A 144,179-nucleotide genomic window follows, 5' to 3' on the forward strand; every position below is an offset into this window, starting at 1 on the left:
AGTTGTTACCCGTGCCTTGTTACCTGTTCCTGTTTCCCGTGCTGTGCCTTTAGTATCGAGTCGTGCCATGTCCTGTGTCATCTGCTACGTCCAGAGGAATCCGCCACATCCTATGTCATTTGCCACGTCCAGAAGAATCCGCCACATCTGGCGCAACCTGCGGAACCTGTGTCATCCGCCACGTTTGGCGTTATCTGCTGCATCCATCTCCATCAGTGCCAGAGCTGCGGCCACTGTCTGGACTATCCAGGTACCCATGTGCGGGACATTTTTTTGCTGGGGTTTCCTGTTGTTTGGCCAGCTGCCTCCCCGCTATGGCGGTATGGCCTAGTGGGTCCACTAACCCGCTACGTGACAGTCTGTTTCGTAGTCTATCTCGATGATATTTTGATTTTTTCTCCAGATCCGACGACTTATCGGAGGCATGTCCGTCAGGTTCTACTGTGATTACGTGAGAATCGTCTATATGCTAAGATGGAGAAGTGTGTCTTAGAAAAAACTTCTCTGCCCTTCCTGGGCTACATATTCTCGGATTAAGGTTTCAAGATGGACCCTGAGAAGGTAAAGTCCATTCTGGAATGGCCACGTCCTCAGGGCCTGCGGTCCATACAGCATTTTTTGGGATTCGCCAACTTCTACCGACAGTTTATCCAAAACTTCTCATCACTAATAGGCTCCCATCTCTACCATTACAAAGAAGGGTGTGAACGCCAATGTGTGGACTCCAGAGGCAGAATCTGCATTTATTAGCCTAAAGAAAGCCTTCACTTCAGCCTCGATCCTCCATCATCCTGGCGTGTCTCGGCAATTCTCATTGGAGGTGGACGCTTCTTCTGTTGGTGCAGGTGCACTCCTGTTCCAGAGGAGCTCCAAAGGAAAGGCAGTAGTATGTGGCTATTACTCAAGACTTTTTTCCTCTGCAGAGCGCAACTACTCTATTGGGGATCGGGAGCTACTGGCCATCAAATTGGCTCTGGAGGAGTGGAGACATCTGCTAGAGGACGCAGTTCACCCCATCATGATATAAACCGACCACAAGAACCTCCCCTATCTCCAGTCGGCTCAACAACTAAACCCTCGTCAAGCCAGGTGGTCGCTGTTCTTCACCCGTTTCCAATTTGTGTTCCACTACCGTCCCGCTGACAAGAATGTTAGGGCCGATGCCCTGTCCACGTCGTTTGAGACTAATGACACGGTGGAGTCCCTTCAAAGTATGATAGACCCGTCCTGCATTGTCACTGTCAATCCTTTGCAAGTTAGAGACATCCCTCCGGGGAGGACTTTTGTTCGGTTGGCAGACAGGAGAAGAATTCTCCGCTGGGGACACAGCTCTAAACTGTCGTGGCACGATGGTGTTCGTAAGACCTGAGACCTGATTAGTCATTATTTCTGGTGGCCCACGCTACCCAAAGATGTTGTGGACTTTGTCTCTTCCTGCACGGTGTGTGCTTCTAACAAGGTTGCTCACTCCAAGCCTGCTGGCCTGCTCCAACTTCTGCCTGTACCTAATGCCCCCTGGCAGCACATTGCGATGGACTTTGTCACAGACCTCCTGCCTCAGATACAACACTGTCGATATTCACACATCTCGAAGATGGCACATTTTATCACGCTGACTGGTCCTCCTTCTGCTTCTCGACTGGCAAATCTCTTTATCCAATACATCTTCCATAGGCATGGCTTGCCCCTTCACATCGTGTCTAATCGGGGGGGTTCAGTTCACCTCGAAATTCTGGAGAGCCCTCTGTAAACGCCTGGATGTGAGATTGTACTTTTCCTCAGCTTATCACCCCCAGTCCAATGGTCAAGTAGAGAGGATTAACCAGATCATGGAGAATTATCTCCGCCACTTCATCTCCATGCAGCATGATGGCTGGGTACAGCTTCTTCCATGGGCCGAGTTCTTATACAACAATCACAAAAGTGAATCCACCACTTCCACACCATTCTAGTCCCTCTTCCTGTGTCGGCTACATCTCAGGGTCCCACTGCTGACTCTGCATTTGTGGACTTTCTGCAAATCTGGCAACAGACCCAGTCCTCTATTCTGCTAGCATGAAGCGAAAATCGGATATAAAAAGAAGAGAGACGCCTCAGTATCTTCCAGGTACCATAGTCTGGCTGTCCTCATGGAATATTAATTTAAAGGTGCCTTCATACAAGTTTGCTCCCAGGTTCCTCGGACCCTTTGAGATACTACAACAGATAAACCCTGTCTCCTATAAGCTTCGGCTGCCTCCTACCCTCAGGATCCCCAACTCCTTTCATGTGTCCTTCCTGAAACCGGTGGTCCTGAACCGCTACAGTAGGACTCCCAGTCCCGCAGTTGCTCCCAGCGGTTCATCTGATGTGTTTGAGGTGAAAGAGATCCTGGACTGCAAAAGGGTAAGAGGAAGGACTTTCTATTTGGTGGACTGGACAGGGTTTGGTCCTGAGGAGAGGTCCTGGGAGCCAGAAGAGAACTTTAATGCCCCTGCCCTCATTAAGAGATTCCTCTCTCGCTCTTGACCCAAGCAGAGGGGGTGTAAGAGGGGGGATACTGTAGCGTCCATGGCCGCGTACTGTAATGGCCAAGGTCGCAGACCCCTCATATCCTGCCAACGTCTTCCTCCCCGAGGATGCCAGCACATGCGGCTGTCCTGTCCTGCAGTGACCTCAAGTGTGCGCGCACAAGCTCATTCCCGTCCTTAATGGGCTAGCATGCACACATGTTAGGAATTGACTAATTACTCTCAGATCACCCTGGACTATAAGAAGGGCCCTGCCCCTTCACTCCTTGCCTGAGCGTTGTTAGTAATTCCCATGTTAGTCTTTGCAAATGGTTCCTTAGTGTTTACCCTGTTCCAGTGTTCCCATGCCCTGTTACCTGTATCCTGTATCCCATGCTGTGTTATTGTTCCTGAGGCTGTTAGTGATTGTAGTCATGTCCTGCTGCTCCTGTTATCATCCACCACGTCTGGCGCATTCTACTGTACCTGCTGTCATACGCCACGTCTGGCGCAACCTGCTGCACCTGCTGTCATGTGCCACGTCTGGCACAACATGCTGCACCTGCTGTCATCCGCCACGTCTGGCGCAACCTGCTGCACCCACCTCCATCCGTGCTAAAGACTCTGGCACTGTCTGGACTATCCAGGTACTCTTGTGCTGGGGAAGCTAACTTTTCTTGTTGCAGTTGAGGTTACAGGAAGTTACCTTAAGGCCTTATTCACACGAACTTGTCCAATTTGCGCGTGTAAAAAACTGACACATTTTTCATGCATTGCAGTGCCGTGTGCCATCAGTGTTTGTTCCGTGTGCCAACAGTTGTTGATTGTAGATATTTGGTAAGAAAGAGGAAATCCCACTGGGCGGCGCTGAACCTCCCAAAAATGAAAAGAATCCAACAGGCTCCTTGGGTAAAGAGCTGCTGGTATGGATTTCAATAAGATCCTGGACTGCTACAGTAAAGATCTTTAACTATTTATTGAGTTTTTAGGGAAATAAAATACATCGGGGGGAATGCTATGCATTTTTAAGACCGGACCGATCTCTTCATCAGGCTAGTAAAAAACACAATGACGGTGACCCGCCTTAGCTGAGGCTATATAGCCTGTCGTGGATCCACATGGAGGCTCAGGATCAGAGTTCATATATTCAAAGTTGAAATTAAAACAAACATTGGTAAAAGAACACACAATAAAAACATTTGGAACATTAGCAATTGTAGCATTTACTGTTAACAGATGTTTGGTGTGACTGAGCAGATAGGAAAATAAATGTTAGTCGGTATTGGCCTTATTAAATTCTAAAAAGGTGATTAGACAGGAAAAATGAGCGTTAACGTGTCAAAAACCGCTCAATGTGAACTGTCAATATTAGTTACGATAGTCAGTGGAAATCTACATAAAAAGAAAGGGGTTAGAATCAAGTAGATAGAAATGTATATGAAAATTTGATGACTGGATACCTAGAGAAAGCTACATATCTGCGATGTGTACACACTAAAGGAATTTTTATTAAAAACTTTATTTGTCTGTTTCCTGTTAAAGGAGTCTCAATTGTGTAGCGTGTCTTTGCTGGAAGAGACAAGATAGTGTCTACTTATGCATTTAGCAGAATTAACTACGTCACATAGTAGTCGTGTGGCTATCCTAGGGGAGTCGTCTGGATGAAGTGCAGTCCTCACAACACATTGCAAAACAACTCGAGGGACCACCTAGGAATAGGAAGATGGAAGAAGATGAAAAGCAGGGAGCTACCTTTTGACACTGGTCGAAACTTACTTAGAAAGGGGTCATTGACTCCCTGTACTGAAGTACCAACTGTGAAAGACAGGTAAGTGGAATATACTTATTTTTATGTAATGTTAACACTATGGTATTGCAGTATGACAGCACGGAGGATGTCAGATGTTGATATATGTTATTGTTGGTTTAGAAAGTCTGTGTTTTTCAGGTACATTTCACATACACAAAACGGTGTGTGTTTACTTGTTCTCACGTTTACTGTCACATAACAGGAAGGGGGAATATTACAGCCGGAGATGATTCCAACAGAGGTTTAGATGTTTATATTATATAATAGTTTCGGTAATGATATTGAGGCCTATGGGGCTGAAGGTGTTTAATTTATACTTCACGTTTGTTCAGGTTATCAAGGCTATTATTCGTTGTTGGGTCCACAAAGTCTATGGGTATGATGGTGTAGCAATCAAAGTCTTTATTGTGTTGCAATGTGCAGTGCCTCGATATGCTATGTCGCATGAAACCTTTCATGCAGTTTGATCGGTGTTTGTTTAGCCTACAATGTAGAGGCTGTGTTGTTCTCCCGATGTCTTGAAGCGGGCAAGAGCATTGTAATAGATAAATAACTGATTTAGATCTACAGGTGAGATGATGTTCGATCTCAAATTTTTCCCCTGAGTAGATGGAAGAAAAGGTTGTGATTTTATGCTTAATGCTATTACAGAATAGGCATCTTGATTTATGGGAGAATTCGAAAATCAATATATCCAGAACTCCGCTTGCTCAAACTCACATATATTCCTCTACAAAAGATATATCGACGACCTCTTCATCTTGTGGAAAGGGGATATACAAGAAGCCTCTCTTTTTTGTGAATCCCTAAATCTAAATACTTGGGGTCTCACATTTACCAGCACTATAAACAAGATTGAAATAGAGTTCCTCGATCTTCATGTTTCATTTGAACAAAACAGGTTCATTACACGTACTTTCTTTAAGAAAGTCGACACCAACAGTTACCTCGATTTCACCAGTGGCCACTACCATAAATGTATCAAAAATATTCCGTACAGCCAGTTCAAAAGTATTGGAAAAAACAGCGTCAGAAATTCTTATAAAACGCCTTAAAGTGAAGGGTTATCCCGGACAACTACTAACCCATGGCATCAACAAAATAAAAGATCTAACTCGGGAAGATTGTTTGGTGTCAAAATCTTCAATAAATTCATCCGATCAAAAGAAACTTCCCAAGTGTGAGGAGAATCTAAATTTTATAACTACTTTTAACATAGCACATGTTAAAATTCGCAGCACCCTTAACAAACATTGGTACATTTTACAACTCGATCCTTATCTTGAAGATACACTGCCCTACAAAGTCAGGACCCACTATGCTTGCTGTCAGTGAGTAGCTGCCAGCTCTAATACACTGCATTACGCATGTAGTGCAGTGTATTAGAATTGCGATCAGGGTCTCCTGCCCTCAGGTCCCCTAGTGGGACAAAGTAATAAAGTTAAAAAAAAGTTGTGTAAAAATAAGAAAATAAAAGTTTTAAAAGTAATAAAAGTAAAAATCCCCTTTTTTCCCTTATCAGTACTTTATTATTAATAAAAATAAATAAATAAACAAATAAACTATACATAATTGGTATTGCCGTGTCCGTAACGGCCTGAACTACAAAACTATTTCGTTATTTGTCCCGCTCGGTGAACGCCATAAAATAAATTAATAATAAACCACACCAGAATCACAATTGTTTGGTCACTTCACCTCCCAAAAAACAGTTAGTTCCGCAAAAAACAAGTCCTCGCACGGCTTTCTTGATTGGAAAAAAAAAAGTTATGGCTCTTAGAATAAGGCAACACAAAAAGTAAATGATTTTTTACAAAAAGTATTTTATTGTGCAAACGCCATAAGACATTAAAAAAACTATAAACATATGGTATCGCCGTAATCGTATCGCCCCGCAGAATAAAGTGAATATGTCATTTATAGCGCATGGTGAACGCTGTAAAAAAAAAAAATAGAATGAAAAAACAATTCCTCAAGGGGTCCAATTTCCAAAATAGGGTCAATTTTGGGGGGTTTCCAATGTTTTGGCACCACAAGATTTCTTCAAACCGGACATGGTGCCTAATATAAAGGAGGCCTCAAAATCCACTAGGTGTTCCTTTGCTTCGGAGGTCGGTGCTTCAGTCTATTAGTGCACTAGGTCCACATGTGGGATATTTCTCAAAACTGCAGAATCTGGGCAATAAGTATTGAGATGCATTTCTTTGGTAAAACCTTCTGTTTTACAGAAAAAAATGGAATAAAAAGGATTTTCTGACCCAAAAAATAAATATGTAAATTTCCCCTCTACTTTGCTCTAAATTCCTGTGAAACACCTAAAGGGTTAATAAACTTTCTATATGCTGTTGTGAATACTTTGAGGGGGTCTAGTTTCTAAAATGGGGTGTTTGATGGGGGTGTCTACTATATAGGCCCCTCAAAGCAACTTCAGAACTGAACTGGAACCTAAAAAAAAAAAAAGAGGCAATACTTTGCTTATTACATTTTACTGATAATGAGCAGTGCCCACCCCGAGATGACTCCAGTTTTTGCCTTTTGCATAAACGGAGACCCCTATTAGACCGTTTCAGTGCAGGGTTTTCCCAAGCATACACCCCCGACAAGTGTATTTCTATTGATGAGTCCCTGGTACATTTTAAAGGGAGGCTTCAATGCCGCCAGTACCTGCCGAGTAAGAGGGCAAGGTATGGCGTGAAGATGTATAAGCTATGCGAGAGTGCATCAGGGTATAGCTACAAATTTAGGATATATGAAGGAAAGGACACCAGTATTTAGCCCCCAGAATGCCCCCCCTTACTGGGAGTTAATGCAAAAATTGTGTGGGATTTGGTGCACCCACTGCTGGACCAGGGTTACCACCTCTACCTGGATAATTGTTATACCAGTGTCCCACGCGGCACTGCTAGAAGAAATCTGAGAGGCCTCCCTAAGACACTGCTTGGGCAAACACTCAGAAGGGGTGAGAGCAGGGCACATTCTAGCAGCAACATATTGTGTGTCAAGTACAAGACAAGAGAGATGTCCTTGTATTGACAACAATACATGGCCACACCAGTACCCATGTACCAGTACGAGATACCAGTACAGAGACCCCCAAACCAGACTGCATCCTGGACAACAATAGGTACATGGGAGGGGTGGACTTGTCAGATCAAGTCCTGAAGCCCTACAGCGCCATGCGGTGTGGTATAAGAAGTTGGCTGTGCACATCATACAGGTGGCATTGTACAATGCGTACGTGCTACGTCGATGTACAGGCCAGACGGGAACTTTCCTGGAATTTCAAGAGGTGGTTATCACGAACCTAATCTTTAGGGACCAAGAAGGTGGCACCCAGTACTTCTGGAAGCGAGACCACACGCATCGTACCAGGGCAACACTTTCCAGGAGAAGTTCCCCAAACTGGCAAGAAGGGAAAAAGTCAAAAGAGGTGCAAAGTCTGCTATAAGAGGGGGATAAGGAAGGACACAATATATCAATGTGACACGTGTCCCGAAAAACCAGGGCTCTGTATGAAAGTGTTTTAAGATTTATCATACATCCCTTGATTTTTAATCTACCCCAGTTTTACTTACCCTGATGCACTCCGCACAGCTTATCCCCCTTCTGAGCCCTGCTGTGTGCCCAGGCAGCTGTTAACAGCCGCATTGAGGGTATTGCCATACCCGGGAGAACCCGCATTACAGTTTATGGGGTGTATGTCTCCGGTCAAAATGCTCACTGCACCTCTAGATGAATGCCTTAACCCCTTCCCGACATTTGCCGTACATGTACGTCATGGAAAGTACTGACTTCCCGCATCTTGCCGTACATGTACGCCAAATGTTTGGGACCGGCTCAGAAGCTGAGCCGGTCCCATCATCACCGGATCTCAGCTGTATCTTACAGCTGACATCCGGCTGTAACGGCGGGGACCGAAATTAGCTTCGATCCCCGCCATTAACCCCTTAAGTGCAGCGCTCAAACGCGATCGCTGCACTTAAGGTGTTTGCAGCTCATCGGAACCCCAGCAATGAAATTGCCGGGGTTCCGGTGGCTGCATTGGCAACCGGAGACCTAATACTGGGCTCCCGGTCTGCCTAGCACCGAAGCCGGTCAAGATCCGCCCGGCGGCGGAGCCTGATCGGCTTCCGTAGCTGTCGGCAAGATGGCGCCGGGTCAGGAGCTGATCCGGCGTCATCAGCGGTGGAAGTCAGCTGTACTGTACAGCTGACATCCACCTGTAACGGCAGGAACCGGAGCTAGCTCCGATCCCTGCCATTAACCCCTTCGATGCAGCAATCGAAAGCGATTGCTGCATCGTAGCGGTTACTAGCAGATCGCCAGCCCTGACAGGCAATCGGGACTGGCGACTGCTGTTATGGCAACAGGAGACACAATGGTCTCCTGCTCTGCCATTACGGAAGCCGATTTAGGCCCCGCCGGGAGGCGAAGCCTAATCGGCTTGCTGTCAGTGAATGACTGACAGATCTAATACATTGCACTACATAGGTAGTGCAATGTATTAGAAAAAAAAAAATCTGACCGTTGGAACTTCAAGTCCCCTAGTGGGACTTGAGAAAAAGTGTAAAAAAAGTATAAAAAAAGTGTAAAAAAAAGTGCACAAAATAAAAGTTTGAAAACAGTAAAAGTTTCAAGTAATCAAATAAAACACAATCCCCCTTTTACTCTTATCAAGTCCTTTATTATTGAAAAATAATAATAAACCATATGTATTTGGTATCGCCACGACCGTAACGACCGGAGGTATCAAAATATTATATTATTTATTGCACGCGGTGAACAGCGTAAAAAAAACCGTAAAAAACGTTACCAGAGTTTCTGTTTTTTGGTCACTTTGCCCTACAAATATTAGAATAAAAAGTGATCAAAAAGTCGCACGTATCCAAAAATGGTACCTATAAAAACTATAGCTCGTCCCGCAAAAAACAAGCCCTCATACAGCTCCGGCGACAAAAAAATTAAAAAGTTATGGTTCTCACAACTTGGCGACAGAAAAAATACATTCTTTTTACAAAAGTAATTTTATTGTGCAAAAAGTTGTAAAACATAAAAAAGTTCTATAAATGAGGTATCGCCGGAATCGTACGGACCCGCAGAATAAAGTTAACATGTAATTTATAATGCATGGTGAACGCTGTATAAAAAAAAAACGAAAAAAGCTGTGCCAGAATTGCGTTTTTTTGTTTACCTGGCATCCCAAAAAATAGGATAAAAGGTGATCAAAAAGTCGCATGTACCCCAAAATGGTACCAATAATAACTACAGCTCGTCCCGCAACAAACCAGCCCTCATACCACTACGTCTATGAAAAATAAAATTAGTTATGGCTCCAATAAGTCAGGAAATAAAAAAATATGCAGTTGTGCCCGAGGGGAACATTTCTTCTGTTTGAAGAGGCGATTTTTCAAGGACCTAAAATTAGGGAACCAGGAAAGGGAGGGCCCAAACATATCCGCTGGAAGCGACGGTGCCCGTATTATACCAGGACAACACTTTCCCAGCAAAATTCCCCAAACTACAAAGGCGCGGAGTGTGGACCAAAAGGGGGATAATAAAGGACGCCATATATCAGTGCGACACCGGCCTGTGCAGAAAGGATTGCTTCACAGCGTAACACACATCTATGGATTATTTTATTGTTTTTTTTTACCCCGTTATTATACCACCTGACTATGCCCCTTATACACTCCGCCCGGCTTACATATGCCCTACATTATAAACGGAAACACCAGTAAGACTCCAAACAAAACTACTACCAAGCAAAATCCACGCTCCAAAAGCCAAATGGCATTTCCTACAGCGTGCCCAAACAGCAGTTTCCTTCCACATATATGGCATCGTCATACCCTGGAGAACCCTTTTAGCAATTTTTGGGGTGTGTGTCTCCAGTGGCATATGCTGGGCACGACATATTTGCCACTGAATGGCATATCTAGGGAAAAATATAAATTTTTAATTTGCACCATCCACAGCGCATTCATTTATGGAAAAGACCTGTGGGGTGAAAATGCTCAATACACCCCTTAATAAATGCCTTGAGGGGTGCAGTTTCCATAGTGGGGTCACTTCCCAGGGGTTTATTTTTATTATTTCACATCTGAGCCTCTGCAGTTGTGAACCAATACTTTGTAAATCGCCAAATTAGGCCTCAATTTTACATGGTACGCTTTCACTCCTGAGCCTGGTCGACTGTCCAGGCAAGAGATTAGGGCCACATGTAGGGTGTTTCTAAAACCAGGAAACCCAGCATAATAATTAGAGAGCTGTCTCGTTATGGTGGCACAAGCTGGGCACCACATATTGTCCACATATCTGTGGAAAAAATCCCATTTTCACTCTGCAACATCGAGTTCACACTAATTTCTACAAAACACCTGCAGGGTTAACATGCTCACTACACCCGTAGGTAAAAGCATTGAGGGGTGTAGTTTCCAAAATGGGGTCACTTCTGGGGGGTTTCCACTGTTTTGGGCCCACAGGCGCCCAGAAACCAATCCAGAAACATCTGCACTCCAAATGGCGGTCCTTCCCTTCTGAGCCCTGCCGTGTGCCCAAACAGCAGTTTATGACCACATATGGGGTATTGCCGTACTCGGTAGAAATTGCTTTACAAATGTTGGGTTCTTTTTTTCCTTTATTTGTTGCGAAAATGAAAAAATTTGCACTAAAGCTACGTCTTATTGAAGAAAAAGGATTGTTTTTATTTTCACTGCCCAATTCTAATAAATTCTATGAAACATCTGTGGGGTCAAAATGCTCACTACGCCCCTAGATGAATTCCTCAAGAGGTGTAGTTTCCTAAATGGTGTCACTTTTTGGGCGTTTTCATTGTTTTTTCCCCTCAGGGGCTTTGCAAATGTGACATGGCCGCCGCAAACCATTCCTGCTCAATGTGATCTCCAAAAGCCAAATAGCGCTCTTTCCCTTCTAAGCCAAGCCGTGTCTCCAAACAGCCGTTTATTACCACATGTGGGGCATTGTTTTACTCGGGAGAAATTGCTTTACAAATTTTGTGGTGCTTTTTCTCCTTCAGTCCTTGTGGAAATGAGTAAAAATAAGCTAAACCTACATTTTCTTTGAAAAAATGTTGATTTTTATTTTCACGGCCTACTTCCAATAATTTCTGGAAAAAACCTGTGGGGTCAAAAAGCTCACTATACCCCTAGATAATTTCCTCAATGGGTGTAGTCTCCAAAATGGGGTCACTTGTGGGGGGTTTCCACTGTTTTGTCTCCTCAGGGACTTCGTAAATGTGACATGGCCTCCGCAAACCATTCCTGCTAAACTTGAGCTCCAAAAGCCAAATAGCGCTCTTTCCCTTCTCAGCCCTGCCGTGTCTCCAAACAACCGTTTATTACCACATGTGGGGCATTGTTTTACTCGGGAGAGATTGGTTTACAAATTTTACGGTGCTTTTTCTCCTTCAGTCCTTGTGGAAATGAGAAAAAATTAGCTAAACCTACATTTTCTTTGAAAAAATTTAGATTGTCATTTTCAGGGCCTATTTCCAATAATTTATGCAAAAAACCTGTTGGGTCAAAACGCTCACTATACCCCTAGATAATTTCCTCAATGGGCGTAGTTTCCGAAATGGGGTCACTTGTGGGGGGTTTCCACTGTTTTGTCCCCTCAGGGGCTTTGTAAATGTGACATGGCCTCCACAAACCATTCCTGCTAAACTTGAGCTCCAAAAGCCAAATAGCGCTCTTTCCCTTCTCAGCCTCGCCGTGTCTCCAAACAACCGGTTATTACCACATGTGGGGTATTGTTTTACTCGGGAGAAATTGCTTTACAAATTTTACGGTGCTTTTTCTCCTTTAGTCTTTGTGAAAATGAGAAAAAAAATCGCTAAACCTACATTTTCTTTGAAGAAATGTTGATTTTAATTTTCACGGCCTACTTCTAATAATTTCTGTAAAAAAGCTGTGCGGTCAAAATGCTCACTGTACCCCTAGATAATTTCCTTGAGGTGTGTAGTTTCCCAGATGGGGTCACTTTTGGGGGATTTTGACTGTTTTGGCACCGCAAGAGCCCTTCAAACCTGACATGGTGCCTAAAATTTATTCTAACAAAAATAAGGCCCCAAAATCCACCAGGTGCTCCTTTGCTTCTGAGGCCGGTGCTTCAGTCCAGTAGCACGCTACGGCCACATGTGGGATATTTCCTAAAACTGCAGAAACTGGGCAACAAATATTGAGTTGCATTTCTCTGGTAAAACCTTCTGTGTTATAAAAAAAATTGTACTAAAAATTTATTTCTGCAAAAAAATATGAAATTTGTAAAATTCACCTCTACATTGCTTTAATTCCTGTGACATGTGTAAAGGGTTAAGACATTTTCTAAATGCTGTTTTGAATACTTTGAGGGGTGAAGTTTTTAAAATGGGGTGACTTTTTGGGGGTTTCTAATATATAAGGCCCTCAAAGCCACTTCACAACTGAACTGGCCCCTGTAAAAATGGCCTTTTGAAATTTTCTTGAAAATGTGAGAAATTGCTGCTAAAGTTCTAAGCCTTGTGAGGTCATAGAAAAATAAAAGGATGTTCAAAAAACGATGCCAATCTAAAGTAGACATATGGGTGATGTTAATTAGAAACAATTTTGGGTGGTATAACTGCCTGTCTTACAAGCAGATACATTTAAATTGAGAAAAATGCTAATTTTTGCAATTTTTCGCTAAATTTTGGTGTTTTTCACAATTAAATGCTGAACATATCGAGCAAATTTTGCCAGTAACATAAAGTCCAATGTGTCACGAGAAAACAATCTCAGAATCGCTTGGATAGGTGAAAGCATTCCGGAGTTATTACCACATAAAGTGACAGATGTCAGATTTGAAAAATGAGGCTCGGTCAGGAAGGTCAAAAGTGGCTAAAGAGGGAAGGGGTTAAAGAGGCTCTGTCACCAGATTTTGCAACCCCTATCTGCTATTGCAGCAGATAGGCGCTGCAATGTAGATTACAGTAACGTTTTTATTTTTAAAAAACGAGCATTTTTGGCCAAGTTATGACCATTTTTGTATTTATGCAAATGAGGCTTGCAAAAGTACAACTGGGCGTGTTGAAAAGTAAAAGTACAACTGGGCGTGTATTATGTGCGTACATCGGGGCGTGTTTACTACTTTTACTAGCTGGGCGTTCTGATGAGAAGTATCATCCACTTCTCTTCAGAACGCCCAGCTTCTGGCAGTGCAGATCTGTGACGTCACTCACAGGTCCTGCATCGTGTCGGCCACATCGGCACCAGAGGCTACAGTTGATTCTGCAGCAGCATCAGCGTTTGCAGGTAAGTAGCTACATCGATTTACCTGCAAACGCCGATGCTGCTGCAGAATCATCTGTAGCCTCTGGTGCCGATGTGTCCTCGCTCGTCTGACACGATGCAGGACCTGGGGAAGTGACGTCACAGCGTGATCTCTCGAGAACACGGCTGTGTCTGCACTGCCAGAAGCTGGGCGTTCTGAAGAGAAGTGGATGATACTTCTCATCAGAACGCCCAGCTAGTAAAAGTAGTAAACACGCCCCGATGTACGCACATAATACACGCCCAGTTGTACTTTTACTTTTCAACACGCCCAGTTGTACTTTTGCAAGCCTCATTTGCATAAATACAAAAATGGCCATAACTTGGCCAAAAATGCTCGTTTTTTAAAAATAAAAACGTTACTGTAATCTACATTGCAGCGCCGATCTGCTGCAATAGCAGATAGGGGTTGCAAAATCTGGTGACAGAGCCTCTTTAAGGGGTGTAGTTTTTAAAACGGGGTCACTTCTCGGGGGTTTCTACTGTACTGGTACCTCAGTGGCTTCTGCATTCACGACTTAGCACTAGAAAAGCTCCAGTAGGCCAAATGGTGGTCCTTTCCTTCTGAGCCCTCCCATGGGCCCAGGCAGCAGATAACAGCCATATGTAGGGTATTGCCATACCCAGGAGAACCCACATTACAATTTATAGGGTGTATATCTCCAGTGACGCATGCTGGGCACAATATATTGGACACTGAAATGGCATACATATATAGAAAATTGCAAATCTAGCACTGCACCATCTGCTGTGCATTACCTTTTAGACAATACCTGTGGGGTCAAAATGCTCACTACACCTCCAGATGAATGCCTTAAGGGGTATAGATTTTAAAATCAGGTTGCTTCTTGGGGGTTTCCATTGCTTTGATACCTCTGGGGCTCTGCAAATGCGACATGGCACCCAAAAACCAATCCAGCATAATCTGGACTCCAAAGAACACAGAACACAAAAAATTTCCTTCTGAGACCTCCCATTGGCCCAAATGGAAGTTTATCACCACAAATGGGGTATTGCCGCACTCAGGACAAATTGGGCAACAGAATGGGGTGTTTTATTTCTTGTGAAAATAAGAAATTTTGAGCCAAAACTGCATAATATTGGAAAAAATTTTTTTTTTAATTCACAGCCCAATTCAAATAAGTTCTGTGAAAAAACTGTGGAGTCTAATTGGTCACAACACCCATAAATGAATTCCTTGAGGGGTGTAGTTTCCAAAATGGGGTCATTTCTGGTGGGATTCCATTGCTTTGATACCTATGGGGCTCTGCAAATGCAACATGGCACACGAAAACCAATTTAGCAAAGTCTGCACTCCAAAGAACACAAAGCGCTCCTTCCCTTCTGAGGCCTCCCATGGGCCCAAACGGCAGTTTATCACCACAAATGGGGTATTGCCGCACTCAAGACAAATTGGGCAACAAAATGGGGTATTTTGTTCCCTGTGAAAATAAGAAATTTTGCTAAAAAATTACATCTTATTGGAATTTTTTTTTTTTTTTTAATTTCACAGCCCAATTCAAGCACTTGCTGTGAAAAAAACTGTGGGGTCAAAATGGTAACACCAACCATAAATGAATTCCTTGAGGGTTGTAGTTTCCAAAATCACTTTTGGGGGATTACTACTGTTTTGGCACCTCAACACCTCTTCAAACCTGGCATGCTGCCTAAAATATATTCTAATAAAAAAGAGGCCCCAAAATGCACTAGGTGCTTCTTTGCTTCTGAGGCCTGTGTTTTAGTCCACGAGCACACTAGAGCCACATGTGGGACATTTCAAAAAACGGCAGAATCTGGACAATACATATCTAGTAGTGTTTCTCTGGTATAACCTTCTGTGTAACAGAAAAAAATTGAATACAATTGAAATTCAGCAAGAAAAATTTAATTTGCAAATTTCACCTCCACTTTGCTTTAATTCCTGTGAAATGCCTAAAGGGTAAAAAAAACAACTTTCTGAATGTTTTGAATACTTTGAGGGGTCTAGTTTTTAAAATGGGGTGTTTTTGTAATGGCAGGAAGGAGGTGAAGGGAACAAGTGAGCCCTAATCTACCCACCGCCCTGTCCCTGCCTACTTGCAACGACCCGCCCTAGGCGACGGGGTACAACTTGGCGGCGGTCCCTACGCTGTCTAAGTGCAAGGGAGTACAAACAGGGAACACGCAAGGGAATACAGTAGCCCACGGAACGCCACGAGGAAACGGAGTGGTGAATGAGCCAGTCAGGATCAGGAAGTAGTGGAGTATACAAACGGGAGCACGGAGCAGAAGCAAGTAAGGGGCAGAGCAACGCAGGATAAACGGAACTGAAGCAAGGCAGAAGCACGGCAGAAGCAGGCTGGAGCAAGGCAGCAGTGGGGCCAGGAATCCAAGAAGAATAACAAGCAAGGAGGAAGAGAAAACGGCAGGTATAAATGGACAGGGGGCGGAGCTAACTATGACTGACCAGGCCGCGATAGGCTCTCCCACTCCTGAGCCTGCCACCCTGATTGGTGGGAGCAGGTGTCAGTCTCAGAGGTCTGGCCTCAGGTGTCGACTGATTAATCCTGGGAGTATACCCAGACGTAGTGCCTGGCAGATCCTTTACAGTACTCCCCCTTTTATGAGGGGCCACCGGACCCTTACTAAGAGGACCCGGTTTAGTGGGGAAGAGAAGGTGGAACCTCCTGATCAATACCCCAGCGTGAACATCTCGAGCAGGTACCCAAGTCCTCTCCTCCGGCCCGTATCCTCTCCAATGGACCAGGTACTGGAGGGAGCCCTGGATCATCCTACTGTCCACAATCTTGGCCACCTCGAATTCCACCCCCTCATGGGTGAGAACGGGAACAGGAGGTTTCCTCGAGGGGGACCAGGACGGGGAGCAGCGTTTAAGGAGGGAGGCATGGAAGACGTCGTGTATGCGAAAGGATGGGGGCAGCTCCAGACGGAAGGATACAGGGTTGAGGACTTCAATGACCTTATAAGGTCCAATAAATCGGGGAGCAAACTTCCTGGACGGGACCTTAAGGCGCAAGTTCCTCGACGACAACCACACCAGATCCCCGACGACAAACCGGGGGTTAGCAGAACGTCTACAATCAGCCTGAATCTTTTGTACGCTCTGGGACGCCTCTAGGTTCTTCTGAACCTGGGCCCAGACTGTGCACAGTTCCCGATGAACGTCCTCTACCTCGGGATTATTGGAACAACCAGGGGAAACGGAGGAGAACCTAGGATTAAACCCGAAATTACAGAAAAACGGGGAGACCCCTGACGAGTTACTGACCCGGTTATTCAGGGAAAAGGAATGAGACCCAATCAAATTGACAGTCAGAAATTAATCACCTTAAATATTGTTCCAGGGATTGGTTAGTCCTTTCCGTTTGGCCATTAGTTTCGGGATGGAAGGCGGAGGAGAAGGATAGATCAATCTCCAACTTTTTACAAAAAGCTCTCCAAAATAAGGAAACAAATTGTACCCCTCTGTCCGAAACGATATTGACTGGGGCCCCATGGAGACGCAGAATGTGTTTCACAAACAAAGAAGCTAACGTCTTGGCGTTAGGTAGTTTCTTAAGGGGCACAAAGTGGCACATTTTGCTGAAGCGGTCTACTACCACCCACACCACTGACTTGCCCTGAGATGGAGGCAAATCGGTGATAAAATCCATGGAGATATGGGTCCAAGGTCTCTGGGGAATGGGCAAGGAACGTAGTAAGCCTGCAGGTCGGGACCAAGGGGTCTTGGACCTAGCACAGACCTCACAAGCGGCGACGTAAGCCCTAACGTCTTTAGGCAACCCAGGCCACCAATAGTTTCTGGTAATGAGGAGTTTGGTACCCAAGATGCCAGGATGACCAGATAGAGCGGAGTCATGGTTTTCCCTGAGTACCCTTAGCCGGTATTGGAGGGGGACAAACAGTTTGTCCCCAGGGAGGTTCCCGGGAGCTGAACCTTGATCAGCCGCGATGTCAGAGGCTAAGTCAGAATCAGTGGCAGAAACAATTATACCAGGGGGTAAAATACAAGCAGGATCCTTCTCAGAAGGCGGATTAGCCATGAAACTACGTGACAGTGCATCAGCCTTAATATTTTTGGACCCAGCCCTATAGGTAACCAAGAAATTAAATCTGGTAAAGAATAGTGCCCAACGAGCTTGTCTAGGATTAATTCTCCGGGCAGATTCTAGGAAAACCAGATTCTTGTGGTCAGTAAGGACCGTTACCTGGTGTCTGGCACCCTCCAAGAAGTGACGCCACTCTTCAAAAGCCCATTTAATGGCTAAAAGTTCGCGGTTGCCAATATCATAGTTACACTCCGTGGGCGAAAACTTCCTAGAGAAGTAAGCACAGGGGCGGAGATGGGTGAGGGAGCTGGTACCCTGGGACAAGACGGCCCCCACTCCCACCTCGGACGCGTCAACCTCCACAATAAATGGCTCCCTTTGGTTGGGCTGAACCAGCACGGGGGCCGAGATAAAGCACTTCTTGAGGGTCTCAAAAGCCTGGACGGCCTCAGGGGGCCAATGGAGGACATCAGCACCCTTGCGAGTGAGGTCCGTAAGAGGCTTAGCGACGACCGAAAAGTTGGCAATAAATCTCCTGTAATAGTTAGCGAACCCCAAAAAACACTGTAGCGCCTTCAGGGAGGCAGGTTGGACCCATTCCGCCACAGCCTGAACCTTGGCAGGGTCCATGCGGAATTCATGAGGAGTGAGGATTTGACCTAAAAATGGTATCTCCGTTACCCCAAACACACATTTTTCGGTCTTCGCAAACAGATTATTTTCCCGAAGGACCTGGAGGACCTTCCTGACATGCTCCACGTGCGAGGACCAGTCCTTGGAAAACACCAGTATGTCATCAAGGTACACTACAAGAAAATTACCCAGGTAATCTCTCAGAATTTCATTAATAAAATTCTGGAAGACGGCAGGGGCATTACACAACCCAAAGGGCATGACTACGTAATCGAAATGACCTTCGGGCGTGTTGAACGCAGTTTTCCACTCATCCCCCTCTTTGATGCGGATAAGGTGATATGCCCCCCGTAGATCGAACTTAGAGAACCATTGGGCCCCCTGAACCTGATTAAAAAGATCCGGAATCAAAGGAAGGGGATACTGGTTCCTTACTGTGACCTTATTCAAGTTCCGATAATCAATGCACGGCCTAAGACCACCATCCTTCTTCCCCACGAAGAAGAAGCCAGCACCTACAGGAGAAGTCGAGGGGCGAATGAAACCCTTGGCCAGGCATTCTTGGATATACTCCCTCATAGCTTTACGTTCAGGACATGAAAGATTAAATATCCTCCCCTTAGGAAGCTTGGCACCAGGCACCAAATCGATGGCGCAATCGTAATCTCTATGAGGGGGCAACACCTCGGAGGCCTCCTTAGAAAACAAATCAGCGAAATCCTGAACAAACTCAGGAAGCGTGTTTACCTCCTCCCGGGGAGAAATAGAGTTAACCGAAAGACATGACATCAGGCAATCACTACCCCATTTGGTGAGATCCCCAGTATTCCAATCAAACGTGGGATTATGCAGCTGCAACCAGGGAAGACCTAATACCAGATTGGACGATAATCCCTGCATCACCAGTACAGAGCACTGCTCCAAATGCATGGAGCCAACACGGAGTTCAAAAACAGGAGTATGCTGAGTAAAATAACCATTAGCATGAGGAGTGGAGTCGATACCCACTACCGGGATAGGATAAGGTAAATCAATAAAAGGCATTTTTAGAGACATAGCAAATTCCACAGACATGATATTAGCAGATGAGCCCGAATCCACGAAGGCACTGCCAGTGGCAGACCGGCCAGCAAACGAGACCTGAAAGGGAAGCAAAATCTTATTGCGTTTAGTATTAACGGGAAATACCTGTGCGCCCAAGTGACCTCCCCGATGATCACTTAGGTGCGGAAGTTTTCCGGCTGCTTATTCTTGCGCCTGGGACAGGTGTTCAGTAGATGCTTGTCGTCCCCACAATAGAAGCAGAGACCATTCTTCCTGCGAAACTCTCTACGTTGTCGAGGGGACATGGAGGCCCCGAGTTGCATAGGTACCTCCGAGTCCTCCGTGGAAGAGCGAGGAGACGGGACCTCGGGGGGAATCGCAGGGCAGTCAGAGGGGAAAACATTGAAACGTTCAAGCTGACGTTCCCTGAGACGTCGGTCAAGTCGTACTGCTAGGGCCATAACCTGGTCTAGGGAGTCAGAAGAGGGGTAGCTAACCAGCAGATCCTTCAGGGCGTCAGATAATCCTAACCTAAACTGGCACTTTAGGGCCAGGTCGTTCCACCGAGAAGCTACACACCACTTTCTAAAATCAGAACAGTATTCCTCAACAGGTCTTCTACCCTGACGTAAGGTCACCAGCTGACTCTCGGCTAAGGCAGTCCTGTCAGTCTCGTCGTAAATGAGACCGAGGGCAAAGAAAAACCGATCAACGGAGGAAAGTTCAGGGGCATCAGGTGCCAAGGAGAAGGCCCACTCTTGGGGCCCTTCCTGGAGTCGGGATATAATGATACCCACCCGCTGGTTCTCGGAACCTGAGGAGTGAGGTCTTAGGCGGAAATAAAGTCTGCAACTCTCCCGGAAGGAGAGAAAAGTCTTACGGTCCCCTGAGAACCGGTCAGGTAACTTGAGGTTGGGTTCTAAAGGTGAGGTGAGGGGTACTACAAAGGCAGCGTCAGACTGATTGACCCTCTGAGCCAGGGCCTGGACCTGTAGGGAGAGGCCCTGCATCTGCTGGGTCAGGGTCTCAAGGGGGTCCATGATAGCGTAGCGTAGAAGAAATGGTAGACTAGGTAAGGGCTTGTTATTATGTAGTGGCAGGAAGGAGGTGAAGGGAACAAGTGAGCCCTAATCTACCCACCGCCCTGTCCCTGCCTACTTGCAAGGACCCGCCCTAGGCGACGGGGTACAACTTGGCGGCGGTCCCTACGCTGTCTAAGTGCAAGGGAGTACAAACAGGGAACACGCAAGGGAATACAGTAGCCCACGGAACGCCGCGAGGAAACGGAGCGGTGAATGAGCCAGTCAGGATCAGGAAGTAGTGGAGTATACAAACGGGAGCACGGAGCAGAAGCAAGCCAGGGGCAGAGCAACGCAGGATAAACGGAACTGAAGCAAGGCAGAAGCACGGCAGAAGCAGGCTGGAGCAAGGCAGCAGTGGGGCCAGGAATCCAAGAAGAATAACAAGCAAGGAGGAAGAGAAAACGGCAGGTATAAATGGACAGGGGGCGGAGCTAACTATGACTGACCAGGCCGCGATAGGCTCTCCCACTCCTGAGCCTGCCACCCTGATTGGTGGGAGCAGGTGTCAGTCTCAGAGGTCTGGCCTCAGGTGTCGACTGATTAATCCTGGGAGTATACCCAGACGTAGTGCCTGGCAGATCCTTTACAGTTTTATGGGGGTTTCTAATACATAGGCCCCTCAAAGCTACTTGAGAACTGAACAGGTACCTTAAAAAAAAGGCTTTTGAATTTTGCTGTTTATGTTCTAAGCCTTGTAACATCCAAGAAAAATAAAAGAATGTTCAAAAAAATGCTGCCAATCTAAAGTAGACATATGGGAAATGTGAACTGGTAACTATTTTGGGTGGTATAACTATCTGTTTTACAAGCAGATGCATTTAAATTCAGAAAAATGCTATTTTGCAATTTTTCACAAATAAACACTGAATATATCGACCAAGTTTTACCACTAACATAAAGCCCAATGTGTCACGAGAAAACAATCTCAAAATCGCTTGGATAGGTTTAAGCATTCCCAAGTTATTACCACATAAAGTGACATATGTCAGATTTGAAAAATGGGCTCTGAGCCTTAAGGTCCAAACTAAGGGGTTAAAACACTAAAAGTGGTAAAACATCTTAAACGTTACTATAAAAGTTTAACAGATAAACTTCCTTCCCAGTGCTATGTCCTTCCACAGGTCTCTGCCAGTCTTCCTGAGACCACACCCCGGCTGTGTTACTTCACACAGCTCTCCACCTCAGTCTCCTGTCTTTTTCTTAAGATGTCACTCTCTATCTATATATAGACTACCGTTCAAAAGTTTAGGGTCACTTAGAAACTTCCTTATTTTTGCAAGAAAAGCACAGTTTTTTTCAATGAAGATAACATTAAATTAATCAGAAATACACTCTATACATTGTTAATGTGCTAAATGACTATTCTAGCTGCAAACGTCTGGTTTTTAATGCAATATCTACATAGGTGTATAGAGGCTCATTTCCAGCAACCATCACTCCAGTGTTCTAATGATACATTGTGTTTGATAACTGTGTTAGAAGGCTAATGGATGACTAGAAAACACTTGAAAACCCTTGTGCAATTATGTTAGCACCGCTGTAAACAGTTTTGCTGTTTAGAGGAGCTATAAAACTGACCTTTCTTTGAGCTAGTTGAGAATCTGGAGCATTAAATGTGTGGGTTCGATTAAACTCTCAAAATGGCTAGAAAAAGAGAGCTTTCATGTGAAACTCGACAGTCTATTCTTGTTCTTAGAAATGAAGGCTATTCCATGCGAGAAATTGCCAAGAAACTGAAGATTTCCTACAACGGTGTGTACTACTCCCTTCAGAGGACAGAACAAACAGGCTCTAACCAGAGTAGAAAGAGAAGTGGGAGGCCCCGCTGCACAACTGAGCAACAAGACAAGTACATTAGAGTCTCTAGTTTGAGAAATAGACGCCTCACAGGTCCTCAACTGGCAGCTTCATTAAATAGTACCCGCAAAACGCCAGTGTCAATGTCTACAGTGAAGAGGCGACTCCGGGATGCTGGCCTTCAGGGCAGAGTGGCAAAGAAAAAGCCATATCTGAGACTGGCTAATAAAAGGAAAAGATTAATATGGACAAAAGCACACAGAGATTGGACAGAGGAAGATTGGGAAAAAGTGTTATGGACAGACGAATTGAAGTTTGAGGTGTTTGGATCACACAGAAGAACATTTGTGAGACGCAGAACAACTGAAAAGATGCTGGAAGAGTGCCTGACGCCATCTGTCAAGCATGGTGGAGGTAATGTGATGGTCTGGGGTTGCTTTGGTGCTGGTAAAGTGGGAGATTTGTACAAGGTAAAAGGGATTTTGAATAAGGAAGGCTATCACTCCATTTTGCAACAGCATGCCATACCCTGTGGACAGCGCTTGATTGGAGCCAATTTCATCCTACAACAGGACAATGACCCAAAGCACACCTCCAAATGATGCAAGAACTATTTAGGGAAGAAGCAGGCAGCTGGTATTCTATCTGTAATGGAGTGGCCAGCGCAGTCACCAGATCTCAACCCCATAGAGCTGTCGTGGGAGCAGCTTGACCGTCTGGTACGCAAGAAGTGCCCATCAAGCCAATCCAACTTGTGGGAGGGCCTTCTGGAAGCATGGGGTGAAATTTCTCCCGATTACCTCAGCAAATCAACAGCTAGAATGCCAAAGGTCTGCAATGCTGTAATTGCTGCAAATGGAGCATTCTTTGACAAAAGCAAAGTTTGAAGGAGAAAATTATTATTTTAAATAAAAATCATTATTTCTAACCTTGTCAATGTCTTCACTATATTTTCTAGTCATTTTGCAACTCATAGGATAAATATAAGTGCGAGTTTTCATGGAAAACACAAAATTGTCTGGGTGACCCCAAACTTTTGAACGGTAGTGTGTATGTATATATATATATATATATATATATATATATATATATATATATATATATATATATATCTGCACTCTCTAAATGCCTCTCAATTCTCAGTGACTGGATCCAGTTTACTCCCGATGCAGCATTTCCTTCTGTACTCCATGTGGCTCATCCACAGATTGAAGCACTTCCTTCATTCAGTTCCTTATACTGTATAACAGCCATCTAGTGGCAACAGCACAAACTGCAACATAACTTCTATATACACATATGCATAATTCCTGTGTCCAGCTACAGCAGATTGTCATGGCAGCGCCACAGTGAGTCACAACCCGCTGCCTTCACAACCTGCAAAGCAAAAAGGAGAAAGACAACCAATATACAGTAAGCTAACTCTACAGTCAAATATAAACACATGCACAGGGCAACTTATTTACAAGTTTACCCTTTTTATAGGTTGCTATGAACTCCAACAGTTTGCAAAAGTTTGACACTTCGTAACCAATCTATCATCGAAATGTCCAATGTGGTAATGATCTTATCTCACTGTAGATATGAAGAGTTCTGTATTTGTCTGTCACACATTATCTTGGAAATCACCTAGACTATTACACCCACTCCCCATTCCATTTTGTGCTTGGGAAAAGAGATTGCTGAAATTTATTAGAGGTATTATCCCTGTGCTGTGCTACGGCTACCACCCACATCACACTGCCTTAGATCAGAATGTACAGGCCAATGGGGCTATTAGCAACGAGGCCACATGGGAACGTGGCGGCTGTTTTATTTATTTATCTAATAGTAATATTTGGTATGTTCTGGTTATTTCCCCCTTCCACTTTGTGGTGGGGGTACTGTTGGTTTGACCTATTTTCTAATTTTAGTTTCTGCTTATGCTGTTACTGTGGAAAAGCGCTGATTTTTCTAGAAGCAATGTGAGGTTAGCTGTGACCTGTTTCTTCATTGGCCAGCAGCTTTTAGGCGGGAAACAACATGACCATGGGATTACAGAGCTCGTCCTATATTACCCTCTTTTTCTAAAACAACACCTCCCCCAATAATCTCCTGCCTTATCTAACCCCCATGGCCCTCTACCTCGTGTCCCCCCCCCCCCTCCACTTAACCATCCCCATAAACAAAACACCAGACAGTGGGTTGGATAAATTCGGCCACAGCAGCCATTTTATTATTAACATATTTACATAAACATAAACACTGCTTTATAAATAAAACATAACACATAACGAGGAAAGGGAAGTCCTTGGAGCTACAAATTTTGGCGCCAAACTGCCCACCTGTATAACTACTTACCCCCAGCCGTCTCCCTACAGGCTCAGAGGCACCTTTCTACTCTGCAGTTGGCTTGCCAAAGATGAAAAACCACTCCCCGGGACACCACCCAGCAGGAGCCCAAAATAAGCCTATACCCATGAGCAATTGTGTAATTGTTAGGGACCATGCCTACGAACATACTTAAACACCTTTAAGTATGAGAGCCCCCACCATCCACCAGTGCTCGTTCAATGCCTTCCTGCATACGCAAAGCCCAAAGATCGATGCCAACCGCATTTACATGGACTCCATCGCCCAACTAGAATTGGCACTGGCCATCTTCGAAATCATAGTGCCTCACGAAAATACCCCCACTCCCCACCACAAAACTAGACACTGCCCGATTAACCCTGACCCGTGCCTTGTTAATGCTTGACACTGACCGGGCGTGTCTCCAGACGCTGCGAGGGATGATTTCAGACCAGACCACCTTCACCTTGGGAAAACAGGACCACAACCGGAGCAGATCATACTTTATGTCCCTAATCAGTTCTCTAAAAGGACATGTCCCCAAATCGTTACCCCCCACATGGAGAACCAACACATTTGGCGCCCGATCTAACTGGGCATATCTATGAAAATCGGGCAAAACTCGACTCCACACCATATCTCGTATCCCTAACCAACGTATGATCACCGAAGATCTCTGGAACCCTAGCTGCCGCCCATCCGCCCGCAAAGCCCCCCAGTGCACATAAGAGTGCCCCAGTATCCACACCAAGGATGGTAAGCCACCTAAAATGACAGAAGAAAAACATTGAGGAAAGTTTAGTCATCTTGAAATAATGGGAGGGGGGGGGGGGTGAGAAGGAAAGAGCAGGGAAAGTAACCAAACCAGCTGCCTTCACACAAACTGGGGACGCACATAAGTTTTGTACCTCCCAGATTCCCTCCGACCTATACTCTTCACCACCTCAGGACCCAACCCCCGCGCTGCCACCTCCGTAGCAGACCCGATGCGAAATGAATGAAGAGAATAAACCGACACATCCAAACCTAACACCTCGAGGCATCTGCGAAAAACACCAGAGAACTGACAACGCGACAGGAAAGAACCATCATCATGACACAATAGCGGACCCCGACTATGATTTTTGTTTACCGCAGCATAACCGGCAAAGGAAACCACTGGGCACATACTTGCCTCCTTTACCGCCCCTAACACCACCCTCTTCCCCTTGCCACGTTGATCCATCTTAGAACGTCTAACCCAAAAGTCAACCCTCTCCACCGACCACAACACATTTTTCGCCCGCAAACCCCCCTTCTTCTTTTTACTGGGAGCCACTATTTCCCCCACCCGCAATGCCCCAAAGAAAGCCCAAGAAAAAGCCAAACTAAAAAGTTTCACCGAAAAACCCGAAAAACAAACCCCCACCAACGCTTCCCCTAATCACTCCAATAGCGCAAAAGATACAGGACGATGGCCGTCCGGCCGACTCCCACCTCTATGAAACCCCTTCAGGGCCTGGACAACCAAGAACTCCTTTGTAATATCCCTTTTACCCCTTAGCTTAAAACCGAAAGCTAGCGCCGCCACAAATTGAGACACCTTTGACACCGACCAGCCCGCATCTGCCACCTGACCCAATAACCCCAATAAGGCTACCACCTGATCATCACTCGAGCATGCTTCCGGCACACCCACCAACCATGCCATCCAGTCCCTCCACGCCGCGTCGTACCCCGACCATGTACCAGGCACTAGAGAGGACCTTATCAAATCTCCCGCTGCTCGTAGACCAAGTCCCATAGCCGCTCCGGGAAGGCGAACCCTGCCACCTCTACTTCCGGAGCCAAATGCCGAAAACGCTCCCACTGTAGGTGAGAGAGAGAATCTGCAATGTCATTTTGCACCACAGGAACATGTACCGCTACAATCCAAGCATTGAGTGTCAAGCACCGCAACACCAGCCGGCGCAGAAACCTAACTACTGGGGGTGAAGACGCCGACACGTTATTGATGGCTAATACCACCCCCATGTTATCACAGTGGAATCGCACTTTGCAATCCCAGAAACGCTCCCCCCAGACCTCCACCGCCACCAATATGGGAAAAAGCAACAGCAGGACCATATTGCGCACCAACCCCAATGTCACCCATTCTGCCGGCCACTGCCCCGCGCACCATTGTCCCTTGCAATAAATGCAGAAACCCACGCTACATGATGCATCCGTAAACAACTCCCATTGCACATTCTCCACTACCGGGGATATAAATAACGTCCTCCCATTATACAACTCCAAGAACTCTCGCCATACCGCCAAATCATCTCGGTGTTCCCCCAGTTAACCTAACAAAATGATGCGTAGCCAAAATGCCCGCCGTTGCTGCCGCCAATCTCCTACAAAAAATCCTACACATCGGCATTATCCGACACGCGAAATTAAGCTTGCCCAGCAATGATTGCAACTCCTGTAGTGGTATTTTTTTTAAGCCGTCCCGCCCTATTCACCTCCCCCCGCAGCGCATCCAATTTATCACTAGGGAGCCGGCATTCCATAGCCACAGAATGCAACGTAATCCCTAGAAAAACAATGCAAGTCCTGGGACCCTCCGTTTTCTCCGGGGACAAAAGAACCCCAAAACGATGAGCCACCTATTGCACTGCGCCCAACAAATTAGCAGACACCGATGAACACGAGGGGCCTACACAAAGAAAGTCATCCAAGTAATGAATGAGCGATGTGATCCCCGCCACCTCACAAACCACCCATTCCAGGAACGTACTGAAAGCCTCAAAATAGGCGCAAGAAACCGAGTAGCCCATGATCCACATAATATGCCCCATTCCAGTAACATCCTAACAGCCTCTGACTATTGGGGTGCACGGGAAGAAGGCGAAACGCCGATTCAATATCGGTCTTAGCCATAAGCGCTCCCGTCCCATAGCGCCGTACCCACTCCACCGCCGCATCAAATGACGTATAGACTACCGAGCACAGCTCTGGGGCGATGCCGTCATTAACAGACAACCCCTGCGGGTGAGACAGATGATGAATGAGCCGAAATTTATTCGGCTCCTTCTTTGGCACGACCCCCAGAGGGGAGACCACAAGATCAGGCATTTGGATAGACCAGAAGGGGCCGGACATTCTCCCTAACAAGACTTCCTTACACAACTTGTCCATAACCACCTCGGGATATTGCAGCGCAGATCGCAAATTCCGCACCAAAAATGGAACCACGTGAGGGGGGGAAGGGATTTTAAAACCAAACTGAAAACCGTGTAACAACATTCTACCGCTTTCTTTGTCCGGGAACCTATTTAGGTAGGGTTCCATCTCTACCCACTTCACCGGCGTCAGACCCATGGCTACCACTACCCCCACCCCTCCCCTTAGCTTTTTTAAATATTTTATGGACCCGTGCAAGGTCCCGCCGCAGGACGAACAGGAATGTTTAGACTTACAGGCCGCCCCAAACTTGCATGGACTATCATTGAACTGCCAGCACAATCCCATCCTCCCGCCTGTCGCACTCCCGGTTTGACCGGCTTGTCCAGAGGGGCCGGCGACTCCGGCCCCCCCTGGAAAGGACTGCCCAAACTTAGCTGGGACCATCACCCTTAACCATAGCCCAATGTCCTTGTTATCCCATCTGATATTTGGACGAATTGCTTTTCTCTGCCTAAACTGCTCATCATATCGCAACCATGTCTGGCCCCCATACGCCCGATTGGCCTCGCCTATCGCGTCCATGTAACTGAAAAGGGCTGAACAATTTTCCGGCGCCTTTTCCCCTATAACGCTCGCCAAAATGGCAAAAGCCTGCAACCAGTTCAAGAATGTTTGCGGGATTAACCGATATCTTCGCTTCTCTTCCTCCTCTTTCTTACTCTCCCACCTCTTACCTTTATCTAAATAACATTTCTCTAAGGGGAGAAGGGAGAATATTTCCACATATTCATCCTTCCAAATCTTTTCCCGAACTTCCGGTTTTAAATGAGCGCCCAACGGTCCCTCGAAACAGACATACACCTCCCCTTTTGCCTTATCATCCAACCGCACCCTATTCACCTCTTTATCTTTATCAGTCTGTACCGATACCGTAACCCCACCCCCACCCCCCAGGGGCGCTGCCCTTGAGGGCCGCACAACCTCCGCTAATCATTCACCCGACCCAGGAACCCACGCCGAGACCGGGGACGGGGCTTGCGACCAACCACCCTCACAACGCACCAGCAGAGCTTTTACGCAACCCAATAACTCACGAACATCTCCCCCCTCGCTAGACGCAGACACCACCCCACTACTACCCGAATCTCTAACTGACCCCCCATGGGAGCCGCCCCCAACCCCCGGGGGCCTAAATATAGCAGGAAAAGGTGATCCTGACTCACCGAGCTGCGTGGGCGCTGAGTTCCCACCAGCCGGAGCGATGGAATCCCCACGACGACCTTCCACATCAGGCACGGCACCATCTTCAGCGACCTCCGGACATCTATGACCAGGACCATTGCCGCAGGCTCTACAGCCGTTTCCACCGTCTCGTACCTCGGGTACCACCGTCGCTGACTGGGGCCATCCCGACATCCTCGCTGCGTCGTCCTCCTCAGCACTACACTGCGGCCTGCGCGTAGGCTCAGGGACATCAATCATGAGCCTGGCGGGCCGTCCGACAGGAGCATCGCCAGACCGGCCCACGGCAGCCCCACGTGGTGTAGACCGGGAGACAGAAGGCCGTCCCCTCTGCCTGGAATCCAGTCCCTCTCTCTCCGCAGGGCTCGGCCGGCAAACAGGATTCCTCTCAGACCTGGACCCCCACCCCCGGACAGTGGAAGCGGAAGCCCGGCCTGGAGGGTCCTTCGTGGGCCTCCTAAGCCTGCGTCGAACAAGAGGAAGCGCTTCCGGACTGGGGCGCTCTGGAGGCCGCGACCGCCGAGACCGACAGGGAAGAGACGCCATCACTTCCGGTAAGAGCGTCGCCGGGGGGGACATCCCAGGCGACTCCGCAGACCCTGCAGCTGCAAACAGGTCCTGCCCAGATGCCACAGGACCCGTCCGGCCTAACTCCTCTTCCAGCCAGGCCATACCCCGCTCTGCCACCGCTGCCCGCAACTGCTCCATCAAGGCCTGCATCCTAGAGGTCAGCCGTTACAATGTTTTACTGTCCTCCTGAATGGCGCGAAGCTGCTGCTCCTCGCCTTATGTGCCTTCCTTAATCTACGCCCCCTTTATGCCACTACCCCCTTTTCCTCCCCTTCTTCCCAAACTTATTAACCTCTACCTACCCTGTAACCCTGGTCATGTTCTCCCTCCCCCTACTCTTTCATCGTGTGTCCATGCCCTTTCTGTACCTTTATAAATCCCTGCTTCAGCTGTTCGGTGTCTCTTCAGCCTGAGAGGATCAAGAGGAGCATCCCGCCCACCCTCCCTTAAATGAATTTTTTTTATAATTTGTTGCAGTATTACAGTGGGATTTTCGCCCAGTTAAATTTGCGTGGACTATGTTTATTTATGGATATATTTTTTATTGGACTATTTGGCTTGAGTCGTTAGGACTAGGCCTTATGTTTATTGCTTATTTTTATTGTTGTTTATTTATTAATATTAATTTTAGGTAACCCAGAATAAAATAACGCAGCCTTATTTTATTCAATTAAATTGTGTCGTGTCTCTTATTTATTATATATTACTTATGGTTAATTTGGGTAAATGGCGCCTACGTTCCCATGTGTATTTCTTGGGATCTATCTTGACTGTTTTCTCTCGATTCTCACCCCGTCAGACTGAGAGATAGAATGCATATACAAATCCTTGGAACAGCTCTAAGAACTTATACCACAGCTCATGAAGATAATTCGGTAAAAATTCTGCCCTGGGCAGAGTTTGCTCATAATAATCATATCTTAGAATCAGTCATACTGTATTTTTTGCATTCTAGAGTGCACATCCTTGTCTGTCTCGACCCCAGCTTGGCTTCTGTGTGGTCTTGATGTTTCAAGTTGCCAGGAGGCTATTCAATCTCAAGCATTCATGTATTGTTCATACTATTCCTGGTGTCTGTCTTTTGTCCTGGATCTGTACTTCTGCTCCCGGTTTGCACAATGGTTCGGACCCCTTTGTCCTGGTTCAGAATTTCTTAGAAGCAGCACTAGTCTATGTACCAATCTGGTTGTGTAAAGTGTGGGGAAATGTTTTCTTTGCAAATTAAAAGTTGATAAAATTTACAGCGCTTGCTCAGCTGTTTCCGTAACTCTCGTGGAACATAATGGAGGGAGCATTGCACATGTATGGCCACCTCTCCACTTAGTCCCCGCCAGGAATAGGCAGCCAGTGGATGCCTCGCCAAGGGAGACGCCTGTACTCGATATTGGTGCAGGTCCCAGCGCTGGGATCCACATCAATTACACATTTCTGGCATATCCTGCGGATATTCTATATATGTCTGAGATGGAAATCTTTAACTTATCTCTAAACCCGATACATCCAGAGATATATGGCGCAAGGTGTTAAATAAACATGTTAAAAAGAACATATACCTCCGACAGATGCTATATATCAGCCTTTCTTCGGCCATAGACATTTAAAAAAAAAAATACTTTAACGTATACGTGTTTTTACTGAGGGGCACAAAATTGTATTCAATTGAGTATCATGAATAATAGTATACCTTAACGCAATTCAGAAAAAGCTACGGCCCAATAGAAATTTGAGATAGCATTCCAAGGGCTCAGGATGAAAAAAAGGCATTTTGTTCAGCCATGCAGCGATAGTGTATCAGTGTACAACACAGTGTATATATAGCAAATGGTCAATGAAAGGGTTTGTACCAGAATGAATGGTTATCCCCCAACCACAGGATAGGTAATAACTGTCTGATCGTTGGGGTTCCACTGCTAAGACCCCACCGATCCGTTCCTCACTGCACCCCCCCACACACACACAGAGAGGAGGAGCTTGAATGGAGCGGCAGTAAAGCATGCACCCGCTGCTCCATTGAATGCCTATGGGGTTTATGGAAACAGCTGAGCACTGTACTTGGCGGTTTCCATTACTCCCATAGATGACTTTGCATGGAGCAGAAGCGCTCCATTCAAGCGTAAGGAGGAACGGGGAGTTTATCCATATGGCGTTCATAGTTGCTTGGTTACAAGATCATGTGACTGTTACGTATAGGTGAGAGTGTCTTGCATTACCTGGCAAACATAACTTTGTTTGAAAATTATGCTGACAATGTTTCGATACAAGCGCCAATATATGCATGCATTAAGAAAAGAGATCCAGGCAGCACATCCAAAAAGGAACTGATTTTATTCACCCATGTGACGTTTCAGCTCCTCCAGAGCCTTTCCCAAGCATAGTATAATGCATCAAGAGACCGGTATTTAAAGTGATTAATATATCATTAACAATTATCAAACAATTAATATAAAAAATGTGCAAATACAGTGATATCCAAAAATCTAATTCATATACCATATATCAAATATTTTTACAAATATAGCATAAAACAATTACAAAATTGGAAAATCCAAAAAATATAAATACTCAGCATGATATAATAAAGATAGTATAAACTATCAAAAAACACATGTGTATCAATTTAAAAATAATTATTGGTACATCCTGCAGGTCCGACTCACCCCCTCATGGTGCCCAGCTTTCATTGATTCCTATTGCGCATGTCACACGGGCTTTAGCCTAATCAACAGCAAATATATCAATGAGCATAGACACTACGTGCATGCGCTAAAAGCGCCATGCACACATGCGCAATATTGTTCAAAGTACTAAGGCTTCCATATTGGAAAAGGGCAAAGACCTTAAAGAGGCTCTGTCACCAGATTTTGCAAGCCCTATCTCCTATTGCAGCAGATCGGCGCTGCAATGTAGATAAGAGTAACGTTTTTTTTTTTTTTTAAAAACGAGCATTTTTGGCCAAGTTATGACCATTTTTATATTTATGCAAATGAGGCTTTCTAAAGTACAACTGGGCGTGTTTAACGTAAAAGTACAACTGGGCATGTATTATGTGCGTACATCTGGGCGTTTTTACTTCTTTTACTAGCTGGGCGTTGTGAATGGGAGTGTATGATGCTGACGAATAAGCATCATCCACTTCTCTTCGTTAACACCCAGCTTCTGGCAGTGCACAGACACAGCGTGTTCTCGAGAGATCACGCTGTGACGTCACTCACTTCCTGCCCCAGGTCCTGCATCGTGTCGGACGAGCGAGGACACATCGGCACCAGAGGCTACAGTTGATTCTGCAGCAGCATCAGCGTTTGCAGGTAAGTAGCTACATCGACTTACCTGCAAACGCCGATGCTGCTGCAGAATCAAATGTAGCCTCTGGTGCCGATGTGTCCTCGCTCGTCCGACACGATGCAGGACCTGGGGCAGGAAGTGAGTGACGTCACAGCGTGATCTCTCGAGAACACGCTGTGTCTGTGCACTGCCAGAAGCTGGGTGTTAACGAAGAGAAGTGGATGATGCTTATTCGTCAGCATCATACACTCCCATTCACAACGCCCAGCTAGTAAAAGAAGTAAAAACGCCCAGATGTACGCACATAATACACGCCCAGTTGTACTTTTACTTTAAACACGCCCAGTTGTACTTTAGAAAGCCTCATTTGCATAAATATAAAAATGGTCATAACTTGGCCAAAAATGCTCGTTTAAAAAAACAAAACGTTACTCTTATCTACATTGCAGCACCGATCTGCTGCAATAGGAGATAGGGGTGGCAAAATCTGGTGACAGAGCCTCTTTAACTAATTCGCTCAGCCAGATATATGCATTAGTCATAGGTGCCGTTTATCTAAAGCTGCGACTAAGATGGTCCTTGACTGCCTCTCCTGGACCCACACATTTGAAAGTGTCTACTTTTTCCAATATTTAATGTGAAATCTCCCTGTATATTAAAAATTGCTCTTTACTGTATTATTCACCATGGTTCGTTTCCTATTTAAAATAAGCCCACATTGTCAAAGTTGTACCTTTTATGCACTCCTTATGACTAGAGATGAGCGAACCGGGACAACCGAACCCGGTTTCGGTCCGAACATCGGGAAAAGTTCGGTTCGCAGCGAATCCGAACTTCACCGGGTTTGGCCGAACACGTTTTGACCGAACCCGGCTTATGAGTCACTGATTTTCCGGTACGCGACGTCAGGAGATAGTCACTGTCCAGGGTGCTGAAAGAGTTAAGCGATCGGCAGTAACTGTTTCAACACCCTGGACAGTGACTTCCGATCACAATATACAAAAACGTGTAAGAAAAATAGAAGTTCCTACTTACCGATAACTCCCTGCTTCTTCCTCCAGTCCGACCTCCCGGGATGACGATTCAGTCCAAGTGACCGCTGCAGCCAATCACAGGCCAATCACAGGCTGCAGCCAATCACAGGCCAATCCCAGGCTGCAGCGGTCACATGGACTGCCGCGTCATCCAGGGAGGTCGGGCTGAATGCCAAAAGAGGGACGCGTCACCAAGGCAACGGTGACGCGTCCCTCTCTTGACATCCAGCCCGACCTCCCTGGATGACGCGGCAGTCCATGTGACCGCTGCAGCATGTGATTGGCCTGTGATTGGCTGCAGCGGTCACATTGGCTGAAACGTCATCCAGGGAGGACGGGCCGGATGTCGAGAGGGACGCGTCACCAAGGCTACGGCCGGGAGGCCGGACTGAAGGAAGAAGCAGGAAGTTATCGGTAAGTACGAACGTCTTTTTTTTTTTTTTACAGGTTGCTCTATATTGTGATCGGAATTCACTGTCCAGGGTGCTGAAAGAGTTACTGCTGATCAGTTAACTCTTTCAGCACCCTGGACAGTGACTATTTACTGACGTCGCCTAGCAACGCTGCCGTAATGCCGGGTGCACACATGTAGCCACCCGTCATTACGGGAGCTCCATACATGATTTTTATGGGCTTTCTTGAATTACAGGTTCGGTCCGAATCGAACTTTTTCAAGAAATTCGGCGAACCAGCCGAACCAAACTTTTCATAAGTTCGCTCATCTCTACTTATGACAAGAGACATGAGTCCTTTGATCATTTTGGGGACTTCTGGTCTGTTACCAGGTCCTTTCCATCGTCGTTTGATGGAGAAGCTCAAAGAGATTCATATATCTTGTTGACAGGGCTTTTACTGTGATTCTCATATTTTTATGGGCTATTCATTTTCTTAGGGGAACAAATTGCCTTTAGTACTATGCAGTTGCGTAAGTGTAGTGGAGATTTTCCATATAGTTATTGTTTGTAGTTGAGATCAAGGCTAGGTTGTACCTTTTTTGTCCACTTATTGTCTATCATCATCTTAGTCGCTGCTTTAGATAAATGGCACCTTTGGCTAATGCATATATCTCGCAGAACTAATTAGTTTAGGTCTTTGCCTTAGTACTTTGAACAATATTGCGCATGCGTGCGTGGCGCTTTTAGCGCATGCGCGTTGTGTTTATGCTCATTTATATATTCGCTGTTGATTGGTCTAAAGCCCGTGTGACATGCGCAGTAGGAATGTGAGTCGGACCTGCAGGATGTAACAATCGTTCTTTTTAAATTTATACACATGTGTTTTTTGATTGCTAGTTTTTTCTATCCTTATTATATCACGCTGAGTATTTATATTTTTTTGATTTTACAATTTTGTAATTGTTTTATGCTATATTTGTAAAAAAATTTGATATATGGTATATGAATAGAATTTCTGGATATCACTGTATTTGCAATTTTTTAATATTAATTGTTTGATAATTGATAATGATATTATGCACTTTAAATACCGGTCACTAGCTGCATTGTATTATGCTTCAGAAAGGCTCTGAGGAGCTGAAACGTCGCATGGGTGAATAAAATCATTTCCTTTTTGGATGTGCTGCCTGGATCTCTTTTCTTCATCATTGTTGGAGACGGTTGGATCCAGTCCTGTTTTTTGCTAAACTATACTGTTATTCCTTTTTTGATATTAATATATGCATGTAGCCACAGTTCTATGTATACAGAATGACGTGGAGTGGATTGAACAGCGGTGTACCCCTGGTATACTTGATTGATCTCGATTAATCTTTTTTTATGCTGTATATTTTTACACAGTACACATGTTCACTGTAATATTTATTCACTAATGAAACAGTTTAAAAATAATGATTGTACAAACTTAATACCCAGAAGTCTCAAATACTCCCATTAAACCTTTCAGCCTCAACGCTTCATTTTCTTAAGAATAGATACCCATTTGACTGGCAGGACCGAGACATTAAGTATTTAGGCATCTCTCTGACGCGGTCACACAAATCTTTGTACCGATCTAACTATGAACCCCTTCTACAAAGTGTTCAAGCGGAAATGACTAGGTTACACAAAACTGAGGTATCATGGATAGGCAGGATTGCCGCATTTAAAATGTTATTATTACCTAAGCTTTTATACTTATTTAGAATGGTTCCAATTGCTGTTCTAAAACCTTTTTCAAATGTATTCAAAAGGCTATACTAGGATTTATTTGGTCTTATCATAAGCCACGTATCGCCTCTCATATTCTAATCAGGGACAAAAGAATGGGAGGACTGGGGATCCCAGACATTTATAACTACTACTCGTCTACTTTGGTGGCACTCCTTGGTCCGGGGTGGAGGGAGGATCTCTCTATTCATTGGGTCCAGATTGAATCGTCCTGTTTTCCCTTCAAATTTGAAGGCACTCCTGTTTCTAGAACTATGGAATGTTACCGTACCCTCCACTATTTCCCCACTTACTAAAGCGGCTTTAGATTGTTGGTCTTATATACACAAAAACTCATCTGACCGCCGTCCTCTTCCAAACTCATACATTCCCCTTGACATCTTAGAACTAGCTATTCCTAATTTGAACTTAACGAGTTGGAAGTCTAGAGGAATTTCCCTGATGTCACATTTATACGACAGCGTAGGCTTTGGCTCCTTCGATTATTTACAGCTTACCTTTTCCCTTCCACATACAGAATTTTTTAAATATCTACAGATCAGACGTTTTGTTGCTACTCTACAAAATGTACATCCTATATGCAATCTGACACTGTTTGCTACGCTTGGCAAATCCGCTAAAATCCTGAAAGGGATACTTAATGTGTTAAAAGTTAATGCAGAATTTTATAAAAATCGTAATATGCAAGCATGGGAAAGGTCTCTAGACGCAACTTTCGATGAAGCTGAATGGAAGAAAGCCTATAAATTAATTCATAGTTCTTTGCAATGTAGCTCTCATGTGGAGGCAGCTATTAAAACTAATCTACAATGGTATTACACCCCTGACAGGCTACACATAATGTTTCCAAATGTACAGGATGTCTGTTGGAGAGGATGCGGACATAAAGGCACGTTATTACATACACTGTGGGATTGCCCTGTGATAACCAGCTACTGGCATGGTGTGTTTGATTTGATGGAATCATTGATTAACATTCGGATCCCTCCATCCCCTCACCTAGCCTTACTTCTCCTTCGAATAGACGTTGTTCCTACCAAATTCAGAATGTTAACTTGTAAAATTTTGGTTATGGCTAAATTGGTAGTGACCAGACATTGGAAGAGTGCAGATACACCTACCCTAGACGAATTAATAACATTAATAAATACCTCTTTTGCATTTGAAAAAATAATAGCCTATGGTAATTTTTATTTTCCTAAATTCACCGAAATTTGGAAGTGCTGGTCGAAGAGTCCTCTCTGTCATAAGGTTTAGCTCTTATACGAAGTGTATGACTAATGGTAAACACGATTAACCACAAAATATATTTGTTGCATATGTTATGTTATGCTGCTGCTTTTCTCTTGTAATGTTGCTGCAAAGTTGTATTGTTGATTTACGCATTTATTCTTTAATTTGAAAAACAATAAAAATTATTGAACCGAAAAATAATGATTGTGATATTGGACAGATTAACACAAAATTTTAATAAAAATTGTGTATGCACTATATGAGAAGATTTTTTTGCATAATTATGTCTTTACCACTTGCTATATACAGGGTGGGCAATTTATATGGATACACCTAAATAAAATGGGAATGGTTGGTGATATTAACTTCCTGTTTGTGGCACATTAGTATATGGGAGGGGGGAAAATTTTCAAGCTGGGTGTTGACCATGGCGGCCATTTTGAAGTCTGACATTTTGTATCCAACTTTAGTTTTTTCAATGGGAAGAGGGTCATGTGACACATCAAACTTATCGAGAATTTCACAAGAAAAACAATGGTGTGCTTGGTTTTAACGTTACTTTATTCTTTCATGAGTTATTTACAAGTTATGGGTGACATTATGGGTGTCAGGTCCGAGCATTCCTAGATGAACAGTTTCCTGGAAAGTGGATTGGTCGTCGTGGGCCAGTTGAATGGCCCCCTAGGTCTCCCGATCTGACCCCCTTAGACTTTTATCTTTGGGGTCATCTGAAGGCAATTGTCTATGCTGTGAAGATACGAGATGTGCAGCAACTGAAACTACGGATACTGGAAGCCTGTGCTAGCATTTCTTCTGCGGTGTTGCTATCAGTGTGTGAAGAGTGGGAGAAGAGGGTTGCATTGACAATCCAAAACAATGGGCAGCATTTTGAACACATTTTATAAGTGGTCAGAAACTTGTAAATAACTCATGAAATAATAAAGTAACGTTAAAACCAAGCACACCATTGTTTTTCTTGTGAAATTCTCGATAAGTTTGATGTGTCACATGACCCTCTTCCCATTGAAAAAACTAAAGTTGGATACAAAATGGCCAACTTCAAAATGGCCACCATGGTCAACACCCAGCTTGAAAAGTTTCCCCCCTCCCATATACTAATGTGCCACAAACAGGAAGTTAATATCACCAACCATTCCCATTTTATTTAGGTGTATCCATATAAATGGCCCACCCTGTATACACTGTGTGATACACTGCTTAAAAAAAAAAAAAAAGCCCATTTTGAGGACTGAAACATTGCTGCATGGGTGAATAAAACAACTTTTTCCAACTTTATCTCTTGGAGTGCTGTCTAAAATTTATATTGAGTTCATACTATTGGAATCCACAATCTGGATTCCTGGAAGTATGACTAATTAACTGGGGCGAAGGAATAATGTTTAACACAATATATGGTGTAAAACACTTATTAATCTGAAAATAAAAGACCATAATCAGATATAACAACACAAAGCTTTTGTACAATGTAAAAAAATATGTTATCCCCCATGTTGTCTTCCAGAAATGACTGAATGCTGAAATATTCACAAATATATTCTAAAAACGTCATACAAACTCTGCCAGGCAGTCTAGAATTTACGGGCCAATTATAACCAACAGTTCACAGCAAGGAGTAAATGATGAAACATGTTTCTATCTCTGTTATGAAAAATCTTCTGTAGAATTAATAGGAACTGGATTTAGCAAACAAATTGTCTTAATTATTTTAGGAAAGTTTAGAGTTGATGTATAGAGTTGGTTTGAGTCATCTTGGTGGGGTTTTCATTTAGTTTTTCTTCACTTTTCAAAGGAAACAATTATTTTTTGCAGCTTTACCTAATTCATTTCTCGCACATATTCATCCTGTGAGAATTTCAGTATTTATCAAGAAGATGATAATACCTATTTTTTTTTTACTCTTTGTGTCTAATTAGAGGACACAAATCTGTAAAATATTGTTTTATGATGTCAATATCTATCTGCAGCTGAAGGAGAGCATCTGAAGTATGAGAAGCGCTGAAAATTAGTAAATATTATTTGGAAATGTTAAAAGGCTTTTCTCATCTTGGACATTTATGGCATGACCATGGGATTACAGAGCTCACACCATTTCGAACCCTTTTGCTTAACCAGGCCTTTTTTCCCTCCTCCCATGTCACTCTCCCATCCCTAGTGAGACACACGAGACAGTGGGTTGGAAATTTTCGGCCACAGCAGCCATTTTATTAACAAATTTACATGAACATAAAACATAACTTTATAAATCACATTACTCGGAAAGGGGAAGTCCTTGGAGCTCCAAAACTTTGGCGCCTAACTGCCCCCTGTATAGCTACTTACCCCCAGCCGTCTCCCTACAGGCTCAGAGGCACCTTTCTGCTCCGCAGTTGGCTTGCCAAGTATGTAAAACCACTCCCCGGGACACCACCCAGCAGGAGTCCAAAATACGCCCATCTCCATGAGCAATTATGTATTTGTTAGGGACCATACCTCTGATGAATCCCCCACTTCAAATTACCACCAACTCCAAGGACCCCCCAATCCGCCACACGAGCATACTTAGACCACCTTTAAGTATGCGAGCCCCCACCATCCATCATTGCCCGCTCGATTCCTTCCTGAATCCGCAAAGCCCAAAGGTCAATGCCCACCGCATTGAGATGCACTCCATCACCTAGCCAATACTTCCCTTGGCCATCCTCGAAATCGTAGTGCCGCACAAAAAAATCCAACGTTTTTTACCACAAAGCTGGAAACCACACGATCCAACTGCGCATACCGATGGAAATCCGGCAAAACTCGACTCCACACCATACCGCGCGTGCCCAGCCACCGTATCACCACCGCCGACCTTTGGAACCCCAGTTGCCGCCCATCTGGCCGCACATCAGCCCTTAACGCCCCCCAGTGCACATATGAGTGCCCAAGAATCCACACCAGTGCAAGTGTACCATCTGAAATAGAAGAATAACAACGATAACACCAACCGAAACAGCATGCTGATACGAGAAAACAAATTACATAAAGTGGAGACGCACGTAGGACTTATACCTCCCTGAATCCCAACAACCTATGCGCTTCACCACATCAGGCCCCAACCCCCAAGACGCAGCCTCCGTGGCTGCCCCAATACGAAAGGAGTGTGGTGAATAAATACCCTTATCCAAACCCAACACCTGCAAACATCTACGGAAGACAGCTGTAAACTGGCATCTTGACAAGAAAGCCCCATCCGTATGACATAACAGCGCCCCCCCCTACACCCTCGCAGCGCGACGTATCGCTCATAGCATTTCACCGGGCACATCCCCGCCCTTGCCACCGCCCCCAGAACCACTCGTTTACCTTTTCCACTTTGATCCGATTTTGACCGCCTTACCCAGAATTCCACTCTCCCCCTTACTCCTGTTACATCCTCCGCTTGCAAACCCCCCGCTCTCTTCTTACTAGGGGAAATTAACTCGCCCACTCTTAAAGCTCCAAAAAACCTCAATGAAAATGCCAACTGAAACAATGCTACCTCATAGCCCGAGAAACACACCTTCCCCAACACTTCACCTAAGTGCTCCAAAAGCGCGAAAGAAACCGGGCGACGGCCGTCCGGCCGCCCCGCCCCCTTTTTACGAAACCCCTTCAACGCCTGGACAATCAAGAAATCTTTTGTCACGTCCCCTAACCCCCTTAGTTTAAAACCAAAGGCCAAAGCTGACACGAAACGATTCACTTTAGACACCGACCAGCCTTCCACTGAGACCCATCCCAAAAACCCCAACAAAGCTACCACTTGTTCCTCCAACGACCCGACTTCGGGCGAAAGTGCCAACCACGACACCCAGTCCCTCCACGCCGCGTCGTACGCCAACCATGTACCAGGCGCTAGAGAAGTCTTGATCAAACCTCCTGCTGCTCGCAAACCACGTCCCAAAGCCATCCCGGGAACGCGACCCCTTCCAGATCCGCCTCCGGTGCCAACAGACGAAACCGCTCCCACTGTAGGAGAGAGAGAGAATCCGCGATGTCATTCTGTACCCCCGGAACATGAACCGCAACAATCCACGCATTGAGTGACAAACAACGCAACACCAGACGCCGTAACAACCTCACCATCGGGGGTGAAGAAGCCGTTACATTATTGATTGCCAACACCACCCCCATATTATCACAGTGGAACCGCACCTTGCTATTACGAAAACGCTCCCCCCAAATCTCCACCGCCACCACAATTGGGAAGAGTTCCAGAAGTACAAGATTACAAACCAGTCCCAACGACACCCATTCCTCCGGCCACTGCCCCACGCACCACTGTCCTCTACAATAAATACCGAAACCCACACTACCTGCAGCATCAGTAAACAATTCCCATTGCACATTATCCACCACCGGCGAGATCAGTAATGATTTCCCATTGTACAAATTCAAAAACTCTCTCCATACTGCCAAGTCATCCCGATGCTCCCGTGTCAACCGCACAAAATGATGTGGGGCTCTAACCCCCGCCGTTGCTGACGCCAACCTCCTGCAAAAAACTCTGCCCATGGGCATTATCCGACAAGCAAAATTAAGTTTTCCTAACAACGACTGCAAATCCCGCAGCTGAATCTTACGAAGCCGACCCGTCCTGCTCACTTCCATTCGCAACGCTTCCAGCTTGTCCTTAGGAAGTCGACACTCCATTGCCATCGAATCCAAGGTAATGCCAAGAAAAACTATACAAGTACTGGGACCCACAGTCTTCTCTGGGGATAACGGAACCCCAAACCACTGAGCGACCCACTGTATTGCCCCCAGCAAATTGGCGCACACCTCCGAACCCGCTGGGCCCACACACAGGAAGTCATCTAGATAATGTATGACCGACTCTAACCCTGCCACTTCACGGATTACCCACTCTAAGAACGAACTGAACGCCTCAAAGTACGCGCAAGATACTGAACAACCCATCGGGAGACACCGATCCATATAATAAGCCCCCTCCCAGTAACACCCTAACAGCCGCTGGCTGTCCGGATGAACCGGGAGAAGCCGGAAAGCCGACTCCACATCGGTCTTCGCCATAAGGGCCCCCGCCCCGTACCGTCGCACCCACTCAACCGCTGCGTCAAACGACGTATATACCACCGAGCATAGCTCAGGAGCAATGCCATCATTTACAGACAACCCCCGCGGATGCTACAAATGATGGATAAGCCGGAATTTATTTGGCTCCTTTTTTGGAACAACCCCTAACGGTGACACAACCATGTCCTGAACGGGCCGCACCGGGAACGGTCCCGCCATGCGCCCTAACCCCACCTCTTTACGCAACTTGTCCGACACTACCTCCGGATACTCCATTGCCGACTTTAAATTCCGTAGGGAAAGGGGGACCGCATGAACCGGGGAAGGGATCACAAACCCAAACTGAAAACCACGCAACAACAACTCGCCTTTCTCCCTGTCCGGGAACCTATTTAGGTACGGCTCCATCTCTTCCCACCTCACCGGAGTCAGCCCCATGACCCCCACCACTTCCCCCTTTTCCCTTCCCTTTTTTGAAACACTTGGCGGACCCGTACGAAGTCCCGCCGCAAGAGGAGCAAGAGTGCTTAAACTTACAACCCGCCCCAAACTTGCATTGACCGTCGTTAAACTGCCAGCACAAGCCCGCCCTTCCTCCTGTCCCTCCCCCCGATTGCCCCGATTGTCCTGAGGGGCCGGCAACCCCAGCTTCCCCCCTTGAAAGGACTGCCCGAACTTAGCCGGGGCCATTACTTTCAACCAAAGCCCAATGTCTTTATTATCCCATCTAATGTTGGGACGAACCGCTTTCCTCTGACGAAACTGTTCGTCATACCGCAGCCAAGTCTGACCCCCATACGAGTGATGCGCCTCACCTATCGCATCCATGTACCCGAAAAGGGCGGAGCAATTCTCCGGCGCCTTTTCCCCTATAACACTGGCCAGAATGGCAAACGCCTGCAACCAATTCACAAACGTCTGCGGGATTAAACGATATCGACGCTTCTCTTCCTCCTCCTTTTTACTTTCCCACCTTTTACCCTTGTCTAAATTAAACTTTTCCAGAGGAAGAAGCGAAAAGATTTCTACGTACTCATCCCTCCAAATTTTTTCTTTCACTTCGGTCTTCAAATGCGACCACAACAACCCCTCAAAACAAACGTACACCTCGCCTTTAGCTTTATCATCTAACCTCACCCTATCCACATCCTTATCCTTATCAGTCTGAACCGCAACCGTCACTCCCCCGACCTCCACCTCGGGTACCGTCCTCGGGGGTTGCACCAATTCACCACCCCCCCCCCCCCGCTGCCGGAACCCACGCCTCAACCGGGGATGCAGCAGGCAACCTACCCCCTCACAACGCGCTAGCAACGCCTTTACACAGCCAAGCAATTCCTGCACATCTCCCCCCCCCTCTCCCAACAGACAACAACCCACTATTTTCAACATTCCTAACTGCCTCCCCTTGGGAACCCTCCCCAAACCCTGGGGATCTAAATATCGCTGGAAATGTATGTAATGGTGATATCGACTCACCAGACTGCATGGGCGCTGAGTTCCCACCAGCCGGGGCGACGGGACCTCCATGACGATCATCCTCCATTGGCACACCTCCGTTTTCACCCGCCTCCGGACATCTGGGACCTGAAGCCGCACCGCAGACTCTGCAGCCGTACGCACCATCCTGAACCGCATAAGTGTCGCCAGACGTCAGGGGCCGTTCCGGCCTCCGCTCTCTCTCCACCGCTGCCCCCTTCCTCCGTCTCTGCAGCACCACCGATTGTGGCCTGCGTGACCGTCCGGGGACAACTTCCTGCTGCAAATCCTCGTGGTGCTGACTTGGAGACGGGAGGCTGTCCCTCTGGCCTGGGACCCTGCCCTCCACTCTCCGGAGGGCCCGACCGGCGACCGGGATTCCTCCCGGACCGGGACCTCCGCCCCCTAGCGGTGGAAGCGGAAACCCGGCCCGGAGCGTCCCTCGAGGGGCTCCCAAGCCTGCGTCGAGCCCTAGGCAATTAGTCCGGGCTAAGGCGTTCTGGCGGCCGCACCCGCCGCGACCGCCGGAGGGGGGATGTCATCACTTCAGGCGCTGCCTGCGTCCCGGCCGCCCTCGAACCCGCTGCCTCCTCCAGCCCTGCCGACAACTCCGGCACCGATGCCATCGGACCCGTCCTCCCGAGCTCCTCCTCAAGCCAGGCCATGCCCCGTTCCGCCACAGCCTGCCGTACTTGCTCCATCAGGGCCTGCATCACGCCTCAGGTCAGTACAAGGCTAACTGCTTTCCTGGGACGTGAATGGCGCGAAACTGTCTCTCACCCTTCCTATATGCCCTCTGTTAACCTCGCCCCCTCCCCTCCACCTTCCTCCCCCTCCTCCCCTTGAACTTTTCAACTCATTCCTTCTCCCCTGCAACCCTGGTCATGTTTGCCTCCCCCAATCATTACATGATGTGTCCGGCTATTTCTTATCCACAGAATGTACCATAAATGTCCGATAGGTGTGGGTCCCAACTCTAGAACCCGCACCTATCCCTAGAACGAGGCCCCCTAACCCTACCTTGTCACACTCCCACTGCTCTCCGGCCACTGACTGACGACGTGGCCGGGAGTACGGAAACAGTTGGGCTCACTGAGTTACGCTGTTTCTGTAACTCCCATAGAAGTGAATAGGAGTTACAGAAACAGAGTAGCACAGCAATCTGATTTGTAGCTCCCGAGTTCTGGAAACAGCGTACCTCGCTGTGCTACGCTGCTTCCGTAACTCCCACTTACTTCTATGGGAGTTATGGAAACGGCCTAGCTCAGCGAGCTCGACTATTTTCGTACTCCCGACTACCTTGTCAGACAGTGGCCAGAAAGCAGCGGAACGGGACAATTTAGGACGGGGACCTAGAGATAGGTGTGGGTCCTAGAAGTGGGACCCACATCTATCAGACACTTATAGCATATCCTGTGGATAGATCATAAATGTCTGAGATGGGACTATCCCTTTAAACCTTTTTATTAGCTTTCACCCTAAAATAATGTTAATAACATGTTTAAGAAACCCGTATTTAGGGCTTATGCATACACGCAATGTTTCTAGATTAGAACACCTTTGTACATGTGGCATGTGCTGGAGGTTACCACAATTTTTTTTGTGTCAGATTCCATATGCCTTTATATGAAATCAGAGTCATACAGAGGTACAGTAGAGGGCTCTTGCACCTCTATGGAAGCCCTATTATGGCTCTGTACAAAATGGAGCCATAATAGAGCAGTGTGAATTAACCCTTAACAGGGACGTAACTAGGAAAGGCTGGGCCCCATAGAATACTTTTGACTGGGCCCCCCTCCCCTCAAACTGTTGATCAGGTATGGGGGCTAAAAGAAGGGGGAACCAGATATTGCCTGATGTTTTCTTTAACCACTTAAGGACGCAGCCTACTTTGGGTTTTCTTTAACCACTTAAGGACGCAGCCTACTTTGGGAGCCCATTTTTCAAATCTGACATATTTCTCTTTATGTGGTAATAACTTCGGAATGCTTTTACCTATCTAAGCTATTCTGAGCTTGTTTTCTCGTGACACATTGAGCTTTATGTTAGTTGTAAAATTTAGTCGATACATTGAGTGTTTATTTGTGAAAAATAGCAAAATGTAGAAAAATTTAGAAAAATGTGCATCTTTTTTAAATTGAAATGTATTTGCTTGTAAGGCAGATGGTTATACCACACAAAATAGTTACTAATTAACATTTCCCATATGTATACTTTACGTTGGCATCATTTTTTTAACATTCTTTTATTTTTTTAGGACGTTACAAGGCTTAGAACATAATCAGCAATTTCCCATATTTTCAAGAAAATTTCAAAAGCCTTTTTTTTAGGTACCAGTTCATTTCTGAAGTTTCTTTGAGGAGCCTATGTATTAGAAACCCCCATAAAACACCCCAATTTAAAAACTAGACCCCTCAAAGTATTCAAAACAGCATTTAGAAAGTTTTTTTTAACCCTTTAGGCGTTTCACAGGAATTAAAGCAAAGTGGAGGTGAAATTTGCACATTTCATTTTTCTTGCAGAAATTCAATATTAATCATTTTTTTTCTGTAACACAGAAGGTTTGACCAGAGAAACACTACCAAATATGTATTGCCCAGAATCTGCAGTTTTTAGAAATACTCCACATGTGGCCCTAATGTGCAAGTAGACTACAACACAGGCCTCAGAAACAAAGAAGCACCTAGTGCATTTTGAGGCCTTTTTTTTAATATTAGAATATATTTTAGGCACCATGCCGGGTTTCAATAGGCCTTGTGGTGCCAAAACAGTAGAAATCCCCAAAAAGTAACCCGATTTTGGAAACTATACCCCTCAAGGAATTTATTTATGGGTGTTGTGACCATTTAGACCCCACAGTTGTTCCACAGAACGTATTTGAATTGGGCTGTGAATTAAAAAAAAATAAAACATTTTCCACTAATATGTAGTTTTCGCTCAATATTTCTTATATTTACAAGTAATAAAATAGCACATTTTGTTGCTCAATTTCTCCTGAGTCCGGTAATACCCCGTTTGTGGTAATAAAATGCTTTTTGGGCCAGTGGGAGGCCTCAGAAGGGAAGGAGCGCTATGTGTTCTTTGGAGTCCAGATTTTGTTGGATTGGTTTTCGGGTGCCATGTCGCATTTGCAGAGCCCCAGAGGTATGAACGCAATAGAAACCCACCAGAAGTGACCCCATTTTGCAAACTATACCCCTCATGGAATTCATTTATGGGTGTTGTGACCATTTAGACCCCACAGTTGTTCCACAGAACTTATTTGAATTGGGCTGTGAATTAAAAAAGATTTAATATTTTCCAATAATATGTCGTTTTTGCAAAAAATTTCTTATTTTTACAAGGAATAAAATACCACATTTTGTTGGCCAATTTCTTCTGAGTGCGGCAATACCCCATTTGTGGTGATAAACTGCCGTTCGAGCCAGTGGGAGGTCTCAGAAGGGAAGGAGCACTATGTGTTCTTTGGAGTCCAGATTATGCTGGATTGGTTTTCGTGTGCCATGTCGCATTTGCAGAGCCCCAGAGGTACAAGTACAGTTGAAACCCCGGAGAATTGACCCCATTTTAAAAACTACAAACCTTAAGACATTCATCTAGAGGTGTAGTGAGCATTTTGACCGCACAGGTACTGTGTAAAAGATAATGTGCAGCAGATGGTGCAGAGTGAGATTTGCAATTATATATATATATGTATGTATATATATATATATATATATATATATTTATATATATGCCATTTCAGTGTCCTATATATTGTGCCCAGCATGTGCCACCGGAGATATACACCCCATAAACTGTAACGTGGGTTCTCCCGGTTATGGCAATACCCTACATGTGGCTGTTATTACTGTTATTAGCTGCCTGGACACATGGCAGGGCTCAGAAGGGAAGGACCACCATTTGGCCTACTGGAGCTTTTCTGGTGCTAAGTGATGTATGCAGAAGCCCCTGAGGTACCAGTACAGTTGAAACCCCCGAGAAGTGACCCCATTTTAAAAACTACACCTCTTAAGACATTCATCTAGAGGTGTAGTGAGCATTTTGACCCCACAGGTATTGTGTAAAAGATAATGCGCAGCAGATGGTGCAGAGTTAGATTTGCAATTTTCTATCCAGTGAAGGAAATAAAGTATTTGATCCCTTGCTGATTTTGTAAGTTTGCCCCTTGTCAAAGACATGAACAGTCTAGAAATTTTCGGCTAGGTTAATTTTACCAGTTAGAGATAGATTATATAAAAAAAAAAAAAAGAAAATCACATAGTCAAAATTATATATATTTATTTGCATTGTGCACAGAGAAATAAGTATTTGATCCCCTACTAACCATTAATAGTTCAGCCTCCTCCAGACCAATTACACGCTCCAAATCAACTTGGTACCTGCGTTAAAGACAGCTGTCTTAAATGGTCACCTCTATAAAAGACTCCTGTCCACAGACTCAATTAATCAGTCTGACTCTAACCTCTACAACATGGGCAAGACCAAAGAGCTTTCTAAGGATGTCAGGGACAAGATCATAGACCTGCACAAGGCTGGAATGGGCTACAAAACCATAAGTAAGACGCTGGGTGAGAAGGAGACAACTGTTGGTGCAATAGTAAGAAAATGGAAGACATACAAAATGACTGTCAATCGACATCGATCTGGGGCTCCATGCAAAATCTCACCTCGTGGGGTATCCTTGATCCTGAGGAAGGTGAGAGCTCAGCCAAAAACTACACGGAGGGGAACTTGTTAATGATCTCAAGGCAGCTGGGACCACAGTCACCAAGAAAACCATTGGTAACACATTACGCCGTAATGGATTAAAATCCTACAGTGCCCGCAAGGTCCCCCTGCTCAAGAAGGCACATGTACAGGCCTGTCTGAAGTTTGCAAATGAACATCTGGATGATTCTGAGAGTGATTGGGAGAAGGTGCTGTGGTCAGATGAGACTAAAATTTAGCTCTTTGGCATTATCTCAACTCGCCGTGTTTGGAGGAAGAGAAATGCTGCCTATGACCCAAAGAACACTGTCCCCACTGTCAAGCATGGAGGTGGAAACATTATGTTTTGGGAGTGTTTCTCTGCTAAGGGCACAGGACTACTTCACCGCATCAATGGGAGAATGTATGGAGCCATGTACCGTCAAATCCTGAGTGACAACCTCCTTCCCTCCACCAGGACATTAAAAATGGCTCGTGGCTGGGTCTTCCAGCACGACAATGACCCGAAACATACAGCCAAGGCAACAAAGGAGTGGCTCAAAAAGAAGCACATTAAAGTCATGGAGTGGCCTAGCCAGTCTCCAGACCTTAATCCCATCGAAAACTTATGGAGGGAGCTGAAGATCCGAGTTGCCAAGCGACAGCCTTGAAATCTTAATGATTTACTGATGATCTGCAAAGAGGAGTGGGCCAAAATTCCATCTATCATGTGTGCAAACCTCATCATCAACTACAAAAAACGTCTGACTGCTGTGCTTGCCAACAAGGGTTTTGCCACCAAGTATTAAGTCTTGTTTGCCAAAGGTATCAAATACTTATTCGCACAATGCAAATAAATATATATAATTTTGACAATGTGATTTTCTTTTTTTTTTATATAATCTATCTCTCACTGGTAAGATTAACCTAGCCTAAAAATTCTAGACTGTTCATGTCTTTAACAGTGGGCAAATTACAAAATCAGCAAGGGATCAAATACTTATTTCCTTCACTGTATATATATGCCATTTGAGTATCCGATATTTTGTGCCCAACATGTACCAGCGGAGATGTACAGCCCATAAACTGTAATGTGAACTTCCCTGACACTAAGGCTGGGTTCACACGACCTATTTTCAGACGTAAACGAGGCGTATTATGCCTCGTTTTACGTCTGAAAATAAGGCTACAATACGTCGGCAAACATCTGCCCATTCATTTGAATGGGTTTGCCGACGTACTGTGCAGACAACCTGTCATTTATGCGTCGTCGTTTGACAGCTGTCAAACGACGACGCGTAAAAATACAGCCTCTTCAAAAGAAGTGCAGGACACTTCTTTCAGACGTAATTTGAGCCGTTCTTCATTGAACTCAATGAAGCACAGCTCAAAATTTACGGCTGTCAGAGAAGCCTCGCAAAATGCGAGGAGGAGCATTTACGTCTGAAACGAGGCAGCTGTTTTCTCCTGAAAACAGTCTGTCTTTTCAGACGTAAAAGCCTGCTACCGTGTGCACGTACCCTAAACCTAACTACGGCGACGATTCCCTGACCCTAAACTTAACTAGATTATTCTGAGCTTTCCTGACGCTAAACTTAACTAATATGACGGGTGCCTGACACTAAACCTATCTAAATTATTCCGAGCTTTCCTGATGCTAACAACTGATTTTATGTGAACTTCCCTGACGCTAAACCTAACTACAGTGATGGACCCCTAACGCTAAACCTAACTACAGTGACGGATTCCTGACGCTAAACCTAACTAACTGTGACTGATTCCTGATGCTAAATTCCCTGACGCTATACCTAACTATGCTTTTTCACGGTTCCCTGACACTAACTAACCCTAATACTAAACTATCTGCTGACTTTCTAAACTGACTTTTTTTTTGTTTTTATTATATTCTATAAAGAAAATTAAAAAAAAAAAAATAATCCCCAGGGACCAAAATGTGGCCCTGAAGAATCAAAAGTGGTCAGTGATAGAGATCACTGACCAAAAACGTGGGTGACAAGTGGAACACAAGGACAGGAGTGGGAAGTGGAAGTGGAAGTGGATAGACGGTGGGAAAAGTTTTGAAACTACTGCTACACTGTTTTTTTCTAAACTAAACTGCAATGCCTCACACCACAACCTCTCCCAACGACTCTCAAACTCCAACAGAGAGCGGGTGCGGCAGGATCTGAGGTCAGAGCAGGAAATTACGTATATGAGCGCTGCTATTTTTCCTTTGTCACTAACTAACCAATAGCAGCGATCACGGAGGTTGGACCACTACGATTGGTTCCTGCACACTGAGCTGTGATAGCCTGCTGTCGGAAACAGCAGGCATCACAGCTCGATGAAACGCAGGGGAAAAATGGCGATGCATTTTTCCCTGGACGTACTATTCCGGCGCTGAGAGCGAACGATGCACTTAGCGCGACGGAATAGTACGTCGCTGAGCGCCAAGGGGTTAATGTTGATATCTTGCCTTTCAGATTATGCATGTGTTCTAAAGAGAATGGGTAGTGAACTCATTATTCCTTCCCACTGTTCGACCAGTCAACTTTCATTCAAAGTCTATGGGAATGGTAGAACAGCCGAGTATAGTGCACGGCTGTTTCTGTCATTCTCATAGACATTGAATGGAGTATTGGGGGAATGCCCGACCGCCGCTCTATTCAAGCTCCTCTTCACTGCAGGGGGTGCAATGAGGGGGATCTGGGTGGCCGCGGCTTTGACAGAAAGGTACAGTATACATACACTGCGTTCCAAATTATTATGCAAATGTTATTTTTCGCTGATTTTCCTAAATAGTCGATGCAAATGACAGTCAGTATAATCTTCAAGCCATCATCCGTTGGAGTATAATGCGAATTTTATTGAACAAATCTCCTAATGATAACAGACCGGTAACTGGTATAAAGAATTGAGGACAGCATCCATATGGCAAAAATATATCTGTGTTTATTAACACATCCCAAATATATCAAAGAAGCTACGTTTCAACTCCGCATGCTTGAAAAAGACTCCTGCGGAGTCGAAACGTAGCTTCTTTGATATATTTGGGATGCGATAATAAACACAGATATATTTTTGCCATATGGATGCTGTCCTCAATTCTTTAAATCAATCAGTTAGTGTCAGTCAGCTTCAATTTGTCAGTGTTAGGCCTCATGCACACGACCGTAAAAACTCCCGTAAACTCTCCTGCACTGATAGAGAGAAGGGGCTGCCGATTAGTGCAGTGCTATTTTGCCGCCAAAAACGTTCTCGTAAATACGGGTGGAATACGTGTGACACCGGACCCATATTTACGGGCACGGGTTAGTAAATACTGGTGCAAAACGGGTGGAATACGTGTGACACCGGACCCGTATTTACGCCAGTATTTACGGGTGGGAAAAAATACGGTCGTGTACATGAGGCCTTAGTCAGCATTAGACCTTCTGTTAGTCAGCGTCAGTGCGTCAGTCAATCAGCGTCAGTGTCAGTCAGCGTCAGTGTGTCAGTCAATCAGCATCCGTGTCAGTCAATTAGTGTCAGTCCATCAGACTGTCAGTGTCAGTCCATCATATTGTCAGTGTGTGATTGTCAATCAATCAGCATCAGCTAGTCAGCGTCTTTTTGTCGGTGTAATAGTAAGTTAGTTAGTTTTACTCAGTAAGTGTTAATTGTCATAAAATAAAAGTCTTAGTGTACGTTAGAGTTTTATTTAAAAAGAGACAAAAAAAAGTTCTATATTATATTTTTCTTTTTGCATACACCTCTGCAGAATACATATAAACATTTACAGTAGATTTAAAATAAAAATGTCTCGCAGAACCTATACTGCAGAAGAGGCGTATGAGATGCTCGCATCGGACACAGAGAGTGCGAGTGATGTAGGATCCGATTTTGCATTGTCCTCCTCCTCAACTGATACTGAGCAACCATCAAACTCAGTCGCAGGAGGGTAAGCATTCAGGTTACACCTGCACCTAATTGGTTGCCCCCAACCTCCTACACCCCCAAGGACTTTACTGCTGCTGCATGGGTCCAAGTATAGAAAGCAGGGTTGTTAGAAATATAATTTTTCAAGCTGTTCTTTTCTAAAAACTTGTTGAAATAATTGTTGAGGAGACGAATTTATGTGCTAAACAATTTATTGCTCCGAACCCCAGGCATCCCACCAATACAGCAGAAATGCTGCAATACTGGGGATTGGTCCTAAATATATGCCTAAATAAAAAGCCATCAGTGAGGGCCTATTGGACCACTGATGTGCTCTACCACTACCCCTTATACCACACTACAATACCCAGGGCTCGTTTTGTGACAATTCAAAAATTTATTCATTATAATGATAATTCCCAGTGACCCCCCCCCCCCCAGGATGACCCCAATTTCGACAGACTTTACAAAATTAGACCCCTTAATTCTATTTTGGCCCCAAAAATTTCCACCTCATATACCCCTAGACAACAAGTTGCCATTGACGAGTCCTTGGTTCATTTCAACGGGAGGGTGAAATTTAGGTAGTATAAGTTGTGTGAGTCGAAGTCGGGCTATTCACACAAATTAAAAATGTTTGAGGGGAGGGACAGTCAAATTGTGCCCCCAAACTGTACCCCTGTCCTGACCACAGTCGGGAGGATTGTGTGGGACCTCCTGCACCCACTGTTTGATCAGGGGTACCACCTGTACCTTGAGAACTGGCACACGAGTGTACCTCTGTTAAAGTGCCTCGCGGAGCAAAAAACAGTGGTGTGTGGGACGGTCCGCAAATATCAAAGGTGAAATGTGTGAAAAAAAAATGTCAAATCACAAGATTCTAAAATATAACATGGTCAAAAAAGTGATCACACCCCTAGTTAAATTCTTCCAGGGGTGTAGTTTTCAAAATGGGTTCACTTCTGGGGGTTTCTACCGTTCTGGGGGCTCAGAGTCTCTTCAAAATTGAATGGGGCTGTTGAACCAATCATGCAAAACTTGGGCCCTGAAAGTCACTGCCATGTGTCCAGACAACATATTTGGACCACTTTGGGGGTACACTTTGTATCTCTGAACTTAGAAGAAATAGCCCAATAAATGTTGAGGTGCTTTTCTTCACTTACATGCTATGTGTCTGAAAAATCTGTCCTATAAATGAGATTTCCACAAGATTTTGCGAAAAGAAAATATGGGTTAAAAAAGTGATTACACCCCTGGATAAATTCTTTTGAGGGGTATGGTGTTCTGAATGGGGTCATTTCTGGGGGTTTTCCATCATTCCAGCATCTCCAGTGCTTTTCCAAAGTGACTAGGTGCATAAAAATAGGTTCCTGCTAAATTTTAGAAAGATTACATAATTTTCTAGACCATTGTGATATACCCAAAAATTGACAAAAAGGGTTAAAAATTGTTGTCAAAGTCTAGTAGACAAGGATAAAATAATTTTCATAACATATTTATACAATATACTGCATATACTGTGTATGTTCCATGTTTTGTTTTTCAAATGTTTCACCATTCTTGGCGGTTTTTAATACATAAATGTAAACTCTATTGACCTAAATTTTACATTAAAAGAAAGTAAAATATGTGACGAAAAAAACAATGCCAGAATCACTTAGGTATGTAAAATCATCGGCGAGTTATTCTCAGATAAAGTGACACATACCAGATTTAAAAAATCTGGCTTTGTCCTAAACCACTAAAATGGCTTTGTCCTGAAGGGGTTAATGGCACTTTTTTTTTTTTATTGTATTTTTCTTACTGTAATATTATTTCTATTTTGTTCATTCTTTTTTCCAAACACTCATATACAACATCAACGGGAAATAAAATACAGAGCTGAGGTTTGACTGGATCTCTGCATTGTATTCTCACAAATAGGAGTCAACAGATTAGACATGTGAAGTTAGACTGGCAAACACGCAAGCTTAAACTGATTTTAAAATCATACTAAAAATATCATTCAAATCATACGGAAAATATCAAATAGTGGGCAACGATAACTGCTGAGTATACATTACAATCTGAAAGGTACATGCACTGTTACTATATAGCTACGGTAGTAGACTGGCAGAATCCAAGTCACCCTGGATGCTAACAGAATGTTCTGGGCACGGTAGGATTGTTACATAAGAGAGCCCTAACTAATTTTTTCCACTAGAGGGCTGAGTCATACTGTTTCTTGAAAAAACAGGCTACATTTTATAATGTACAGACACTTAGACTCATCTAGCAAAAAAAAGGGTTATGCTTAGTTTTGCAAAAGTAGCTCCCCCCCCCCCCCCACAAGGAAGAAAACTCTCTAGCACCATCTATATGTGACTCAAGACTCCCTTTCAGCAGGATATTTGCACGTAGACAACAAGACTCCTACTCTGTAGTGATGAGGAGTAACCCCTTGGAAACAGTGCTGTCTACAGATGGGTGTCTCTAATTTGGTTATTAACCCAAGTCATGTTTCAAGGCTTTATAAAGGGTCGTACACTGACTTACACACTAGTCACAGATAGGAGGCACTAGAAAGATAGTTGTCTTCCTTCTGGAGGAGAGCTTGTTTGCATACTTTTCCCATTGGGATCTTGAATGAAGAAAATGTCAGCACTTCGTGGTAAAAATCAAAATGACAAATGGTATTTTATTGTTTTATATCCCAAATTTAAGACATTATCCTGAAACATAAGTTAAAAACACAGCTTATGCGTTTCGAGCGATTCATGCGCTCTTACTCAAAGCATAATATTGAATGATCTCGGTGTGTATTTCAAGGCAGGGTCATCTGTGCTTCCCAAGCATAATGCATTGCACATACCTTCGTCACTACAGAAGAGATCTAGACTCAATAAAACATAAACCCATAAGCTTTAGTTTGATCATAGTAATAAGCCATCTTAAATACTGTATATACATATGCTCTTATCGAAGATTCGATTGTTACCTTTTCATCCCATTTCACAGTCCGATAAGACACTATAACAAGTAAGTATTCGAGAACAACTTACTTTATACCCGCACGTGTTATGTGGATTTTTCACAGCCTTTTGATTATTATGATGTGGCGACCCTTTTGATTATGCTGTGAAAAATCCCCATAATGCGTGTGGGCATAAACTTTTTTGTTCTTTAGTACTCACTTGTTATAGTGTCTTATAGGATACACTGTAAAATGGGATGGAACGGTAACAATTAAATACTTAATAACAGCATATGTATATATTTAAGATGGATTATTACTAGGGTGTTTGATAGTATGCGCAATCACCCAGAATTGTATGAGGCCAAAAAAAAGAATGATAAGATGAAAACATGTACTAAGTGGTTATTAGCTACCCCTTTACATCTATAAGTTAAACCAATTGTCACGATCTAGGGGTATGTGGACCCACTAGGCTGCTCCGCCGTAGCGGAGTGGCAGCTGGCCAAGTTACAGTCTATGCAAAGCTTGTAGCACAAGGGTACCTGACATAGTCCAGACAGTCGCAGAGGCTTTGGCACAGATGGTGCTTGACGTGGCAGGTAGCGCTAGTCGTGGTGGATGATAGCAGGAGTGGCAGGTGACACCAGACGTGGTGTATAACAGCAGGCGTAGCGGATGACACCAGATGTGGTGTATAAAAGCAGGCGTAGCAGATGACACAACGTGACTCCAATACTAGAAGAGCTCAGGTACAAACAGCACGGGATACAGGATACAGGTAGCAGGGAACAGGAACACTGGGAGCAGAATACAAATAAGGGACCATTTGCAATACAAACATGGGTAGAGAACAACAATGGAGTGGAAGCGCAGAGCCCTTTTTATAGTCCAGGGTGATCTGGGGATAGGTTAGGGAAACTTTAGGGAGTGTGCGCGCTGGCCCTATTACACAGTCCAGGAGGCCAGGGAGGCTGTGCAAACTGGCGTCTCCAGGGACAGAGACACTGGCAGATGGCCAGGGGGCTGCAGTCGCGGCCGTTCGCCGATGGGGCGCGGCGGTGGTCGTGGCCGCAGTCGTTACAGTACCCCCCCCTTACGCCCCCTCTTCGTAAGAGGAATTTTTTAATGAGGGTAGGTGCATTAAGGTTCTCTTCTGGCTCCCAGGACCTATCCTCAGGACCAAACCCTTTCTATTCCACCAGATAGAAAGTCCTTCCTCCTACTCTCTTGTAGTCCAGAATCTCCTTCCCCTCGAACACATCAGAAGAACCGCTGGGTGCAACTGTAGAACTAAAAGCTTTACCGTAGCGGTTCAAGACCACAGGCTTAATGAGGGATACATGGAATGAGTTTGGAATCCTGAGAGTAGGAGGCAAGCAAAGTTTATAAGATACAGGGTTTATCCGTTGCAGAACTTTGAAAGGACCAAGGAACTTGGGAGCAAATTTGTGAGAAGGCATCGTGAGTCTAATGTTTCTCGAGGATAGCCAGACTTTAACTCCAGGAGAGAATTGAGGAGGAACTTGACTTATTTTATCGGCATGATTTTTCATGCGGTCCACTGCTTGGAGAATCCCCCAGACCAGACCCATAATTACAGACCCCTTAAACTAATACAGACCCCAGACCAGACCCCCTAAATACAGACCCCTTAAACGAATACCAATTGTCTTCAGGTCCTTTTGCAGGACATACACAATGCAGTTCTGTTGCGTATTTTTGCAGCGATTCTTGGCAAATACGCGACAAAACTGCAATGTATTTTGGGTGGCCATGGCCCCCCCTCCCTGGGAGTTCCTGGCCCCGGGCGGCTACCCAAAATGCCCATATTATGATCCGCCATTAGTCGTGAGGCTCAACTGCTGTGAGTCCTATAGCAAGAACAACCCAGAGCTGTTGTACTGCAACTGGCATCACCTTATCGGGCTTTGCAAGCTAGCTATTGTTTACCAGGAGGAGAAGAGAGGGTGACTGCTGCTGTTAGTTTTCCCGGCGAATAAATTAAATGTAAACTGACAATGCAGTGTGAACAGAGCCTAGCTCAAATAACAATGTGATAAAATAGTAGCATTAAGAAGAGCATCTCTGAATCCAAAATATGTTACAGGAGCTGTCTCATGAACCCCTGTCCATATTCCGCTCTGGCGGATTTAAACTTTCCATATGTTATTCAGCTGCCATATAATATTACATTTCCTCTGCATTGGCCGCTGCAGAGAAAAATGCAGCTTCCCCAGCGAAATCAGCTTCAATATGGAAGGGGTTGTCTGGGATTAGACAATCCCTTTAATCCTTCAAGTGGATGGGTTACATCAGCAGAAAAACTCTAGGTTCTTCTGTCCTGTCTGCTAAGAACTGAGGCTACTGTGGACACAGGTCTACCAACACTGGACAGTTGGAGATTGGGACCATGCTGCCTGGTCTGATGAATCTCAATTTCTATTGCACCAAGAAGATAGTTACGGATGTAGCCATCTTTAACTTGACTATAATAACTTGCTGCAGCGTGCTATCACACAACAATAGACATTGAAAAGTCATTGAAAAAGTCAAGATAAGGCCACTGTTTATTTAATGCATTAAAAGTCAAGGTAAAGACGGCTACATCTGTAGGTCATAAATTGGTGGAACCAAATGGCGGTTATGTAATTCTGGGGTACTGTTTTAGGCACCATTATACCTATTACGAGCAGATTTAAAGGTGTTATCCCACGAAAAATATTGCTTATAGTTAAAAAAAATTATGATTTTTTTTTTTTGTAAATTTAAACTTATTTCAAAAAAGCTTATATCACCAGATATTCGCGAAGTAATATTAGCATAAGGCCACCTGCTGTTTTGATTCAAAATACTTTCTGTGTCCACCTCGGTAAATGTGCCAAGGTAGGCACACTTGCTCAGTCTTGCTTCTCTCTGCTCCACTGGGTATTCGAAATAACCCCTGGTGTGGTGAGCGTCTTCTCTGTTTGTTAGTGAGTCAGACAGCGTTACTGCATTTGCATACCTCCCAACAGTCCCAGATTCAGCGGGACTGTCCCAGATTCTGGGTGGTGTCCTGCTGTACCGGGCGGCTGGGGGTATGTCCCGGTGTCAACTGTATCTGCGTCCTCATATATGGGCAGTGATGTCAGGCTTTCAACTATGGAGTTCGCGGCCTAAAGCAATGCAAGCTCTCTGGCAGGGGACTCCTGTCTATGGACAGTGGTGTCAGTGGCTCCTCCAGGAGGGGAATCCCTGGCCAGAGCGTTGCCGACTTGTTCTTGTCTTGTTCTTGTCTGCATATATGGATAGTGTTGCTGACACTCTGGCCGGAGATTCTGCTCCTAGAGGGAGCCCCTGACATCACTGTAGTGACGTCAGGGGCTCCCTCCAGGACCAGTATCCCTGGCCAGAGTGTTGCCGATGCTCTGGCCGGGAATTCCGCTCCTGAAGCAGTCCCTGGCGTCACTATCCATAAATGGACAGTTAGGTCAGGGGCTACTCCTGGAGTGGAATCCCTGGGTAGCGAGTTGGCAACGTTCTGGCCAGGGATACCACTCCTGGAGAAGCCCCTGGCGTCACTATTCAAATATGGACAGTGACGTCAGGGTCTACTCCTCGAGTGGAATCCCCGGTCAGAGCATGGCTGATGCTCTGGCTGGGGATACCACTCATAGAGGGAGGCCCAATGGCGCTATCTACAGGGGGGGTTGTGCTATCTACAGAGGGGGTGGTGCTATCTTCAAGGGGGATGTAACACTATATACATGGGCACTGTGGCACTAATTGGGCACTATCTACAGGGGAAACTGTGGTGCTATCTACATGGGCACTGTGTGTGGCACTATCCACATAGGCAGTAGCTATGTAGGCACTGGCAATTTATATGTGGGCAGTGGCATTAGAGGCAGACATTATACTGTATGGGGGCAGCTATGGGGAATTACACTGTATGGGGGCAGCTAAGGAGACATTATACAGTATGGTGGCAGCTAAAGAGATGCTATACAGTATAGTGACACCTAAAATGGGCATTATACTGTATGGGGCAGCCATGAGGCCATTATATTGTATGGTGCAGCTATAGAGGCATTGTACTGTATGGGGCAGCTGTGGGGGCATTATACTATATGGGGGCATTATGCTGTATGGGGCAGCTATTGGGCATTATACTTTATGGGCGCAGCTATGGGGGCATTATACTATATGGGACTTTTGTGTGGGCATTATACTGTATGGGGGCATCTGTGTTGGCATTATATTATATGGGGCATCTGTGTGGGCATTATAATATATGGGGGAATCTGTGTTAGCTTTATACTGTATGAGGGCATCTATGGGGGCATTATACTGTATGGGGGCAGCTATGGGCAGGGCCGCCATCAGGGGGGTATTACTGGTACTCCCGTCAGGGGCCCGGCCACATGAATGAAGTAAAAGGGGCCCGCCGGACTGCCGTCGCACCCCCCCCCCCCCTCGGACTGTTGCCCCCCCCTCGCAACGCTCACGGCCCCCCCCCCCCTCGCAACGCTCACGGGCCCCCCTCGCAACGCCCGCAGCACCCCCCTAGCGACACCCCCGTAGCGACACTCCCCTAGCAACACTCGCGGCAGCCCCTGCATACCTGTTGTAGCTTCACTGGAGGGGAAGATGCAGCATGTGCTGAAGCTGCGTGTGGAGATCCCGCCCCCCAGCTCCTCTACACTGCCGACAGGACATGCAGGCTGGTGAGTATGTTCCCCTATCCATTCTGATTCCCATCCCCCTGACCCCATTTGTAGATTGTATAAAGTTGGTTAAAAAGTTTTTTGGTATTTTTTCGTTTTCCTAGCGCTTTTTTGCCGCGATTTTCGTAATCGCGGCAAAAATGGCGCAGTTTTGCCGCGATTATATAAAAATCGCGGCAAAACCGCGTGATTTGTGCCGCAATTACGAAAATTGCATAAAAAAAAGATACAAAACATGAAAAGTGCTGTTAGGCTATATTCTCACAGTGCGGTTAAGTCACGTTTTTTTGCAAAAATTGTGGCAAAAAAATGGGATTTCACCGCACTGTGTAACTAGACTAAGGCCTTATTCAGACGGCCGCATTCGGTCCGTGACTTACGGAGCGTGTATCGGCTGTATCTCACAGGCTGACCACAATTCATGGTGCCGGGACTCCTAGCATCATAGTTATCAGTGTTGCTGGGAGTCCCTGCCTCTCTGCGGGAATACTGTCCCATACTGTAATGATGCTTTCAGTACGGGACCGGGGACAGTATTCCCACGGGAAGGGAGGGACTATGATCATAGATAACTGTGGAGGGACTATGATCATAGATAACTGTGATGCTAGAAACCCGGCTCCCTGAACTGTGGTCGGTCCGGGAAATATGGCCGATACACGCTCCGTATATCACAGACCGAACATGGACGTCTGAATAAGCCACTTACTTGCCTCCTATTTTTGGTGCGGATTGTGCACTGAAAATTCACTACAAATGACAATATAAGGCCTTATTCACACGAACGTGTTATACGTCCGTGATACTTATTACGTCGCACTGACTTATGTTAGTGAATGGGGCCGTTCAGACTGTCAGTGAATTTCACGCAGCGTGTGTGCGCTGTGTAAAACTCACGACATGTCATATACTTGCCCGTGTTTCGCGCAGCACACACCCATTGAAGTCATTGGGTGCGTGCAAATCGTGCACGGCACACGGAAGCACTTCCCGGTGACGCGCGTGATTCGCGCTACACAGGGCCGCCATCAGGGGGGTATTAGGGGTACTAGTGTAGGGGGCACGGCCAAACTTAATTGAAAGGGGGGCCCGGCAACTGCCGCGACTTGCCTTTGGTAGAAAAAAACAGGCCCCTGCAATGGGGCCTGTTCTTTTCACCAAAACAATGTCGTGAGCTGCGGGCCCCCCTCTCGTCAAACACCGCCGTGAGCTGCGGGCCCCCCTCTCATCACCGCCGCGAAACACCGCTTGCGCGCGAACAACCGCAAGCTCTCACCCGCGCGTGCATGACCGCAAGCGCGCGCCCACGCGCGAACGACCAGGCGCGCCGCCGAGAGGGAGGCGGTGCGCCCGCAACACAAGTCCGATCTACGGGGAAGGACAGCCACACAGGGACAGCGGCGCACAGTTTGCTTACCTGCTGGCCCGCCTCCAACTCCGCCTCCTCGTCGTCCTCCTCGTCCGACTCCGCCTCGTCCTCCTTCTCCAGAGCGTAGCTGCGTAAGGAGAGGGGGAGGAGTCTAGTTGTTGCGCGGCGGCAGGAGTTCTACGATCCCCGCCATTTTCTGGAGCCTGGAGGTCAAGGACGACATCTGGACCGAAGACATCGCCTGAAGAGGACTGGAGTGGGAGCAGCTCTTCTGACACAGTGAGTAAAGTGTCTCAAAGTGCTGTTTATGTATGGCCCTGTTCACACAGAGTATTTTGCAGGCCGAAAAAATCTGCCTCAAAATTCCTTAAAGAATTTTGAGGCAGATTTTGACCTGCCCACACTATCTTGCCGCGTTTTTTGCTGCGTTTTTTGCCCGCTGCGATTGAGGACAGCAGACAAAAAACGCAGCGAAAAATGCATTTTCTGCCTCCCATTGATTTCGATGGGAGGTCAGAGGCGGAACCGCGGCAAGAAAGGACGTGCTGCTTTTCCTTTTTTCCGCGACTGGCTCCCATTGATTTCAGATTAAATCAATGGGAGGCGGTTTTGGAAGTTGTTTGGTGCTGATTCTGACGCAGTGTCCGAGTCAATATCAATGCCCAAAAACTCTGTGAACTGGGCCTTATTGTTGGGGCTTATTCAGACGAACGTGTAATACGTCCGTGCAACGTGCGTGATTTTCACGCGCCTCGCACGGACCTATGTTACTCTATGGGGCCGTGCCGACTGTCAGTGATTTTCACTCTGCTGCGACTGTGATACGCTGCGGATTTTCCACAATAAAATGTGTTGCATAAAATCCGCAGTGTTCATGCCTAGTGTGTTCCTACCCTAAGGCCGGATTTACACGAGCGTGTGCTTTTTGCGTGCGCAAAAACGTGGCGTTTTGCGCATGCAAAAGGTCCATAACAGCTCCGTGTGTCAGCAGCGTATGATGCGTGGCTGCGTGATTTTCGCGCAGCCGCCATCATTATGACACTCTGTTTGTATGTTTGTAGCACGTGGTGCTTTTCTGTTTTCATTCATAGTTTATACGGCTGCGGAAGTGCTGGGCGGGATTTTCATGCATCCATTGACTTCAATGGGTGCGTGATGCTCGAACAATGCACAAATATCGGACATGTCGAGAGTTTTACGCAGCGGACACACGGACACACGCTGCGTGAAAATCACTGACAGTCTGAACGGCCCCATAGAGTAACATAGGTCCGTGCGAGGCGCGTGAAAATCACGCACGTTGCACGGACGTATTACACGTTCGTCTGAATAAGCCCTAACAATAAGGCCCAGTTCACAGAGTTTTTGGCCCTTGATATTGACTCGGACGCTGCGTCAGAATCAGCCCCAAACAACTTCCAAAACCGCCTCCCATTGATTTAATCTGAAATCAATGGGAGCCAGTCGCGGAAAAAAGAAAAAGCAGCACGTCCTTTCTTGCCGCGGTTCCGCCTCTGACCTGCCATCGAAATCAATGGGAGGCAGAAAATGCATTTTTCGCTGCGTTTTCTGTCTGCTGTCCTCAATCGCCGCGGACAAAAAACGCGGCAAGATAGTGTGGGCAGGTCAAAATCTGCCTCAAAATTCGGTGCGCGGTTCCAGGCGGTCGCGGGTGCGCATGCGCGGGAGTTTGCGGGTGCGCGCGATCGGTCGCACGGGCGGCAGTGTTTGACGGCCCCCATGACGACCCCCATGCTACCCAGGGCCGCCATCAGGGGGGGTATTATGGGTACTAATGTGAGAGGCCCGGCCAAACCTAATTGAAAGGGGGGCCCGCAGCTCACGACATTCTTTTGGTGAAAAAAACAAGCCCCATTGCAGGGGTTTGTTTTTTTTTTCTACCAAAGGCAAGTCGCGGCAGTTTGCCGGGCCCCCCTTTCAATTAGGTTTGGCCGGGCCTCTCACATCAGTACCAATAATACCCCCCCTGATGGCGGCCCTGGGTACCATGATATAGTGCTGGACGGAGTACCGTTAACAGGCGGTGCCACGGTAGGGGGGCCCAGAAAATTTAGCTGTAGGGGGCCCTGAAATTCCTGATGGCGGCCCTGGCTATGGGGGCATTATACTGTGTGTGGGCAGCTATTTGGCATTATATTGTCTGGGAGGCACTATGGGGTATTATACTGTGTGGGGGGTTCTATGTGGGCATTATACTGTAAGGAGGCACTATGGGAGCATGATACTGTGTGTGCTGAACTGGGTGTGTGTGGGCGGGGAATGGGCGGGATTAGAAGTGTGGCTTAAAAGGAAAACATATGCATCGGTTGTACCTCTTTGCGATACTTGAAAGTTGGGAGGTATGCAAATGCACTTGCTCAGCATCTCCTCTGACAATCAAAGAAAACACTGCAGCTACAGAGGCAGCCGACTCACCACACCTGGGATCCCTCCGCATACCCAGTGGAGCAGAGAGAGAAGCAAGACAGAGCATGTGTGTCCACCTCGACACATTTACTGAGGTGGAAACAAAAAGGTTATTGAATAAAAACAGCAGATGGCGCTATGCTAATATTATTCCTGGAATATCAGGTGATATAAGCATTTTTTTTAAGTGCAAATACAAAACATGTTCATAATTTGGGTCTGGATTTATTCGTGGGATAACACCTTTAATGTCACTGTCTACCTAAGTATTGTTGCTGACAACATGTACATCCATTTATGGCCACAGTCCACCCCTGTTCTAATGGCTACTTTCAGCAGCATAGCACATCATGTCACAAAGCACATGTCACTTAAGATGGTTCCATGAATTCCGTTCTGTAGCAGAAACACTTTATGGTACAGTAAATTACTTGTAACCCAGTATAATATAAGTGGTGAACTCTTTTACACAAAAAGTAATGTTGTAGTGTTTAATTAAGTGACGCCCTCCCTAGAGTTTGACAAACAGTGTTAATAAACCTGTCAAGGCCCAGTTGTTAGTGAAATGTTGACTTAGCTGTGCTTGTAGTGATGTTGCAAATGAGACCAAACATCACTAAGTGCCAAAGGAGGATGAACGCTTGTGAATACTAAATGAGTTTCATACTTTAAAGTAAAACTTAAAGGAGTCCTATAATGGATTAGTGCTCCGTGGAATAGAACAAGGTGCAATTTTTTATATACACGTCAGCATAAAACCAAAATATAGTAAAAAGACATATACGTTTTAGGCTGGGTTCACACGACCTATTTTCAGGCGTAAATGAGGTGTATTATGCCTCGTTTTTACGCCTGAAAATAGGGCTACAATACGTCGGCAAACATCTGCCCATTCATTTGAAAGGGTTTGCCGACGTACTGTGCAGACAACCTGTCATTTACGCGTCGTCGTTTGACAGCTGTCAAACGACGACGCGTAAAAATACAGCCTCGTCAAAAGAAGTGCAGGGCACTTCTTTCAGACGTAATTTGAGCCGTTCTTCATTGAACTCAATGAAGCACAGCTCAAAATTTACGGCTGTCAGAGAAGCCTCGCAAAATGCGAGGAGGAGCATTTACGTATGAAACGAGGCAGCTGTTTTCTCCTGAAAACAGTCTGTCTTTTCAGACGTAAAAGGAAGCTAGCGTGTGCACATACCCTTAGACTTCTGTACGTAGGAAAAAAGTTTAAAGGGGTATTCCAGCCTAAAGCATGTTTCACCCATCCAGCGGTCAGACCCCACCGATCTAGCATTTATCACCTATCCATTGGATAGGTGAAACATGCTTTAGGCTGGAATACTCCTTTAAGTACATAAGACAATAAAATAATAAGTGCAATAAACATGAGCTTTCTGAAAGACAGACTGGTACACAGGGAGAGAGGACCCTGCCCGCGAGGGCTTACAATCTGCAAGGGAATGGGGGGGGGGCAGTAGGTAAGGATAGAAACTGTTCATCCGGTAGTGTAGTGGCGGTAGGGTTATTGTAAGTTGCAGACTTTTCTGAAGAAGGGGGTTTTTAGGTTGCTTTTGAAGATTTGGATGCTGGGAGAGACGTGTTTGGGTATCGAGTTACAGAGTATGGGGGATGCATGGGAGAAATCTTGAAGACAATAATATGAGGAGCAGACAAGAAGAGAACGAAGAAGGAGGTCTTGTGAGGACCAGAGATTACATGTGGCGATATTGGGAGATTAGGGCATAGATGTTTGGAGCGGACAGGTTGTGGACAGCCTTGTATGTCATTCGTAATATTTAGAATTGAATTCGCTGGGTAATGGGTAGCCAGTGAAGGGAATGGCAGAGGGGAGTAGCAGTTAAGGAACAAGAGAAGAGGTATATTAACTGGGCAGCAGAGTTAAAGGTGGATAAGATTGGTGCAAGAGTGTTAGATACAAGGATATGTAGGCGGGATATGATGAGGGCATGTAATAGCATTTTCGTTATACTAGCATTTTTGGCAGAACGAGGTGGTAAAAGCTTCGAAAAACAGGGTGGAATCAAAGATTAACCCGAGGCAGCGAACTTGTGTGACTTGGGAAAGTGTGGAGCTATTAACTGTGATTGATAATTCTGGTAAGGGGATTGAGTGAGATGGGGGAAAGATGATGAATTTAGTTTTCTTTATGTTGAGTTTTAGAAAGCGGGAGGAGAACAAGATGGTGATAGTGAATAGATACTTTGGAACTCTGATTAGTCGAGAGGTTTCATCTGGACCAGAGAGTTAAATTTGTGTGTCGTCAGCATAAAAGTGGAACTAAAAGCCTTGGGATTCTATGAGCTGTTCCAGGCTGAAGGTATGGATGAAGGAGAGTAGGGATCTCAGGACAGAGTCTTGAGAGGCACCAACAGAGGGAGGGTGAGACGAGGAGGTAGTGTGTGAGTGGGAGACACTACATTTTCATTTGGTGAGGTACTGTATGAGGAGATCCAGAAAGGGCCTGCAAGTCTGTGATGGCAAGGGATATGAGAATTTGTAACAGGAAGGAGTGGTCGACTTGGTCAAAGGCAGAGGACAGTTCTAGGAGAAGGAGCACAGAATAATTTCATGAGGTTTTGGCAGTTAACAGATAATTAGTGACTTTGATTGAGGCCATTTCTGTGTAATGGTGGGATCAAAAAGGCAGTTTGTAGATGGTTGAAAAGAGAGTTGGATGAGAGGTAGGAGGGCAGTCAAGGTGGTCATATTGTTCAAGGTGTTTTGAGGCAAACGGGAGTAGTGAGAGGGATGGGTACAAAGGTTGCATGTTTAAATGCAAAAGGTAAGACACCAATGGAAAGTTATAGGTTGAAGACATGGGTTAGGGCTGGGATAAACAGAGAATTAAAGGCTATGTACACCTTGACATCATTTTTTATATTTTTTTTTATAAAATTGTGCATCACTGTGATTGGTCCAACTTCCTAAATACATTTTATTAAAAAATAATTTTGGCTTTTTGAGAAACAGCTGCTTTGTATGCTGTATATGGAGCAGCTGTATCTTGCACTGAATCCTTTATCCGTCAGGTCCGCGGGACTAACAGGTTCAGTGTCAGCGGGTCCTGCATACACGCCGTATATAATTATATAAAACCATAGAAACATGTCAAAGGTGTACATAACTTTTAAGCTTGAAGATGAGGTGGGTTAAAATTGGGTCAAGTGCACAGGTGGTGATACTGTTGGAGACATCAATTTAGGCAGCTCATCAACTGGTCCTCGTTGTAGTCTCTATCTGGTTTCAAATGGTGGGAGAGCATGCAATAGGTACGATGCATCGTAATAATACTAGTTCTCAATAAGCTATGATATCAAACCAAGATACAATTGACTAGGATCCTTTTCATCTTTAAAAAAAATATTGGAAATGTTTTCAAAAGTTTGCTCATTAGTTGTATGTGTGACATATACTGTATCTCTTAGACATTGATATGGCGTTACAATAATCTTCTATGTGTCAATTGAAAAGTTCCTATTGTATAATGTAACATCCATGGCCACGGACCGTCGGAATTACACCCCCCCCCCAATGGCCGCAGCCATGGATCTGTGAGCGCTTACCCGTATCTCCACCCCAGGAGACGCCAGCGCTCACTTCCCCTCTGGTCCACTGTGCCCCATAGGATGCACCTGCGCGCTCGTGCCCGGCCTTAAAGGGCCAGCGCACTCACATGGGAATTATCATTAATTAGCCCACGATCACCCTGGTCTACAAGAAGGGCCCTGCCCCTTTGCTCATTGCCTGAACGTTGTTGTGTTTTCCTATGCTAGTCTTGCAAATGGTCCCTTAGTGTTATCCTGTTCCCGTTGTTCCCGTGCCCTGCTACCTGTACCCTGTATCCCATGCTATTTGTTCCTGTACTTTAAACATGTTGGAGTCGTGTTTTGCCACCGGTTCCTCCTGCTGTGTTACACCACGTCTGGTATCTGCTCTCAAGGTCCCATCTGTGCCTAGCCGTTGCTACTGTCCGAACCACTACAGGTACCCTTGTGCTTGGACTATTTATATATTGACTTGGCACTCTGTTGGCCAGCTGCTATCCTGCTACGGCGGTACGGCCCAGTAGGTCCACATACCCACAGATCGTGACATATAACAAGCATGCTAAAAATAATTTTCAATGTTACAATTTATTTAAATGTTTATAGAACACTATGGAGGAGAGTTATCAAAACTAGTGCAACGGAAAAGTTGAGCAACCAATCAGATTCCAGCTCTCATTTTTCAGAGACCCTTTTTGAATAAATGGAACCTGCAAACTCCATTACTTTTTTTTGTTGCTATGTGCCCTATATAATTTCCAATCATAATAAACTTTAAATCAAGAATTGACTTTGCTAATCAGGTGTATCTGACATATAAGTATTGTTACTGTCAGTATATTACCATGCAATGCTGGACAAAGACATATTTTCTCAAACCAACATTTTTTGAGGCAAGAATAATATTATGCATATGCAATGACAGATGTGAAGGGGTTAATGGTATCCTTTCCAAAAGAAGCCAAAGAAGCTGAGAGGGGAGGATCAGATTTTAGGGAGAACTGGATCCCCTCCTCCTTAGGACTACAGGAACAAATGGGATATTCATCAGGAGTCTGTCTATGCCAGAGAACCTCCCAGAGGGAAATGAGTAGAGACTCAGACTATAGGGCGATCCTCCTTATAAAGCCCCTACAGCTTTCCTGCTCCTACACCTTTCTTTAGTGTGACTAGTGTGACAGTCATGAGCACCGGAATCAGAGTGCTGGTCATCTCCCTGCTCCTGGCTGCTCATAGCTCTGCCCAGCAGCATCAGCCCAATGAGAGGTAAGGAGAGACAATGCTATTGGGGTGCCACTATTATTGCAGCTCACACTATGCCCTGCTCTGCCATTCATCACTACTGATATCTGCTGTGTTGTGTGGTTTACCGGTTTTATTCTAACCATTGCTGTTCTGGTTTTGGGCTTATAATGTCATCAAAAATAATCCCATTTTAAGGTATATTTACAATGTGACCTGATGCATTCTGTAGACAACTCTGCTGAATATGTTGGTGCTATATAAATAATGGGTAATATTAGTAAATAAATATACACATTGCATTCAATCTCTATTACAGTTTCAGAATCCATTTATTATTGAGCACTCTATTCCTGTGGCATTGTACTAAGTGGTATGTCAATTTAGCATGTGCCATATTCCTTGGTATTGCCTTGTGTGAGGTTCTGAGTTTGTCGCAAGACAATATGATATCACGATGTGTTATCTGAGATTTTTAAACAAACATCGGTAAATTTATTGTGGTGCACACAGTCCGAATATTACATTTCAAATCTGCTTCACATCTATCTATCTATCTATCTATCTATCTATCTATCTATCTATCTATCTATCTATCTATTCATTCATTCACATCCATCCATCTACCTATTCATTCAAATGTATCTATATTTTGCCTTGATATGTTTGTTGGTCCTGCTGTTTTGTTTTATGTGTGTTTGAAATGTTTGCTCTTCTGAAATATTTCTCCAGTTCAGTGCAGCATGTTTACATCTTGTTGCATCTTCAAACACTCCAAATAAATCAGTGTCCTTCAAGTATCCCCTTCCACTTTTCTTGATCTTTGCATTCATTGAGCATCCTGCTCCGCAAATGTCTGAATGCTGCACAAATGACTACTGAATATTTCTACTGAATGGTGAGTGCTGTGGATTTTCTCCTCTACTTTTGTACAAATGACTACTCCCATTTCTAATAGAGAGATATGCCTTTCCACTGGATCGATGTGTCATTGGTCAGTATGCTCCACTCCCTTACCTCTTGCTGTGAGTGGAACCAAGTATTACATAACATTCTCTACTCATAGTATTCATTTTCTTGATTTGATTATAAATGGTTTATCTTGGGTAATTTCAGGCAGCTCATGGACTAGGCTGCCATTCTGGTATATATATGATCCATTCTGGCAGCTGACGTGTGAAAGCTTTTAGCCACTTTAGTGTTATCCCTCTTAGAACATTTTGTTTTAATGTCGTTTTCACTGACCTTCCCTAATATCAGGCTCCTCTTAAATAAAGGACTGAGTTTCATTTGATCTTACTATACATAATGTGTTCTCCACACACATCGCATCAAGGATTATTATATGGGAGACTGTAATGCCACTGCTAGCTTTCAGTATAAGTTCTTACATTGTATGCACAGACATTGGCCAGCTGGCATCTTATTTATTTTGTTGTCTTCTCAATAATGATGTCACATACTCACCTAGCCCTACTTCAGTGCCATCTCCACCTGTCAGCAACTTAATTATAACGGCTATGCACCCACGTTATTAAAGGGAACCTGTCACCAGCATTTCACCTATTGAACTCTACTCACCCCTCACTGGCCGCTGCTATCAAAAGTTCATTGCCGTTATCCCCGCTCCTAAACTCCTCCTCCGACTGTAAATAACAGTCTGCAAACATTTTGTGCCTTTTATCGTAATAATACGGTGTCCCGTTGTGCGCGCACACCAGAAGAGGACAACAATGCACAAGCGCGGGATTTTGTGTACTGGTGGAAGGCGAGGAGCTGCCAATCAAAAGTAAGGAGGCGGGGTAAACTCAGAAACACTTGAGGAATGAAGATATGACTCGTTTATGTTCATTAGCATACCGTGTGGGAACACTAAAAAACGGAATACGAAAGCTTCAGAGCCGACTAAGAAGACAATTATAGGTTATATACTAATGATTTTTCACCCACTACCACCAGGTATTGCTGGTTTAATAGGTGAAATGCTGGTGACCGATTCCCTTTAAGGAAGGATCACCCCCCCCCCCCCTGTATGCAAATGTAATGTAGCCATGTGTATTGGCTTACCTGGTGCTGTATTTAACATGTAGCCGCTCTGTTCCAGGCCACCGTGGGCTCACATGATCTTGAGGGTATGTTCACATGGCCGTAAACGCCCGAAAAACGGCCGAAAAATTGGAAGCAGAACGCCTCCAAACATCTGCCCATTGATTTCAATGGGAAAACGGCGTTCTGTTCCGACGGAGCGTTTGATGCGGCGTTTGTTTATGCGTAAAAAAACGGCCACGAAAAAGAAGTGCAGGACACTTCTTGGGACATTTTTGCAGCCGTTTTCCATAGACTCTATTGAAAAAAGCTCCACAAACGGCCGTATAAAACGCAGCGAAAAACACGAGTGGCATACAAAACGTCTGAAAATCAGGAGCTGTTTTCTCTTGACATACCCTTATTCTTACTCTCTGTATTCTACAGCGATTGCTGTTGGAATTGAAACTCAGACTCTCAATGCACGTCTATGAGAGCCTTGATGTGAGTCTCATAGACTTGCATAGAGAGACTGACATCTGGATTATACAGTAGATGTTGTAGGATTAAGTTTTCAGAGTGAAGATCACTTCACCCTACAGCAACCCAGAATGGAGCCGCATCCCATTTGTTTTAAAGAGGCTCTGTCACCACATTATAAGTGCCCTATCTCCTACATAAGGAGATGGGCGCTATAATGTAGGTGACAGCAGTGCTTTTTATTTAAAAAAAACTATCTATTTTTACCACTTTATTAGCGTTTTTAGATTTATGCTAATGAGTTGCTCAATGCCTAAGTGGGCGTATTTTTACTTTAGAACAAGTGGGCGTTGTACAGGGGAGTGTATGACGCTGACCAATCAGCATCATTCACTCCTCTCCATTCATTTAGTCAGCGCATAGGGATCCTTTTAGATCGCTATGTGCTGTCTTATACTAGCACATTAACAATACTGAAGTGTTTAGACAGTGAATAGACATTACCCGGGATGTCTATTCACAATCTCTGCACTTCGTTACTCTGTCTGTGGTAGTTACAGCAGAGGACGCGTAATCTCGCGAGATTACGCGGTAAATGACAGGTTACAACGAGATCACGCTTCCTCTGCTGTAACTACCATAGAAACAGTAACGAAGTGCAGAGATTGTGAATAGACACTGTCTAAACACTTCAGTATTGTTAATGTGTTAGTATAAAACAGTACATAAGGATCTAACAGGATCCCTATGCGCTGAGTAAATGAATGGAGAGGAGTGAATGATGCTAATTGGTCAGCGTCATACACTCCCCTGTACAACGCCCACTTGGTCTAAAGTAAAAATACGCCCACTTGGGCATTAAGCAACTCATTAGCATAAATCTAAAAACGCTAATAAAGTGGTAAAAATAGATCGTTTTTTTAAAAATAAAAAGCACTGCTGTCACCTACATTATAGCGCCGATCTCCTTATGTAGGAGATAGGGCACTTATAATGTGGTGACAGAGCCTCTTTAAGTGGTTTTTCAGGATTAGAAAAAAACAGTCCAGTTTTTTTTCCAGAAACAGCGCTACTTTTGTCCATGGGCTATGACTAAGTTATTAGTGTACCCATCAAACCGCAGAGTTACGACCCCAAAAAGGCGTCTGACGCCAGTGTAATTAGAAGAGTTGGATTGGTTAAATTATTGACATGTCTATATCCGGTACAAATACCCAACTCTTGGGACAAGTCACGATTGGTTCATTTGTACCTATGATAACTCTAAGGGCATGGCCAGACGTGGCAGAGTTTTTCCGCTGCAAATGTTGGTGCAGATTTGGGGCAATTATGCAACGAATCTGCACCAACATTTGCATATTTGACAGGTAATTCAGACGTTGCAGAAAAGACAGCGGACTTGCCACAGATTTCCGTTTTTGCATTGCAAAGGCTGAAATCCGCAGTGAAATTCCGCTTCGTCTCCGCAACAGACAGTGCATGCTGCAGAGGGAAAATTCCGCACCGTAGCCTATGGTCCGCAGCGGAGTTTTCCACAATGTCTGAACTAACTTACCTAAAAATGTATTGAAACAAATGTAAAAAATGGCTGCTGGAGAATTCCACTGCAGACTGTCCGCTGCGGAATTCCACAGCAATTCCGCCACGTCTGGCCATGCCCTAAATATACCATAAAATATAATGCATAACCAGGGGCTTAACTAGGAAAGACTGGGCCCCATAGCAAACTTTTGACTGGGCCCCTCTCCCCCACAACCAACGCCTCCACCCCCACATCACGCCCTCCCGAAAATGAACATTTATCAGTTCTGTGTGCAATGTAAAAATACAGCTAGGTCACCAGTGAACTCTTATTAACCTTTAGTTTCAGGGTGACGAAAACTGTAACAAACAGTTAAGCACAGATATTATAACATTTGCTATCACTTAATTATGTTCTTTCATAGTCATAATAGTTATTAAAAAAAACTGACCCAAAACTTAAAGCACTGTGACATACCCCTGTAGATAGTGCCACACAGCCCCTGTAGATAGTGCCACATACCCCCTTGTAGATAGTGCCACATATAACCTCTTGCAAGATAGTCCACACAGCCCCCCCTTGTAAATAGTGCCACATAGCCCCCCTTGTACATAGTGCCACATACCTCCCTTGTAGATAGTGCCACACAAAACCCCTCTGGAAGATAGTGCCACACACAACCCCTTTTGTAGATAGTGCCACATAACCCCGCTTGTACAGAGTGCCACAAATCTCCCTTGTAGATAGTGCCACTTACCCTCCTTGTAGGTAGTGCCACACAGCTCTGGGAGCCCCCCATTGTAGGTAGTGCCACCCCAAACAAATAAAAAAACCTTATCCTCATCTAGCCCTGTTCCCGCGACGAACGGAGCTGCTCCACAGCCTCCTCAGCACCATGAGATGGGACCCTTGCGTAGGCCGGCGTGATGATCACGTCATCACGCCGGCCTGCGCAGGGATCCTGTTCCTGCTCCTTACTTTAGAAAGCCTCATTTGCATAAATATAAAAACGGTCATAACTTGGCCAAAAATGCTCGTTTAAAAAAAACAAAAACGTTACTCTTATCTCCATTGCAGCGCCGATCTGCTGCAATAGGAGATAGGGGTTGTAAAATCTGGTGACAGAGCCTCTTTAAGGAGATTCCTCTTGTGGTTAATGCAAAATTTGGCCATGTCCTTAACACTGCTGGCCCACTATTATGTCAGTCATAGAACAGAGTTCACTTGTGACCACCATAGTTCTGTAGATATATTTACACAGTTTATTATTATTAATATAAAACTATCAGATACCAAAGCGCTTTACATAGAAGAATATTGGGGCAATATATTGTAACAATTACAAAAAAAAGTGGGGTACAGACAAATTAAACTATTATTCACAAGATATTAGGTAGGAGCTCTGCCCATACCAGATTACAATCTATAGGTTTAAATATACTGTACAGCGTGAGGACCCTGCAGAAAAGCTCCTCAGTATTCAGCTCTCTGGACCCTCCTTGAGGGCAGTGAATTAGAATTAACTTTATACAAACGAAAATTATCCGGCCATGAGTGTATTTAGGCTTTAATGTAGTTTTCCAACCCCTAATAAAGTTTTACTGTGGTAAAAATCTTACTGGAAATAGCGAAACATAATAACAACTAATATACTCGCTTGTCATGTCAGTTACAAGAGATCCCTCTGCTTGTTGTTGTCCTTGCAGCGTGATGAAATGTTAACCTGTGCCGCCATACATCAGCACTGCAGGCAATCGCTGGTCACTATGGTGACGTGTGATTGGCTACTGTCGTCATGTGGAGTCACAGATCAATAGTAGGTTTAACCCCTTTTAAACTTGTGGGGGGAAATCATCAGTGATCCAGCTCTCATTTCTGACACTTCAGTAGGAATTATTTTTTAAGGGTTTATGTATTCCATTACTGACTCACTTTCAGATTGAGCAAGAACTCTTTGGAAAACTGGCCCTTTCTATTTCTTTTCTATTTCTATCCCTTTTCTGCCTGATGTGAGGTGATCTTTTCAATATTAAAATGTTATTACTTAACCCCTTAGTGACCAAGCTTGTTTGGACCTTAATGACCAAGCCAAATTTGTCAAATCTGGTATGTGTGACTTTATCAGAGAATAACTTTGTGAAAGTTTTGAATATCCAAGTAATTCTGACATTGTTTTTTCATCACATGTTGTACTTTATTTTAGTGGTAAAAGTAGACTGATACGATTTGCGGAAATTAATTAAAAAATAGAAAAATGGAAGAAATTTTGTAAAAATTATCATTTTTCCCTATTTTTAACTGCAATATGTCACATATGTACACACATACTGTACAATTTTTTTTATTAAATATATATTTCCATCTCTTTACTCTATTTTGGCAGCACTTTTGAAAAAATAAAATAATTTTTGAGCAATTTAGAAGACTTACAAGTTAAGTAATAATTTTATAAATTTTGTAGTACATTTTGTTTTCCTGCACCAAGCCAGGTTTTCAGAGGCTCATAGGTGTCAGAATGGTGGAAACCCCCACAAGTGACCTCATTTTGAAAACTAGACCCCTTAAGGTATTTATTAAGGGGTGTTGTAAGTATTTTGACCCCACAGTTTTTTTGTAAGAATTCATGCAAAGCAGGCATAAAAAAATATAATTTCACTTTTTTCATAAAAGTATCACTTTGAAGACCGATTTCTTTGTAAAGCGATCATGAGAATGAAGAAACACACCACAAAATCTATCACCCTGTTTCTCCTGTTTTCAAAAATGCCCCCATTGTGACCCTAATGCGTTGCCTGGACACACGGCAGGGCCTGAAATGGAGGGAGCACCCGGAGGCTTTCAGGACTCATATTTTGCTTGAAAATGTTTTAGGCCCCACTGTACATTTGGAGAGGTTTTGAACTACCAGAACGATAGAAACTTCCCATAAACGACCCCATTTACAAAACTAGACCCCTTAAGGTATTTATCTAGGGGTGTAGTGAGTATTTTGACCCCACAGTTTTTTGCTAAATTTAATGCATAGCTGGTGAAATTTAAAAAAAAATCGCTTTTTATATAAAAGTATCACTTTGAAGACCGATTTCTTTGTAAAGCGACCATGAGAATGAAGAAACACACCCCAAAATCTATCACCCTGTTTCTCCTGTTTTCAAAAATGCCCCCATTGTGACCCTAATGCGTTGCCTGGACACACGGCAGGGCCCGAAAGGGAGGGAGCACCCGGAGGCTTTCAGGACTCATATTTTGCTTGAAAATGTTTTAGGCCCCACTGTATATTTGGAGAGGTTTTGAACTACCAGAACGATAGAAACTCCCCATAAACGACCCCATTTAGAAAACTAGACCCCTTAAGGTATTTATCTAGGGGTGTAGTGAGTATTTTCACCCCACAGTTTTTTGCTAAATTTAATGCATAGCTGGTGAAATAAAATAAAAAAATCACTTTTTATATAAAAGTATCAATTTGAAGACCGATTTCTTTGTAAAGCGACCATGAGAATGCAGAAACACACCCCAAAATCTATCACCCTGTTTCTCCTGTTTTCAAAAATGCCCCCATTGTGACCCTAATGCGTTGCCTGGACACACGGCAGGGCCCGAAAGGGAGGGAGCCCCCGGAGGCTTTCAGGACTCATATTTTGCTTGAAAATGTTTTAGGCCCCACTGTACATTTGGAGAGGTTTTGAACTACCAGAACGATAGAAACTCCCCATAAACGACCCCATTTAGAAAACTAGACCCCTTAAGGTATTTATCTAGGGGTGTAGTGAGTATTTTGACCCCACAGTTTTTTGCTAAATTTAATGCATAGCTGGTGAAATTTAAAAAAAAATCGCTTTTTATATAAAAGTATCACTTTGAAGACCGATTTCTTTGTAAAGCGACCATGAGAATGAAGAAACACACCCCAAAATCTATCACCCTGTTTCTCCTGTTTTCAAAAATGCCCCCATTGTGACCCTAATGCGTTGCCTGGACACACGGCAGGGCCCGAAAGGGAGGGAGCACCCGGAGGCTTTCAGGACTCATATTTTGCTTGAAAATGTTTTAGGCCCCACTGTATATTTGGAGAGGTTTTGAACTACCAGAACGATAGAAACTCCCCATAAACGACCCCATTTAGAAAACTAGACCCCTTAAGGTATTTATCTAGGGGTGTAGTGAGTATTTTCACCCCACAGTTTTTTGCTAAATTTAATGCATAGCTGGTGAAATTTAAAAAAAACAACACTTTTTATATAAAAGTATCACTTTGAAGACCGATTTCTTTGTAAAGCGACCATGAGAATGAAGAAACACACCCCAAAATCTATCACCCGGTTTCTCCTGTTTTCAAAAATACTCCCATTGTTGCCTCAATCTGCTTATTAGACGTGTGGCTGGGCCAAAAAGAGAGGGAGCACCCTATGGCTTTCAGGGCACAATTGAATAAATTCTAGGCCCCATATCATGCATTTAGAGGCATTGAGAAGCATGAACAAAAAAAAAAAACACGCAGAAATGACCCCATTTTAAAAACTAAACCCCTAAAGGTATTCATCTAGTGGTGTAGTGGGCATGCGGACCAAAAATTTTTAAAGGAGGAAATAATGGTTATTATTTCAGACACTATGGGTATATAATGTTTTCTTCAAACTCTTATTACGTTTCCACATGAAATAGAGGAGACGTGGTAGAAGGTTATTTTGTTAGAAATATGCCACATTAATAAATTTGTGCGGCACAGAAGAGAAGTGAAGCCGTGTATTCATAACGGATACATGTTGCTATAGACGTATTTGCCTGTACTTATGACTATGTCTTGCTGAAGAAGCAGTTGGTGCCATTATGATGTCATTGTGGACAGAATTCTGTCCTAATATAAAATCAGTCAGAGAGGAAAAAATAAACTGTACTGGAGTAACGGGCAATATCTTCAAACAAATGGAGGAAAATGTATCCAACTATGTTGCAAACTCGAGTCTGTTCACTAGATAGAAGAACACCTGCAGGGCTGTCATGACAAGGATTTTTTTTTTCAGTGACTGGTTGTACAACGTCTCTTTAGCTCCATCAATCCTTATGAGGGACGAATGTGCCAAGTGACGCGGTACACCATAACAGACCCCTGCCCGGCAAGGTAGGAACCGCTATGTGCACAAAACAACCAATCACCTACAGAATATATAAAAGGACAGTGTCCAAAACCATCTATAGGAACAGTAAAGGATCACTAATCCCCAAAATGATGTCAGTATTTCCAGAAGAACCGTAACAAAGCCCATGGTGTATTGATAAGGAACAGCTCGATTATTAGAGATCCTCCAAATAAAAAAAAAAGATCATGCCCGTATCACGGTACAGAATTAGGAATGTAACAGCTGTATGTGGCAGGACATAGTCATAAGAACAGTCAAAATAAAAAAATTGTGGATGTGGGATTTTGTACTGGACAATTAATTCCAGCACTTGATCACCCACAAATAAATAAAAAAAATCATAAGGGGTAAAATTAGTTTCACGGTCTGAAAAAAATGTGCTCTACAACCTCTCCCACAAGAAATAATCCCTACTTGGAAAGCCCACGAACTAAAAAGAAAATATAAAGAAATTGACTCCCTAAAAAGGCCCCCAACCCATTTTTTTTTTTTTGTGTTAAATTCTAGTAATTTGCAACCGTGTGAAAGGTTTCAAAACAGGGGTAGTTACAAAGGGCTGGTTTTGATGGACACATGGGGCAATAAAAGCGGGTATCCCTCCTCCTGCCATGCTTGCTACATACCCGACACCTTTTTTGGGGATATTTTTGGGTCTCAGTGGAAGGAATAGGGTGTAAAAAATGGCGCTCTGAAAGCCTGCGCACATCCTCAGATTCGCAGGATTGTGTCGGTATAGTGGACTCAAAAAGGAGATGCTCAATGACCTTCTCCTGAAATTGAAGGAAAGTGAGCGTTCCTTGGGCTTTTTTGAAAATAACAAAACTGTTATAGGTAGCAACCTGGATGAGGTAGATTGCTACCTTTTTGTACCAGGCCTTATTTTTGCGCTTCACCAGGTAAGGCTGAAGCACCTGGTCGGAAAGGTCTACACCCCCCCATAAATTTGTTGTAGTCTGTTACACAGACAGGTTTCTGCTTTGCAGTGGTAGCCCCCCTCTCCGTAATTGCCACAGTGGTGTCCGTGTGTACGGTGGACAGCATGTAGACATCCTTCTTGTCGGCCCACTTCACTGCAAGCAATTTCTGACATGCAAGGGCCATGGATGTTCCTTTTCCCAAACGCCTGGACACCAACTGTTGTGGGAGTCCCACTCTGTTCTTCCGTACTGTCCCACAGGCCCCTGTATTTGCAGCATGGAGGGCTTTATAAAGGGCAACGCTTGTATAAAAATTGTCTGTATAGACGTGGTACCCCTTGTGCAGAAATGGCTCCATTAGGTTCCACACAATTTTGCCAGAGGTGCCAATAGTTTCTGGGCAGCCTGGGGTATGAATTTGGCAGTCCCTGCCTTCATAGATTTTGAAACCGCAGGTGTAACCCGTTGTGCTCTCGCACACTTTGTACAATTTCACCCCATATCTGGCTCGTTTGGAAGGGATGAATTGACGAAAGGAAAGACGCCCTTTGAAGCTCATGAGCGATTCATCTACAGACAAATTTTTGTCAGGGGTGTACAACTTTAAAAATAAATCATTTAGAAGGGTGATTAATGGCCTTAATTTATTAAGCCGATCATAGGCTGGGTCACTTCTTGGGGGGACTTGGGAATTGTCAGTAAAATGCATGAATCACATTAGGGCCTCATAGCGGTTTCTGGACATCACTGCTGCAAATACAGGGGTAGCGTGGACAGCACTACAAGTCCAGTAGGACCGGACAGAGTTTTTTTTAACCAAACCCATATTGAGGGTAATGCCTAAAATATTTTTTATTTCTGGGACACTTGTGGGGCTCCACATTCTGGAGTACATAGACGCAGGCTTTTGTAGAACAAACTGCCTAGCATACAGATTAGTCTGCTGAACTATCAAGTCTAGGACCGTATCACATATAAATAAATTAAAAAAATTATAGGGGGTCGACACTAATTCCTGGAGTCGCTTCAAATTGGGGTACTTGGGGGGAAAATGATAGTGCAGGATCCCACATCACGGGAGGGACTGCAACACTCGGCCCTGCACTTGACACCTCTACAGCGACTGACGTATCCACCACCATAGGACTATGGGGTTCAGCGGTGGAATTAGAATCGTCACTGTCACTGTCTGGAACAAATTCTGAAGCGGTGTCTGTTTCGCTTTCAGAAGTGTCGGAACATAGCAAGGCGTAGGCTTGCTCTGCGCTGTACATTCGCTGAGACATATTTATAGATATGTATGTGTATATATATATATATATATATATATATATATATATATATATATATATATATATATATATATATGCCCTATAAGTCCTAACCCTAAAGTAAACCTAAAATCCTAAAAACAACACAAATTATTATTATTTTTTTTATATATATATATATTTTTTATATAACAGACGTAAAATAAATTCTAACGGCCCTAAACACGAACGCTAAACTAGCCCTAACCCTAAAGTAACGCTAAACTAGCACTAAACCTAAAGTAACGCTAAACTAGAACTAACGCTAAACTAGAACTAACGCTAAACTAGCACTAACGCTAAACTAGCGCTGACGCTAATCTAGCGCTGACGCTAATATAGATTTTATATATTATATATATATGTATATATTAGAACGATGATTTTTTATCACTTTTTCTTTCACAGCACAGGACGCAGACTGATTTATCTCTCCTCTCAGAACAACTACAATGGAAGGAGAGAGAAACACAGCACATGTCCTGGCTGTGTTATGAAAATAACTGTCAGTGATCTCTGTGATAGGTTTTATCACAGAGATCACCTGATCAGGGACCAGTCACAACGGTCCCTGATTGTTGCTGTGCCAGCTGACGACACAGGTAAGATTTGCAAAGCGCATTCGGGGGGGGGGGGGGGAATCGGACCGGGGGGGGGGGGATCGGACCGGGGGGGGAATCGGACATGAAGGGGAATCGGACGGGGTGGGGATCGGACATGGGAGGGGGGGGGGGCCGCACTAATTATCCGTTCTCTCTCCTCTCTAAGGAGTTATTCCATGAGAGGAGAGAGAAATGGCGATTATCTGCCGCTTTAGCGTGAAATAGTGTTTCACGGCGATCACGTGACCAGAGACCACTCGCTATGGTCTCTGGTCGTTGCTCCGAACTCTCAGCTACCTCCGGTAGCTGAGAGAACGGAGCTCTGATCTTTCGTTTCAGCGCTACTTTAGGCTAAAGCGATCACGTTAAAAGGCGTCGCCTTAGCCTAAAGCCCATTAGTGAGGAACGTAAAAAGGCGTACTGTTGGTCACTAAGGGGTTAAACCTGGAGAAAAAGTCACAAAGTAACAAAAAGAACAGCTTAAAAGTGTTACATCTCAATACAAATTGTGGGAGAATGTTCTATTTGTCACAATTTGTGCAAATTGACCGCTGCCTCTGTTTTGCCAATAATTTCAGAAAGATACATGCAGGCTTCATTTGGCCATGTACTTCAGGCACTGTAGTAATTACTAGAAGTAATATATATGCTATTATATTATTATTATTATTATTATTATTATTATTATTATTATTATTACAGATGAATATTAAAAGCGCCAATAAATTGTATTATGACATGTTATCACACTTCTTTGGAGTTGTATTGAAAATCAACATACTGTAATACATGTGATAATTAATAGGCTGTATTCATATTGGTGTTGTGGATTTGTTCCATTGCCCCTGAATGGCAGAGTGTGGTTTGCTGAGATGCTTTGTCAACAGATTTAACAGGATCCATGATATCTGTAATGATCTTGTAAAACATGGAACATATGACAACAATTTGAACAGGGCATTAATCGACCAGGGCTTAAACCCATGGCACAGTACATTTACAGCGCGGGTTTAAAACTGGAGCACGGGAGATTCTGCACCAACATTCATGTGCCTGGCTGAAAAACTCTAGAATGTAGGCAGAAGTGTATTCTACCTTCATTGTCTTGTCTGTCTTCAGTTTCACAGTGCTCAATGAGAGCTGTGAACGCAAAAAGAAAATGGTAATGCCACGTTTTCTTTTGATCTCGGTGAGGACGTGATCAGTAGAAGATCAGTCATGTAACTGAGCTCAACTAAGACTTCATGAATACAAGCGTGCATTACGGTCTGCATACTATCCGCAATTGCGGTTAGTCTAGGACACATTCTATCCTATGGGCCAATGCACACAACCGTGGTTTCCACGGTCCGTGCATTGTCCGGGAGCCCGGATCGCAAAAAAATAGGACAAGTCATTTTACGGGCCGCATTTGTCAATGTACATCTTGTGTGTGCCTGGTCCGTGATTGCGTACGACCCGCAAATGACACTCCTCGGGTCGTCTGTTCCGTAATCACAGACTGTGTATGGGGCTAAGGTTGAGCGCATAGGGCCTAAGTCTATGGCTGACTTCCGAAGTGGAAGATTTTGTTTAGCGAGTTTACAGTGAATTTGCTGCAAAATCTGTAGAAAATGTTGTTATGGATTTGCCACAGATCTTACCCTTTGCATTGCACATCTTCACAAATCCATGGCAATTCTGCAAGATCTGAACGTGGCCTTACTCTGAAATGTTGTTTTCCCTGCTATGGCAGCTCTAATTGCAGGTGAAAATTACTGCAGTGGAAGTACTTTGTAAAAAAAAGTTTACATCCTTTAAATGGTGTGTGCAATGATAGTGAATACAGCACACAGTAGAACAGTTCTTTCTCACTTTAAATATATATATATATATATATATATATATATATAAAACCCTGTCTATCACAGCAAAAACCTAAAAATGACAGTAAGGCTAGGATCACACATACACACACCCGCACCCGTTCCTGTATATGTAGCATTTAACATCTTCTCGCTGTTATTTATAGGTGTTTTTTCGTCGAAGTAGGATTAAAAGAGGTTTTATGTTATAGTTTGAAAAGGAATGGAAAATTTTACATCACTTATATAACAAACATGCGTGAATTTTATGAGGTCCCAAGTGAATCTGACATCTATTGCAGTGTAAGATGATATATGCTGTCTGTCTATGACATCTCGTCTTGTTCAGTATTGAGTCAGACATAGCATGTGGGTTATGTGTTGAGCTGTCTGAATGGTTTTGAAGACTGTGCCAATTGTAGGCAATTAGGATGATATACAGGGTATAGATAACAACATATTAAAACTGTTCAATTAGAATATGCTGAGAATACTGATCATTTCTAGAAATCATCTCTTCTTTTAAAGGTTTACTATCATCACAACGTACATATCTAATTAATTATTTATTGTGGAAAACATATTTTTGCATTTATTGACAGTTTTTATTTTGTCATGCCTGCCCATATTAAAATAAATGATGAAATATTGCCGTTCTCACAGGTGCTGATACCTAGTGGCAAAATAGGTCACACTGTACTAGAGGAGCAGTTCATTTTACAGCCTACAGTGAAATTGAATGTTATCACCTCACTATCACTAGTAGGCAGAGAATTAAAGGGAACCTGTCACGTTAAAAATGCTTTCTGATTTGCAGGCAGTATGTTATAGAGAAGGAGGAGATGAGAAGATTGATATATAGCTTTATGGAAATAGATTCAGTATAACTTGTTATTTATTCATTTTAATCTCTGCTTATTCTGGGCTTAGGAGTCCAGTGGGCGTACACACCACATTCGGTGAAGAAATTCAACATATGAGCTGGGAGTATAAATTGGTATACCTTCCTTTTTTTACTGTATAAGAAAATGCAGTCTGTACACTTTTTTTTTTTTTTGATGATGTCTGCCAATGTCTGGTATACAGTAGCATAAGTCAGGGCTTTTTACGTTCGGCACATATACTGGGATATTTCCCCGGTGTATACGTTAAACGTAGCCCCTGAAGGCAATGTGAACAGAGACTAACACGTATACAGGATGTATTGTTTATATTAGGCCTTAGGGTATGTTCACACGAGGGCGTCCGTAACGGCTGAAATTACGGGGTATGTTTCAGCCTGAAAACATCCCCGTATTTTCAGCCGTACCGGCATGTGCAGGCGCTTGAACGCCGCGTCCATTACGGGCGTAATTGGCGCTGCTATTCATTGGAGTCAATGAATAACGGCTCCACTTACGGCCAAAGAAGTGACAGGTCACTTCTTTAACGCGGGCGTCTATTTACGCGCCGTCATTTGACAGCGGTGCGTATATTACGCCTCGTGTGAACAGACAAACGTCTGCCCATTGCTTTCAATGCGCAGATGTTTGTCAGCGCTATTGAGGCGCTATTTTCGGACGTAATTCGGGGCAAAAACGCCCGAATTACGTCCGTAATTAGTGCGTGTGAACATACCCTGAATGCAAAGTCTTTAATGAGACCCCACCTACCGTGTCGTATTTATTCTACTGGAGTTTTACGTGGTAGAGGAGCATTTGGGCCCCCTCAGACTTCAGGGCTTGGTAGGACCGCTACCTCTGCACCGCCTGGTAAAATGTATCACCTGTTACGGTCTTCATTAGTCGGGGTTTACGCTGGGTAGACATGGTTATTTATTCTGCTATGTTAATTTTACTGTTATTATTTGGGACATAGTGATGATATAGTAAAAGGTTCATGATGTATTTTCCATTCCAGTGTGTTGGTTTATTTTATTATTATTATATTGGTAATTTTATATTAGTTTATTTTATTATCATATTAGTTTGTGTGTGGCGCCAGTGATAACATGATGCTTGATATGCCCTTGCATGCCTTTGTACAAGTTGGACACAACATCAATATTGTTGCTGATCATAAATATGACCTCATTAGTAAGAATTTTTTTACGAGCTTTAATTTTTTTTCATTAAAACATGTACATAATTCTGTATTGTCTTAAACAGGTACACATTTACTTGTGGCGGAAATCTAACAGGAGAAACAGGAGTACTGGGAAGTGAAGGGTTTCCTGGAGTCTACCCACCCAACAGCAAGTGTGCATGGAAGATTACAGTAGGTTAATGTTTCTTTACACATTGATTTATTTGCTTATTGTAATATATTTTGACTTTAGGAACACTGTGAGTATTGGCTTTTACAAGAAATTTTGTGTGGGTACACAAACGAAAATGACCGTGCCCATAGTAAAAGTTTACTGATAAGTTCTTGATAGCAGAATTGTGAGGTAATGGTTTTAAAATAGATACTCGCAGACGGAGCACAAAGTTCAACGACCTCTAAAGGGCGATGTATGTTCAGGTGGTAGGAACTTAAGACAAGTGATCTGAAGACTTTGATAATGAGCAATAAATCTAAAGTAGAAAATTTAAAGGCAAAACAGCTGCTAACACCATTCACACATTTGTATATAACTGTATCTAGAGGTTATCAGAAGTACAAATATATGAAAGCATAATGCAGTGATCATATGGGCAGACAGAGTAAGGCCTCATGCACACGACCGTAGCCATGTGCACGGCTGTGATTTTCAGGTCGGCCGGCCGCGGAGTGTCACCCGCGAGCCGCCCGCAAATCGCAGGCCGTGCACATGCCCTCGTGCTTTATTTTCTATGAGCCTGGACCGCAAAAAACGTCCGTAATAAGACATGTCCGTTCTTTATGCAGTCCAGGCTCCTGGGCCGTGCACGGACCATGGAAACCACGTTCGTGTGCATGGGCCTATAGAAATGAATGGGGCTGCAATTCTCCCGTGGATTTTCGGGGGAATTGCGGCCGCAAAAGCAAGTTCGTGTGCATGGGGCGTAAGGCTAGGATCACACACACCGTTTTGGGCAAAGTTTTTTGAGCCAAACACAGGAGTGGATACAAAAGAAAGGAGATGCATCAGTCTTTTCTTTATACAGTTCCTTCCTTTTAGACCCACTTCTGGCTTTGGCTCAAAAAACTTAGCTAAAAACTCAACCAAGAGTTGAATCTAAACTGTGTGTGGTAATCCTGGCCTAACACCAGAAAACTTAAAGCAACACTCTTCTCCATATTAAACTTTACCCCTTCCCTATGTACCTGTTTAGTGCTGCCTTTTCTTGTATTATAAGAATGTGCACTAGCAATGTCTAGAGCCCACTGCCCATGTGGCTTCATGGTGACCCCCTGCTCTGTTCTTCCATTTCAGTGTAATATGGGGCTCACCTATATATAAAAATCTTGCTACTGTATATTTTGCCTACAAAATTATTTGGGGATGAAATACATGCTTCCTGTATGGGGAGACGGGCTGCAGCCTATTATTCATTCACATGGAACTAAACACAGCAGAAAACTAACTAAGGCCTGCTTCACACAGCCGTGTTCGGTCCGTGAGATACAGACCGTATGTCAGCTGTATTTCCAGGACCAAACACAGTTAACAGAGCCGGCCTTCTAGCATCATAGGTATCTATGCTATGAGTCACTTCCTCCCCACGGGAATACTGTCCTGTATTGAAAACATGATTACAGTATGGGACACTATTCCCGCGGGGAGGCAGGGACTTATATATAACTATTATGCTAGAAGTCCGGCTCCCTGAACTGTGTTTGGTCCAGGAAATACGGCCGAAAAAACTCACGGACCAAACACGGCAGTGTGAATCAGGCCTAAGCAATAGAAGAAGGAACATCCTGATATACAGTGAAGGAAATAAGTATTTGATCCCTTGCTGATTTTGTAAGTTTGCCCACTGTCAAAGACATGAACAGTCTAGAATTTTTAGGCTAGGTTAATTGTACCAGTGAGAGATAGATTATATATATATATAAAAAAAAAAAAAAGAAAATCACATAGTCAAAATTATATATATTTATTTGCATTTTGCACAGAGAAATAAGTATTTGATCCCTTTGGCAAACAAGACTTAATATTTGGTGGCAAAACCCTTGTTGGCAAGCACAGTGTTTTTTGTAGTTGATGATGAGGTTTGCACACATGTTAGATGGAATTTTGGCCCACTCCTCTTTGCAGATCAGCTGTAAATCATTAAGATTTCGAGGCTGTCGCTTGGCAACTCGGATCTTCAGCTCCCTCCATAATTTTTCGATGGGATTAAGGTCTGGAGACTGGCTAGGCCACTCCATGACCTTAATGTGCTTCTTTTTGAGCCACTCCTTTGTTGCCTTGGCTGTATGTTTCGGGTCATTGTCGTGCTGGAAGACCCAGCCACGAGCCATTTTTAATGTCCTGGTGGAGGGAAGGAGGTTGTCACTCAGGATTTGACGGTACATGGTTCCATCCATTCTCCTATTGATGCGGTGAAGTAGTCCTGTGCCCTTAGCAGAGAAACACCCCCAAAACATAATGTTTCCACCTCCATGCTTGACAGTGGGGACAGTGTTCTTTGGGTCATAGGCAGCATTTCTCTTCCTCCAAACACGGCGAGTTGAGTTAATGCTAAAGAGATCAATTTTAGTCTCATCTGACCACAGCACCTTCTCCCAATCACTCTCAGAATCATCCAGATGTTCATTTGCAAACTTCAGACGGGCCTGTACATGTGCCTTCTTGAGCAGGAGGACCTTGCGGGCACTGCAGGATTTTAATCCATTACTCCAATGTGTTACCAATGGTTTTCTTGGTGACTGTGGTCCCAGCTGCCTTGAGATCATTAACAAGTTCCCCCGGTGTAGTTTTCGGCTGAGCTCTCACCTTCCTCAGGATCAAGGATACCCCACGAGGTGAGATTTTGCATGGAGCCCCAGATCGATGTCGATTGACAGTCATTTTGTATGTCTTCCATTTTCTTACTATTGCACCAACAGTTGTCTCCTTTTCACCCAGCGTCTTACTTATGGTTTTGTAGCCCATTCCAGCCCTGTGCAGGTCTATGATCTTGTCCCTGACATCCTTAGAAAGCTCTTTGGTCTTGCCCATGTTGTAGAGGTTAGAGTCAGACTGATTAATTGAGTCTGTGGACAGGAGTCTTTTATACAGGTGACCATTTAAGACCGCTGTCTTTAATGCAGGCACCAAGTTGATTTGGAGCGTGTAACTGGTCTGGAGGAGGCTGAATTCTTAATGGTTGGTAGGGGATCAAATACTTATTTCTCTGTGCACAATACAAATAAATATATATAATTTTGACTATGTGATTTTCTGTTTTTTTTTTTATATAATCTATCTCTCACTGGTAAAATTAACCTTGCCTAAAAATTCTAGACTGTTCATGTCTTTGACAGTGGGCAAACTTACAAAATCAGCAAGGGATCAAGTACTTATTTCCTTCACTGTATAAGCCCATGGAGAAACATTATGGCTGCTGGGCTAAGATACCAAAAGTTGAATATTTCATAAAGTATTAACTAATAACTATTGACCAGCAGAATCATAGGTAATGGCTGAAGTGCTTCATTAAAGACTATGAACACTTTTGAATATTTTTTCTTATTTTTTGCATTGCATGTATTATAGGTTAAAAAAAACTTTTTTGTAATTGTCTTTTATTAAAAAAATGTAATAAATAAAAATTTTCCCGCCGTTTTTCTTCTGCAACTTTCATGCATTCCAATACATTGCAAAGTGCTTGATGTAGTTTAGAGCTCATGTCGTCACTCTTCTAATCTGAATTCTAATCAAAGTTGATCAAGTTTGATTTGATCAGAAATGAGTGTAAAGAGGCTCTGTCATCACATTATAAGTGCCCTATCTCCTACATAAGGAGATCAGCGCTATAATGTAGGTGACAGCAGCGTCATACACTCCTCTCCATTCATTTACACAGCGCATAGGGATACTGTTAGATCCTTATGTGCTGTCTTATACTAACACATTAACAATACTGAAGTGTTTAGACAGTGAATAGACATTCCACGGGATGTCTATTCACAATCTCTGCACTGTGTTACTGTTTTTGTGGTAGTTACAGCAGAGGAAGCATAATCTCGTTGCAATCTGTCATCTACAGCGTAATCTTGCGAGATCACGCTTCCTCTGCTGTAACTACCACAGAAACAGTAACGAATTACAGAGATTGTGAAGAGACATCCCGTGGAATGTCTATTCACTGTCTAAACACTTCAGTATTGTTAATGTTAGTATATGACAGTGCATCGAGAGAAGTGTATGACGCTGATTGGTCAGCGTCATACACTCCTCTGTACAACGCCCACTTGGTCTAAAGTTAAAAGACGCCCACTTGGGCATTAAGCAATCCATTAGCATAATCTAAAATCGCTAATAAAGTGGTGAAAAAAGATAGTTTTTCTAAATAAAAAGCATTACTGTCACCTATATTATAGCGCCCATCTCATTATGTAGGAGACAGGCCACTTATAATGTGGTGACAGAGCCTCTTTAAATGCTTGTTCAGGAGGGACTGTAGAGTGGGACAACAGTGAGCCCATCTGATGGAATGAGCTCTGAATAGTATCCAGCAGCTTGCAATATATTAAAATACGTGCGAGCTACAGAAGAAAAGTGGTGGAAATTTTTTAATAAAAAACGATTCGAAGATTGTTTTTTTTAACCCATAATACACGCAATGCAATTTAAAAAAAAAAATAATAATAATTTTCAAAGTCGTCCATAGGCGCATTAAAACCTAAAGGGGTATTCCCATTTAAGACATTTATTGCATATGGTATACATTTCTGATAGGTGAGGATTCCACTTGGTCGGGAGAATAGGGGTCCCCCGCACTCCAGAGAAGAGACGAGTGATGGATGTTAGGGAAACAGCTGAGATTTTCACAATTCCCATAATCTACAATGGAAAGAGCCACAAGCATGCACAGCCACCGCATCAAACATTTATGATTTATCGATAAGCCGTTAATGTTTCATAAGATGGGAATACCTCTTAAAGGAGCAATTAAGATAAAACTTATGGTCATCGTCTGCACAAGGCATAACAAAGTAACAGTCTTTTTTCTGGATTTCCCTTTAAGCTTCCTGAGATAGAACTTATACAACCCCACAGTTCTCCCCATAGCAGTGCCAGCCACGCATTACCTCCCATCAGTAGAATGGGGCTATCAAAAGACAGCTTTGTTTTTGTGAACTATCCAGACACAGAAAAGGTTGTCTGTGTCCTAAAGGCAGGGGGATGCAAAGAACATCTTCACGGAATGCAGATTGTGCACCCCTACTTTAAAGGCTAGGTCCATTTTTGCAACCAAATTCTTTTTTATTGTCCCAATACATCTAAAATTATAAATGAAGCAACTTTTTAAGTAGTCGTGATTAAAAAATACCCTATTGTTCTGTTAATACAGCTTTTATGCAGACCTATTCATCTGCTTGGTAACAGACTACAAACAAACGCTGTTTAGTCTGATCCTGCAACATACTCCCTTCCATTTGGCCACTGCTTCTTGCTAACATACATTTAGCAGGTTATCAAGAAGTAGAGGACAGGTGGAAAGAGTATGTTTGCAGGTTTTCACTACACAGGATTTGTTTGTAGTCTGTTACCATGGAGACACCTAATTCAGCATAGGAGCTGTAGAAACAAAATGATAGGAAATTTGTTATTACGACTTTTTGAAAAGTTGCTAATTTTTTATTTTGGATGCATTGGGACAATAAAAAAATTGTTGCAAATGTAGACATAGCTTACGTAGTTTTGGATTGCTTCCACAACAAAGGACAAAAATAGCTTTCTATTCATTTACATAGTAATTTAATCAAAGTCGTTTCAGAAGTGAAGTTATTGTTTAGCTGTCCTGAATTTATAAATTATGTTTTTCAACATGGAATGATTAAAACTGTGCAATACACATCCTAAAGCAGTCCATGTACCAAAACCAAATATATATGTTTATAACTGCAGTTTTACATTTGACTAATATTGGCCAGTTAGCACATGTAAGTTATAACATCTTTGTAATACATCTTTTATTTTGTATTGAAATTTTACTTTTATGTTTGCATTTACCTTGTGCAGTGTGCTTCATAGAAACCTCCAACAGCTGTTCATAGATCTTATTGATATTAGAGGGAATGCATCATGAAAAAAATTACATATTATTTTTATTTGTTTTTATAAACATATTTTGTAAAGCATTTTAAAGTTTTCCTTTGTTTTATTTTTTATGTGACTATCCACATAAAAAAAATCTTGAAATTCCAGTTTTCACGCTTGTCACTAGACCAGTCACAATAGGCTGATGCTTGCTCTTTCCTTTAGCTCACTTGTCAGCTTTACTTTAGAGAATGGGATAGTATAAGCAGAGTCAACTCATTATTAAAAGGAGGGCAAGTTATGCTTTATATGCATCTCCCTGTTACTCTCTGCTGTTTGGAGTAAAGGACTGTACTCCATTACACGATTCAATTAATGGAGTAGCTCATCTTAGTAACACATTAATGGCTATTTTTTTTAAACAAATAAACTTCCAAATATTTGCTTTGGGTATTCACGAGTTAATAAACAGAGTATTAAGGTTTCGTTAAGGTGTACATGACCCAATTAGCATACAAGCAAGAGTATACAATATTATAAAAAGAGATACCTAATATGAACATAATAGGAGATCTATTATAGGAAAACAAAATGGAAATAAGAGATAGATAATATAAAATAAGAGATATGTCAACAGAAACTTGTTGACAGTTTCAATGTAGGCACAAGAGTATTGATGATACATTACATAGGAACGAAATTTTTACATTTTATGACTATAAAGCCAATAGTAGTCAAAGATGGAGCTTCAACCAATTTCACTATAATCTCAATAGCATTCTAGTAGCAGCATACGTTGTAATTTGTTCGTTTGGAGACCAGTTACTCATAGATGGTTACTGGGATGCTGATGACTCAACTGCCTATATGACTGTGTGATGACTACAGATTCCGTAGATAAGGAAATGTGTTTTTAATCATGAACCAGTTACTAGCTTGAAACTCATGAGTCATATCTGTAGGAGATAGCAATGTATGTCTCCCTCTGTCTTACCATCTGTCAGCATTATAACATTGAATGATATTATAATGCAAAAATGTTTTTAGTTCTCCCTTAACAGGAATTCCCTAATAAAATGCTGTTATTGGAATAGCTTTCTTTTGTGGGCAGGAAATCTGAGATGCTAGCATAGGAATTAAATGACTGACCCTATCCACTGTATTTTAACTTTAAAGTCCTATACAAATATTAATGGCTATTTAACACGATGATTACTGGTTCTCTACACATCTCATAAAACTTATAATCATTCCGTTCATGCGATGAGACATCATGGATGAAGCAGAGAGGATATTTTTGGGTGGTATCATTACTGGCACCATAGCCATCATATAGCTAATCATCTCATAGCTAACCAGCATATGTTAAGAATGGCGTTTCATATGCCAGCCTTAATATAAGGGTAGATGGGGTAAGATGTGCCTACTTTAATAAGATCCAATTTGGCTCATTTCTGCCTGTCTGTGTGTCTGAAAGGGAAATCTACGCCAGCTATGAATTGCCATCGATATTTACTAGTTTATGGTTTAAATTCTAGCAAATATTTATACTGCTGCAGGCCGTGACCATTTTGCTAAGACCCACCCACTATTTGTAAAAGTGCCAAGGGCGAATTAGACACGTTGCCTTTAGTATTTTCATTAATAACTGTATTATGGGTTGAGCGGAACAAGAAATGTGAAAAATTGCCCTTTCACAGACTACAGGGTATCATGAACTAACAATGGAAATGTCCAGTCCTACATGAAATAGAAATATCCAGGTGTTTCCTCTTGCTCTCCGGGTACTTGTTAGGCTGCCCTGGAGGTATGTCTGCCCTGGTTCCCTTATCTCACATTTACAATTTTCCAGGCCTTCTAAAGCAAACCGATGAAGACATAATGGAGACGTGATGAAAATGAGCTTTATAAATAACGTCTATTTTAAGGGGGAGGTCTCACAGTGTTTTACAATATTAGAAGAAATTTAACTATATGTTCCAGAATATTAGGAGAAATGGACAGATTTCATTGCCACTATTGATCTAAGGTATTTGTAATCTTTCATTAATGTATTTAGGTCAAGTATGCTGAGAGCAGTTGGTTCATTTTACTTCTTTCAGTTGTGATTATAGAAGGTCCTGAACCATACAAATCAGCCCCATGTATCTATGAGTATCAGCTTTTTGTTTCTTTGAGCATCTGATCTGGATCTGGAATCAATCATATTCTATTTGCATATTCAACAGTGAACTTACATGTTGTTTGACCTGTTAAAGCGTACTGCAGGGTTTTATAGCTCCGTTCACAGTAAAACCCCTAGACAGTTTTCTCTTTAATTTTTTAAAGCTCCATTTACTATTAGAAATTTAAAGACAGATGATAGAGGAGTCTATAGGGGTTTCAAGTATTGTTTCATGTTATGTCCTGACAGGACCAGAAGTACATTCAACTGCAAATAAATGTGTTTCTTTTATCTTCACTTCCTTCTTATTGGTATATTGGAGAAACGTGTAGCAGATGGCACACATGACATGAATGTTCTCAATATGCTTTTTAAGAATTCAAAGTAAATACCTTAATAAAATCTTACAGCATTAATGTATATTTCAGGATATAAAAGTCTTAAGAAAAAAAGCAATATATTGTTTGTATAACAAAATGTTTTTGACACTATAGATGTCTTTTTAACGTAAAGGGATTGTCCATTTTGAACAATTTATTTTTGTTAGAAAGGCCCCCGGACATTAAACTGATCACAGGGTGTCCGTCTGCTGGAATCGTCAATGATCAACTGTGGTGGTGCCTTGCAGTCTTAACCTGCAACAATCTCCTATAGCCATATTCTGCAACGTACCTTCCCCCCGCTTTTACTTATTAATCTCCCCTATTCTACCTTCTGGGAGTTTTCTCATCCTAAAGTGTCCCCATAAGCACCAGTCCCCCAGTTACCTCTTTCTCCTATTCCAGCTCCACATCTGCTCTGACTGGTACAGCCCCCTCCTCGTCAGCACACAGAGCTTCTCAATTCTCTGATTCAGTTTCAGAAATTTCTACCATCTCCTCATCCTGCAATTTAGCCTCCTCTCCATCCTGTAAGTTGTCTTCTTCCTCCTCTGACACTTCATTCATTTCCACAACTTCTCGGGTCAGTCATGAAAAGTCCTCCTCTTCTTCCTCTTCTTCCTCACAGGAGCGTTCAATCTCCGGAGCTTCCTTCTCTCCCAGCTGCTATATTTTTTGAGTTACCATTCTATTGACACAATGAAAAACAGCTCCAAAAACAGCTCAAGAAGAGACATTCATTTCTTTTTACGAGGCTTTTTTTACGCGCCGTAAAATCCGCCCCGTAGGAATGAAATGCCGTTTTTCCCATTGAAATGAATGGGCAGATGTTTGGAGGTGTTCAGCTCCCGTATTTTTAGCCGTTTTAGTGGCGTTTACGACCCAAAAAACGTCTGAAAATAGCCTGTGTGAAGATACACTAAACGTTTGCCATGACTAGTTTGGAAAGCCTTGAACATTGTATCATATAAAAGCTGAGAGTCTTAACTTTCAAATGGTACCAGGCTTAAAGCTCTAGCTGCAAGACCCGGGGCAGCTTGAAGTCGGGGAGAATCCTTTTCTTGTGATCTCTGCCACTGCACACCCTCTAGTGACCCCAAGGGGGTGATTCAGGGACTTTTCTTGATGTTATCGCACCATGTACTTTCTAATTGTAACATTTAGGGGGTCTTTTTTTTCCCACTACAAGGGTGAGAAGATGAGCAGTTGCACATCTAATCACCTCCTGCACGTAATGAGGACATTTGACAACTCCGTTAATTTGTTTACTGACATCTGGATCTTGTAGATTTTCTGTTTCTTCAGTTCTGGTGACTATGTGAAGCTATGTGCATGTACACTAAGGGTATGTTCACACGCAGTGTTTTCAGGCATATTTTGGGGCGTTTACGCCTGGAAAAACGGAAGTTGAATGCCTACAAACATCTGCCCATTGAAATCAATAGGAAAAACAGCATTTAGTTCATGCGGTGCGTAAAAAGACGCTCCGTAAAAAGAAGTAGCATGTCACTTCTTGAGGCGTTTTTTGGAGCTGATTTTTCCATTGAACACTATGAAAGACGTCTCAAAAAAACGCCTCAAAAGAAGCTCCAAATTTAATTTTCCCTTAGGGTATGTTCACACGATTAACAAAATACGTCTGAAAATACGGAGCTGTTTTCAAGGGAAAACAGCTCCTGATTTTCAGACGTTTTTTGAGCAACTCACGTTTTTCGCTGCGTTTTTCGCTGCGTTTTTGCAGCGTTTTTACTGACGTTTTTAGAGCTCTTTTCAATAGAGTCTGAGAAAATGGCTCCAAAAACGTCCCAAGAAGTGTCATGCGCTTCTTTTGACGAGCCATCATTTTACGTGCCGTATTTTGACAGCGGCGCGTAAAATGACAGCTCGTCTGCACAGAACATCGTAAGACCCATTGCATGCAATGGGCAGATGTTTGCCGACGTATTGGAGCCGTCTTTTCAGGTGTAATTCGAGGCGTAAAACGCCTCCAGTATGTCTGAAAAGAGGTCGTGTGCACATACCCTAAAGTGGCAAGTATGAACACTGGTGGTGTTGTTCATCTCAGGCTCTGGTTGAGTCAGACTTTTAGCCATAAACATAAATTGAATGCAATTTTTTACACAAAGTTATTCTTTGATGCAAAAAAAGTTTTATTTTTTTAATTCAGGTTTTATTTGTTTTTGTCAAAAGTGTAAAAATTGTTGCAGCAGTGAAAGAGTTAAAGGTGTTTTCCAGTTAAAAACTTGTTTCTGTTGTTTTACATGTAATAATAGCGATACTTACTGACTAGATGTACGCTCAGAAGCACCGTTCTGCTGTTATCAGTTCCAGTCATGTGACCAGGTCAGCGCCATCACTTCATTGGTAGTAAGTGGTAACGACCACCTGTCCTCCATGTCACTGTTCTTAACACGCCCCCAGTGATCGGCGCATCATAGCAGCATGTGACCAAAGAGCTGATGTGTCTATGAATAGTGCATGTGCTATAATAAAAATGTTCTCTCTTTTTTTTAATCTCTTTCCTTATTACCATAAAAAAATAGAGGGAGGGGTTTGGGCTGCGGGCTGCGTGATGTAGAGGAGTAGATGGAGGAGTTCAGGCTTCATGGATGGAGAGGAGGAGAAGGAGGGGGTCCGGGCTGCATGTCACATAAATGGCCCCCCATTTTATTGGCCTCAGAATGAAGAATGCAGTTCAATGGACATGTGACTGGCGGTAAAAAAAATGGCAGAATGGCGCATATGACCGCCGGAGCGTACATCTATAAGTAACGCTCACATTACAATTAAAGGAGCCCAAAGAAGTTTTTAGCAGGGAAAACCCCTTTATTGTTCAACCCTGTACAGCTAAATGAGTGTCCCGAACAGGGGAACCCCTTCTATTAACTCTAAATTCCCTAATAGTTTGTTTGATAATGGTCTTTCAAAAGAAGTCAAGGATGTGCCAGGTTTCATATCATTCTTATGAAAATCCAAATGCATAGTTCCTCTGCTATAGTATGAGTATAATGCTGCGTAATTGGCTGCACCCTTTAATGTTACATTATTTTTTACAGGTACCTGAGGGTAAGGTTGTTGTCCTTTCTTTCCGCTTTATTGATTTGGAGAATGACAATCTTTGCCGATATGACTTTGTGGATGTTTATAATGGACATGCTAATGGACAGCGCATCGGAAGATTCTGTGGCACATTTAGACCAGGTGCTCTTGTATCAAACAGCAATAAGATGTTGGTCCAAATGGTGTCAGATGCCAACACGGCAGGAAATGGCTTCATAGCAATGTTTTCTGCAGCTGCACCCAATGAAAGAGGTATTGTACGATACTCCTTGCTCTAGACGCACATTCAGTATTGTCTTGCAAAACTGTCTCTCTAAAAAAAATACCATCAGGTTCATAATAGGACTCAGGATGAAGCTGTATATTTTTTATCATAAGTGATAGTGGAAAAAGCCTGTCGAATTGTGTTTTACAATCATCCCAGTTTCCCATACAACTTGTTATGTTTGTGGGTACAGCCCCAGCACTTTGACACAAGGCGGTCTTTCCCAGTGACTCCGTGGTAACATTAATGAATGGAAAGCACGAGCAGCAACTCGGACTAATGTATTGAGTGCAGGATGTTCAGTCAGCATAGTAGAACATATAACATAAAAAAAAAAAATGGATGTTAACAAGTCACTTGAATGTCTCACAAAGGAAATGATCAGGCACAAGGTCAGTAGGTGCGCAAACAGCAGACTAAACGGTAGTCAAGGTCAAGGCTGGTGGTTGACTAAAAGACAGTACAAGAAATAGACAATTGACAGGAAAATAGAGAATAAACGAACTGTTACATGGGTCACCAACTAGAGACGGGAAATGATTTGTATCCCGGGCACCTTAGGGCAAGCGTAAATAGTGAATACTTTGTTTTGATTGTCCAGATGGAAGGCTGTGTGACTGCACGCGCACCACCTGAACCTGGTCCGACTATATCTGCTGTTCTTGAAGCACAAAAAGGTGCAAGGGTCCAGTCCTGTAGTCGAGAACAAACTATTTTACAATTATAGGGTTAATTTAGCATATAAATGTTATTAATATCTGAAACAGCACACAATGCGAATACTGTCTACTTCCCATACCGCATAACTGTTTATTCTCAATTTCTACAACCTAACTGACAAGTATGATTTCAGGGGATCAGTACTGTGGAGGCCGTTTAGACAAACCTTTTGGAACGTTTAAAACACCCAACTGGCCCGATCGGGATTATCCTGCAGGAGTTACATGTTCATGGCATATTGTTGCTCCAAAACATCAGGTGAGGCAATAAAATAATGAAAATATGACTGTTCTTAACATTTACGAACCCTATTGAGGTATATATGTAAGGTCTTATTCACACGAGCGTGTCCAATTTGCGTCCACAATAAAACAGGACATTTTTCATGCATATGACTGTCTGTTTTGCGTCAGTGTGGGTTTCCATGTGGCATCCGTTTTTCTCGTCCGTGTTTCTCACTTCCTGGTCTTACTTTTTTTTTCTCTGCATTTCTTTAGCAAATGATGCATGAAACACGTCGTCCGTGTGCTGTTTGTTGTTTTCCCTTACCCATTGACTTCAATAGGTGACGTGGTCAGCAATCACAACCGGAATAGGACATGCGGTGAGTTTCACGCAACGGTCACACGCTTCATGAAAAAACACAGACGCGTGCATAGCCATTTTGAATTGCATTGGTCAGCGTGCTATCAGTTATTTAAACAGACAGAAAACCGATGTGAAATGCTCTCGTGTGAATAAGGCCTAGCAACCTCTACTCAACTAAAGCATCTATAGCCGTTTATGTACACAGCATTGTGTTTGGTCCCTGTTTTCTTTAGAGCTACAGCATAGGTAATATTTATATTCCACAATTTGCTTCAAACCCGTGCTGCAGATTGTACATTCGGAATTTTAATCGGTTATTTGATCATTATATATTTTTACCATGATCAGTTCTAGCCCAAACTTCCCCACATCCCTTGGTAAAAAAGAAAAGGATCTGTATTTTCCTAATTTCAACAACACTTATATTTAAATTGTATGTCTGACTTTGATTAGTAATTTACAACTTACATATAGTATATAATAAATCTAAATAAAAATGTTAATAACTTAGAAATAAATTTCATTTTGTACTGATCCTGAGTCACAGCCTGTATTATAGCCCTGAGCTGTATTCATAATTCTACAAGTTTCAGGACTGAAATCTCCCAGCATTTCTTGCTGGCTCTATGCCTCTACAGAGGATCTTACTGTGTATTGCATACGAACCCGTAATCTGATGGAGAAAAATCTGTCACTACATCGTAGGAGCTCATCTAAGCAGGTAGGAATGTCTGCCCAGAGCTTCTTCACGGTATCCATCCAACAGGAACTAGCAAAATTGTCTATGCAGTTTTGGACTATAATACATACTACAACTCATGGTCAGTACAAGAAGTAATTACGGTACATATGTGTACGGTACATATGTATACAAAGTTATTCAGCTTTTTACGTATTTCTGACATTTCATTGGTTATTTTAGTTTTGATTAGGTGTTGGATACATTGACTCATGACATTGCAGGATTGATTTCCATTCATTTCCCTTTCGTTTACTGCAGGTAATTGAAGTAAAGTTTGAGAAATTTGATGTGGAAAGGGACAATTACTGCCGATATGATTATGTGGCAGTGTTTAATGGAGCAGAGATAAATGACGCCAAGAGGGTTGGAAAGTTCTGTGGGGACAGTCCACCTGCGTAAGTAAACCCAACACACAGAATGCTTATGAGATAATGGCAAGAATATATTTTCTACTAAATTTACCTGTAAATTAGAATTGCAAATGCATAATATAGTGAGTACAGTATGTGCATATGCAGTTTTCTAGAAGTTTTGTGAGGCATGAGTAAGTTTCTTTACCTTTCTAATTGGTTTGGACTGTTTATTCTGCTTTCGCTAAGGTTATGTGCACACATAGTGTTTTCAGGTGTATTTCGGGGCGTTTACGCAGAATGCCTATAAACATCTGCCCATTGATTTCAATGGGAAATATGGCGTTCTATTCCGACAGGGCTTCTTTTTACGCCTCATTTTCAAAAAACGGCACGTAAAAAGACGCCTGCACTTCACTTCTTGAGACATTTTTGGAGCCGTTTTTGGAGCCGCTTTTCATTGACTCTATAGAAAAACAGCTCCAAAAAAGGCCGTAAAAAAAAGCACGAAAACCGTGAGTTGCTTAAAAAACAGCTTAAAATCAGGAGCTGTTTTCCCTTGAAAACAGCTCTGTATTTTCAGACGTTTTTTATTTTGTGTGTGCACATACCCTGAGGGTATGTTCACACGACCTATTTTCGGCCGTTTTTCGGGCCGTAAACGTCCCAAAAAACGGCTGAAAAATCGGAAGCAGAACGCCTCCAAACATCTGCCCATTGATTGCAATGGAAAAAACGGCGTTCTGTTCCGATGGGCCGTTTTTTTACGTGGCCATTTCAAAAAACGGCCACGCAAAAAACCGGCCGCAAAAAAGAAGTGCAGGTCACTTCTTGGGCAGTTTTTGGAGCTGTTTTTCATAGACTCTATTGAAAAAAGCTCCAAAAACGGCCGTAAAAAACGCTGTGAAAATCGCGAGTGGCTTCAAATACGTCTGAAAATCAGGAGCTGTTTTCCCTTGAAAACAGCTCCGTATTTTCAGTCATTTTTAGTCTCGCGTGTGAACATACCCTAAGGGTATGTGCACATAATAACTGCATTTACGTCTGAAATTACGGAGCTATTTTCAGGAGAAAACAGCTCCTGAATTTCAGACGTAATTGCTCGTACTCGCGTTTTTTCCAGAGCGTCTATTACGGACGTAATGTGGAGCTGTTCTTCATTGGATTCAATGAAAAACAGCTCCAATTACGTCCAAAGAAGTGTCCTGCACTTCTTTGACGAGGCTGTTATTTTACGCGCCGTCTTTTGACAGCGACTCGTAAAATTACAGGTCATCGGCACAGTACATCGGCAAACCCATTGAAATGAATGGGCAGATGTTTGCCGACGTATTGGAGCCGTGTTTTCAGGCCTAATTCGAGGCGTAAAACGCCTCCCTTACGCCTGAAAATAGGTCGTGTGAACCCAGCCTAAGGCCTGATTTACACGAGCGTGTGCGTTTTGCGCACGCAAAAAACGCGGCGTTTTGCGTGCGCAAAAGGCACTTAACAGCTGCGTGTGTCATCAGTGTATGATGCGCGGCTGCGAGATTTTCTCGCAGCCGCCATAATTCTGACACTCCGTTTGGATGTTTGTAAACAGAAAAGCACGTGGTGCTTTTCTGTTTACATTCTGAGTTTGACAGCTGTTGCGCGAACCACGCAGTTCGCATGGAAGTGCTTCCGTGCGACCTGCGTGGTTTTCACGCACCCATTGACTTCAATGGGTGCGTGATGCGCGAAAAATAATGACATATAGAACATGTCATGAGTTTTACGCAGCGGGCACACGCTGTCTTCACTGCCCCATAGCCTAATATAGGTGCGTACGACACGCGTGAAAAGCACGCGCGTCGCACGCGCGTATATTACGCTCGTGTAAATGATGCCTTATACTTCTGTTATGCACACATACATATTCAGTGCTCTGAAACAAGGACAAATGGGTGTGGTTCTTTTAGCTTCTGCTTCCTTTCCAAATGGCACTGTTCTAGGAACAAAAAAGAGTGAAAAACAAAATTTTATGTCCAATAAGTTATAAATTGGCGTTTCTGAGAATGACATTACCTTAAGTTAATGTGCCACAGGAGAACGCAATGTTTACGTGATTTTCTCAAATTTGAGAAACAAATAAGATTTGACTATAAATGTTATTTATGCAAAGGAACTTGCTTCACATTCATTGTTAATTTGGCGTTCTCTGTCTGCCAATTATGTCTTCTTCCCCCTTTTCCTACATGGAAAACAGTAGAGTTGGCAGTACATACTCATAGCCTCCAACTTTGTGATGTCAGTGAACCTTTAGGAGCAGTAGAGATAACAGCGATTCCATATATGTGCTGTTTGGGAGCAAAGTCTGTATTTTCATACACCTATACATGGGAACATAAAGGGGTTCTATGTGTGTGTAAACAAACAGCACCAGTCACGGTGGCCTCAGGTCAGGGGCTAAATTAAGTAAATTTCATCTTTTTAAGTGGCATATATTGATTAACTTAGGTATGCTCGGTATTAGGGTTAGATGTTATACTTTCCAAGTAACATTGTCCTCAATCATACAGATACCCTGCAGGGCAAAATAATATATACACTTGTGACAGGAAAAAAAAATTATAAAATATAATTTTTATTAATTTATGAAAATAAAATATTACAGAAGAACAAAAAAACACCCTGATCATGTTTTTTAAGACTTATTCTGGCTTATAGGACATTAGAGCTCAAGACACAGTGCAACACTATATATCACCTATGTAAGTGTGTGCTTTTGTACAGTGCTTCAAATACACACTGTCCCTGAAAATAAACAACAAGAGGCCACTGCCAATACTAATTGTATCCCATTACTATATTGGTTTGCATCCTGATGAGCCAGTCAAAATACTGGCGAAACATGTTGGAGCTAGGTTAGGGATAAAGAATAGAGATTAGGATTTAGACTCAAGTCAACCAGGGGTCGCACTTTTTAGAGCGCATGAATAGCCTCTGGTTGTTTATTTTCAGGGACAGTACGAGCACAGGCAACAATAGTTCCCTTATAGCCAAAAAGACAGGGTCTATAGTTTTAAAAGTATTGGTACTGTGTATTTGAAGTACTGTACAAAAGTACACACTTATATAAAATAAAGTGTTGCACTGTTGAGCTCTAATGTCCTATAACCCAGAATATTGTTTAAAAGACATGATCACTAGTTTTTGTTCTGTTCTTTTATAATATTTTATTTTCATAAATTAATAAAAGTTATAATTTATAAGAGGTTTTTCCTGCCACAAGTGTATATATGTATATAGGGTTAGATGTGGTGTCAGAGTAACACAGGAGCCGCTGTAAGCCGAGCCGTCAGTCCATTTTACCATAAGGGTATGTTCACACAGGCTATTTTCAGCCATTTCTCGGGCCGTAAACGTCCCAAAAAACGGCTGAAAAATCGGAAGCAGAACGCCTACAAAAATCTGCCCATTGATTTCAATCGGAAATACGGCGTTCTGTTCCGATGTGGCGTTTTTTTACGCCTCATTTTCAAAAAACGGCGCAAAAAAGACGCCCCGTGCATGTCATTTCTTGAGCAGTTTTTGGAGCCGTTTTTCATTGACTCAATAGAAAAATAGCTCCAAAAATGGCCGTAAAGAACACAGTGAAAACGGCTGAAAATCAGGAGCTGTTTTCCCTTGAAAACAGCTCCATATTTTCAGCAGTATTTTGTTAAGCGTGTGAACATACCCTAATACTGATTAAATCTAAGTTGTTAAACTTAGATTAAAGAGGCTCTGTCACCACATTATAAGTGCCCTATATTGTACATAATGTGATCGGCGCTGTAATGTAGATTACAGCAGTGTTTTTTATTTTGAAAAACGATCATTTTTGACTGAATTATGACCTATATTAGCTTTATGCTAATGAGTTTCTTAATGAACAACTGGGCGTGTTTTACTTTTTGGCCAAGTGGGCATTGTACAGAGGAGTGTATGACGCTGACCAATCAGTGACCAATCAGCATCATACACTTCTCCCCATTCATTTACACAGCACATAGCGATATAGCTATATCGCTATGTGCAGCCACATAAACACACTATAACGTTACTGCAGTGTCCTGACAATGAATATACATTACCTCCAGCCAGGACATAATGTGTATTCAGAATCCTGACACTTCGCTAATACAATCCCGACACTACAGCACAATCTCGCGAGATTACGCTGTAAACTGTCATTTCAAACTAGATTACGGTTGCTGTGCTGTAGTGTCGGGATTCTGTTAGCAAAGTGTCAGGATTCTGAATAGACATCATGTCCTGGCTGGAGGTAATGTATATTCATTGTCAGGACACTGCAGTAGCGTTATAGTGTGTTTATGTGGCTGCACATAGCGATATAGCTATATCACTATGTGCTGTGTAAATGAATGGGGAGAAGTGTATGATGCTGATTGGTCACTGATTGGTCAGCGTCATACACTTCTCTCCACAACGCCCACTTGGCCAAAAAGTAAAACACACCCATTGTTCATTATATAACTCATTAGCATCAAGCTAATATAGGTCATAACTCCGTCAAAAATGATCGTTTTTCTAAATAAAAAACACTGCTGTAATCTACATTACAGCGCCAATCACATCATGTACAATATAGGGCACTTATAATGTGGTGACAGAGCCTCTTTAAGTCAGTATTAGGGTTAGATGTGGTATCAGAGGTAAACATAAGCCGCTGTCAACCCAGCCATCAGCCCATCTCACTGATGGATTCGGATTACAGTGGCGTTATGCAGCTTTTATGTAAACTGGATACATAGAAGCTACAGAGCTTAAACGCTACATTTTATTTAAGAAACTATATTAGTAAAGTGCTTATTATGCAAAAATACATACATTACATAAAAAAGGCATTGAAGGTTTTCATAGCCTTTAAGTCAATGTGTAATTATATCCTTTTTTGTGAAGTGACACAGGTTTTCTATTCTCTTTACAGACCGATTGTATCTGAGAAAAATGAACTCCTCATTCAATTCTTGTCTGATTTAAGTCTAACAGCAGATGGTTTTATAGGTCATTACAAATTCAGACCAAAAAAGTTACTGACAACCACGTCCTCTCCTGTCACAACAGCTGCTCCAACAACTGCAAGTAAGTCTGTCTGGCTTTCAGAAATGACGGTACTTTTTGCCAGTGTCACTGGAAATTTAAGACCAACTAAGGTTTCTGATGAAAAGGTTCTACCTGTCAAATTCCTCTCCTAATAGCTGAGATTCTAATCTGTAAATACCAAATTCCGCTAATCACAGATAAGAAAATGGCATTTTAATGGAACAGTTCTGATTTTTATCAAAACTGAGCTTTTGAAGTCTGAGAAAGCTTACTTTGAACATCAATGAGGTTTCCAGAATTACAGTGTTATTAGCCATCTCTGAAATAGACTCCACTCAGCACAGCTTAATACGTATAATGAGAAAATTATCAGGACGTATTTCAGCGTTGCTACATTTTTCAATGAGGCCCTCTCAGATATACTCTAAGTGAACATTTCCTTAGTTAAAGTGTGATTTCACTTTTACACAACATTGGGAAGTATAAAATAAAGTTTTTACTAGTGTATTTATCTATTTATTGTTGCTGCCGTGTTTTGTAATCCATAGCAGAAACAGGTCAAATGCCTCAGGTATTTGACTGCTTTTTCATGCATTTTTCCATACTGTGTGCACAACCACATCATACAAATATTACATATAATATGTTACAAAAATCTTCACCCTCTGCAATTGAAAACCATATGGTTTATATGATTTGCTGCACGTTTGTTCAAGCCATAGCATGTCCTAACTGTTATATGTGTGTAGTGCTTTCAACCCATTGGCCCCTATTTGCAACCATGGGCCCATATTTGCAAAGCAGTTTACGTTAGGTTTAGGCCAGGGACATAACTAGGAAAGACTGGGCCCCATAGCAAACTCTTGACTGCCCCCCCAGGTGCCACAAGCAGCCCCCATTATAGATAGTGCCCCCTGTAGAATGTGCCATACAGCCCCCCTGTAGACAGTGCTATACAGCCCCGCCTATAGACAGTCTCGCACCCCACTTGTAGATAGCCCCCTACCTCCCCATTGTAGATAGTGCCATACAGCCCCCCTGTAGATATCACCTTAAAGCCCCCCTGTATATAGTGCTATACAGCTCCCACTGTATATAGTGCCACACAGCTCCCCCTTAGTAGATAGTGCCGCACAGCCCCCCTTAGTAGATCGTGCCACACACAGACCCCTGTAGATTGCGCCACACACAGCCCCCTATAGGTAGAGCCACAGCCCTCCCCCTTGTAAATACTGCCATAAAGCCCCCCTAGTAGATAGTGCCACACTGCCCCTTGTATATAGTGCCACAAAGCTCCCCCATGTGTATAGTGCCACACAGCTCCCCCTTGTGTATAGTGCCACACAGCTCCCCCTTGTGTATAGTGCCACACAGCTTCCCCTTGTGTATAGTGCCACACAGCCCCCCCTTGTGTATAGTGCCACACAGCCCCCATTGTATATAGTGCCAGAAGGCAATGGCGCATCCGAGAAAGTTGTATCAGCCAGGGGGTCAATCAAACATGGAAAGGTGGGTTTGGAGTCAGGACTATGTGACTCTTCAAGATAGCGGCACCGCCCCATGACCCTTTAATGAGTAATTAGCATATTGTGTGCGCCTTTTTAAAAGTGGATTTTAAAGATTTTGCTGCATCTGAAAAAAACACATTTGGAAATATTGTCAGGTCATGTATTACTGCATGGTGGCGGTTCAAGAGGTTAAAACTACCAGACAGGTTCCCATGAAATATACAATGAATTGAGAACAGTTCCATCTGCCCTGCAACTTTGTTATTAGAAATATATCCTATATAATTACAGCTCCAGAACAAAGCTCATACATATATACAGTACCACAACCAAGCTCAGTACATAAACACAGCACTAGAACCAAGCTCATACATATATACAGTATGAGAGCCAAGCTCAGTACATATATACAGCACCAGAACCAAGCTCAGTACATAAATACAGCACTAGAGCAAAGCTCAATACATATATACAGCACCAGAACCAACCTCAGTACATATATACAATACCAGAAGAATGATCAGTACATAAATACAGCCCCAGAACCAAGCTCAGTACATAAATACAACACCAGAACTAAGCTCAGTACATATATACATCCCCAGAACCAAGCTCAGTACATATATACAGCACCACAACCAAGCTCAGTACATAAATACAGCACCAGAACAAAGCTCGGTACATATATACATCCCCAGAACAAAGCTCTTTACATATATACAGCACCAGAACAATCTCATACATATATACAGCACCAGAACAAAGCTCAGTACTTAAATACAGCATCAGAGCCAAGATCAGTACATATATACAGCCCCAGAACCAAGCTCAGTACATATATACAACACCAGAACAAATACAGCTCAAATTAGTGCAACCACTGCCGTATAGGTTTGTACGGCGTAAAGCTACAGCTCCCAGCATGGCGCGAACAATAGTAAGGATATGCTGGGAGATGCTGTTTCACAAAAAAATCATACCACCCATCATCTCGCTGCAGATCATACAGTGACTACAGTACTGATTAGAGGCAGAATAAACATTTACATTAAGTGACTCACCGGTGACGTCTCTATGATGGATTTCTCCCGGCCACGACCCATTTCTGCAGTTTTCCGCTAAGATTTCTTCAGCTTCTCACTTTTAAAACATTTCTGCACCTATAAACGAAGTTACAATTCTCAACACCTCTAAATATAATAAAGCGCCATACACTGCACCTCTAACTATAATAGCGCTGTCCCTGATTATAATAGTACCATACACTGTCACACACACACAGTGCCCCCTGTAGATAGTGCCCTCGTAGCCATTTGTAGATAGTGACCCCTCATAGAGCTTCTGTAGATAGTGCCCTACATAGAAGCCCCTGTAGATAGTGCCCCACATACAGCCCTCTGTAAATAGTGCCCACATATGGGCTCCAGAGCTGCAAGGCAGTAGTGCTAACCACTGAGCTTCCCTGCTGCCCGACATATAGCTTCCCCTATAGATAGTGCTCCATGTATAGCCCACATCTGTAGATAGTACCTTACATATAGCTCCCCCTGTATCTAGTGTCCCACATATAGCCCACCCCTGTAGACAGTGCCCTACATATAGCCCCCCTGTAGTTAGTGCCCCACAGGTAACCCATCTCTGTATATAGTGTCCCACATATAGCCCACCCCTATAGATAGTGCTCTACGTATAGCCCATCCCTGTATATAGTGTCCCACATATAGCTCCCCCTGTATATAGTGCCCCACATCCCCACATATAGACCCCCCTGTAGATAGGGCCCCACATCCCCACATATAGATCCCCCCTGTAGATAGTGCCCGACATCCCCACATATAGACCTCCTGTATATAGTGGCCCACATATAGACCCCCCTTGTATATAGTGGCCCACATATAGACCCCCCTGTATATAGTGCCCCCCCTGTAGATAGAGCGCCCACTGTAGATAACTCCACTCAGTTTTAGTAGAAAAAAAATAAAAAAAATTACATACCCAGAACCCGTTCCCGCACTGTCCGGTGGCAATGCATATCTGCTTTCTTCTGAGCAGGTCTGCTGGAGCTGAATGATGCAAGTGGCGCGACATTCAAAGGCGCTGATTGGCAGGGCAGAATGACTTGCCCCGTCAATCAGCGCCATTCCAGCGCGTCATTGAAGGGCGCTGATTGGCTGGGCAAGTCATTTTGCCCCACCAATCAGCGTCATTGTAAGGCGCTGAATGTTCGGGCACAGAACGTGCCCGGCTATCCAGCGCTGATGCATGTATTTGTACCTGTCCGCCCGGCCCATACATGTTAGAGGCTCGGCGGCGTGGGCTCCATAAGGGCTGCTAGCGGCACCACTGGGCATATGGGGGGGTGTCGACTAACGGCACGGGCCCCATCAAGCTGCAGGCCTCGTAGCGGCCACTACCGCGGTAGTTACGCCACTGGTTTTGGCATAAAGTTCCCCGCGAAATGTTGCAAATTAAGATGTGCAACATTTTAAGAGGTGGGCACCTTTTAATAAATAGGTGTCACCAGGGCTGGCCTTGGCACACAAGCCCCATCAGCCTGCTTTTAATACTGCCCCCACTTCATATCGTGGAAAAATAACCATGTGCAAAAACCCTGATCCAAAACCTGGTGGTTATGGGACGTCTCCCCCAGCTAATAATTAAATGAAGAACATACATTTCTGTGGCATTTTACTGGGTAAATGGGTATTGAAGATGTGGAAACTTCACACTGTTGATCTTTACTACGCGTACTCCCTGGTGTGCGTGTGACTTTCTATAATCTAAGCAGTAATACATGTCTTGCAGTTCTTCCAGAAGTTATTTTGAGCTGCCATACAACTGAGGACTGTCTTGTTTCAATTGTCTGTAAGTTTTCTTTGGAGGTTTAGAGCGGCACTGGAAATTCTATGTTTAGTACTATAAATAAATCTGGTTAGGTCAGTTGAATTAAAGACTTGTAATATCTGATGATGACCTCTGTTATTTATACATTCCAATGTGGCTGACCACATAGCATACACATAGCATGCAAATGTGGTGTGTAAGCAGTAGGTCCTTACCGTGTCTATTACAGCTGTGTTCATAGGGATTGTTCATCATTGAAATAATTTCAGTATGTAAGTAAAAGACATCAAAGGCTATGTACACCTTTGAAAGCGATTTATTTTTTTTAATAAGAAAAGGTCAATCAGTGTGCTTTGTACAACTTTATAATTAGTTTTTATTAAAAAATCTTTTTACTGTTTGATCTACAGCTGCTTCGTATTCTGTATACAGAGCATCTGTATCTTACGCTGGAATCCTGTACCTGTCAGGTCTGTGGGACTGACGGGTTCAGTGCCAGTGGGTCTTGCGTTTCTCTGACACATAGGTTCCACCTGTTATCCATCACATCTAAGTTCATAACTTACATGTGATCGATTAAAGGTGGATCTGACATTCAGGACTCGCTGACTCTGAATCCGTAGGTCCCGTGGACCTGACGGATTCATGTCTTAGCGCATGATACGGCTGTTCTGTATACAGAATACTAAGCAGCTGTATCTCAAAAAGTAAAAATAATTAATAATAATTTTTAATAAAAACTAATTATAGAGTTGCACAAAAGACACTGATTGACCCTTTTGATAAATATATATTTAAAAAAAAATGCTTTAGCGGGTTTTACATAGCCTCTAAACACCATCTACATACAGTATTATGGCGTGTATTCTATGTCAGAAATCATGTGTAGTATCTCTCTTTAGTTTTCTCATGCCATGTGTTTCTCTTTCTAAAACACCAGTGATTCATATACATAGATTTAATGTTACCAGATATATGTCTTTTGTGTAATTCCCAAACCTCATCTGTGCTTTCCATAGTTCCTTTTTCCGCACTCCATACATATTATCTTTTAGGTTGCCTTTTCCCAAAATATATCTATGTATTTAGCTTACCCTACTGTAGGTATGTATTTATTTACAATATAAATGCTCTGCGTGTTTCCTATGCTTTAGGTGTAAAATATTTATAATTATCTTTTCAATCTGTTTTGCAATGATTTAGACTTTGTTCGGTACTGTCAGGTAGACTTGACTGTTTTGCTCATCAGTGGCAACTAAAACTTGAACCTTAGATGGTTTCTAACTTTTCAACAAACTTTGTATAAATCATTAGTACAAGGGAATATAAGAAACTTTTCAATATATGTTATTAGAAAAAAATGCCTCTTTTTAAACCTATCATTCTCCACCCACCACCTCCTAACTGTTCACCCTATTGACTTTACTGCTATTTCTTCAAGACTAGACGGATTATCAGTTCACTGAGTGATCAGGATACAGCTGCCCGTAGAAGTCTATGGAGAGGGGAGTGGGAGGTGGGAGAGGCAGAGAGAGGCACAAAGAGACACACAGAGATGCTGTTGCAGGTTCAAGTAAATTTTCTATCTCACCCCATTGCTGGATTCACAGCTACACTGCTCATTACTGCTATATGATGTCCTCCATGCTGCTGCTGCTGCTTCTATATATGTGATAGATAGAGATAGGAGTGCAGGATTCTACTCTTCTGTGTGTTCTGTATATGACACACCTGATAGCAGTTAGGCTCCACCCACTAGCTCAGGGAAAACTGACAATTAGAAATAAACCCTGCAGAGGGGAAAACTGCTAGAAAATGCTGGCTACAAGTCATATAATGGCCAGAGATAGTGTTAAGCCACATGTACACACATATGACAGCTTATTTTGAAAAGTCCCCCGAACGGGTTAGCAATGCTTTAAGTGAAAGCCTAGATGTGGCAGATTACTGCAGATTTGCGGTGCAGATTTTTCCCTGTAAATCTGCAGCAATTTACAGTACAATACAATGTAGTGGAAAAAATCTGCATGGAAATTAGAGCATGCAACAGGTTTTAAAATCCTCATCATGCTCATTCTTGTGTGGAAAAGCCATAGATTGCAATGCATACGATGAAATATACAGCAAAATACACTACAAAATCCGCATGTAACGCATGCAGATTTGTGGCGGATTCATTACGAATTGCTGTGGATTCACATCATAAATTGAAGGCATTGTCTGCTTACGACAGTCCTGTTTTGGTAGAAGGGCAGACTGATGAGCTGATCACAGAGTGTCCAGCTGTTTGGATCCTCAGCGATCAGAGTTATCTGTTGGTAACCTGGCAGCAAATGTACAATGCCTTTGCAGTTTCACCACAGGTCATAGAAAGCATTACACAGTTGGCAATCAATCAATTAGTTGTCCGTGTAATGTGCAGATGTGTTAGGTTCTCCAGAGCAAGAGACACATTTTGTAGCCGCTTTCCACTCTGGATAAGGATCCAGAATGGGTCAGCCCTCAGGATTCCCAAATAGGGTATTTGTAAATGTTTTTTACTCCAGTGTGAATAGTCTTAAGATGGTATTACTCGGTCCGGCAGGGGCTGTGTAAACGAGACAGCTCGTTGATCGGCGCTCGTTTGCTCCTTTCACAGGGTAACCAGTATGGGGACGAGTTCTCGTTACTACGATTACTCGTCCCCATACATTTCTAACATTTTGGCAGCACATCTCGCTTTTTGTAAATCAGAAATAACTATTACAAATATCACTATATTTGAGAAGTAATATTTGGCCTGATTTATTATTGTATGATTAATCTCAGCATGAATGTGTCATGTTGTGTCTTTCCTTGTGGCTGGTTGGGTGATGTAATGAGGAAAGTATGAAAGCTGTGTTAGAAAGGAGGATAGATCATACCTAATATGTTGTCTACCTCCTACATTCCTGGCTGCTAATGTTAAGTGACATTAACCCCTGCATTGTTACACATTTAAACAGTTTATTGGAGTATAAACACAAGTGCCCCCTATAAATTGAACAGGTCGATGACATTTCCAGAAATATACTAGTTGTCACTCAACTAAAGCAAATTTTTCCATTTGTGTAAACTACGTCTAGCAATATTATAATGCACATGTTTTGCACATTAATACACTGTTGGCGAATGGGTGAATTCAGCCTGACATTAAAAGGGTTGTCCGAGAGTAAAAAAATAAAAAATAACAGCAGCAAATGTTATAAAACAAAAAAACAAAACACAGTACTATATGTAAGCTAGAAGGGTTGTTTACACACATCATAATGGTGGCCCATCAAGAAGGGGAAAGAGGGGTTGAAGCCTCTGTAATTCAAAAGGTAAATGGCTGTTTTCAGAACGTGCTGTGGTGTTATGTGAATTAGGGTATGTTCACACGCAATGTTTTCAGCCATTTTTCAATCCGTAAACGTCCCGAAAAACGGCTGAAAAATCGGAAAACAGAACGCCTTCAAACATCTGCCCATTGATTTCACTGGGAAAAACTGCGTTCTGTTCCGACGGGGCTTTTTTAACGCGGACGTTTTGAAAAACGGCCGCGGAAAAAACGGCTGCAAAAAAGAAGTGCATGTCACTTCTTGGGAAATTTTTGGAGCCGTTTTTCATAGACTCTATAGAAAAACAGCTCCAAAAACGGCCGTAAAAAACGCACCGAAAATCGCGAGTGGCTTAAAAAACTTCTGAAAATCAGGAGCTGTTTTCCCCTGAAAACAGCTTCGTATTTTGAGACGTTTTTTTATTTTGCGTGTGCACATACTCTTTTAACTCTGGTATTTTTATTCAGTTTTTTAATCACTCTATGTAAAGGATCTGCCAGGCACAGCTTCGGGGTTAACGCCCATAGATAATCAGTCTGCACCTGCTTCTATGTCTGTGAGACTGACTCCATCTTCCACCACTCAGGGTGGCAGGCTTAGGAGTGGGAGAACCTATCACAGCCTGGCCAGACGGAGCTAGCTCCCGCCCTCTGTCTATTTATACCTGCCTTTCCTGTTCCTCCTTTGCTTGTGATTCTTCTCGTTTGGTTTCCTGGCCCTGCTGCAGCTTCTTGTACCATTGTCCTTGCTTCATATTGACCCCGGCTTGCTGACTACTCTCCTGCTCTGCATTTGGTACCTCGTACACTCCTGGTTTGACTCAGCTTGTTTACTACTCTTCTGCTCTGCGTTTGGCACCTCGTACTCTCCTGGTTTGACTCGGCTTGTTCACTTCTCTTGTTGCTCACGGTGTCGCCGTGGGCAACTGCCCCTTTCTCCCCCTAGCTCTGTGTACCCTTGTCTGTTTGTCTGTCGTGCACTTATTGAGCGTAGGGACCGTCGCCCAGTTGTACCCCGTCGCCTAGGGCGGGTCGTTGCAAGTAGGCAGGGACTGAGTGGTGGGTAGATTAGGGCTCACTTGTCTGTCTCCCCACCCCCGTCATTACACTCTATTTCTCTTAATTTCCTTCTAAAATAACAATCAGAATGAGAACAAATGGAAGATTAATTTATAGGAGTGAGATAAGGAAGAAAATTGTTAGCACAACCTACAGAATTCCCAACTCCTATTTCATAAAAATTAACTAAAACAAAGTAAATATAAATGTAATTTGTCGCCATGATTGATTGATTGATTGATTGATTGATTGATTGATTAAAAGTGGGTCTGTCTCGGATGGAAGCAGTACTTCTAGGGGAGAATACCTTACTAATACAGTACACAATGTAGCATACCACAATTTTTTTAGGCAAATTTATACAGAATTCAATAGAAAAAAATTATGTATGAAATTGGTGGCATGCAGTGGTACAGTAGAAAACCATTGACAGCTATGGGTGCTGTGTTATGGCTTGGTATAATTTCCATTTTGTACAGACCCGTAAGACGCTCATGTTCTCTTATGCTAAGGCTACATTCAGTCGAGCGTGTCCAATTTGCGTGCGTAAAAACCGCAGCGTTTTTCCTAGATTTCTTGTCCGTGTGTGTTGCGTATTGGCATCAGTGTGCTTTGCGTGTGGCATGTGTTTATCACAACCGTGCAAGCACTTAATCTTTTTATTTTTTGATTATTTCTCTGCCTTTCAATGTATTTGATGCATGAAACACAGACAGCACACAGATATGCGTCCGTGTGCTGTCCGTGATTTTCACGCGTAGACTTCAATGGGTGACTAGGTGCATGAAAACGCACCAATACAGGACATGCAGTGAGTTTCACGCAACGGACAAGCGCTGCGTGAAAAAGAACGCATGTGTGAATGGGCCATTGAATTGCATGGGTCCGTATGCTGTGAGTTATTTCAATGCACAGCACACTGACAAGTATTACGCTCGTCTGAATGAGCCTTTAGGCTAAGCTTTTTGTAGTCGGACTATTCATTTTGTTCATATTATGCTCATGTTTTTTCATATAGGATTTAGATCCAGTCTTCTTTAAAGATCCAATGTTTCCTATCAAGCAAATTCATTGCTAATCTATTAATTCCATTGTCTACTTGTTCACTTTAATTATGATACTCATGACTTTCATTTTTTTCCCCCTTAGATCTGAAACCAACAGTTGCTTTGTGCCAGCAAAAATGTAAAAGAACTGGGACCCTTGAGAGCAATTACTGTTCAAGTAACTTTGGTATGAGAAAAATTGACAACTCATATTTCTTAATCATTCGTACTGTGCATTTAAATACCAACCTACTGGCAGAAAAGTCCTTGTGAGTTGGCTCGGTGCTCGACCTGTGTCTTACATTACTGTCTGCAACTAAAAGGATTCCTTGAGAAATGTAGAAAACTGTAAACATCTGTCTTAGGCAAACAGCGTAAACACAAATGGCCAGACAGAAGGTGAACTGTTACTATATAAAGGTCTTTATTCAGACATCTTGTTCCTACATGTTGTATTTGTGGAACTCGGTGTGTATTTTTGGTCTACAAGGACAAGTTTGTCACTTCAAAATCAAATCTTTTTAATGTTGTAATTCATATTAAGTTTAAAGCAATGGAGCATATATTGTATACATGTTTATAAGAGTTTTATAAGACATTAAAAATAAAGGAAAAAACAAAAGTTTATACACTAAAAATGGAATAAAATGAAGACCAATTTTCTAAATATTTTACTTTGCTAAACTTGTAGCAATTTTGAACTAATTGTTATTATCTCCTTTCATTTCCAAAGTTAAATTTACAATTCTGCTATGTAAGGCCCCATGCACAAGACCGTAAAAAAAACTCAATAATTGCGGACCACAATATGGTCCGCAATTACGGACCTGCCCGGTTCTATTGGCCGCGGACATATTTCCGCACCGCTAAGGATATGTGTCCGTGCTGTAGAACCGAATTATGGAGCATGTCCTACTTTTCGCGGGCCGTGATTAGGACCCATGCACATGGCCATATTTTCATCTATCAGTAAATACTGTCCGTAAATACGGATCCGTAGGTATCTGTAATTCATCCGTATTTAGGGATCAGTAAAAAAAGAGGGAGGCTGCAAATGATGTCATCAACATGTTGCCTAGCAATAATTCCGTAAATACGGATGCACATCCGTAGCCATCCGTATTTACTGAAGCTCCCATAGACTTCTATGGGAGAGTCCTTGCCTTAGGCTTCATGCACACGGCTGTGCCCGTAATCATGGCCCGCGGGATTGCGGGCACGGCCGGCCGCCGACGGCCGCTTGCATTTTCGGGCCGTGCTCCCATACAAAATATGGGAGCACGGCCCGTATAATGCAAAAGAACGGACATGTTCCATAATTTTCAGAACATTTCTAGAGCACGGACACCCATCCGTATCGATACGGAAAGGTGTCCGCGGCCAATAGAACTGAATGAGTCCGCAATTATGGAAAATTTTTACGGTCGTGTGCATGGAGTCTTACTATGTAGCAATTCATTGTGATGTTCAGGTGACAGTTAAACAGAACTAAATTCATGTGATAAGTCATGTCTTATTATATAGACTTATGTTGATTATATTGATGTCGTTCAACTACAGGTTTCATAGATAACAATGATAGTGGCTTACTCTGCAGCTCAGCAAATGGTGTAAAGCCATTTTAGAAAATCTTTTAGAATATTACAATCTTTGCACTACTCAAATCAATGCGTTTTCATGAAATAGGCCAGTTAGAGCCAACAGGCATGGATAAGCCTTTTTCTTCAGGATATTTTTTATTGCTCCATGCCTGGACTCTAATTGTTTAAACATTAAAATGAATTATCCTATTTAAGATGTCTTTTTAGATATATTTTTTTCCGTTACTTAGTACTTCTTTATGATAATTTGTTAAGCAGTGACTACGTGGTGTAAAATTGCTGATAATTTTCTTTACTTTTCAAGTGATTACTGGCACGGTTATAACAACAGTGAGCAGAGGAGGAAGTGTGTACGCAACAGTGTCCATTATCAATGTGTATAAAGAAGGGACACTTGCCATCCAGCAGGCTGGCAAATCCATGAGCGCCAAGATTATTGTGGTGTGTAAACAGTGCCCACTGATCAGAAGAGGTGAGTAAATATTCATAGCTGACATGTGAATACTTGATATTCTCAGACAATGTTTTTATCCACCTATCAACTTTTATTGATGAATGGTCTAAGATCTAACGTTTCTTAAAGGATAGGTGATAAGTGTTTGATCACTGGGGGTTCCACCGCTTGTACTGCCTTTGATCAAGAGAACGGAGGTCCTGAGTCCACTGTATGAACGGAGCGGCGGTCACGCATGCACGCTGCCGATCCATTTATTTTCTATGAGACTGACGTAAATAGCGCTTGGCTATCCCCAACTATGCACTTACTCACAAAACTGCAATTAAAAATTGGAAATGTACCAGCAGCAAAACTCAAATACAGAATAGCTATTAGTGTAACTGAATTAAGTTTATTAAACCTAACCTGATGTACAGAAAAATAACAATTCAAAAACATGTTTGTCCATATGACACTATCCTACTGAATTTCAGGGACCGAGATTGGGGGCGTATTCAGAAACCCCTACTTTTTTATTAATACTATTGAAAGCGGTCCTGCACTAGATATAATATAGTGTATCTGTTTTGCCCGAAATGTTTCGTTGAGGGTTAGAAGGCAATTTCGTAATAGGCTTTCCATAAGTGCTATTTATGGATCATTCTTGTAAAGCTCCTTTCAGGTGGACTATCGCTTCAACTCTAACGTATAAAAAGTATCTCAGCTTGTTGTTGTATTTCCAACAGGTTTGAATTATATTATTATGGGTCAAGTCGATGAAGAAGGGCGAGCAAAGATTTTACCAAGCAGCTTTGTCATGAGTTTCAAAACAAAGAACCAGAAAATACTGAACACATTGAAAAACAAAAGATGTTAGATGACTGGTTTCCTATTGACACATGTGACTGTGCTTCTGATTGAAGAGGACGATAAGATGAATTCTGTAATTCAGTCAGTCCTCAGCATTTTTTGGCAGTGCTTATACTTTCACTGCTAGACTGGGCTGGCCATCCTTTACCATTGTAATTCCTTGCACCTCCAGTCAGAGTAGCTCTAATATAAGCTTCTCCCATCGAGATTCCATTGACTTATAAATTGAACTGTTCTAGGTTCCGACTACTTTTAAATCTGTTTTATTTATACATTTCTGAAAATTATGAAAAGTATATTTTTTAGGAGTTAAAAGTATGGTGATGTAACATATGAAAAATCTTTAAGTGCAATATTTATATTTTTTGGTCTTTTTTATTTTTGAGACATTTTTTCCAGTGTAATAAATATTTTTAAATGCAATTTTTGTGTTTAATCTATTGATAATAAAGTCTATCCACTAATTATTTTTGTATTCTATTCATTCCAAATATCCAACAAAGAAAAGGCACTTGCCAACCAGCTCCATGGGTAGTGAGATCACACAGGTGCACAGATGCAGGAGGATGGGGTTCCAAGTGATATATCCAAGTAAAAGGGAGGAATATGCAGCAACTCCATGTGATAAAAAAAACAACTCTATTTATTCCAAAAATGGACAGGCAGAAAACTTCCTTGCAGACAGATGGACAAAAATTATAGCTCATGCCTGTCAGATTACACTAAGCCTTACTCATGAGTAAGGGTTAGCGTAACCAGAAACGTGCAAATATACAGTATATACTAATAGACAAAATTTTAGTAGTAAAAACTTTCACCTACCATAAAAAAGATATTTCCGTATTAAATTGACTCATATCAACCTAAATTGATGAAAAAAATCACCAATGTTTAGTTGGCATATGGGGAACATACTTGGTTACATAGTTATGTAGTTGTGTTATTTTATCTTCAGTCTATATGAATATTTTGAACACATTGTAATTGAGCTATGACATAATAAAAATTAACTTGATCTGCTTTCTTCTAATGAATAATTGAAAGTGACAGAAGCCTTCAGCATAATTAATTGTGTGAGTAATTCGCTATGGCAGGGAGAAAATGGTTATATAAATTAATGACTAACAAGTAGCAATGCCGTAGTGTGGGAGTAAGATAGGTAAATGTTTCTGTCTATTCCCCCCCCCCCCCCTCCCCCTTGAACAACGGTACGTTGTTGTTTTTTTTATTAATTCTATTTCTTTTAGACCTGGAGAAAAGGCAAATGATTCAACCTGACTAAATGTTTTTCTCTACTGTTGATATAAATCTATGCATATTACACTATAAGATTCATATTCATTTTATAGCATTCCGTTGTTCCATCCATCAATTAGAAATTATAATCAATGGAAAAACTTGATACTTGGTACCATCTCGTAATGCCAGTCACTGTCGCATTGACTAGCTAGAGGAACTTAAGTCCTGGGGCCAGCCAAGTTCCTCGACCCTAATGGAAGTTTAGAGTAAAGGGGGGGGGGGTGCTATATGTGAAATTGTGCTATCAGGTAGATTCTGGGTATTGGATAAATCGATTTGTTAAAGAAATCTGTTGCGTGCAATTTTTTTCTAGACTGTCAGAAATTATGTCTATTGTAACACTGAACAGCAAAGAAAAACATTTGGTCCAAGTTTATTCCCATTGGAAATAATAGGACCTGTTTTGGTGCCTGCGTCAATCTGTTTTTTTTGTGTGAAGAAATAGCAGAAACAGACTCCAATGGTGGACAAAATAATTTATATAGGGATAATGCTACTACTGTTGCTCATCTCTGTATAATCAGCCAATAATACAGAGATAAGTGGAGATACATAAATACAGGGTTAGGCTGGCCCACCAGTCAGGGCCGTATTTACTAGGGCGGCTCCTTGCAGGGGCAGCGCCAAATGAGTAATACAATTTGTATTTAAAATTTTTTTTTTTTTTACAACCCCTTCACTTGCTCCCCGCCGGACTGACAAGTAAAAAGGAGGCAGTGGAGGGGGTTCACGTACGATCCGCACATTAGAGAGGAGAAATACTCGTTACTCTCCTCTGCAGTGAAGTAATATTTGGCCTGCTTTATCCGCCCTGGGAACCGCAGGGAATTCCAACTGAAAAACCGCACCAAATTTTGGTGCAGTTTTTCGGGCGGCATGTCCGCTGCAGAAAGACTGCAGAAATAATAATAAAAAAAAGGCTTATACCTACTCCCGGCCATATTCATAGCTACGCGTATTCTGTTCTGAGCGCAGCCCGGCCTCCTGGGATGACGCTGTAGTACATGTGGTCTTTGATTGGCTGCAGCAGTCACATGGGAGGAATCATCATCCCAGGTGGCCGAACAGCACTGAGAACAGAATACACATCGCTATGACTATGGCCGGGAGTAGGTATAAGCTTTATTTATTTTTTCTCATTTGAGATTTTTGGGGCGGAATTGCGTTTCTGCCGCAACACATAGCTATGTGTTTTGGGTTTTATCTCCCATTGAATTCAATTGGTAAAACCCACAATACAAGAGCAGCGATTCCACAGCATAAATTGACATGCTGCAGATTAAAAAAAAAAAACGCACTGCAGGTCAAGTTATGAACGGGTTCTGTGTAGGGATAAAATATGTTCACATATCATCCACTATGCTGCTACTCTATTATGCTGCGGATTTCAGGCTGTATTCCTACCCTAAGCCTGAGTTTGCATGGTCGGATACACTGGGTAAAAGCACACAGTGTATCCGCCCTGTGCGCCGCAGGGAATTCCGAGCAAAAAAGCTAACCAAACTGTGGTGCAGTTTTTCGGTTGGAATGTCCGCTGCGGAAAACTGCAGAACTTAGCCGGCCTGCTAGCAGGCCGGCCTCCTGGGATGACGTTTCATCCCATGTTACCGCCTCTACAGCCTCTGATTGGCTGCAGTGGTCACATGGGATGAAACGTCATCCCAGGAGGCCTGCCTGGAGGAAGAAACACAGATTCCTGGGTAAGTATGAGATTTTTTTTTTCTTTTTTCTGTGTTGCATTTTTTGCAGCGGAATTGCTGCGAACCCACCGCAAAAAAACTCAACCACTGCTACTTGAAGGGGGTTTTACCTCCCTATTGAATTCAATGGGAAAAACCTGCAACAAATAAACAGCGTTTACGCAGATACAATTGACATGCTGCGGAATAAAATTCCACTCCGCAGCTCAATTTCTGAGCAGTATTTCCACTCAGTATTTACGCAGCGTGTGGATGAAATTAGTTTTAGCTCATCCACTTTGCTGCTACTGTATTCCATTGCGGAAAATCTGCAATATTTACGCAACGTGTGAACTTACCCTATAAGTATATTCACGTGTTGCAGCCATATTGTAGTTTATGCTGCATTTAATTTTGTTTAAATTGCAGCAAAATATGAACGCAACATGTGAATACATCCTAAATAGAATGTGTCGCAGAGCGGGGTGTGCAGTAGGCAGCAATGCCAAGTGTAAATTTCACTATGAGCGGCATTCAACATTTATCAATCGTGTCACTGATAACAATTATTTTTACATCACAATTGTAGAGCAACGATAAGCAAGTTTTAGCTTTGATCTTCTCCTTTGTTAACACTGTCCAAATATCATTATAATTGGTCAGAAACTAGCGAATCATGATGATAATTGGCTAAACTAAATAGGCCTTTAATGGCGGCGTATTCAGGCTTAGTGCCTAAAGCAGCGTGAGTTGTAAATACGGCCCAAAGATTCCCTCGTAGTTCCAGCATTTGACACAGTAGCAAGCGCAAAGATCCAGCAGAAGATAATCTTATTTGATTTCTGTTCTGGATCACTTGTTGCTAGGGACTATTCTTGATTGAATGAATTAAAAAAAAAAATATTATTACAATGTATTAACCCATTCCCGACATTTGTCGTAAGTATATATCATGGAAAGACAGTGCTTCCCGCAAAATGTCGTATACTTACGACAAATGCATGGCACCAGCTCAGAAGCTGAGTAAGTGCCATCGTCCCCAGATGTCAGCTGTATCTTAACCCCTTAAATGCAGCTGTCAAAAGCGATCGCTGCATTTAAAGTGTTTGCAGCTCATCGAAACCCCAGCAATGAAATCGCCGGGGTGTCGGTGGCTGCAATGGCAACTGGAGGCCTAATACTGGCCTCTCGGTTTGCCTAGTGCGGAAAACTTTCAGCCCCCGCCCGGAGGTGGGGCCTGAAAGGCTTCCGTAGCCGCCGGCAAGATGGTGCCGGCTCAGGAGATGAGCCGGCGTAATCAGCGGTGGATGTCAGCTGTATGTTACAGCTGATATCCACCTGTAACGGCAGGAACCAGAGCTAGCTCCGATCCCTGCTATTAACCCCTCAGATGCAGCGGTCGGATTCGATCGCTGCATCTTTGTGGTTGTTAGCAGATCGGCAGCTGTGCCCTGCAATCACACGACTGTCGACTGCTATTATGGCAACTGGAGACCTAACAATGGCCTCCTGTTTGCCATTACGGAAGCCGATTAGGCCCTGTCCGGAGGCGAAGCCTAATCGGCTTGCTTTCAGTGAATGACTGACAGATCTAATACATTGCGCTACATAGGTAGTACAATTTATTAGAAAAAAAACTCTGACAGTTGGACCTTCAAGTCCCCAAGTGAGACTAAAGAAAAGTGTAAAAAAAAGGGGGAAAAAAAAGTTGGAAAAAATATAATAAAAGTTTCAAGTAATAAAATATAACACAATCGCCCTTTTTCCCATATCAAGTCCTTTATTATTGAAACAAATAAATAAACTATACATATTTGGTATCGCCGCGACCGTAACGGCCTAAACTATAAAAATATTATGTTATTTATTCCACGCGGTGAACGACGTAAAAAAAACGTAGAAAAACAATGCCAGAATTTCTGTTTTTTGTTCACTTTGCCCTACAAAAATTGAAATAAAAAGTGATCAAAAAGTTGCATGTATCCAAAAATGGTACCTATAAAAACGATAGCTCGTCTCGCAAAAATCAAGCCCTCATACAGCTCCATCGTCGAAAAAAATGAAAAAGTTATGGTTCTCACAACATGGCGACGGAAAAATACATTCTTTTTACAAAAGTAATTTTATTGTGCAAAAAGTTGTAAAACATAAAAAAGTGCTATAAATTAAGTATTGCCGGAATCGCACTGACCTGCAGAATAACGTTAACATGTAGTTTATAACACATGGTGAACGCTGTATAAAAAAACCCTAAATAAAACTATGGTAGAATTGCTGTTTTTTGGTCACCTTGCGTCTCAAAAAATAGGATAAAAAGTGATCAAAAGTCGTATGTACCCCAAAATGGTACCAATAATAACTACAGCTCGTCCTGCAAAAAAACAGTCCTCATACCACTACGTCTATGAAAAATTAGTTAAGGCTCCAATAAGTCAGGAAATAAAAATATGCGGTTGTGCAGATCAGAGGGGAACATTTCATCTGTTTCAAGAGGGGATTTATCGGGGCCCTAAAATGAGGGAACCAGGAAGGGGAGGGCCCAAACATATCTGCTAGAAGCGAGGGTGCCCGTATTATACCAGGACAACACTTCCCAGCAAAATTCCACAAACTGCAAAGGTGGGGAGTGTGGACCAAAAGGGGGATAAGTAAAGACACAATTTATCAGTGCGACTCCGGCCTGTGCAGAAAGGATTCTTCACAGCGTAACACACATCTATGGATTATTTTATTGTTTACCCCATTATTATACCACCTGACTATGCCCCTTATATACTCCACCCGGCTTACATGTGCCCCCACATTATAAACTGAAATACCAGTAAAACTCCAAACAAAGATACTACCAAGAAAAATCTACGCTTCAAAAGCCAAATGGCGCTCCCACCCATCTGAGCCCTACAGCGTGCCCAAACAGCTGTTTACTTCCACATATATGGCACCGCCATACCCGGGAGAACATTTTAACAATTTTTGGGGTGTATCTCTCCAGTGGCATAAGCTGGGCACAACATATTTGCCACTGAATTGGCATATGTATGGAAAATTTGAATTTTTACTTTGCACCATTGAAGGGTGTAGTTTCTAAAATGGGGTCACGTCTCAGGGGTTTCTTTTATTACTTCACATCAGAGCCCTGCAATTGTGAACCAATACTTTATATGTCGCCAAATTAGGCATGGTACTCTGTCACTACTGAGTCCTGTCAAATTTTCCAGGCAAAAGATTAGTGCCCCATGTAGGGTGATTCTAAAACCGGGAAACACAGCATAATAATTAGAGAGCTGTCTTGTTATGGTGGCACAAGCTGGGCACCACATATTGGCATATCTATGGAAAACAATCCCATTTTCACTCTGCAATATCGAGTGCACACTAATTTCTGCAAAACACCTGCGGGGTTAACATGCTCACTACACCCCTAGGTGCAGGGGCGTAACTAGGAAAGACTGGGCCCCATAGCAAACTTTTGACTGCCCCCCCCCCCCCCTTGTAGATAGTGCCTTTTTTACAAACCCCCCCTTTTGATAACGCCATACAGCCCCCCCTGTAGATAACGCCATACAGCCCCCTTTGTAGATATCTACAGAGGGGGCTGTATGGCATTATCTACAGAGGGGGCTGTATGGCGTTATCTACAGAGGGGGCTGTATGCCGTTATCTACGGGGGGGCTGTATGCCGTTATCTACGGGGGGGCTGTATGGCGTTATCTACAGAGGGGGCTGTATGGCGTTATCTACAGAGGGGGCTGTATGCCGTTATCTACGGGGGGCTGTATGCCGTTATCTACGGGGGGGCTGTATGGCGTTATCTACGGGGGGGCTGTATGGCGTTATCTACAGAGGGGGCTGTGTGGCATTATCTACGGAGTGGCTGTATGGCGTTCCCTACAGGGGGGGGACTGTATGGCGTTCCCTACAGGGGGGGACTGTATGGCGTTCCCTACAGGGGGGACTGTATGGCACTATCTACAGGGGGGGGCTGTATGGAACTATCTACAGGGGGAGCTGTATGGCGCTATCTACAGGGGGGGGCTGTATGGCGCTATCTACAGGGGGGCTGTATGGCGCTATCTACAGGGGGGCTGTATGGCGCTATCTACAGGGGGGCTGTCTGGCGTTATCTACAGGGGGGGTCTGTAGGGAACGCCATACAGCCCCCCCCCTGTAGGGAACGCCATACAGCCCCCCCCCTGTAGGGAACGCCATACAGCCCCCCCCCTGTAGGGAACGCCATACAGCCCCCCCCTGTAGGGAACGCCATACAGCCCCCCCCCTGTAGGGAACGCCATACAGCGTTGTCGTCCCCGTAGGGAACGCCATACAGCGTCATCCCCCCCGTAGGGAACGCTATACAGCGTTGTCCCCCCCCCGTAGGGAACGCTATACAGCTTTCCCCCCCCCCTCTGTAGGGAACGCCATACGGCGTTCCCCCCCCCCCTCTGTAGGGAACGCCATACAGCGCCCCCCCCTCTCAAAAAAATGCGACCTACAGTGTGTCCTAATAAAAGACATCTATCCCCTATCCACAGGATAGGGGATACATGTGTGATCGCTTGCAGCGATAGGGAGAACGGGGGACCGAAAGTCTCCCAAGTTCTCCATGACTAACCTCTGACTTCCGGCGTCTGTGTCGGCAGCTCACTAAAAATGAAAGGAGCGCTGGTCACGCATGCGCACAAGCGGGACCGGCGCTCCATTCATTTCTCCGGAGCTGCCGACACAGACCCCGGAAGTCCGAGGTTTGTGATGGAGAACTTCAGGGGACTTTCAGTCCCCCGTTCTCCCTATCGCTGCAGGCGATCACACATGTATCCCCTATCCTGTGGATAGGGGATACATGTATTTTGTTTAATGGCAGAGCGGGGAGATACCTCCCTGCTCTGCCGTAGTGTTCAGTGGCGTCCCGCTGTAGCAGCCATAGCGGCTGCTAGCGGAGCCTCCGGCCATGGTGGGGGCCCGTGCCGGCGGGCGACACGGGCCCCCTCATGCCGCGGGCCCCGTAGCAGTCGCTACTGCTGCTACGGCGGTAGTTACGCCACTGCCTAGGTGAATACCTTGAGGGGTGTAGTTTCCAAAATGGGGTCACTTCTGGGGGGTTTCCACTGTTTTGGTCCCACAGGAGTTTTGCAAATGCTACATAGCGACCAGAAACCAATCCATCAAAATCTGTACTCCGAAAGCCAAATGCCGCTCCTCCTCTTCTGATCCCTGCCGTGTGCCCAAACAGCAGTTTATGACCACATATGGGGTATTTCTGTACTCAAGAGAAGTTGCTTTACAAATGTTGGGGTTCTTTTTTTCCTTTATTTGTTGAGAAAATGAAAAATTTTCTGCTAAAGCTACGTCTTTTATTGAAGAAAAAGGATTGTTTTTATTTTCACTGCCCAATTCTAATAAATTCTATGAAACACCTGTGGGATCAAAATGCTCACTACACCCCTAGATTCATTTCTCAAAGGGTGTATTTTCCTAAATTGAGTCACTCTTTGGCCTTTTTCCTCTGTTTTGGTTCCTCAGTAGCATTGCAAATGCGACATGGCCTCCGCAAACCATTCCTGCTAAATTTGAGCTCCAAAAGCCAAATGGCGCTCCTTCCATTCTTGAGCATTGCCGTGTGCCCAAACAGCAGTTTATGACCACATATGGGGTATTGCCGTATTCGGGAGAAGTTGCTTTACAAATGTTGTGGTTCTTTTTTTCCTTTATTTGTTGAGAAAATGAAAAATTTTCAGCTAAAGCTACGTCTTATTGAAGAAAAAGGATTGTTTTTATTTTCACTGCCCAATTCTAATAAATTCTATGAAACACCTGTGGGATCAAAATGCTCACAACACCCCTAGATTCATTTCTCAAAGGTTGTATTTTCCTAAATGGAGTCACTCTTTGGCCTTTTTCCTCTGTTTTGGTTCCTCAGTAGCTTTGCAAATGCGACATGGCCTCTGCAAACCATTCCTGCTAAATTTGAGCTCCAAAAGCCAAATGACGCTCTTTCCCTTCTAAGCCCTGTCGTGTGTCCAAACAGCAGTTTATGACCACATGTGCAGTATTGTTTTACTCGGGAGAAATTGCTTTACAAATGTTGTGGTGCTTTTTCTCCTTTTGTCCTTGTGGAAATGAGAAAAAATTATTTAAACCTACATTTTCTTTGAAAGAATGTAGATTTCCATTTTCACGGTCTACTTCCAATAATTTCTACAATAAACCTGCGGGGTCAAAATGCTCACTATACACCTAGATAATTTCCTTAAGGTGTGTAGTTTCCCAATTGGGGTCACTTTTGGGGGATTTCCACTGTTTTGGCACCGCAAGAGCCCTTCAAACGTGACATAGTGCCCAAAATATTTTCTAATAAAAAGGAGGCTCAAAATCCTCTAGGTGCTCCTTTCCTTCTGAGGCCTGTGCTTCAGTACATTACCACACTAGGGCCACATGTGGGATATTTCCTAAAACTGCAGAACCTAGGCAATAAATATTGAGCTGCGTTTCTCTGGTAAAACTTTGTGTTATAAAAAAAATGGATTAAAAATGAATTTCTGCAACTACAAAAAATGAAATTTGTAAATTTCACCTCTACTTTGCTTTAATTCCTGTGAAACATCTAAAGGGTTAAGAAACTTTCTAAATGCTGTTTTGAATACTTTGAGGGGTGAAGTTTTTAAAATGGTGTGACTTTTTGGGGGTTTCTAATATATAAGGCCCTAAAAGCCACTTCACAACTGAACTGGCCCCTGCAAAAATTGCCTTTTGAAATTTTCTTGAGAAATTACTGCTAAAGTTCTAAGCCTTGTAATGTCCTGGAAAAATAAAAGGATGTTCAAAAAACGATGTTAATCTAATGTAGACATATGCGGGATGTTAATTAGCGACTATTTTGTGTGGTATAACTGCCTGCCTTACAAGCAGATACATTTAAATTTAGGAGAATGCAAATTTTTGCAATTTTTCGTAAAATTTTGGTGTTTTTCACAATTAAATACTGAATGTATCAAGCAAATTTTGCCAGTAACATAAATTCCAATGTGTCACAAGAAAACATTCTCAGAATTGCTTGGATAGGTGAAAGCATTCCGAAGTTATTACCACATAAAGTGAAACATGTCAGATTTGAAAAATTAGGCTCTGTCAGGAAGGTCAAAAGTGGCCAAAGCGGGAAGGGGTTAAAGGGCTTTTCTAGCAAATAAAAATGTATTCACTTCAATAGGAGAAAAGGCTGCAATATTTGTGAATCACCGCTAAAGCAGCGGCCACTTCAAAACAGCTGACCAGCGGGGGGTCCCGGGTGTCGGACCCCCGACCCATCAGCTATTGATGCCCTATCCTGAGGATAGACCATCAATTTTTACTGGCTAGAAAAAATTACGTTGCTGTCGCCAAGGGAAAGTATGGAGCGTGCTCACGGGTTGAGCGTGCTTCATACTCGGCGGGTGACAGCTGTGTTACACAGCCGATACCTCACTCCAGCGGGCGGAATCAAAGTTCACTTTAATTCCGCCCGTTTAACACCTTAAATGCTACGGTCAATCGTGGCATTGACTGCGGCATTTAATATGTTAGAATGAGGGGGGCGCCCCCTGAAACACGCCATCGCGCCCCCCCCCCACTATGCTTTCAGACATTTACAATGGTTGACATGGCAGCATGGGGGCCTAATATAGGCCCCCAGTGCTGCCATCTTTGAACTCCTTTGAAGCTCTGCAATAGATTAGTATTGGTTCAAGTCTCCTAGGGGGGCTAATAAAAAAAGTTAAATAAAGGGTTTTTTTATGTTTAAAAAAAAAAAGTATTTAGGCTGGGTTCACACGACCTATTTTCAGACGTAAACGAGGCGTATTATGCCTTGTTTTACGTCTGAAAATAGGGCTACAATACGTCGGCAAACATCTGCCCATTCATTTGAATGGGTTTGCCGACGTACTGTGCAGACGACCTGTTATTTACGCGTCGTCGTTTGACAGCTGTCAAACGACGATGCGTAAAAATACAGCCTCGTCAAAAGAAGTGCAGGACACTTCTTTGGACGTTTTTGGAGCTGTTTTCTCATAGACTCCAATGAAAACAGCTCCAAAAACGGACGTAAAAAACGCCGCGGAAACGGCGCGAAAAACGCCGCGAAAAATGCGAGTTGGTCAAAAAACGTCTGAAAAGCAGGGTCTGTTTTCCCTTGAAAACAGCTCTGGATTTTCAGACGTTTTTGGTCACTACGTGTGCACATACCCTAAAAGTTTAAAAAAAAGCACTTTTCTCATTTTTCCCCTAAAGTAATGTTAAAAAAAATAAAAGTTAATATAACTGGTATCACCGCATCCGTAAAAGTCCGAACTATCACAATATAGCATTGTTTAACCCGCTCGGTGAACACCGTAAAAAAAGAAATGATTAAACACACAAATTGCTGGTTTTTGGTCACCTTAGCTCTGAAACATTTTTTAATAAAAAGTGATCAAAAAGTCGCTTATACCCCAAAATGGTATACTACAGCTCGCCTCGCAAAAATTAAGCCCTCAATTCACGAAATTAACGGAAAAATAAAAAAATTATGACTCTCAGAACATAGCGACACAAAACATATTTTTATTTTAGCAAATAGTTGTTTTTTTTAAAAGTGGCAAAACATAAAACAAAACATATAAATTTGGTATCGCCATAATCGTATGAACCTGTAGAATGTTGTTTTTATCGCCTGATGGGCGCCGTAAAAACAAAACCCCCCGAAAAATGCCGTAATCGCTGTTTTTTTGCCAGTTCACCCCACAAATAATGTTTTTTTCAGCTTCCCAGTACATTATGCGGTACAACTACAACTTGTCCTGCAAAAAACAAGCCCTCATAAGGCTGTGTCAACAAAAAAACAAAGAGGTTATGGCTTTTGGAAGGCGGGAAGGAAAAATGAGCAAATTATCTTTGTGCTGAGCTGTATTTGTCCTGGTGCTGTATATATGTACTGATCTTTGTTCTGGTACTGTATTTATGTATTGAGCTTGGATCTAAAGCTGAATTTATGTACAGAGCTTGGTTCTTGTACTATATATATATATATATATATATATATATGTGTGTGTGTGTGTGTGTGTGTGTGTGTGTGTAATGAGCTTGGTTCTGGTTCTGTATTTATGTACCAGACTTTGTTCTGGCGCTGTATATATGTACTGAGCTTGGTTCTGGCACAGTATATCTGCATTAGCCAAAAGACTTGTTGTGGCCTACTGCGCACGCTGCACTGTCCTCTACCACAGTGCACAGCCTAACTAAATGGGCTGAGCACGCTTAGGATATTGAATGTGCACATATTGGTCTATACATAATGGGTTAGTTTATTAGAATGATTGTGGGTATGTTTTTATTCCTATGTAATTATATACATAGTGGGGCAATCCACTCAAACATTCTGGACAAGCTTGGACAGCTTGGACAAGTTCAAAAAGTTTCTAGGAAATGACTGATATAAAGAAAAAATATTTAGAGTTCACGTTAATATATGGTGTATTTGTAATATTATTTTGTTTGATTATTAGAATAACTTTTCATGGCGCAACACTCTGCGAAACACTTCGACCACGCCCCACCCCTGGGCATTCATGTCTTTATGCAGAGAACGTATTGGTAAAAATTTTAATCCCACCTCTGCAATTAGACCATATGGACATCATCAGTGGCGTAGCTATAGGGGTCGCAGCAGTCGCAATTGTGCCCCCCGCACCACATCAATAAAAAGTTACTATAGTAACTGGGGCCGCGAGAGTACTTACACGCCTGGTTCCGGAGCGCAGCAGAAGTCCTGACGTCACAGCGATGTGCGCAGCGCATGATATCACAACACTATGTACCGCGCACAACATCCCGACCGGGGATAAAGTCAGGACAGGAGCTGCGGCTGAAGAGGAGGGTAAGATTAATATCCCTGTCTGCTGAAGCTGATAGGTCGGGGTCCAACTCCCGGGACTCTGCCACTCAGCTGTTTTGAAGGGGCCGCAGAGCTCGTACGAGAGCTGCTTCCCCTTCATTTCGGTCACTTGCTCACATTGTGAATCCATGTCGGCGACTTACAGTGTGAGCAAGTGAGGGAAATGAAAGGGAAGCAGCTCTCATGCAAGCGCCGTGGCCCCTTCAAAACAGCAGATTGGCGGGGTCCCGGCAGTCGGATCCCGACCCATCAGCTATTGATGGCCTAAACTGAGAATAAGCCATCAATGTTTAGGGACTGGACAACCCCTTTTAAGCCTACGATGTTTCAAGCTTAGAGGGCCCAGGAGAAAGGATCACAGATTGTGTGATGCTGTCTGCTGGGCCCTGTGATCACGTGGTAGGCTTAGATACAGAGCCCATGTGTGATCCTGTCTGATGGGCCCTGTATATAAGCCTACCACACGGTAGGCTTATATACAGGGCCCCAGCAGACAGTAATCTTATACTGTATAAGATTACTGTCTGCTGGGACCCTGTATCTAAGCATCATACATAACCACATGGTAAGCTTAGATACAGGGCTCATATGTGATACTGTCTGTTGGACCCTGTATCTAAGCCTACCACATGGTAGGCTGAGATACAAGGCTCCAGCAGACAGTAATCTTATACTGTATAAGATTACTGTTTGCTGGACCCTGTATCTAAGCCTACCTTGTAGTAGGCTTAGATACAGGGTCCAACAGACAGTATCACACATGGGCCCTGTATCTAAGCCTACCACATGTGTTACTAATCGTTTTTTTTGTGTTTGTGTTTTTCTACAGGTTTGGTCGTTGGACTATGTCGGATTCAAGGACTACTTCGATGACGGCTTTTTTATTATCAATAAAATGGTTGTGAGAGGATTTTTTATTTCAATAAAATATTTTTTCTATGTCTTTGTGTTTTTTAAACTTTATTACTACTGCCTTAGTAATGGCCGCCGGCTGATTGACAGCGTCCATTATTAAGGTGGGGCTTAGTGTTAGCCGCTGCAGAGGCTAACACTAACCCCCATTATTACCCTGGTACCCACAGCCACCAGGGGTGCCAGGAAGAGCCTGATACGATCGAGTACTTGACCATCTGTAATGATGGTCGGATATTGGGGCGGCTGCGGGCTGGTATTATCAGGCTGGGAAAGGCCAGAAACAGCGCAGCGGGCAGCATTACCAGGGTGGGAAGGGTCACTGTTTTTGGCCTTCCACAGCCTAATACTACCAGCCTGCGGCCGCCCCAGTGCCCGACCATCACTACAGATCTTTCCAGGCTCTTTCCAGTACCCCTGGTGGCGGTGGGTACCAGGGTAATAATGGGGGTTAGTGTTAGCCTCTGCACCAGCATAACATTAAGCCCCATCTTAGTAATGGACGTTGTCAATCAGCTAGCAGCTATTACTAAGGTGGTAATAATAAAGTTTAAAAAAACTTTATTACATAGAAAAAATATTTTATTTAAATTAAAAAAAACCACACAACCCTCATTAACCATTTTATTGAGAATAAAAAAAACGCTGTCATTGAAGTAGTCCTCGAATCCGACATAGTCCAACGACCAAACCTGTAAAATAACACAAACACACAAAAATAATGAATAACACATAAAGAAGCAAATCCTATCCATAGTTTATAGCAGGGGCGGACATACCGCATGTGCAGCCGGTGCAGCTGCACAAGGGCCCCGCGTGGGAAGGGGGCCCGTTCCTCTGCTGGCCGACTCAGTTCTCAGCTGCGCGATGCTGAGGACTGAGACAGAGGCCCGTGGACAGTAGCTGCGAGCCCATCAGCGGGCCCCCCGTGGACAGTAGCTGGGCCTATCACTGAGTCGGAGGCCCGTGGACAGAAGCTACGGGCCCATCAGCACCCCCCCCCCCCCCCCGTGGCGCAGCGTGTATTACATAGCTGTTCGGGGGGGGGGAGTTTTGCGACAGTTCAGTCCCCCGTGGCATATTAGTTGCCAGAGCGAGCAGCGTGTATTACACATAGCTGCTCGCCGGCAGGGCGCCGATCAGCTGTTGAACTGGAGGGGGGGGGAGTTTTGCGCTCTGCCACAGTTCAGTTCTTGTGAAATGTGGCGCCGGCAAGGCGCAGTTCAGCTGGCGAGGGGGGGGAGTTTGCGCTCTGCTCTCTGCTGCTCGCTTCCACAGTTCTTCGGCTACTTGTGGACAGAGCAGAGCTGACAGCGACACACAGCCACAGAGAGCCATTAGTGGAGTGGAGAAGCCCTGCTGCAATATTTACAGCAGCTACAGACAGACAGTATGTATATGGAGAGAGAGAGGCAGTATGTATATATATATTTATGTATAGTAAATAATATCATTGCACTGACACTGCAGTAGTTGTACATTTTCCAGTGCACAAGACAGTGTCATTTATTACACTGTCTTGTGTGCACTGGATGATCACTCACTGCAGGAAGAAGCCTTAACGTCAGTCAGTAAGCAGGGCAGCAAAGCTGCAGTCATTAAATGCCCCGCAGTTCCCAGGCTTGGGATCCCTTGGCTGAAGCATGGAGATCTAAATATATCCGCCCGCCCAATGGCTGCCACGTGTGACCTTAGACTGGATTCACACTTGCGTCCAGAATTCCGTTTTCCTGTTCCGTCAGAGGAGCAAGAAAACGGAATTCAATCTCCGTTACATGACCGTGCCCGACGGAACCTATTCACTAAGCATGCTGTGCTATTGTGTCAGGTAAAATGACGGACACTCCGATGGAACCATTATAGATTTTTTATTTTTTTTGTGCTAATACTAATTTACAAGTTATCCTGTAAAAAACAAGTCCTCACACAGCTCCGTCAACAGTAAAATAAAAATGCTATGGGTCTTTGAATGCGGCGACACAAAAACAATTAAAAGAGTTCTTATTGTGCAAAAGTAAAAAAAACATACAATAAAATACCTGTATATAAATTTGGTACTTCCGTAATTATACTGATGCGCAGAATAAAGTCAACATGTTATTTACACTTTATGGTAAACCCCGTAAAAAGCCCAAAACAATGGACTTTTTTTTAACCATTATCCCCCCCAAAAAAAAAAAAAAAATATATATATATACTGTATATATATATATATAAAAGTTATACAATACATGATGTATAACTATATTTGGCTCCAAAATGGTGCCATTAAAAAATACAATTCAGAATGCCCCTGTAACAATGCCAGTGCAGCATTTCTGAAAAAATGGTGGATAATGTACATCCCCCACCAGTACAAAGGGAATGTTCAGCTACATGTTCCATGTGCATTTTTTATGGCTTTTCCCCTTTGCATTGCAAAAGATGAAATCCACAGCAAAGCAAATCTGCTATATATAGGGCATGACAACCTATGAAGAATGAAGTGCAAACACAGTGCTCACATCTGTGTCGGAGCCTCCATCGCAGATTCCGTAATTTTTACTAGAATAGTGCTGTATGCAGCGTTATTTTTCCCGTCAAAATGACAGACACCGAGGTGGAATGCTGGTGTCCGTTATTTGATGAATCCGGCACTGTGCCATGGTTTCCATTTATGAAGGAAACCTTGACGCAGAGGTGAACATGGTATAACATCATATTTGTTAAATAGGCTATAATATTTACTCATAACATAGTAAACATAAATTACCATCTACTTTTCAGAATGGCGCCTGGCCCAAAACCTAAAAGTGGTGCTTAAAAGCGCAGACAAAGAAAGGACGAGTTAGCGCAGACGGCTAAACTACCAAAAATTAGTTCATTTCTTAAACAGGCTGAGAAAGAACAGAGTGAGATACCAGCCCCCTGCAGCAGCACTTCTGGTGACAGTGGTCAGATCAGCTTTATAGAAGAATGTGAAAGCAGTGCACAGGCAAGTGGCCAGGGTGAGGAGAATGAAAACTTACCAAATATATCTACTGAGGCTTCAGAAAATGCAGAGTGCTCAGAGACAGCGTCGAATAACGAATCCTGTGAAGCAGTTACTATAGAGAGTCAGAGTGAGGAACCTTCCAGAGAATATCTGGATGAAACATTTGTAGATGATGAAGGTCATGATACAATTGCTGATAAATTTCCAACAGACCGTGGTAATTTCCCATCAGAGCTTACAGACAGTCAAACAAAGAGATTCATCATTTCTCAGGGGTCTTGTAGGCCACTCATAACATTTCCACGAGACCAAAAACAGGGAGGACGTTGTTTTTCCCATACATTTTACACTAAGAGAACACAAGCTGGAGTATTGCTCCAACGTTCATGGTTGTGCTATTCTCCAAAACTAGACTGTGCCTACTGTGAACCATGTTGGCTTTTTGCTGATCGTACCTGTGGTGCCTACAATTCAGCATGGGTGAATGGTATGAGAAATTGGTCCCATCTAACACAGGCAGTGCATTATCATGAAAGCTCCATGCAGCACATTCATGCTTGCATGTTGATGCAGCAGTGGCGCAGTCACGGTACTGTAGATGAAGAAAACGAAAGGGAAATTAGAAAGCAAAAAAACTTCTGGAGGCAAGTGCTTGGCAGAGTGATTAATGTGACATTAACACTAGCAATGTGTAATCTTCCTTTCAGAGGTCACACAGAAGTGATAGGCCAAGCAAACAGCGGTGTTTTTTTGTCTTTTATTCAGTTGCTAGCAAGGTATGACTCTACTCTGCAGCAGTTATTGGAAATGCCAAGGGGATCTGTCCGGTATCTTAGCCATAGAGTACAGGATGAGATAATTGCTTTATTGTCAAAGAAGATAGAGCAGGATATTGTTAATGAGATCAAGAGCTCTCCATTTTTTTCCATAATAATAGATACAACACAAGACATTTCTAAAACTGACCAACTTAGTCAGATTTTTCGTTATGTGACAGTTGAAACAAATCAACAGAATACTGTTACAGCATTAAAGATAAATGAAGTTTTCCTCGGATTTCATGCCATCACGGATCAGACCGCTGCAAGCCTTGAAAAAGAAATTGTATTAAGTATTGAAAATAAGGGTCTTGACATAAGTAGATGTCGTGGACAAGGGTATGATGGTGCAGCAAACATGAGTGGCATATATACAGGCGTGCAAGCAAGAATTTCTAAAAGGGAACCTTGTGCACAGTATATACATTGTGCAGCTCACAATTTAAACCTTGCTTTAAACGATTCTGTCCGATACATCCCAGAAATAAACAAATTTTATGATGTAATCGAAAAATTGTACCAGTTTTTTGGAAACAGTATCAAAAGATGGGCATTATTGTCAGAAATATCTTCTGCATCTGAAACTGCTAACATTACGCTGAAGAGACTGTGTCCAACTAGATGGTCTTCCAGGAATGATTCCATCACAGCACTGAGGTACCGTTACACGGATATACTAAAGGCACTGACAAAAATCATCCTGAAGTCAGACAAAAATTCCAGTGACATCAACGATGCCTCTAGTCTAAAAAAGAACATCAGCTCCTTTGAGTTTGTGATGATGGTTGTCCTGCAGTCAAGGATTCTGGATGTTGTAGGACCAATTTCAAAGTGTTTGCAAGCCAAAGACACAAATATAGAAAAAGCAACACAATTACTTCAGAACGCAGTTGAAGTTTTTCAAAAGTTCAGAAGTGACTATCAGGGAGCGAAAGACAGTGCCATAAAATTATCAGAAAAGTGGGGCATAGGAGTTATATTTGAAAAAAGAAGAAATAAACGTGTAAAACGACAGTTTGATGAGTTGTGTCAAGATGAACGGCTCAACGATGCTGAGAGGTACTTCCAGGTTAACATCTACAATTCCTGTCTAGACACAATCATAATGCAACTAAAACAAAGATTCCAAAGTCTTCATGCAACAGTGAAAAAATTTAAAGCAATCCTTCCCAGCTCACTTTTGTCAGCAACTGATGAGGAACTTCAGAATGACGGAGAGAATCTTGTGAAGCATTTCAAAAATGACTTTTCACCAGCTCTCCCTGTACAACTCATTTCTTTCAGAACGTGCTTAAAATCACAAATTGCACAACTGACCACTGTAGAAGAAATAGCCAAGCTATTAATTGTTGAAAACAGTGTGTTATCTACAAGTTTTCCAGAAGTGTGCACAGCATATATTTTGTTCTTGACATTGCCAGTAACAGTGGCTAGTGCTGAACGCTCGTTCTCAAAACTAAAACTAATCAAGAACTACTTGCGGTCTACCATGGGACAAGAAAGGTTAAGCGGATTGGCTATGTTGTCCATAGAAAATGAACGTGCTAGAATGATTGACTTGAATAAGATCATTGATGAATTTGCAGAAAGGAAGGCAAGAAGGAGGAGTTTTAAGTGAATCAATCAACTCTCAGACAGACCAGTAAATGACAGGATCAAATATTCCCAGTTATCTGCCTAAACAGATTGAGTTTTGCTCTTTTGCATACGTTTTTCTATGCCTACATTGTATGGTTGACTACTTTTCAGTTGCCTTGATTCGGCTTTGTTGTGTAAGTTTAAGTACACAGTATTGTTTATTAGCTTTGTATAGTAAGTATTATTTATTTAAAAATGTTTTGCTTTTTTTTCATTGATTCCTCATGGCAATACTTTTACATTCCGTATGTGACATATTGAGATTCAGTCCTGCTTGATAGGTAACAGTGCAGTAAGCTAAGCATGATAAGATCATCTAAATTATTGCATCTCAGTTGCATGAGTGCTTTGTGTTATATTCAATGATTCAATTTAACCTAAGTCTCTAAATGTGGGCAAAGAAAATAAAAAAACTATACTCACCTCCTCCCTCGCCTCCGTTCACCCGCCGCAGCCCCCATCCTCCTGTCTCGGTCTGTGTTACAAGTGTACAAGGCTGCACTGGTGACGCGCTGCCGATGGCACGTGACCGCTGCTGCCAATAACTCCTCATTGGTGTGCTGCTGAGGACAGTAGTTCCACAGCAAATCGCTGTTGAGGGCATTGATTGGCTGCAGCGGTCATGTGCCATCGACCGCGCGTCACCACAGCAGCTTTGTAAACACAGAAAGGGATAGGGGCTGCGGAGGGGGAACGGAGGCGCCGGAGGAGGTGAGTATAGGTTTTTCATTTTCTTTGCCCACATTTAGGGACTTAGTTTAGATAAGAATTTAACCCGGAAAAAAATGTGTTACTTGTGTTCTAAACTGGTAATAAAATGTACAATATAAATCTTCCTTCATAATTTTTATTAGTAAGGTTTATTTTTATATGCATATATATGTTTAGGTAACTTTGTCGGTATTGGGGGGGGGGCGGGGGGGCCCTGGCACATTATCTGCACAGGGGCCTTTTGCAGTCTGTGTCCGCCACTGGTTTATAGGGTTGTAGTGCTATAGATATGCTGTCTCCTATACACACATACACACACACACACACACACACACACATTTTCTTGGGGGGGACATATGTATTGGGCCTATTTCCCCTGACATTTTAAGACCTTAGTGACGCTCCTGGCTGCTAGTGCTGCAATGTTGGGTCACTTAGGAGACCCAGAGATGCAACTGAAAGCTGCAAGCTGTCGGCCATGAGACGTTTGGGGGGGGGGGCCATGAGAAGTTTGGGGGGGGGCAATGAGAACTTTTGCATCGGGGCCCATGAGCCTTTAGCTACACCCCTGGACATCATAGATAAGGGTCCCCAACTCGGGACCCCCCTCTATGAGCCAGATCAGTGATCAGCTCTGTAAGAGCAGCTGAATGGCCAACATGAAATGATCATTTTCCCTTTAGCTTTCTGCTAGATCATAGTTGCATGTTGACGTACAGTTCTGTGTTTTTATTGGTAGTAAAAGCACTTACTTTCTGAAGCTTTTATCTTTACATTTCTGAGGCCAGCATAAATTACGCTTGTCTGACTTGCTTCTCTGCCATGTAGTTCCTGCTTCTATTTCTTAGTTCTATGATATGCCAAGTTTTGTGTGAATGAATGAATGACAGGCTGCATCGTATTCCCCACACGGGAAGGAAGTATTATGTGTGCATAAATCATTTTATAAGAAAAATGATGTACTGCTCCCCATTGCAAGTTGACATTACACTGAAACCTAAGTACAGGGGCAATGGTCACCTTGATGTCACATGGGCTGCTGCTATTTTCTATGCAACACTTCCAGCCATTGTAAGTGTACATTCCGATAAAAAAAGAAATGACTGCAAAAGGTAACACTATTTAAGTACATGGCAAAGAGGTAGAGAATAATACAGAGAAAACATTTTCATTGCCTCATACAATGAATAAGCTTCATTTACATTAAACCAGAAAACCTGTGAACAACATGTGAAGTGAACTGAAGCTGCCTACTAAATTATATTTGAATGGGGGCGTATAGAGCTGCAGTATTCTACCACATACATTATATGAGGGTTAAATAACTACGGTAGCTCCGGCTCTTATTTATCCCACATTGAGGTTTGGAACGCCACCAGTACGCTTTTAGGTAATCCTCCTGTATTATGATTTTTTTCCCTAACAATATAGACTATTTCCAAGTCAATCCGTTACACTTACATTTATGGGAAAATAAAATTACAGATAAGATAGTGCTCACGATGCAGCAAATGCTGCATTATAGAGTTAACTGAGTTACATTCTACTTGGTTTGTGAGTGTGGATAGAAAGCACCTCCAGGCTGTATGAATGCCAGAAACCTTTTCTATTCCTCCGTCCTCTGTAGTTTACACATTCCACAAATAGTGCTAAACCACTGGGATTGCAGTTAGCTATGATAGCCATCCAAGCTGGCAAGAGGAGTTTAAAAGCAGGAATCACAATATCATATTCCTTAAAAGATGTGGTTTGAAACCACACACTTTAAGTTTGTTGTCTTTCTGTATAGAAATGAGCATTTTGTTATATTATAACCCCCATATTCCCCAAATCCCAGTACCGCATTCTTAGCATTTTTCTTCTGCATAACTGTAATGTCGTGGTCACCTTTTTTGGGAGAGCATTACATCTTTTTTTCCTACAGATACAGAAGCATTCGCCATTGTTTCTCCTTTCAAATGATGTAGGCACCAATAGCCCTCCCTGAAAATGATGGAGATAAGATAGTACTGCCTTCTGTCTCTCCCTCTAAGGCTACATTCACATGAGCGTGAGCAACCTCAGACGTGAAAAACTGCTGTTTTTCACGTCCGAGGTGCACCAGTGCGGGACGCGTTATCACGGATCCCCCATAGACTAGAGTCTATGGAGGGATGGGTGAAAACGCAGGAAAATAGGACATGTCCGACTTTTCCACGGACCCGTCACGCTCTCCGTTGAAACAGCCGTGTGAATGGCTCCATTGAAATACATGTGTCCATGTGACGGCCGTTGTTTCAATGGCCGTCACAGGGACGAGTTGCATGCTCGTCTGAATGAGCCCTAAGTAAGACAGATAACACTGACTCCATATCTCTTCATGTAAATAATTCAGGTACTAATAGTACTTCCCATTGTGTCTCCCTGTAAATGATGTGGGCACCTACAGTACTGCCTTTCTGTCTCCCCATAAATGATGTAGGCTCCATAAAACTGCCTTTTTGTCTGTCTTTGTAACTGATGCCAGTACTGTCTCTCCCTGCAAAGGATGTAGTGTAAAGCATAGTATCGGTGAGAGAGGGAGGTGTTAGTTGTAAGTGATGACAATAGCCCAGATATGATGCAAATAACAGTCCTTTTTACTCAAAGGTGGTATTACAGAAACGTCCACAAGGGGTATATAAACAACTTCTCACAGATAAGAGGTACTCTTATAATTGTGGCAATGGTAGCTCACCAACTTTACTTCCGGACAGAGCTTTCAACTCCACCCTGATACAGGGGTAGCATCTTATTTATATTCAGGCCTTTTCAATCTCTGACTGTTTTCTCTCTTTTGGGGAAGCTCCCGGGCAACTCCACCCGCCCAGAAGCGTAGCTAGTGGGGCGCAGGGGGGCGGTGGCCCCGGGCCCCGGTCCACCAACAGTGGTGCATCCCGGTTTCAACTGTATCTGCATCCTCAGGACGCAGATACAGTTGAATTCAAAGCTGGAGCATGGAGCCGACGGCTCCCTGCTCCAGCATTCACTTTGTAATGCCAGCTCTTGCTGTGAGCTGCTCTACGCAGACAGGCGCGATGTAGTCACATCATCGTGCCTGTCTGCGTAGAGCCACAGACTGCACCGAGCGGAGGAGCAGGGAAATCCCCTCCATGTCGTGGGAATGGGGATAGGTAAATATTTATTTTATTATCTTTTATTAGGCACTATACTGTGTGGTGGCAGCTAAGGGGGAATTATACTGGGTATGGGGGGGCCGCAATAGGGAATTTTACTCTATTTGGGCAGCTTTGGAGGCATTATATTGTATGGGGCAGCTATGGGGCATTATACTGTATGAGGGCAGCTATGGGGGCATTATACTATGTGGGGGCAGCCATGGGGGCAGCCATGGGGGCATTATACTGTATGGGAGCCGCTATGGGGACATTATACTGTATGAGGGCAGCTATGGGGGCATTATACCATATGGGGCAGCTATGGGGGCATTATGCGGTATGTGGGCAGCTATGGTGCAGCATACTGTGCGGGGGCAGTTATGGGGGCATTATACTCTGTGGGGGCAGTTCTGGGCGCATTATACTGTGTGAGAGGCACTATATGGGCATTAGACTGTGTGGGGGCAGCTATAGGGGCATTATACTGTGTAGGGAGAGTTATGGGGGCATTATTCTGTGTGGTGAGGCACTATAGGGTCATTATACTTTGTGGGGGTCATTATACTATGTAAGGATCACTAAGGGGTCACTATACTATGTGGGGGCACTAAGGGATCATTATACTATGTGAGGGTAGCTATGGGAGCATTATTCTGTGGGGGGGCAACCATAGGGACATTATCCTGTGTGGGGGAAGCTATAGGGGTATTATACTATGTGGAGCACAATATGGAGTCGTTATACTGTGTGGGGGGCCCACTTGGTTGGGGCCCACTCAGATGTGTTTCGTCCCCCTGTTGTAAACCCCTAGCTACGCCTCTGGACCCGCCACTTCCGGACCCACTCAATCTCAAGGGTGTCTCATTTTCTCATGCTTGCCAGAACTGCAAGACCCTATTGCTCCCATGGCCATAGCCCGCGAAACTGAACCGTAATAGGCAAGAACAGCTGCCTTTTATTACTTTAATTTAAAAAAAATCACAGAAAAAAAGTCATTCTTAATGATACAAGGGCAAGCTCAACCGCCAGCTCCCATCAGAATGCAGATAAGCACAATGCTACAAGGAGGAAGGTTACACAGGTGCAAAATACTGATGAACAACTTCTCTCACACCTACTATTCATGAGGGGGGTGGGCAGTGGCGGATCATCATAAGGGCAGTTCGTGTGGCCGCCCGGTGGCCAAGGCTCCTAGGGGCCCAGGTCGACCCGAACCACACATAATTAAAAAAATGAATGAAAAAACTATGCAGCTCGCTAGCGCTGCTGACAGCCACTGCTGGCACGGGCCCCTGAATACGCGATGGCGTCGCTAACACCGGAGGGGGCCCCGGTGCTAGCGACAGCCATATTCACTTGTACCTGTGTCCTCAGGATGAATACTATATGAACACTATAGGCTGCAGGCCACGTTAGGTCTGTGCAGCGCTCAGTCCGTCGCGGAAAGGGCAAGGTTAGTACAATATATTTGGGGGGGATTTCTGTGTAGCACTAAATACAAGGGGGAGCAGGGTGGCACTATATACAAGTGAGGGGCGCTGCGTGGCATATATAAGGGGGGCTGTGTGCCACTTTATACAAGGGGGCTGTGTGGCACTATATATAAGAGAGGGGGGGCTGGGTAGCACTATATACAAGGGGGCTGTGTGGCACTATATACAAGGGGGCTGTGTGGCACTATATACAAGGGGGGCTGTGTGGCACTATCTGCAGGGGTCTGTGTGTGGCGCTATCTACAGGGGGCTGTGTATGTGGCGCTATCTGCAGGGGTACTGTGTGGCGCTATCTACAGGGGGGATGTGTGTGGCGCGATCTACAGGGGGCATTATTACTGTGGGGGCACAAAGGGGGCAGGGTTACTGATGAGGCACTTTATTGTGTCGAGCACTGAGGGATTATTATTACTGTCTGAGGCACTGCGAATTACGAGTTTTTTAGAGGATGGGGTATAGGTGTGAAGGGTGCTGGAAAAGCGAGAAACCAACATATCTGTGTGTCAAATTCTGCAGACATGAGTCATGGCTGGAATAACTCGTCACAGCGGTCTGGGCTGGATGGAGAAAAAAGGGAAAGCGAATGACTAATCTGACAAAACGGTTAAGAATTGTAGTCGGCACACCTTGCTTGTATTTCAAAATTAATTTATTAGGATTCTCACGATGGATGCCAGAGGCTATATGTGCGACGTCGACGTTTCGGTCGATTAGACCTTCGTCGGGCACTGAGCCGTACTGGGGACTGGATCGTTGCGTAACTATACTGTGTTGTAGCGCTGCTATGAATAGAAATTGGCGGCTTACCGCTCTTCATGGGCGCCCATGAAGAGTGGTAAGCCGCCAATTTCTATTCATAGCAGCGCTACAACACAGTAGTAGCACATATAGCCTCTGGCATCCATCGTGAGAATCCTAATAAATTAATTTTGAAATACAAGCAAGGTGTGCCAACTACAATTCTTAACCTATATCCGCGTTGGGACCCTACCTCGAGCACCCAAGGAAACCGGTACTATCTGAACACAACCATATAATCTGAGAAAACATCTCCTGTGAGTCACTAGATATAAATGTGCTGTAATCACTTATATCACTTATATCATCTGAAGATCTCCTGTGTATAACTGGCATCTACCACTACATGGTCACTATATTGTGGTAATATTGGTCTTTGTATAGTGGTTTTTATTCAGTAACAGTATGGGGGTATTATTCAGTGACTTTGAGGTTATGGTTTTTGCAGTATTGTTGAGTAACAGTATGGGGGTATTATTCAGTCACTATGTAGTTATGGTGTGGCGGTATTATTTTGACATTATAATGTATTATTATTGGTAATATTGGTCTTATAATAGTGAGTTGTGTTCAGTAACCGTATGGGGGTATTATTTCATCTGGTATAGTGGTATGATTTAATAACTATATATGTATATAGATAATTTTTGGGGTGTGAGAGCGGGGACATATTCTTTGGGTCTTGCAACACTTTTGGATGTGCTAGAAATCAGTGAGGCAGTTCTCAGCACACCACCTTCTGAATTGACTGCATTATTGATACAGTAAGGGCCTGTTCACATATGCGTCGGGGTTCCGTTGATGGCTTCCGTCAGAACTTTCAGTCGGAGGAACCCATAAACGGAAAGGCAAACTGAAACCACAGCTTCCAATGCAAATGGTTTCTGTTTATCTCCGTTCCGTAAGGTTTCAGTTTTTTGGGCGGAATCAATAGCGCAGTGAACTCATAGACTTTCTATTGAGACCATACAGTGCTCTGAGGAATGCCAATCATAAACGAAGCGGCACAGTGCTCTCCCGAACCCTTCTGCCGCTTCTTTTTAGTAATTGGTGGGGGCCTCAGCGTTTGGACTCCCACCGATCAAAACTTCTGACATTTCACTATGACATGTCAAAAGTTTTAATTACACTTTAAAGAGAGGTGTTAGCATTTTTTATGTGATGTGTTAAAGGCTATGTACACCTTTTAAAGACTACTTTTTGGGATACAGCTGCTTTGTAATCTGTATACAGAGCAGCTGTATCTAGGACTAAATCCTGTATCCGTCAGGTTAGCGGGGCTGACGGGTTTAGGGACAGCATGTCCTGCATGTCTCTGACACGCAGGATCGAGCTGTTATTGATCACATCTAAATTCATATACTACATTTTTTACATTGGAAAAAATATTAATAGTATTGTTTGTTTTAAAGTTTTAATAGAAAATCAAAGAAGAAAAGCGTTGTTTAAGTGTCTCGCAAGGGAAAAGAGGTTGGGGGGTTGCATTGCGTGTAAATGAGAAGGAGGGGGCCCATGTTGTGGCGGATTAGGTGTACCAGGGCCCAGGGTACAGCTAATCCGCCACTGGGGGTGGGTGCTTAGTATTATCTTTACACAAAGATAAAGCTTATACAAGGGTGCCAGTCACATGGTTATGTGTAAATATATGTCCCCTTTTTCTGCGGTTTGTCTTTTATTGCTTTAGCATTGTCCAACGTGAGACACACAGCATCCCTACACTGGCTACATTCTCACAACGTGGTTGCCGCTGAAAATATACTAGAAGATGGTTTCTGGGCCATTTCTCCATACGCACTCAATCAGGCCAAATACAAAAGACAGAATGAGCCACCATTAACTGAAAAAAGAGCACATTACAATGAAATACAACAATCACAATTATATGCATAAACCACATTACCAACAGTCCATCTTCATAATCTGAACCTGAGGAGAAAGGCAAGTCAAACTCGCACAACTCTCTATATGTAAAGGAACAATACCATCTTAACTAAGGAGGGGCTGATCCACACTTATATCGGCTCCATAGTACTGCCTTCCTGTCTCTTATTGTAAATGATGCAGGCAATGATAGTACTGCCTTCCTGTGTCTAATTGTAGTTGATGCAGGCAATTATAGTTCTGCCTTCCTGTCTCTCCCTGTAATTTATATAGGCATCTGGCTACAGAAAT

General features: G+C 43.3%; 1 protein-coding gene across 4 annotated transcripts; it reads left to right on the forward strand.

Moving 5' to 3' along the window:
- Positions 1-4,063: 4,063 nt before the first annotated feature.
- On the forward strand, positions 4,064-117,092 carry PCOLCE2 (procollagen C-endopeptidase enhancer 2). Of its 4 annotated transcripts, none has more exons than XM_075863991.1 (9): positions 4,064-4,317; positions 84,615-84,723; positions 96,205-96,460; positions 97,327-97,451; positions 98,782-98,918; positions 103,828-103,982; positions 113,841-113,924; positions 115,643-115,810; positions 116,521-117,092. In XM_075863991.1, the coding sequence occupies exons 1-9, from the start codon at positions 4,151-4,153 to the stop codon at positions 116,649-116,651; spliced, it is 1,332 nt and encodes a 443-aa protein (XP_075720106.1). In that variant the 5' UTR covers positions 4,064-4,150; the 3' UTR covers positions 116,652-117,092. The 4 variants fall into 4 exon arrangements, with proteins under 4 accessions (XP_075720106.1, XP_075720108.1, XP_075720107.1 ...); XM_075863993.1 differs by lacking the exon at positions 4,064-4,317 and adding an exon at positions 59,907-60,022 and having other exon boundaries at positions 116,521-117,090; XM_075863992.1 differs by lacking the exon at positions 4,064-4,317 and adding an exon at positions 68,427-68,650 and having other exon boundaries at positions 116,521-117,088.
- The last annotated feature ends 27,087 nt before the right edge of the window (positions 117,093-144,179 follow it).

This window comes from Rhinoderma darwinii, chromosome 4 (assembly GCF_050947455.1).
Source record: "Rhinoderma darwinii isolate aRhiDar2 chromosome 4, aRhiDar2.hap1, whole genome shotgun sequence".
Taxonomy (NCBI): Eukaryota; Metazoa; Chordata; class Amphibia; order Anura; family Rhinodermatidae; genus Rhinoderma; species Rhinoderma darwinii.

Coding starts and splice junctions, on each gene's coding strand:
- PCOLCE2 (XM_075863991.1), top strand. CDS start 4,151: ATGAAGTGCAGTCCTCACAACACATTGCAAAACAACTCGAGGGACCAC. Junction 96,461..97,326: donor AGCTGCACCCAATGAAAGAG/GTATTGTACGAT, acceptor GTATGATTTCAG/GGGATCAGTACTGTGGAGGC. Junction 103,983..113,840: donor AGCTGCTCCAACAACTGCAA/GTAAGTCTGTCT, acceptor TTTCCCCCTTAG/ATCTGAAACCAACAGTTGCT.